Below are 123778 nucleotides of genomic sequence, written 5' to 3'. Positions count from 1 at the left end.
CACTTGGATTTATTTTTTGTTGCTTGTGTTATTATATTATGGTTTATCCTCTTTTTAAAAAATATTTGAAGGATGCAAGGCTGGCATTTACTGCCAATCTTCAGTTACCTGGGAAGAAACATAGGAAATAGGAGCAGGAATAGGCCACTCGGCCCCTCTGGCCTGCTTCACCATTCAACTAGATCATGGCTGACCTACCTCGACATCATTTTCCTGCGCTATCCCCATATCCCTTGATACCTTTAGAATCTAGAAGGTATTCATGTTGAAGTACAGAGTAGCAGTTTGATACAAATAAAAACAGAAAGTGCTGGGAAAACTCAGCAGGTCTGGCAGCATCTGTGGAGAGAGAAGCAGAGTTAACGTTTCAGGTCCGTGACCCTTCTTCAGATTTCCAGCATTCGCTGTATTTTGCTTTTATTATAGCAGTTTGATACAACTGAGTAGCTTGCTCGGCCAATTCAGAGTCGACCGTGTTGGTTTGAGACTGGAAACACGTAAAGGCCAGACCAGGTAAGGACGGCAGGTTTCCCACATGTCAGGCATGGAGGGTTGAGTGTCAACTGTGGCTCAGTTGGTAGCACATTTGCTTCTGCGTTAGAAAATTGTGGGTGCAAGTCCCACTCTAGGACTTAAGCATGAAAATCTAGGCTGACGCTCCAGTGCAGTACCGAGGGAGTGCCTTTCGAATTAGTCGTTAAACTAAGGCCCTGTCTGCCTTCTTGGGAGAATGTAAAATATGCCATGGCACTATTTCAAAGAAGAGCAGGGGAATTATCCTCAGTGTCCTGGTTGCTATTTATCCCTCAGTCAACATCACAAAATAACAGGTCATTTATCACCTTGCTGTTTGTGGGAGCTTGCAGTGTGCAAATTGGCTGCTGCTTTTCCTACTTTACAACAGAGACTACACTTCAAAAGTACTTCATTGGCTGTAAAGTGTTTTGTGACATCTGGAGATTGTGAAAGGCGCTATCTAAATATGTCTTTTTTTCTTCCCTAAAACACATTAATGAACCAATTGGAATTACACGACAGTCCGAGCTTCATGGCCACTTTTACTGATGCCTGCTTTTTTATTTCCAAATTTTTTAAAATCTGATTTGAACTGCAACAGTGCTATTTGAACTCAATATTTGCTGGATTATTAGTCTGGTAACAGAAACTAAATGCCGGTTCAGGTCTGCAAATGAAACCCGACTCGAGCCCAACAGAACCACATCCGACCCGAACCCAAACCCGACCCGAGTCCTTTCGTTTTTTCCTGCACCCGACCCAACCATCAGTTAACCTAGCTTCCGTTTTTCACTTTGTTGCTTATCTGCACAAGCTTAACAAAACTGTAACTAAACAACCTTTCAATTCCAAAAAGTACATGAACATTGGAGCCACGTACTGGAGGTGGTGATAGAGCGTGCCGACCCGGCCTGACCCGACCCGAGCCCGAATGCTGGACGCGGAAGTGCAACCCGACCCGGCCCGGCCCCGACACGTCGCGGGTCCCTTCGGGTTCGGGTCGGGTAGCCATGCTCTAACACAAACCAGTACCATACCCAGTTGCACGAGGGTAGCTGAAGGGATACTAACCTATGACTTAACTAAAATTATTGCGAGATGTAGTGAGACAACCTAGCCAGGAGAGGGCAATAGGACAACACTTTACCATGAGGGAGGGAACCTGGAATATTAACCCTGTTTTTCCTCACTGGTGGCTTTGCTGCTTGATCTGTGGCTTCCCAATCACGAGTTCATTTTATTTATCCCCAGTGATTATTTTCACACACGACGTGGTTCTGTCTCGGGCCTCAGTCAGCATAAGGTGCAGGGTGTTTGGTTCAGAACTTCCACATTGCGGTCGTAAGGACTGGATCGATTAAAATGAAGGAAAGGACTTGCATTTATATAATGCCAGTCACAACCTCAGGACATCCCAAAGCACCTCACAGCCATCACCCCTGTGCTTGCTGACCTACATTGGGTCCCGGTCCCCCCACCGCCTCAATTTTTAAAATTCTCTTAAATAAAAGCAAAATACTGCGGATGCTGGAAATCCCGAAGAAGGGTCACTGACCTGAAACGTTAACTCTGCTTCTCTTTCCACAGATGCTGCCAGACCTGCTGAGTGATTCCAGCAATTCTTGTTTTGTTTAAAATTCTCTTCCTTGTTTTCAAATCCCTCCATGGTCTCATCCTCTCCTTAACTCTGTAACTTGCTCCAGCCCTATAGCCGGAATTGTATGGACCTGGAAGCCAGTCTATGATTTTATGTGGCCCAGGCCCTTAATTGGCCTTGGGCGGGATTTCCGCCTCTCTGAGGCAGAAGGTCCCGCCTGCAAGAGCCGCCGGCCAATCAGCGGCAGCAGCAACCACTGCTGCAATTGCAGCCAGGGTGCAGAGCAAGAGGGGTGCTGTCTCCGGAATGTAGGTAAGTGGCAATCGGCCAGGCCCCGGCGAGGCAAGGGGAGTTGGTTGTGGGGTGGGGTGGGCCTTGGAGTGCCATTCGTGAGGCACATGGTGCCCGATCAGGAGGGTCCCCCCACAGCCCACAAGGAGACCGCCAGGTTTTACTGAGTGGCCTCCTGGGGGTCCTAGCAACCTGCCCGCCACTGGCAAAATACCAGGGTTGGCAGGAGGAGGCCCTTCAGTGGCAGATAATTGGCCACTTAAGGGCCTTAATTGGCCTGGGGCGAGCGGGCGGCCATGTCTCGCCACCGCCACCCCTCATAAAATTGCAACAGGGGCTGGAAGGCGACGGGAACAGCACCCCCACCTCCCAAATTTACAACCCTCCCCCCCCACACCCCCCACCCCATCGCACCTCCAGCCTGATCCTGCGGGGCGCATAAAAGTCTAGCCTACAGTCCTCCAAGATCTCTGCTCTGCTCCAGATCTGGCCCCTTCATCTCCAGCTTCCTTCAGCCCACCATTGACAGCCAAGCTTTCAGCTGTCTCGGCTCTGAACTCTGGAAATCCCTCCCTAAATTTCTCCCTGTCTGTGCCTCCACTTCTTCCTCAAAACCTATCTCTGGCCAAGCTTTTTATCATCCGTCCTAATCTTTAGCTCGGTGTCAATTTTTTGTCTGATTAAGCTCTTTTGTTGTGCCTTGGGATGCTTTACTATATTGAAGATGTTCTCTAAATGCAAGTTGTTGTTGCTAAGGTGCAGTCACTGTTATTTTGCAGGGAAATGCAGCCAGATCCCACAAACAGCGATCAGACAAATAGCCAGATAAATCTATTTTTAGTGATGTTTGGTTAAATGATAAATATTTACTTGGACAACAGGATAACTCTCCTGCTCTGAATAGTGCCATGGGATCTTTTAAATCTACCAGAGAGGACAGACAGGACTTCAGTTTAACATCTCACCCGAAAGACAGCACCTTCAACAGTGCAGCATTCCCACAGGATTATTTGCTCAAGTCACTGGAGTGGGGCTTGAACCCACAATCTTCTGATTCAGCGTGCTATCACTGAGACATCCCACTCCGTCTTGGGGCAGGATCAGCAGAGAAATGGGTGAATGGTGGATGGAGATAATGCAGGGTGGAGCTGAATCTGGGCAGAGCTAATGCTGGGAGGGAGGTAAAGTCAATGGAGATATAACGTTGGGAGGAGATGTGGTGCTTTGAGCAGCTCAGGCTGGATGGAGCCCACCATTGGGTGGAAATAACAGTGGGGAGATCATGTATGTCAATAGTCTACATTTCACTAACAGTTCCAAGGCTGGTGTCTGCTTGTTTGCTTCCACTGTCCCAGTGATGGGATGCTTAGTATACCTGCAGCTTAGTTTTAGACATCTCAAGCCCCACTTTCAGTACAGCTATATGCCATTGGCCTAGATTTCAGGGCCGTATGTATGTTATCAGCTTTTATTGGTTGACACGTGCTGAAGAAACTATCTATCTTTGAAGCTCTTGCTACCCAAAAGAGCAAAGTAAATCCCTCAAGGTGGAGAGACTGGAGAAGGCTGAGAGGGAACCTGAGAGAGAGATTCTGTTGAGGGTGAAGGAGGAGAAAGCCTGTTGGGGTTGGGGACCGCAGAGACCATTGAAGATAGAGATAACATTATTATTATTGTCCTTTAAGACGCTCTTTAAAACCTATCTCTTTAACCAAGCTTTTGGTCATCCACCCTCATAAATCCTTATGTGGATTTCTGGCTGATAATGCTCCTGTGAAGTGCCTTGGATGTCTTACTACATGACAGGCACTATATAAATGCAGGTTGTTGTGTTGTTCATGAGGATGGGGAGGAGAGCAGCTGTTGTGGGCTAACCATTACAAGTCACCTGGGTAAGTTGTTCATTGACTGTTTGCATATTATCCTGCGTTTGCATGAAACTAGTTCTCTCCAATTAGCTGAGCCACAGTGACTGGCATGAGCTGATGCAGACTCTTCACCATGAAATCTTTAGAAGTACAGGTCACAGATATGCTAGTGTCCCTTTCCCTAATATGGCGAGCTGCTTCCAACGATGCTGCTTCTGAAGTGTTGAGTTTGTCGCATGCATACTGCAGGATGGAATTGGCAATTTTGGAGAATTCTGCATGTCCAGACCACTAAATGGTCACACAGATATGGTTTGGGGGCTTGCATTTAGTATACCGAAGACACAGTTAGTGCAAAGTTGACACAGATCCTTTCCTCTGCTGCCCACATCCTATCCCACACCAAGTCCCAATCACATTCATTCCTCGTTGACTGACATTGGCTCTCGGTACCCCCTACACCTCAAGTTTCAAATTCACAGCCTTGCATTTAAATCCCTCAATGGTATCTGCATGTCAAGACTGTTCTGAGTAAAAGCTTTTATTCTGGAGAATGATTATGCTAAATCCTTTATAGAAAAGAGAATTTCTAAGATAACTCTTTAAGATAAAGAGGAGTGATTTTATAGGACCCTAATTGAACAAATTTCAGGATCTTGTGCCCTGACCTTGAAAACTCAACAGGAGGAACAGAACACTCCATTTACTTAAAGCCCCAGCATTGGTGTGATAGTGTGCATGTGTAGTTGCCTCTCAGTCTTTCCAATTTTTTTTGGAATCCATTACCACAGTATAAATGAATTGGATTCCACAGCACCAGCTGCCTCTGGCTATATTACTGCAAGAGGCTCAATGCTACAAAGACAGCAGTATGCGTAGGACATAGAGGATGCCTTGTGAGCACCTTAATGATAAATATTTCCACACAAGCTTTCTGGTGGCTCATTTGGGGAAGTGTGAGTGCGGCCTGGACTGTCCCAGATTCGTTCCCCAGACAACACTGAGTTAGCTGATCTGATTCAAGCTGGCAGTCGGGAATCTGCAGTTGGCCTCAGTGCACAGGGGTCTCTCTTGATCTCTGGGTGTTCAAGTCACTCCTGATTACTCTCCAGTGCACCCCCACTTTGCTGAAAAAGTGCGGACATCAGGTGATCTGGATCTTCCCTCTGGGGCAGGACTCGTACCTGCAGTTCCCAACCCAGCCACGACCTCACCCCATTCTCTCCAGGTCATCAGGGTCATCAGGGTCATTAATATTATATGATGAGAGTGGGCTCCCCCACACAGAGGGAACCTGACATTACCAGGCCAATTACTGGGATTCCCATTGTTCTCCCAGCAAGTACCACCAGGCCATTTCTGCCGGTGCCAGTCAACAGTGGGGAGGTAGGGAATCATCCAGTTTTCCTAGCCCTCTTCCCACCCAATCCCCCGATCACTTAAAATGGCAGTTCGGCCCATTTCCGGCTGAAGTTACGGTGAGGATAGGGACAACCTCCTGGCAAATTCTGGGCTCTAATGTCCATGGGACTGCAGCCATTAGAGAAGAGGAGGGGAGAAATTTGGTGAGAGGGAGAAGAGTACTCTCCATGAGTGGTACTGGCACAGTGGCACTGCATGTGGTGCATGGAATGCTTGAAATGGGGGTAATCCCTCACCAGCCCATACACTGCTCAGATTGTAATTTCAGTCATTTCACCATGTGCGGACACATATCACTGCAGATCTTCCCAATCATGCACCATCCTGACTTGAGATTATCTTGTTCCTTCATTGTTGTTGAGTCAATATCCTGAAACTGCCTACCTATCAGCACTTGGAGCACCTTCACCACATGGACTGCAGCTGTTCACGAAGATGTCCCACCACCATCTTTGCAAGGCAACTAGGGTTGGGCAATAAATACTAGCTTTGCCACTGACACCCACATCCCGAGAACAAATAAGAAAGTCACATTTATTAATATTAGATATAACTTCTATTGATTACAGCAAGGTGACAGCTGTTTTTTTTTAACATTGTCAATTTCAAAACACAGGATGGTGCTTTTAGCTATGCACTGTCGTGTTTTTTTTAAGCAGTGAGTCTACTCCTTCAAGCTTCCACTAGAATATTGGGGAATGAGCATCTCAGAACCCCCTTGTGTTTGTCCAGTGTGTCTGCCTTATTGAAGGAAGGGAAATATCTGATAGATTGTGGCATTGGCTTCATCATTTCCCTTTCTGAATGTGGACAATACATTCCTTGCAGAGTTAAAGAAAAAAGACTTGCGTATATATAGTGCTTTTCACATCCTCAATGTCCCAAAACGCTTTATGGTCAATGAAGTACTTTTGAAGTGTTATATAGGAAAATGTAGGAAACACATCAACCAATTTGCACACAGCAAACTCCCATAAAGAGCAATGTGATAACCAGATAATGTTCCAGTGAACATGAACCCAAGCTTGAGGAGCAGCACCTGATCTTCCGATTAGGCACTGAACAGCCTTGTGGACTGAACATTGAGTTCAATAACTTCAGAGCACAAATGGCCTTTTTTTTTAGGTATTTTATTTTTTAACCATGTGCCTGCTTTTCGTGTAGTCAGAGCTTTTCATTATTGTGCTATTAACAGTCTCTCTGGACTACTTTGTCTTTCACCCACAAGCATTAACACACGCTTTGCCTTTGTCCCAGGACAGCTTTGTTATTTAATCTCTCCTGCCCTCTGCCCTATCAAACACTTTCCCCTTTGTTCTCTCCCCCACCCCTCCCCTTCACTTGCTTAAAACCTAATTCTTTTCTAACCTTTGCCAGTTCTGATGAAAGGTCATAGACTTGCAACGTTAACTTTGCTTCTCTCTCCACAGATGCTTCCAGACCTGCTGAGTATTTCCAGGACTTTTTGCTTTTGTTTCAGATTTCCAGCATCTGCAGTATTTTACTTGTATTTTACCTTAACCCTACCCTCTGGCTTCATCTGTACAGTAAAGAAGCAGCTTAAACAAATTTTGAGTGAACCATCAATTGTACCAAATGAGACTTGCAGTCTCTGTTACCAGAGATTTACCAGTAACCCAGCAAGCTCAGTGTGGGATCATTCAGAGGGTGACCTTCAATAAGATATTAGTTTATAATTGAGTATTTGGCCCTCAATTGGAAAATACGTGGACAAGCTGAATTGAACAAAACAGGGAGCTTTTGGAACTATAAGAATCAAAGGCAGTAGAACAAATTAAGGGCTTAAATTGACATGTAGGAATGTAGAAAATACCATTATGAGGGCTCAGAGGTGAACAAGCAATGTTCGTTATCTGCAATATCAAAGTTCCTTGTTGCTCTACACAGAATGCTCATTCTCTTGGTCCATAACCTAGATTTTAGCATCAATATGTAGTCAAGGTTTTCAATAATAGTACATCTATTATAAGCATTTTCTTCTGTGTCGGAAAAACAGGCCAATCAGCATTTTTAATGTTTCCCATTCCACCTCGAGGGCTAATGTAGCCAGTTTAAATATTTACACAAAGCAGTAAAGGAGAATCATACTGTTCTCATATCAAAGTTACAAACATGAAATGTAACAGACCTGTTACTGATTGACTTAAGTAATATGAACTCAGTGTGCCTTCCCTGACTTAAATAAGGTGAATTGGTATGACTGGTCACTTCTTATCAAACAGCAGCATTTAATTAATGGTTCCGATAGATGCTGTGTGATAACAATTCCCACAGTGCAATGTCCTACTAATTATTAGCAGGGTTTTCCTAAGCGCAGTACAAAGCCTTTGTACACTCTCTGTAAAGTAACCATGAAGCTGTTGGATTGTCATAATAACCCAACTAATTCACCAATGCCCTTTAGAGAAGAAGGCTTGTAGTCCTTTTCTGTTTTGACCTATGTGTGACTTCAATCCCACATCAACCTGATGGACTCTTAACTGTCTTCTGAAGTGGCCTAGCAAGCCACTTAGCCGTGTCAAACTGATTGGTCGTTGCTGGATCCAAATCTTGGAATGCTATACCCAACCACACAGACTGCAGCCGTTCAAGAGGGCAGGCCACCATCACCTTCTCAGGCAAACTAGGGATGGGCAATAAATGCCAGCTTAGCCAGTAACACCCACAACCCAAGAATGAAAAAAAAGCCTCTGCAAAGCCTGTACTAGTAACAGCATTTAAAACACACTTCCATCAAATAGAATAAATGTCTTGTATTTATATAGTAGTTCTAACAAATATGCTGGGGCAGTTGGCAGACGTGGAACTGGGCTGCGGATAATGGTAGGAGATTAGTGCAGGTAACTGTAGGCATGAACAAAGAGGCAGGTCTAAGGGTCTCCAATTGCAGGGCCAGAAGGCTTATGGTAGAACAGAGAGAAGAGAGATGAACACTCACTCATTACACGTAATAGTATGAAAATCTAAAAATGCAACAGCTTGAATAACATATAAAGGCACTAACTTCTCTCATCGTTCAATCACTCCCACACCAAATGCAACAAAGTTCATTGTTATTGGGTCAATTGCACACGTCATTGGAGGCCATTCCCTTCATAAAGTCCACTGTGCAAGTTTTACCAGGACAGCTCCCAAGCTTCTGAGCCCAGCAACAATATATAAAAAAGTCCTGTGGCACAATTTGAAGAGGGGAGTAGTCCTGACCAACATTTATCCCTCAGCAAAACTGCTCATTTACCTCATTGCAGTTTGTGGGGCCTTGCTGTGTTCAAATTGGCTGCAGCCTTGTAGTCAGGATTCAGTGCTCTCACTGCTGCGGGCAGGTTTGATTTCCTGTCAAGGGACATGATTTTCAGGAGTGAAGTTAGGAAACACTTCTACATGATAGAAATTTGGAACTCTCTTCTGCAAAAGGAAATTGGTATAAGGGATTTGGGGCAAAGGCAGGTTTATGAAGTTAGGTCACAGATCAGCTAAGATCTCACTGAATGGCAGAACAAGCTCAAGTGGCTGAATGACCACCTCCTGTTCTTATGCTCCTTGCAATTTCCTGCATTACAATAGTGGTGACACTTCAAAAAATACTTAATTGGTTGTAAAATGCTTTTGAGTGTCCTGTAGTTGTGGAAGGTGCGATATAAATGCAAGTTCTTTTTTTCATATTGCATAATTACAGCATTGGATCTAGCTTTTGAATATTGTTTTCTAACCTCTGTGATGTGCACTGAAACTTAACATTTCAATAAAGTCTCTCCTAGTTGCTAACTGTTAAGGTTAATTTTGCTTTGGTTTCCTAATAGCTTATTACTCTCAAATGACTTGTTGGTAATTGTTATCAAATGTGCCTGTCTTAGACACGGAAGCCACAAGTGTGTCGGAAAGAGAAATATCACATTGGTTGAGTAGGAGCTGCTCATCCACGACTAGGTGATAAGCAAGAGAGAGCTTTGCCTTCTGTCCATAAACATTAGTGGAAGGACATGGAACTGGCAGCTGGATGTTTATTTATCTATGTCTGTCTATCTTTCTACCGCCACTACTATGACTGTCTCAGTGCAGACCAGTGACAGAACCAAGAATCTTTTGGTCAATTGAAATGTTCAAGACTGTGATCGATAGATTTTTATTGGGTAAGGGTATCAAGGGATATGGATCTAATGCAGATAAATGGACTTGAGGTAAAGGTCAGCCATGATCTAATTGAATGGCAGTACAGGCGTGAGGGGCTGAATGGCCATAACACACTCATAACTTTGTTGCTCCGATAGCATATGATGAGTTTCAAGTATAGTGTCCAGAACCCAATTGAGATTTTCCATGAAAGATACTGGTGAAAATTCACTTACGGAATACAACTAACATAAAAGTGTCTCACCAGTTAAATATAAATAGATTATGAGACACACAAGCTTCTTAATTTCATTACACAGCTATAGAAAATGAATTTAAGACTACGATTTAATCCAATGAGACACATAAACCATTCAACCCTATGAGGGCATGCAAACCCCTGGAGCAAATTACAGCACATGACTCAACTTGCAATTTTAATTCTATGCAATTTTATTTGCTTTACATTACCCATTACATGTCCTCGACATTCTCATCTGTATAAACACTAATGTGTGCTTGGTGCAGCCAGGAGAGGGCTCTATGCCAGGACTCCACATCAGTCCCACGCTGGTGTGTTTGCTGGACTCTCAATCCTCCTCTCCAAGACCCTGACTTTTACCCAGCGGGCATGTCTTCCCCAGAGATGTCCGTGTGCCTCTAGCTGTCAGAGCTTGGCTTCCACTTTAGACTGGCATTAGTGAGGTTTAAGATTGACAGTCTCTTAAAGCTAAGACAGTATTTAACAGAAGGAGGCACAAGAAAGCTTGTTGTTGTTATGTTGCTCTGGGATTTCCGAAGATCTTCCACTGAAATTACATCAGGAGATTGGGAGAACAGCGAGGAAATTTTAGCTCCTCTCTGCAAATGAAGGTCCACGGATGAAATCTGAAGATTGGATATGGTAGCATAGTGGCAATGTTACTGGACCAACAACACAGTAAGTCTGGACTAATGATCTGGAGATTTGGGTTCAAATCCCACTGAAGCAGCAGGGGAATTTAAACCAATTAATTAAATAAATCTGGAATTTAAAAAAAATAGCAGTAATGGTGACCATGTAACTATTGAATTGTTGTAAAAACCTATCTGGTTCACTAATCTGCCGTCCTTACCTGGTCTGGCCTACATGTGACTCCAGACCCACAACCATTTGGTTGACTCTTAATTGCCCTCTGAAATGACCTAGCAAGCCACTCAGTTGCATTCAAGAAAGTGGCTCACCACCACCTTATCAAGGGCAATCAGGGATGGGCAAAAATCCTGGCCTTGGCCAATGATGCCCACATCCTGTTAATGTGAAAGAAGTAAACAAGAAGCCAGAGAGCTGTTGGTATCTGTGGACATTATCTCAGCACAAGTTAACACCTTCAGGTGATGGTGGGGGAGGGAGGAGAAAAAAGAGTTGGTAAAATATAAGGTCAGAAACCAATCTCCGTCACTCCATTCAAAATGTAACATTCTCAAAGATTGTCCCTGGGAAAATTAACAATTGGTTTTGGAATACCCCTGAGGCAATGACATAGAAATGACTTTCCAAATGCAATTTGGTAGAGTTGAACGGCACTTAAAATATAATCATTTGTAACCTGAGTTTATGTCATCTAACCTATGTGTAATCTTTAATCTTGTAGCGAATGTTTAATTTTTGAAAGCCATACGGAGTAAAGCTTAAGGTACTCCAACAGACTCACAAGTGTTGACATTTATTACCTTCTTGGGTCGAATCTATAGTTAAGTGGGGCTAGACATGTGAATATCTTTTGAGTCGCTTGTTCTACATATAGAAGAAATTTTTAGTCAGAGATTGGCTGAATGGCATTGCATTGTAAATCAATGGAGTTATTATTTTGTACGTGGGATGTGGGCGTTGCTGGCTAGGCCAATATTTATTGCCCATGCCTAATTGCCCTTGAGAAGGTGGTGGTGAGCTGCCTTCTTGAACCGCTGCAGTCCTTGTGGTGTAGGTGCACCCACAGTGCTTTTAGGGAGTGAGTTCCAGGATTTTGATCCAGCGACAGTGAAGGAACGGCGATATAGTTCCAAGTCAAGATGGTGTTTGGTTTGGAGGGGAACTTGCAGGTGGTGGTGTTCCCATGCATCTGCTGCCCTTGTCCTTCTAGGTGGTAGAGGTTGTGGGTTTGGAAGGTGCTGTCGAAGGAGCCTTGGAGCGTTGCTGCACTGCATCTTGTAGATGGTACACACTGCTGGCACTGCATCGGTGATGAAGGGAGTGAATGTTAGTGGATGGGGTGCCAATTAAGCTGGCTGCTTTGTCCTGCATGATATCGCGCTTCTTGAGAGTTGTTGGAGCTGCACCCATCCAGGCAAGTGGAGAGTATTCCATCACACTCCTGACTTGTGTATTGTAGATGGTGGACAGGCTTTGGGGAGACAGGAGGTGACTGTTACTGGAGTCCCTTCACCACGTGGACACGAGTCATTGAATAATAAAATTGGAGTCAGTGTGGTGGGGTTAAATAGATTAGATTTTACCCTACACAGGGATGATAACTTCAGGGTCCAGTTTAATTTGGAAAAAAGGTGTGTGGCTAACGTAACACATATAATTTATAGAATGTTACGTTATATAGTGAGAGGGAATCCAACATCATTATGTTTCCACTACACAGGAATTCCAGTAGTTTGAAAGATACCATTTGTGACTTTGTTTTCTGGCCTCCAGACCTTTTACAGTTGTGCAGTGGGATGGTGGGATTCATTTTGGACTGCTGCAGCAAAAAATCGGTACAGGCATGATGGGCAGAATGCCACCCCCCCCCCACCCCCACCCCCACCCCCACCCCCACCCCCACCCCCACCCCTGTGCCGTAAGCATCTATGCTTCTATGGCTGGGGTCTGTCCCTAAGACCTGTGATCAAAATGCTCAGCTTGCTTGCATCCAGAGGAGAAGCAAATTGTTTTCCTGTTATTTATGCCTCTAAAGGCTCTTGTTGAGAAACTCTACTTCAGATGGGTCTCAGTGACAACAGTACCTTGTCATGTACCTTACTGAACTTACTGATTCAATGTGCTATTAATGGCAATGCTTTTTAAAAATTAATTCATGGGATGCAAGGCCAGCATTTATTGCCCATCCTGAACTGCCCTTGAGAAGGTTGTGGTGAGTCAACAACTTACTAGGTCATTTCAGAAGGCAGTTAAGAGTCAACCACATTACAATGGGTGGTGAATCAGATATAGCCCAGACTGGGTAAGGACACCAGGTTTCCTCCCACAAAGGGCATCAGTGAACCAGATGCATTTTTACAACAATTGGTTGTTTCATGATCATCATTACTGAGACTAGCTTTTTAATTGAATGGAAATTCCCCTAGCTACCTATGGTGGTATTTGAACTCATGTCTCCAGAGCATTAGCCCAGGCCTCTGGGTTACTAGTCTAGGAACATTACCACAACACTACCATCTTGACTACATATAACTGTGCCATAAACACTTTTCCCTAACTCTCAGGTAAAGATCTCTTTGCAATTTTTTTACCTCCTCCTTTCTGCTACGCTCACTATTCTTAGTACCATCGCCTCTCAAACCCTCGACCTCTACCACCTGGAAGGACAAGGGCAGCAGGCACGTGGGAACACCAACACTTCCATGTTCCCCTCCAAGTCACACACCATCCTGACTTGGAAATGTATCACCATTCCTTCGCCTCTGGGTCAAAACCCTGAAACCACTTAACAACACTGAGGGAGGCCCTTCACCACACGGACTGCAGCAGTTCAAGGGAGCAGCTCACCATCACCTTCTCAGGGCAACTAAGAATAGATAGCTTTGCCAGTGACACCCACATCCCCAGAAAGAATTTTTGAAAGGCTGTAGCTCAGTTAGTAGCACTCTTGCCTCTAACTCAGAGGTAATGGTTCAAGTCCCTCTTCTGTGTAGTACTGAGGGAGTGCTGCAATGTTGAGGATAGAGTATTTTGGATGGGATCTATCTGTTCAGTTTGTGTGTAAACAATTCCATGACACTTCTTTGAGAAGAGCAGACAAGTTGTTCTGTCCAATATTTGTCCCTCACCAATACAAGAATGAAGTAACAGGTTGTATTGCTGTTTGTGCGACCTTGTTGTGTGCAAATTGGCTGCTGTGTTTGCCTACAAAGCAACAGTGACTGCACTTCAAAGTAATTAATTGGCTATGCAGCCCTTTGGGACGACCTGAGGACATGAAAGGCGCTAAATAAATGCAAGCAGTGTGGACTGTTCATATGAGTAACTGAGAGAAGTCCTGAGTGCCCATGTGAATGGTTCCACAGCATTAGGTGACTGTTTTGCCCATAAGAATCCCATGCCCTTTTGGGAGACCCAGTTCACCCCTGCATTATCTGGAATACACTGCCCAAAAGCGTGGTCGAAGCAGACTCAAAAGTAACTTTCAAAAGGAAATTAGATAAATACCAGAGGAGAAGTCTGCAGCACTAAGGAAAAGAGCAGGGGGGAGAAGTGGGACTAACTAGATAGCTCTTTCAAAGAGCTGGCATGGGGCATATTGGGTTGAATGGCCTCCTTCTGTGCTAAAAGATTCAATGATCTATTTTCCTCCTGTTGATAGTGTTAGCTGAAGGTATTGCTGCCATGTTTGATTTGATTTTGATTTAGATTCAGAGATACAGCACTGAAACAGGCCCTTCGGCCCACCGAGTCTGTGCTGACCATTAACCACCCATTTATACTAATCCTACACTAATCCCATATTCCTACCACATCCCCACCTGTCCCTATATTTCCCTACCACCTACCTGTACTAGGGGCAATTGCTAATGGCCAATTTACCTATCAACCAGCAAGTCTTTGGCATGTGGGAGGTGAACCAGAGCACCCGGAGGAAATCCACACAGACACAGGGAGAACTTGCAAACTCCACACAGGCAGTACCCAGAATTGAACCCGGGTCGCTGGAGCTGTGAGGCTGCGGTGCTAACCACTGCGCCACTGTGCCGCAGTGAGCATGCTGTAGGCAAACTGTGAGCTGTCTACCAGTAGACTGTGACCTGTTGTTTACAAGAATGTATGCACTCACTTCACAAAACTGCCATGTGCAAACATTTACCATGGAAAGGTAGGATAAGATAGACGAGGGAATGTGCATGTTTATGCAATACCTACCATGATGTATTTGAATTGATTGCAGCATGGCATGTGACCCATGTTGAAACCAAGTCACTGCAACCTTTAGACAGTAACAATGTAAGCTGCAGTCCATCCAATCTCGTGAGGAGGGAAAATATTGAGCTTCGCAACCTAGAGTGTGACCGAGACCTCTCTTGGTGGGGGGAAAGAGGAAACTTCTTCACACAGGAAGTTGCGAGGCTGCAGAATTAATTTCCAGGGTTAATGGATAAGGGAGAAACTGTGTCAACATTCAAAATTAGAGTGGATGGGGGGGATGAAGGAAAAGGGGTTGAAGGGATATGGAAACTGTGTGGGTAAATGTGATTAGAACTATTTGCTTATGTGGAGGGTAAACACCAACATGGGCTGGTTGGGCAAATGACGTGTTTCTGTGTTGTAACTTCAATGTATTTGCTAACGCTATATTTACCTCACAAGACTGTTTGTCAAAGCCTGGCTTCACCAGCAGTGCTGTTAATATAAGTGAGGTACTGCCAAAACTGAAAGGAGCCCAGCACTACTTTGTGGATGGTTTCTTCACAGTGCTCTGAAGACTGCAGTGCGGGAGATCATGTAAACAGTATCCGATGAGGCCGATGATTAATGCGGACCTCAACAGTCAGCCATAGATCTCAACATTTCAATTGGCCCATTCCCACATTAAACAGCTCACAGGTCTCCCATTTGCCATTCCTTACCTGTATAAAGCCCAAGTCAGACTGAAGTGCAGTGATTGAAAATACAAGAACTCAAACTGAAGAGTTATAAAAATTGACTTTTCTTTTTTAAAAAAGTGGACAACGTGCTTCAAAATGGCTGCCGAAGGTCAAAAGACCTGGCCTTGTATATTTAAACTGTCTTACTGTCTGGCAAAGATGGAAGGATACATTCCGAAGTTAAGAGGTGTCAATTACACCCTGCTGAACCCATCAAGAGTCATTTTGAATTGAATGGGTTCTTCTGAAGCAAAGAAGGTGTGAAGTAGCCACATCCTGGGCCATTGTCGATCACCACAGGGAGGAAGATCTATGTCTCCCATCAGAGGCAAGATGTGAGAGACTTTTAGCTTAAAAAGTAGCTCTCTGGAGAGTGAGAAAAAGAATCAGGACAAACATCTGCAAAGCCTATCCAGCTGGGAGCTGGGAGAAATTATACACTTCAACTTGTGCAGCAGAGAACTGGAATTGATCCCCTGTCTTCAGTCTGAAATTTCAACCAACAGAGAAATCTATAAGCAATCCAGGCCTGCAACATTAAAGAATAAATTGACCTCCGAGTTGATTCAACAGGTTACTGTGAACCCCGTAAACCTACCTCACTTCAAACCCCTTACCTCTTTTCCTCTCTACCTATCTCTTCTTGTGTATGCATATGAGCTAGTGAATGTGTATATGGGTGCTGTTGCAATCATTTCGGGAGTGAATATTTGCTCAATAAATAGTTAATCTTCTGTTTTAAACCAAGAAGAAATCCTGTCGCTGTCTGTTTATTTGACAAATAAAACACAACGGGGTTAAAACCCTAGTAACAAAAGCACTTGCTGTGGTCAATTGGGAGTTGAACAGTGGGGACCACCCACACCCCTCACCACATGGTCGTAACACAATCCTCCCACCATATGGAGACTCAGATGGCAGGTGTTGGAAGGCACTATACCTGGAAGCATGGAGCATTCAAATATCCAAGACTTAGTACCTGCTGTGATTGCATTCCAGAGGAGCAGCTGGGTGCTGCTAAAGCTTCATCCTTCCAATGAGTATGGTGTGTGTTCTGGTGATCATGGTGGAAATTTTATGTGATGCTTGACCATGAGGAGTGCCTGATGCCCAATATCTACCTATCAAGAGCTCAACCCCACACTTGCTAGTTATCTTCTGCCAACCCATTTCTTTCAATGCTTTTACATCCAGTAGATGGCACCCTGGGCTGCTCCTGAAACAAAATCCCTTTTTTATGTGGACAGGGCAGCCTGCCTCATAATCCCCTATCTGCAGAACTGGTGAGATGCGATTGGGAGGGGGCCACTCCACTCCCATTGGATGCGAGTAGCCCTCTGGATATCAATCCAGGATTCAGTGGCCAAAGCTCTCATCTTTGTTCGCTGGAGGTGGGGGGGGGGGGGGGGGGGGGCGTCAGGATTGTGTCTCAAACGCATAACCTTCTGACTCAAAGCTGAGAATGCTACCACAGAGCCAAGGCTCACTCCATTGCCAGTGACTATTTAATGACTATCTCCCTTGCGACGGAGGTTAAGTGAAGTCTCTGGGCCAGAGATGGCCTGAAGATAATATGCCTGCCTAAAACCCGGCTAACTTTTAGTGCTGACTCCATAATTTATTACCTGCACCAGGTCAGCAGTACTCGAGGACAATGTCAATGATCTATTAAGAAGACTGGGTCATTGATGAGATCTAGAGGGATAGACTTGCCATGGGGACTGGGATTTTTGCTACACCGCTCCAGATAACCCTGCAAGCCAATGCCCTAATGAATATGGTGATCCTGGATGGAGAAGCAGCAACAACAACAACAACATGCATTTATACAGCATACTAAAACATTCCAAGGTTCTTCACAGGAGCGTAATCAGACCAAAATTGGCACCGAGCCAATCAAGCAGGAATTAAGGACAGGTGACCAAATACTTGATCAAAGACGTGGGTTTTAATTAGCATCTTAAAGGAGTGTTAGACCCTACAACTGTAATAATGGTGTTCGTTCGACCGCAATCATTGGGTAGTCAATACTGCTGAAAGTCGCTCACAGAGCATAAAGATGTAGGGATCTGTGATGTAATTAGGTTAGTTTAGAGCCTACATGGATACAATAGTGCAGATTGATGAGACACCGTTTATATCATCTCTGATCGTCATCCCAAGGGCCAAGTACAACAGATAGCATAGTCATTGATCATATCGTTCTGTCAGGTTCAGTCAATTCCTAATACCTAGCTGGTGTCTGATTGGAGGAAAGCACATTCACCATCACGAATGCTACTGCGACTGAGGAATTATAAGGATTCCCTGTCAGTCCCTCAATGATCATTGATTCTGAAGTGATCTGTTCTGGCATTGCCTTGGTTGTTAAACTTAATGCGTGATTCTTGTTGACTATCCCCTATAATTCACGTGGTCACCCCCATGCATCCAACGTAAATTGAGCAACAAAGGTGAATTTGGACAGATCAGCCATTATTGTATTGAAAGGTGTTGTAGGCTCAAAGGGCTGAATTGCCTACTCCTGCTCCTATTATGTTCTTATGACAGGGGGTTATGACCTTCAGTGTAGAGTGGACACATGTGGTACTGCACATCCTCCCTGAGGAGAGGCTGGTGCTGCTGTAGGTGTCTGTGGTCCAAAAATAGCCATGTAAAGACAGTCATTCCCCTCGTAAAGGTATAACTAGCTACAGACCTCCTTATAACTGGGGCCATGCTTGTTTCGACCAAGTAATCTGCAGTTTCCGCCACAACCCTGGCCTGTCTACAAGTGATCTGTCAGAATGACGCGGATCTGCCTGTTCTGATGCTGGCTCCCTCAACCTGAAAGGCTCTGGTCCACCTGATCACATAAGAGGTTATCACAGACCATGTTTGCTTTGCCTAGTATGTCAGGCAAAGTACCACTCACTTGCCAAACTAATTTAACTTGGCCCCTCAAATCCATTTCCATCCCTCTCAGTATCAAGCTGGTTGAATGGGCAGAGATTGGATCAGCTGCTCCTTGATACTTGGCACAAATCTTTCACGATAACAGTGCAGAGTCTCATCCACAATTTGCACTCACATCTCCCCCACAAGTCACCTTCTGATCACTGGTTCCTGCCTCAGGTTCTAAGACCTCCCTAATAGGATCAGAAAAGCTTTCATCTTGCCTAACCGATGGAGCACATCTCAGATAATACGCAATGCCCATTGCCTTTTCTAGGATGCGTTTAGTAGCTTAACCTGCCAGATCATTTGATATTCGGAGACCATCTAAGTTTTTCAAACATTCTATCAGTTCATTAATTCCTTTGGCTTGGGAAACAGGTCATAGATCGTTTAAAGAGCATTGCCATTTCAGATAGAATCTTAGCTGTGAAACATACGCCTTGTAATATGCAGCATTGGAGTCCAGAGAAAGGCTCTTATTAAGGATCTGGGCTAATTCATTCACAAAAGATCTGTCTTTCTCAGAAGATCAGTAACTCTTAAATAAGCACCTCCATGCCATGCTGTACAGCATCTGTACATTCACCCAGATCCTCAGTATTCCCTCAATCTGGCGACAGAGAGGCTCCATGCGGCCGCCCTGCCCCGCCCCTTGGCGACGGGAGCCAACTTTAAGTATTTAAATCGCCTCTTTGCACACATTAATATTCATCCCGCGGTGCGATTCAACCATCAGTTTACGATCTTCACTTTCACGTCACAGAAAAGCCAGCGCCACCAAGGCATCAGTCCTCGGAGCCTGTGAAAGTGGGTGGGTGGCTGTTGTGAAGGGGGTCTCAACTCTGCATTCATGAAACGGGGTACCCGTACTCTTGCTCTGTAAAGGGAGCCACTCTGCGTCCTTGAATGTCTTGGCGGGGGTGGGGGGGGGGGGGAAGACGAGGGGGTTGACCCTGCAGTCGGGCAACGATATCTGCGGGAGGGGGGAGCAATGGAAGTCGATGAGTCCTTTATGTGGGGCGGAGGGCACAAATGTCAGATGGTGTAAGCTCATGTTGCCAGTGGTCCAATCCAAGCTATTGAAATTATATGACGGTGCCCCGCTCTTATTTATAGCTAAGACAAGCAATGTCGTGCTATACCATACATGTAACGTTGGAATGCAACCGAAGCACCAATTCACATCACTCTCTGCCCAGATAGGTGCCATTGACCTTGTGAAGGAACCGTTGACCTCCAGCATAGAGATGGGGTTGGTCCACCCTGTCTTTCTGGATGCTCATGCCGTGATGAGGCACATCTGCCAGAGATGGAAGCAAGAGGCAGGCGCAGCCCTTGTAGAAGCTCCCAGACGTGAGTAGCAGCAGCCACAAAGGCGAATTCGAGCCCAGAGAAGACTGGGGTCTATAGGACCTGCATGACTTACCTGCAGATGTCGGAGTGCCAGAGTCAGAGATGACTGCGGACATCCAGATAGGCGGTGACAGATCTCTGTGCCCTGCTGAATGATGACCTGCAGCCAATGTGCTTTGGTTGACACCCTATGCCCTCAAAGTGACAATGGGTCTAAACCTCTACATCTCCGCACCATTCCAGGGATCCACTGATGACTTGTGTGGAGTTTCACAATCAGCAGTGCACTGCTGTATCAGGAAGGTCACCGATGCTTTGTTTAGATGGGCCGGTGACTATGTGTGCTTCAGGACGGACCCTAAGAATCAGGCCGAGAGGGTCATTTGATTTGGGGCCATTGCGGGATTCCCACAGGTGCAAGGGGTCATCGACTGCACATATGTGGCCCTCAAAGCTCCAACGAAGCAACCAGCCACATACCTCAATAGAAAGGGCTTCTACTCACTCAACGTGCAGCTAGTATGTGACCACAGGAAGCACTTCCTGCAAGTGTGTGCTTGCTTTCCAGGCAGCTGCCATGACTCCTTCATCCTGCGCCACTCCCAGGTGCCGCTGCTGTTACTGCACTAGCTCAGATCAGGGTGGATTCTTGGGGACGAGGGCTGCCCCTTGCTGACATGGCTTCTAATGCCAGTGAGGAACCCCAGCAGCGATGCAGAAGAGAGATGCATCGCCTGCCACGGCTCCACACGAGCTGCCATCGAGTAGGCCATCAGCATGCTGCAGATGTGCTTCTGCTGCCTGGAGACATCACACATACTGACATGGCAATGATGTTATTCCTTAAAATAAAAGCAAAATACTGCAGATGCTGGAAATCTGAAATAAAAACAAGAAATGCTGAAACTACTCAGCAGGTCTGGTTGCATCTGTGGAGAGAGCAGCAGAGTTAACGTTTCAAGTCAGTGACCCTTCATCAGAATGTTATTCCTTACATTGGCAGGACACATAATTGGTACATGGTGACATGCAATATTTGCACAGGAAAGGCTTCACTTGTTAGAAAAGCACATTTACGTACATTGAGTATGACATAGGCATCATATGTCAAACCCATATGTATCAAGGTGTCTTTTTGAAACATTTGCAGGCACTCCTTAGCAGCTTGACTGGAGGCTGGCTGCTGATCATGATGCCCTTTGGCTTTGGATGAAGTCGGCAGTCATCCTCCGGGCACCTGAGGCCTGGAGGGCCCCGGCTCTCCGAGGGCCTCCTGCACCAGTGCAGGGCTGTCCTCAGACGTCGTGGCTGCTGCCGCTGGACTCACCAGCACAGGGGCTGAGGAGCTGGTGTCCACATTGGAATCAACCTGAGGAGGGACTCCAGATGTGCAGCGTCGGCTCACCTCCTCCCTCTCAAGGCTCGTAGGAACCTCGCTGCTCTCCCGAGAAGGACTAGAAGCAGAAACACTCTCCAGGCCCCTGGTCCCTCTCTTGCCTTGCCATTGCTGCATTGAGCTCATGGCCAAGGCGAGGGTTTGTAGGTCTGCGCGCATCAGAGGAATGTGGCTCTCCACGAGGGTCACCAACCTCTCGCTGGTTGAGGCCAAGCGCTCAAATGCCTGGTACATGGCAGCTGTCATGGCCTGGATGAACTCACCTACTGTCTGCTCAAGGCTACACATGGCCTCTGGCATCGCTGCCAGATGTTACCTTAACTTTCCCTGGAACTCCAGCATGCCCTGTGCTGTCTACACCAGAGGATCATCATGGCGCCATTGCCGGCATCACAGAACCTGCCCCCCTCCACGTGATTGGAACAGGTACAGGAAATAATCAAAAACGCGAATGCAATGGAATGCTGACTTTTATATCTGGAGGACTAGAATACAAGGATGTAGAAGTCCAGCTTCACCTATACAAAGCCATGTTTAGACCATACCTGGAGTACTGTGAGCAGTTCTGGGCACCATACCTTAGGAAGGATATATTGACCTTTTTGAACAGGGGTAGCAGTGAGAGTGCAAGACAGGGGGCAGCTGGGAAGGTAAGTTTCAGTATAAAGTACTTACCTAGCGATTCGGCAGCTTCTTTTTGAACAGCGGTAGCAGTGAGTGTGCGAGCCAGGGGGCAGCTGGGAAGGTACGTTTCAGTATAAAGTACTTACCTAGCGATTCGGCAGCTTCGGCAGGGTGGGGGGAAAAAACTGGAAAAGTGACGTCACAGGAAAGCTGTGACCTGATTGGCTGGGAATCTATACCAAATTTGAAAATAAAACTGATAAAAATTGATTAAAACACTAATTAACTAATTAATAAGTAGAGCAACTAAACAGAGGGAGGAGATTACTGTATTTAGACAGCATTTAATATTTATTGTAGAAATCTAGCACTAGGGACCACATAGTGAAGTGTATCATAATTTAGTAAGGATTTAATAAGTATTTATTTATTTTATATCAATTAACTAATTAGTGATAGAAATGACAGTTAGAGGGGTGAAGTGCTTCACCTGTGAGATGTGGGAAGTCTGTGACGCTTCCAGCGTTCAGGGCGACTACATCTACAGGAAGTGTACCCAGTTGCAGCTCCTCACAGACCGCATGGATCGGTTGGAGCGGCAACTGGATGCACTTAGGAGCATGCAGGTGGCGGAAAGCATCATAGACAGGAGTTTTAGAGAAGTGGTTACACCCAAAGTGCAGGCAGATAGATGGGTGACTGCTAGAAGGGGCAGGCAGTCAGTGCAGGAATCCCCTGTGGCTATCCCCTCTCTAACAAGTATACCGTTTTGGATACTGTTGGGGGAATGGCCTATCAGGGGAAAACAGCAGCAGCCAGAGCAGTGGCACCACGGTTGGCACTGTTGTTCAGCAGGGAGGGACAAAACGCAGAAGAGCAATAGTTATAGGGGACTCTATAGTCAGGGGCACAGATAGGCGCTTCTGTGGACGTGAAAGCGACTCCAGGAAGGTATGTTGCCTCCCTGGTGCCAGGGTCAAGGATGTCTCTGAACGGACAGAGGGCATTCTGAAGGGGGAGGGTGAACAGCCAGAGGTTGTGGTACACATCGGTACCAATGACATAGGCAGGAAGAGTGATGAGGTCCTGCAGGGGGAGTTTAGGGATTTAGGTAGTAAGTTAAAAAACAGGACCTCTAGGGTTGTAATCTCTGGATTACTCCCTGTGCCACGTGCCAGTGAGGCTAGAAATAGGAAGATAGTGCAGCTAAACATGTGGCTGAGCAGCTGGTGTAGAAGGGAGGGTTTTAGATATCTGGACCATTGGGCTCTCTTCAGGGACAGATGGGACCTGTACAAGAAGGATGGGTTGCATCTAAACTGGAAGGGCACTAATATCCTGGCTGCAAGGTTTGCTAGCGTCACTCGGGAGGGTTTAAACTAGTGTGGCAGGGGGGTGGGAACCAGAGCAGTAGGACAGCTAGTGAAGTAAATGAGGAGGACATAGTAAATAAGGCCAGTAGGACTAAGAGGAAGAGCAGGCAGGGAGATGTTGCTGAGCACAGCGGGACTGGTGGTCTGAAGTGCATTTGTTTCAATGCGAGAAGTATAACAGATAAGGCAGATGAACTTAGAGCTTGGATTAGTACGTGGAAATATGATGTTGTTGCTATTACAGAGACTTGGTTGAGGGAAGGGCAGGAGTGGCAGCTAAATGTTCCAGGCTTTAGAAGCTTCAGGCAGAATAGAGGGGGATGTAAAAGGGGTGGGGGAGTTGCATTACTGGTTAAGGAGAATATCACAGCTGTACTGCGGGAGAACACCTCAGAGGGGTTATGCAGCGAGGCAAAATGGGTGGAGCTCAGGAATAGGAAGGGTGCAGTCACGATGTTGGGGGTTTACTCCAGGCCTCCCAACAGCCAGTGGGAGGTAGAGGAGCAGATATGTAGACAGATTTTGGAAAGATGTAAAGGTAACAGGGTTGTAGTGGTGGGTGATTTTAACTTCCCCAATATTGACTGGGACTCACTTAGTGCTAGGGGCTTGGATGGGGCAGAATTTGTGAGGAGCATCCAGGAGGGCTTCTTGAAACAGTATGTAGATAGTCCAACTAGGGATGGGGCCATTCTGGACCTGGTATTGGGGAATGAGCCCGGCCAGGTGGTCGAAGTTTCAGTGGGGGAGCATTTCGGGAGCAGTGACCATAATTCCATAAGTTTTAAGGTACTTGTGGATAAGGATAAGAGTAGTCCTCGGGTGAAGGTGCTAAATTGGGGGAAGGCTAATTATAACAATATTAGGCAGGAACTGAAGAATTTAGATTGGGCGCAGCTGTTTGAGGGTAAATCATCATCTGACATGTGGGAGTCTTTCAAACGTCAGCTGATTAGAATCCAGGACCAGCATGTTCCTGTGAGGAAGAAAGACAAGTTTGGCAAGTTTTGGGAAGCTTGGATAACACGGGATATTGTGAGCCTAGTCAAAAAGAAAAAGGAAGCATTTGTAAGGGCTGGAAGGCTAGGAACAGATGAAGCACTTGAGGAATATAAAGACAGTAGGAAGGAAATTAAGCAAGGAGTCAGGAGGGCTAAAAGGGGTCATGAAAAGTCATTGGCAAACAGGATTAAGGAAAATCCCAAGGCTTTTTATACATATATAAAGAGCAAGAGGGTAACCAGGGTAACGGTTGGCCCACTCAAGGACAGAGATGGGAATCTATGCGTGGAGCCAGAGGAAATGGGCAAAGTGCTAAATGAGTACTTTGCATCGTATTCACCAAGGAGAAGGACTTGGTGGATGATGAGCCTAGGGAAGGGAGTGTAGATAGTCTCAGTCATCTCATTATCAAAAAGGAGGAGGTGTTGGGTGTCTTGCAAAGCATTAAGGTAGATAAGTCCCCAGGGCCTGATGGGATCTACCCTAGAATACTGAGGGAGGCAAGGGAAGAAATTGCTGGGGCCTTGACAGAAATCTTTGCATCCTCATTGGCTACAGGTGAGGTCCCAGAGGACTGGAGAATAGCCAATGTTATTCCTTTGTTTAAGAAGGGTGGCAAGGATAATCCAGGAAATTATAGGCCGGTGAGCCTTACGTCAGTGGTAGGGAAACTATTCGAGAGGATTCTTCGGGACAGGATTTACTCCCATTTGGAAACAAACAAACTTATTAGCGAGAGACAGCATGGTTTTGTGAAGGGGAGGTCGTGTCTTACTAATTTGATTGAGTTTTTTGAGGAAGTGACAAAGATGATTGATGAGGGAAGGGCGGTGGATGTTGTCTATATGGACTTTAGTAAAGCCTTTGACAAGGTCCAGCATGGCAGACTGGTGCAAAAGGTGAAGTCACACGGGATCAGAGGTGAGCTGGCAAGATGGATACGGAACTGGCTCGGTCACAGAAGACAGAGGGTAACAGTGGATGGGTGTTTTTCTGAATGGAGGGATGTGACTAGTGGTGTTCCGCAGGGATCAGTGCTGGGACCTTTCTCTTTGTAGTATATATAAATGATTTGGAGGAAAATGTAGCTGGTCTGATTAGTTAGTTTGCGGACAACACAAAGGTTGGTGGAGTTGCAGATAATGATGAGGATTGTCAGAGGATACAGCAGGATATAGATCGGTTGGAGACTTGGGCGGAGAAATGGCAGATGGAGTTTAATCCGGACAAATGTGAGGTAATGCATTTTGGAAGGTCTAATGCAGGTGGGAGGTATACAGTAAATGGCAGAACCCTTAGGAGTATTGACAGGCAGAGAGATCTGGGCGTACAGGTCCACAGGTCACTGAAAGTGGCAACGCAGGTGGATAGGGTGGTCAAGAAGGCATTCGGCATGCTTGCCTTCATCGGTCGGGGCATAGAGTATAAAAATTGGCAAGTCATGTTGCAGCTGTACAGAACCTTAGTTAGGCCACACTTAGAATATTGCGTGCAATTCTGGTTGCCACACTACCAGAAGGACGTGGAGGCTTTGGAGAGGGTACAGAGGAGGTTTACCAGGATGTTGCCTGGTCTGGAGGGCATTAGCTATGAGGAGAGGTTGTAAAAACTCAGATTGTTTTCACTGGAACGACGGAGGTGGAGGGGCGACATGATAGAGGTTTACAAAGTTATGAGCGGCATGGACAGAGTGGATAGTCAGAAGCTTTTTCCCAGGGTGGAAGAGTCAGTTACTAGGGGACATAGGTTTAAGGTGTGAGGGGCAAAGTTTAGAGGGGATGTGCGAGGCAAGTTTTTTACACAGAGGGTGGTGAGTGCCTGGAACTTGCTGCCAGGGGAGGTGGTGGAAGCAGATACGATAGCTACGTTTAAAAGACATCTTGACAAATATATGAATAGGAAGGGAATAGAGGGATATGGGCCCCGAAAGTGCAGAAGGTGTTAGTTTCGGCAGGCATCAAGATCGGCGCAGGCTTGGAGGGCCGAATGGCCTGTTCCTGTGCTGTACTGTTCTTTGTTCTTTGTTCAATGCCTTGATTTTTGGAGGGAGTGCAGTGTAGATTTACCAGAATGATAACTGGACTCAAAAGATTAAATTAAGAGGAGAGATTGCTCAAACTAGGATTATATTCCCTGGAATTTAGGAGGTTAAGGGGTGATTTAATTGAAGTATTCAAGGTATTAAGGGGAACAGATAGGGTAGGTAGAAAGAAACTATTTCTGCTGGTTGGGTGGTCTAGTACTAAATGGCATAGTCTAAAAATTAGAGTCAGACCTTTGAGGAGTGAAATTAGGAAACACTTCTACAAGGGATGGCAAATCAATTATTTAGTTTGGAACTCTCTTCCACAAATGGCAATTGATGCTCGATAAACTGTTAGTTTTAAATCTGAGATTGATAGATTTTTGTTAACCAATGGTATTAAGTGATATAGGGCATAGGTGAGTATATGGAATTAGGTCACAGATCAGCCATATTCTGGTTGAATGACGGAACAAGCTTGAGGGGCTGAATGACCTACTCCTGGTCCTATGTTCCCACGCAATAAAACGTAGCCCATCCGTTTAACCTCGGTGGTGGGAAAGCTTTTAGAAATCATAATTTGGGACAAAATTAACAGTCACTTGGACAAACGTGGATTAATTAAGGAAAGCCAGCATGTATTTGTTAAGGGAAAATTGTGTTTAACTAACTTGCTTAAGTTTTTTGATGAGATAACAGGGTTGATGAGGGTAATGCAGTTGATGTGTACATGGACTTCAAAAGGCATTTGATAAAGTGCTACATTTTGCTTTCCAGCAAAATTGAAGCCCATGGAATAAAAGGGACAGTAGCAGCATGGATATGAAATTGGCGGTGTGACAGGAAACAGAGTAGTTCTGAACAGTTTTTTTTGGACTGGAGCAAAGTACATAGTGGGGTTCCCAGGGGTCGGTGTTAGGACCCCTGCTTTTCTTGATCTATATTAATGACCTAGACTTGGGTGTACACGGCACAATTTCAAAATTTGCAGATGAAACAAAACTTGGAAATATTGTGAACTATGAGGAGACTAGTGATAAACTTCAAGAGGACATAGACAGGCTGATGCAATGGGCTGACAAGTGGCAGCTGAAATTTAATACAGAAAAGTGTGAAGTGATTTATTTTGGTAGGAAGAATGAGGAGAGGCAGTATAAATTAAAGGGTACAATTCTAAAGGAGGCGCAGAGGCAGAGGGACCTGGGGGTATATGTACACAAATCATTGAAGTTTGCAGGGCAGGTTGAGAAAGCAGTAAATAAAGCATATGGGATCCTGGGCTTTATATATAGAGGCATAGAGTACAAGAAGAAGGAAGCTATGATAAACCTGTATAAAACAGGTTCTGCCTCAAATGGAGTATTGTGTCCAGTTCTGGGCACCACACTTTAGGAAGGAGATTAAGGCATTAAAGAGGGTGCAGAGAAGATTCCCGAGAATGGTTCCAGGGATGAGCAACTTCAACCCTCTGACTCTGAGGCGACAGTGCTACCAGCTGAGCCACGGCTGACACAGACACAGGTGGAGAGGGTTAGGTAGGGAATTCGAGAACTTAAGGCCTTGTCAACTGAAGGCATGGCCATCTATGGTGGAGTGATTAAAATCAGGGATGCTCGAGGCCATGAAGAAAAATAAACTTGGAGAAGCTGGGGCTGTTCTCCTTGGAGAAGAAGAGATATTGATAGAAGTGTTCAAAATCGTGAGGAGCCTGGACAGAGTAAATGGGGAGAAACGGTTCCCATTGGTGGAGGGATATAGAACCAGAGGACCCCAATTTAAGGTGATTGACAGAAGAAGCAACGGCAGCATGTGGAAAAAGTTTTCTACGCAGCGAGTGGTTAGGATCTGGAATGCACTGCCTGAGAGTGTGGTGGAGGCAGATTCAATCAAGGCCTTCAAACAAGAACGGGATAATTATCTGAAGAGGAGAAATTTACAGGGCTACGGGGAAAAGGAGGGGGTATGGGACTAGGTGAGTTGTTCATGCAGAGAGCCGGTATGGACATGATGGGCCGAATGGCCTCCCTCTGTGCTGTAACCATTCTATAAATCTATGATCTATGTAGCTATGTGCGGCTGCAGCTCACCAACCTTATTTACCACACTTCAGGTGTTTACATAAATGCATTGTAAACCTAATTTAAACCTTATTGCATTCCCTCTTACTGGATATTGCCAGCATTTTATGTTTTTATTTCAGATTTGCACCATCCCACAGTATTTTTCTTTTGTTTTGCTGTCTTTATTGTATTGTTGCTCAATCTGTGGAGTAAATGGAACAGATTCCTTGGAACAGGGAGTTGGCAGCTGTTCGCACAGCATTGTCACATCAGAATCAAGCCTGCAAATCTCCTGGCTTGTATGCTTCAGAGACAGCACTTGGGTCCAATTTTAACTCTATCCAAGTGAATGGGTTTTGAGTGAGTTAAAATCAGGCCCAGATCCAATGAAAATGTTGAAATTAATTTTTCTATTGCAGTTTCCCTCGTGATTTTCAGCTGCGACCCCCTCCTTCTGTAGGTGCTGTCTCATGATGGGGCACAGGCAGCAGAAAAGAACTGCTACTTCCTGAATGTCTATACATTGAAACTGTCAATGAGCTGGTCTACAGTGGAGCCATCATCTTTGAACAAAACCCTATCCCCACCCTTCATCCACAATTCCATCAGATATTACTTTATAGCAATCAGGAATGGGTGCTCTGGCTAACTTTCCCACCCCTTGCCCTGATGATATTGATGATGGCTCGTTCCATGCAGGGAAAGTTCAGCTCCGTGGGTGCAGGTACGCTCGCTGGTGGTTAAACAGTCCAGTTCTAGATCTGCGGGCTCTTGAGCATTTGGGGCACAGGAATTCTTGACCTAGGGGAGCCCGGACAGAAGCGGCTTCCTTCCGTTTTCGACATTTCTCTCTTACATCTTCATGTCTTAAGGACTCAAACCTGTGCGTAGCATTCCTGTTTTCCAAGCGCCAGTTGTGCCTGTCAGCAGCTTCCTGCTCCCACGTCCGGTGTTCGATGTCAGCCAAGGAGAATTGTTTCTTCAGCTGGTCCTTGAAACATTTTCGTGGAGCGCCTCGATTCCGCTTTCCGAGGCACAGTTCTCTATACGGTATTGCTTTTGGCATTTTGGAGTTCTCCATGCCTGACACATGCCCAGTGCAGTGCTGCTGTTGTAGAAGAATGCTTTCAGTGTTGGGTAAATTCACTCTTCTAAGGACATCAATATTTGTAATGTAGTCCTACCATTTGATATTAATAATGGAGCGCAAGCAGTGTTGATGGAAGCGTTCAAGTAGCTTAATTTGCTTATTGTACAGGACCCAAGATTCTGAGCAATACAAGAGATAACAACAGCTCTGTACACCTGGATTTTCATGGGAATGCGCAAGCAGTGATTTTTCCAGACTCATTTGGAGAGGCATGTTTCTGGTCGCCCATAACACTAAATGACCAATTATAGGAGAGATCATTCCTGCTCTTATTTGAAATAGTGGCACGGGAGCTTTGGTCCACCTGAGAGAGTTTAATGGCTCATCTGAAAGACGACACCTCTGACAGGGCAGCACTACCTCTGCACTGCAGTGGCAGCCTGAATTGCCAAATCAGCCTAATGTGGGAATTGAATGCAGAACCATCTGACACAGAGGCGAGAGCGCTATCACTCAACCAGGGCTGACAGAAGAAGCCAATATCGTGGTTTACAGGCTGGAGCCAAATAGCTGAACTGCAACGACAGAGCTTGAATGAACTGACCTATAAAGTTTCTGTTTACCTGAAAGTGGTCTCAAAGTCATTGCATCACAATGGCTGCAGTGACAGTGTCCTGAGCCTATGAGCTGCTATCCAAAGTGTTACTTCAACCATTATTTCCACCCTTGTCCCGTCATATATGAGACCCAGATACATTTTTCTGATTTAACAGGTGACTGAAGCCAGAAGGTTCAAGCATAAGCACTGGTTCCGTAGCTTGAGATGGATGTATGAAGAGCGTGAAGCTTCAAGTTTTGCTTACAGTTTCAGAGATTGATGGAGTGGGAACGGGAAGGCATCTAACATGGAGGACTCCACTTGAACAATTACATCAACTTTCAAGGATGCCAAGGATGCTGGTTTGCAAGTTTGATTTGGTTGATAAGCTGGGAACAGTTTTCATTCAGGAGACCTGTAAAGAAGGACCAAAACAGATCCACAGCTTATCGCTGTTCCTCTTTCCCAGGAAAGGTGCTATGCAAGGAAGAAGACCAAACTTGTCCTGGGCCAACATCAGATTCTTTGCTGCTTGTACAGTCACTGATGCAGCCTGAATAAGACATGATGGATGATGTTAGCCTTAACATTTCACCTTCATTTGGAAGAGGAAACAGAACTCATATTAGGAAAACTCATGCACAGAACCAAAAAACAGCAACTGTGGCTGTTGTGATGGAGAACTCAATGGAACTGTAAACAAAGCCGAAAGCTAGGTTAAAAGTATCTAAATTCACATGGGATAAACTTACCATGTGATGTAGTTCTAAGCCATACAAAACCAGAAAATCTCTGGCCAGCTTTGATTTCCTGGTCTCTGCTGAATTATCTAATAAAATTCCAAGGCAAGATTTGGAACACAGCAGTTGGTCTGCAGGACTCCAGGATTATGGAAAAGAAAGTTAGCCAAAGTTCTCACTACATCATTACTATTCAGCTAGAAAGTTCAAGCACCTGGAGAGGACAGTTTTTGATTGGAGGAAACAGCTAGACACTCACTGTTCAGGTTCACACATGTAGAATGAACACTTGGGCAAGATAATGGAGGCATCTGATTTGCTGTGAATTCCTATTCTAATATGAATGAGTGATCCAGGAGAGCAGAGTGACAACTGGGGGTAAATAAACATTTGGATGGTAAAATACATCTGTACCTGATGCAACCTAATAACTGAAAGTAACTTCTTGTCTGTGCCTTTAAATGTTGCAGGTAGGGAACATCTTTTCACTCAATCACAACCGTTGCTTCAAGACAATGGGCCCAAAATTCTACAAATCCAGCAAGAGTGCGATGGAGCAGAACTTCCATCCAACTAGATGCTACGATACAAATCCTATCACAGGTCCTGGGGAAGGGGGTCAACTGCATGCTTGGGATGGGCTGCATGTGTCTGTAAAGGTGAGTGAGTGGTGTCCACCATGAAAGAGGCCCAGAAAATCAGAGTAGTGTCATGCTGCTCTAAGGGCGAATAAAACACCAGGAAAGGGCCCTAAGATGGATGTTTTCTCCCTGACTCCCAATGAAACCGGTAGTGCTTCTATTCTAATCCCTTTGAGATTGCCCACCAAGGGCCTACCCAGAAGAACTTGGGAACAACACCTGACACACCCACCCTCCCTCCCTCCCATCTCGAAGTGAGGTGTGTGGAAATTATGCCACAACCCCTCCTCCGCTCTTGCTTGTTGTGTGTGTCCCTCTTCCTTTACCCCCATCCCCACCCCCACCATCATTAGTGCCCGTGCCTTTAGGCACCTAGGCCCTATGCTTTGGAATTCCCTTTCAAAATTCCTATCTCCCTCTCCACATTCCTCTCCTCCTTTAAGACCCTCCTGAAAACCCACCTCATTGACCACATTTTTAGTCATCCCTCCAAATATTTCCTTCTCTGGCTCAGCATCCATATTTATTTGATTAAATCACTGTGAAGCGTATTGTAAATATAAGTTGTTGTTAGGAATGTATTTGATGGTCAGTAATCCAACAAGGTGGAAGAATGGTTTAAATAAAAATTGAATTTCATTTCAAAGAGATTTTTCATTCTCAAACAAACTACTACTAGCCTTATTGGGAAATTATATAGAAGTCTCCCATCATAGAGAGACCAATCACTGTTGTGAAATTATATGGAAACATAGGAACAGGAGTAGACTATTCAGCCTCTCGAACTTGTTCCACCATTCAATGAGATCATGGCTGATCTATATCTTAACTTCATTTACCCGCTTGTTTCCATAACCATTAATACCCTCGCCTAACAAAAATCTATCAATTTCAGTTTTAAAATTTTCAATTGACCCCAGCCTTAACAGCATTTAGGTAGAAACAGCTCCAGATTTCCACTCCCTTTGTGTGAAGAAGCATCCAGTCATAGAGAGATTGATCAATTACAAAGGAACGGTATCATTCTTGGGAAATTTCATACAAGTATCTAATTAACCTATGATAAAAGAATAGTCTCACTATTGGGAAATTATAGTAAGGTATTGAGTCATATGGAGGGTAAGCAATTACAAAAGAAAAGTATCGCTCTAATAGCATTTAGATTCCCTATTCATGAAATAGCTGAAACATAAGTTTATTAGAACAAGCACACAAAAGTATCAATTGAGCTTTCACTGAGGCCAGACTTTTCTCATCCCCTTGGCGATAGGCTGGGAGGTGGGAAGGCTGGCAAAATGGTGTGGGAGACATCGGCGGGTGGGGAGGTGGGGTGGGGGTGGGGGTGGGGCACGCTGGACATCTTCCCGCCGCCATGCCATTTTGCCAGCAGCAGGCAAGTTTGCAGACGCGTTGCCCACCAGAAACCTTGTCACGCGTGCAAGAAGAGTGATGATATAAAACTTATGGACAAAATTCGAAGAGTTATAAGACCTGACTTTGTCTTTTAAAAAATGGACCTTTCTTTTAATAAGTGGACAATTTTGCTTAAAAATGGCCTCTGAAAGAAAAGGGGCTTGGCCTTTGTATATTCAAACTGTCTGACAGGGACAAAGGAAAATCTTTAACGAGAGGAGGTGTCAATTGCACCCATCCTACACCCATCCTAAAATATTCCAGAATTGAATGGGTTCTTCTGAAATAAAGAAGGTGTGAAGTAGTCACACCCTGGGCCATTGTGCGATCACCATGGGGGAGCAGCCAAAGTGACCCCTACCAGGAGCTTTACCTTAAAAAGCAGCCAAGAGAAATAGAGTCTAGAGAGGGACACTCAGAAAGCAGTATCCAGTAGCTTATCTCCAGCAAACCAGAAGGCACATGCCCTGCTGTAGAATCTTACATCTACACGATACAGCAGTGAACTAGAAGTGATCCACTGACTTCAACTGGACTTTCAACAAAGAGGGAAATCTACAATCACCTCAGGCCTGCAACCAACGAGAACTTGATTTCCAAGAGAATTCAACAGATTTATTTATTTTATTTTTATTTATTTAGAGATACAGCACTGAAACATGCCCTTCGGCCCACTGCATCTGTGTCGACCAAACAACCACCCATTTATATTAATCCTACATTAACCCCATATTCTCTACCACATCCCCACCATTCTCCTACCACCTACCTACACTAGGGGCAATTTACAATGGCCAATTTACCTATCAACCTGCAAGTCTTTGGCTGTGGGAGGAAACCAGAGCACCTGGCGGAAACCCACGCAGACACAGGGAGAACTTGCAAACTTCGCACAGGCAGTACCCAGAACAGAACCCGGGTCGCTGGAGCTGTGAGGCTGCGGTGCTAACCACTGCGCCACCTCCTAAATCTACCCCCTACCTATAATCACCTTCCTCTTTTTCATCTCTATCTGTCTCCGCTTGTGCATGTGTGTGTACAAGTGAATGTGTGAGTGGATGCAGTTGCGACAATTTCGGGATAAGGCGTATTGATCAAGGAATAATTGATTTTCTATTTTAAACCTACGAGATTGTTACTAGCTGTTTATTCGACAAATAAACACTAAGGGGTTAAACTCTAACAACAAAATACATTTGCTGCGATAAGGTGAGAGTTGAAAAGTGGGAACCACCCAAACCTCGCCATGTGGCTGTAACAGAGCCACTGAAGTAGCCAATTAATGGCCTCTTCCCGCTTCTGTGGGCATTTTGCCAGCGGCGGAGGGAGGCCCGCCACTGTGTGGGGAGAATGTCCGGTGAAACCTGACGGCCTCCTAGTGGGCTTTGGGGGGGTGGGGGGGGTGGGGGGGGTGGGGGGGGTGGGCCCTCTATTTTGGACATCCATGGTCGACAGAGGGTTGCCTTTTGGCAAAAGTCGCCCCCACGGCAATGGCACCTGCCTACCCTCAGAAAACACCATTCCCCCCCTACACCCCCACTCCCCCACTCCCCACTGAGCACTGGTGCCTGCCTTTTTTTTAATTCATTCATGTGATTTGGGCATCGCTGGTCAGGCCAGCTTTTATTGCCCATCCCTAATTGCCCTTGAGAAGGTGGTGGTGAGCTGCCTTCTTGAACTGCTGCAGTCCATGTGGGGCAGGTACACCCACAGTGCTGTTAGGAAGGGAGTTCCAGGATTTTGACCCAGCGACAGTGAAAGCCTAGGTCGATGCCAGGTGGTCCGTCCAGTTTCATTCCTTTTTATTGACTTCGTAGAGGTAAGATACAACTGAGTGGCTTGCTAGGCCATTTCAGAGGGCATGTAAGAGTCAACCACATTGCTGTGGGTCTGGAGTCACATGTAGGCCAGACCAGGTAAGGACAGCAGAGTTCCTTCCCTAAAGGATATTAGTGAACCAGATGGGTTTTTACAACAATCGACAATGGTTTCATGGCCATCATTAGACTAGCTTTTTAATTCCAGATTTATTAATTGAATTCAAATTCCACCTTCTGCTGTGGTGGGATTTGAACCCATGTCCCCAGAGCAATACCCTGGGTCTCTGGGTTACTAGTCCAGTGACGATACCACTATGCCACCACCTCCCCTTGTGGCCGGGCCCTCTGATTGAGCTGGCAGCTCTTGGAGGTAGGCGCTGTCCTTAATAGGGACACCCAGTTAATTGGCCACTGGAAATATGCCTCCCGGGTCCCGCTGCCAGCTGAAGTGGACTCGCCTCCCGCTTTTGGCCCCGGCAGTGGGTCTTCAGCCGCCGTCACAAAATGCAGGCCTAAATTTCACCATCACAAAAAGCAAAGCCTGTTGAACAAAGTACAATTGCTTCCAATTCCCAGATCCATGGGTGAAACACAGTCATGTCCTTTGTTTTGCCTTCCCTTTCCTATAAATCACCTGCTTCTTTCTCTTATCTCACACACCACAGTTTCATCCTGAATCAGAATGGCACATTGCTTTGTACACTCCTGAGCACTATTGGTACGATCAGTTGGAGTTTGAACAACCTTCTCCTTTATTAAAAACAAGAAATGCTGGATTCACTCAGCAGGTCTGGCAGCATCTGTGGAAAGAGAAGCAGAGTTAACGTTTCGGGTCAGTGACCCTTCATCGGAACTTTATTACTTTGGTCTGTTTTAGTTGCAACACTTTCCTTCACTGGCCTTGTGCCAATTTAGTCCTGCCCCGAACACTGGAGCCCACTTACAAAGACTCACCACCCTGCAAACATGCTTTCAAACACAGTTATTAGAGCCCACGTTTCCTATTGATATATAGGCTTTAAGCGCGATAATGGAAGGGGTTTAATCAGAGCTGTTTTTAAATTTTAACCAGAAGGTCATATAAACATATAAAACTGGCAAGCAGAAAAGACAAGATAGTCCATCAAGCCTCCCCCACATCACGGGTGGTTGGAGCATCATGACTAACCGCTTCCTACCCACACCCACTCCCCACCCCGACTCTGATCTGAGGCTCAACACGATCTGAGCCACTCACTCCGAGGGCAGCAGTGACAGTGGCACACACACACACTCTCTGTCTGCAGCTGGTGAGGGAAGGCACATACTGCATCTTGTATAAGTTCCTTAAATTCCACCCAAACTGGTCAGTCAATTTCTTGCAAAACTGTAGCTACACACAGTTTCACACAGTCTCTATTGCTGCCCTGGCCTACAACCCTTCTGTGTGGCAGCCAAAGTCATAGAGCCTTACCACATGGTTGGGCCCAACTCCATGTCTACTGCTTACAGCCAATGGGGCATGGAAACCCTGCCACTCACTGGCTCATCCAGCTTTCACTCCAAGCAGTACATATGTGCATTTCTCAGCTCTGGTATAACCCAACACCCCACCATGACAAAGGCTTGTGGCAGATCTGTCAAACAGAGCAACTGGAATATCACCCGCACCTAGAGCTAAATATTCACTAAGAGGCTTTTGAGTGAACTGATAAACACCAATTGGTCCTGCTCCAGGGCTCTGTAAACCAGCCTGCCATTGGAAAGTGAAAGCAAAATACTGCGGATGCCGGAAATCTGAAACAAAAACAAGAAATGCTGGATTCACTCAGCAGGTCTGGCAGCATCTGTGGAAAGAGAAGCAGAGTTAACGTTTCGGGTCAGCGACCCTTCTTCGGAACTGACAAATATTAGAAAAGTCACAGATTATAAACAAGTGAGGTGGGGGTTGGGCAAGAGATAACAAAGGAGAAGGTGCAGATTGGACCAGGCCACATAGCTGACCAAAAGGTCACGGAGCAAAGGCAAACAATATGTTAATGGTGTGTTGAAAGACAAAGCATTAGTACAGATTAGGTGTGAATATACTGAATATTGAACAGCAGCAAGTGCAAACCTGAAGAAAAACAACCTGAAAAAAACAGTGGGTAAGCAAACTGAACAAACTAAGATGAAATGAAATAAATGCAAAAAAAGATTGTAAAAAATGTAAAAAGGAAGAAAAAATAACTAAAAATGACTAAAAATGAAAGTAAAGTGGGGGGCTGTCATGCTCTGAAATTATTGAACTCAATGTTCAGTCCGGCAGGCTGTAGTGTGCCTAATCGGTAGATGAGATGCTGTTCCTCGAGCTTGCGTTGATGTTCACTGGAACACTGCAGCAATCCCAGGACAGAGATGTGAGCATGAGAGCAGGGGGGAGTGTTGAAATGGCAAGCAACCGGAAGCTCAGGGTCCTGCTTGCGGACTGAGCGGAGAAGTTCCGCAAAGCGGTCACCCAGTCTGCGCTTGGTCTCCCCAATGTAGAGGAGACCACACTGTGAGCAGCGAATACAGTATACTACATTGAAAGAAGTACAAGTAAATCGCTGCTTCACCTGAAAGGAGTGTTTGGGGCCTGGGATAGTGGGGAGAGAGGAGGTAAATGGGCAGGTATTACACCTCCTGCGATTGCAAGGGAAGGTGCCCTGGGACGGGGACGAGGTGGTGGGGGTAATGGAGGAGTAGACCAGGGTGTCGCGGAGGGAACGATCCCTTCGGAATGCTGACAGGGGAAGGGAGGGGAAGATGCGACTGGTAGTGGCATCACGCTGGAGGTGGCGAAAATGGCGGAGGATGATCCTTTGTATATGGAGGCTGGTGGGATGAAAAGTGAGGACAAGGGGAACCCTGTCACGGTTCTGGGAGGGAGGGGAAGGGGTGAGGGTAGAGGTGCGGGGAATGGGTCGGACACGGTTGAGGGCCCTGTCAACCACAGTGGGGGGAAATCCTCGGTTGAGGAAAAAGGAGGTCATATCAGAAGTACCGTCATGGAAGGTAGCATCATCAGAGCAGATGCATCGGAGACGGAGAAACTGGGAGAATGGAATGGAGTCCTTACAGGAGGTAGGGTGTGAAGAAGTGTAGTCGAGGTAGCTGTGGGAGTCAGTGGGCTTATAATGAATATTGGTAGACAACCTATCCCCAGAGATGGAGACAGAGAAGTCGAGGAAGGGAAGGGAAGTGTCAGAGATGGACCATGTAAAGGTGAGAGAAGGGTGGAAATTGGAAGCAAAGTTGATAAAGTTTTCTAGTTCGGGGCGGGAGCAGGAAACGGCACCGATACAGTCATCAATGTACCGGAAAAAGAGTTGGGGGAGGGGGCCTGAGTAGGACTGGAACAAAGAATGCTCGACATATCCCACAAAAAGACAGGCATAACTAGGACCCATGCGGGTACCCATAGCGACACCTTTTACTTGAAGGAAGTGCGTGGAGTTGAAGGAGAAGTTGTTCAATGTGAGAACAAGTTCAGCCAGGCGGAGGAGGGTGTTGGTGGATGGGGACTGGTTGGGCCTCTGTTCCAGGAAGAAGCGGAGAGCCCTCAAACCATCCTGGTGGGGGATGGAGGTGTAGAGCGATTGGACGTCCATAGTGAAGAGGAGGCGGTTGGGACCAGGAAACTGGAAATTGTCAAAATGACGTAGGGTGTCAGAAGAGTCACGGATGTAGGTGGGAAGAGACTGGACCAGCGGAGAAAAGATAGAGTCTAGATAGGAAGAAATAAGTTCAGTGGGGCAAGAGCAGGCTGACACAATGGGTCTGCCGGGACAGTCCCGTTTGTGGATTTTGGGAAGGAGGTAGAAGCGTGCTGTCCGGGGTTGCGGGACTATGAGGTTGGAAGCTGTAGAGGGAAGATCTCCAGAGGAGATGAGGTCAGTGACAGTCCTTCGGACGGTGGCTTGATGTTCGGTGGTGGGGTCATGGTCCAGAGGGAGGTAGGAAGAGGTGTCTGTGAGTTGGCGTTGAGCTTCTGCAAGGTAGAGGTCGGTACGCCATACAACAACAGCACCACCCTTGTCTGCAGGTTTGATGACCATGTCAGGGTTAGACCTGAGAGAACGGAGTGCCTCAAGTTCAGAGGGGGACAGGTTAGAGTGAGTGAGGGGGGCAGAGAAATTGAGACGACCAATGTCTCGCCGACAGTTTTCAATGACGAGATCAAGAGCGGGTAAGAGGCCAGGGGGAGGGGTCCAGGTAGAGGGAGAATGCTGGAGGCGGGTGAATGGATCTGCTGGTCGGGGGGAGGACTCCTGGTCGAAGAAGTGAGCCCGGAGGCGGAGGCGACGGAAGAAGAGCTCAACGTCATGCCGAGCGCGAAATTCATTGAGGTGGGGGCGTAAGGGGATAAAACTGAGACCTTTGCTGAGTACAGAACGCTCAGCATCAGAGAGGGGGAGGTCAGAGGGTATAGTGAATACACGGCAAGGGGTCAGATCAGAAGGGGTGGGGTCAGAGGGAAGTGAAGCGGAAGGAGGATCTGGAGGGGCATTAGTCCCCATCAGCTGCTGGAGCTTGCGTTCCTTAACACCTGAAAGGAAGAAAAAAAGTTTTTTGTTAATGCGTCGGATGAGACGTAAGATGAGATTAAACTGCGGAGTAGAACAGATTTGAGATAAGGTAAGACGGTGCTGCTGGAGAGAGAGGTCCCGTGTGTGCAAATGGCGGCGCATAGCACTGAGTGTGGATCTCAGGATGCGGCGAGAGTAGCAGTCCGAGGAACGTTGTATTTCTCGGAGATACCTGTGATCCTGGGTGGTTTCAAAGCGATCAAAGGTTGGAAAGTGATCTCTTTTTAGATATTCATTCAGCTATTTAGAGCAGTTTTCAGCCTTAAAGGGAAGTTTGGATATGGCTGAGGCAAATTTTTTTCAGCCACCTTAATCATTTATTTTACTGAAACCTGTGTGTTGGTGGGCACTATAGCTTCCATACCCTTCCAAATTTCTGCCCTTGTTCCGATGGTTGTGATTCATGCTGGGATATGGTTCTACTGTTGATGACTGCCCTTCAGTGCCATGGATAAGTTACTAGACTACACGTCTGAATCTAGCCTACGGTTTCCAGCTCTAGTTGAACATATTCCAGGGTGGTTTTGTCACATGACCTCCTATCATCAACCAGCTCACCCCCACTGCCCTATCATTGGTCACCTGAAATGTCCATCCTCGTAGTGCACCAATGAGAAAGCGAGCACCCTCTTCATTATCTGATTGGATGATTCTCGACTGTCAGTCAAAGAAGCCTTTTCTTCACCCACCTCCAATATTTTTCTCTTGAATTGCTCGCAGTAGTTTCCAGGAGATTAATCTGTAACTCTTTAATTCTTCGAGGCTCTGGGGCAATTCGGGAGGAGCCTAGACCTGCCTATCAGGTTCGTCAGTTCTGCGAATTACAGTCAAGTCTGTTTCTATTCCATCCTCACATTCGATCCAAGCAAATTTCCATCAGGAAGTTAAGGATCCTCAAATGATTTTTTATTTTCTGTTCTCTATTCCAGGAATATTATGTTAAATGTATTATTCCTCAACTGGAAAGAGCGCACTGAGCACAGATCAGAGGTTGAAAGTGGTACCTCCTTCAACAACATCTTGCATTTATACAGTAATAAAATATTTCAAAGCGCATCACAGAAGTGTTATTAAACAAAATTTGCCACATAAGGAGATATTAGGATAGGTGATCAAACGCTTGCTCAAAGAGGTAGGTTTTAAGGAGCTTTTTAGGAAAGAGGTAAGGAGGAAGAGAAGTTTAGCGGGGGAATTCCAGTATGTGGGACCAAGGCAGCTGAAGGCACGGTCACCAATGATGAAAAGAAGAAAATCAGGAATCTGTAAGAAGCCAGAATTAGAGAAGTGCAGAGATCTTAAAGTGTTATAGGGCTGGAGGAGGTTACAGATACAGGGAGGGGTGAGACTATGGAGGATTTGAAAACACTTCACCTTAGTGGGCTCAATATAACACACCATGATAAACCTCAATAGCAAGCTATCACGGGAGTCCCAGCTCACTGTAGCTTAAACTGTTCTCTTGTTTCTTGTAGAACAAAAAGCTGCTGTTTGTTTCAGCAGTTGCTTGTTTCACATTGCCTAAAGCAATCTTTCCTTTAAATTACTCATCTGTAAATGATTCAGTCATGGTGACCTCATCATTTTGGTGTAAGAAATGAGAGGAAATTTGGTGTTTAATTTAGATTACCATACAGTCATAGGGCTGGATTTTGTGCTCAGCCTGAAGGTGGATTTTATGGCGGGGAGGGCCAAAGAATTGGAACAGAATTGTCCGCCATTGAACCTTACGCCTTAATGGCGGGTCCCGATCTTCCCTGAGGCGGCAAAGTTCCGTGGCGGCACCTCCACTGCTCTGCAACGGGACCATACTTTAAATATGTTAATTACCTTTTTGCATGAATTAGAATTCAATTCGCTACGATCCTACCAGCTGTTCGCAACCTTCTGCATTACATGCGGCATTCATGTGCCTTCACTTTCCTGTCCTTGAAAAGGTGGCGCCACCGAGGCTGTCCTGACGAGTTTGTTTCAACATCAGATACTGCCTCAAAGGTTAATCCACAGATGTGGGGGGAAGGGGCGAACCACGCAATTGGGTACTGTGGGGTGGGGGGGCTGGGTAAGGGATATCTCTGCAAGTGGGTGCAATGGGCTTGGGGGGGGGAGGGATATCTCTGTGAGTGGGTACTGTTGGGGGGGGGGAAGGGATATCTCTGCAAGTGGGTGCAATGGGCTTGGGGGGGGGAAGGTATATCTCTATGAGTGGGTACTGTTGGGGGGGGAAGGGATATCTGTCAGTGGGTACTGTTGGGGGGGAAGGGATATCTCTGCAAGTGGGTGCAATAGGCTTGGGGGGGGGAAGGGATATCTCTGTGAGTGGGTACTGTTGTGGGGGGGTGGGGAAGGGATATCTCTGTCAGTGGGTACTGTTGGGGGGGGAAGGGATATCTCTGTCAGTGGGTACAGTGGGCTGGGGGGGGGAAGGGATATCTCTGTCAGTGGGTACTGGGGGGGGGAAGGGATATCTCTGCAAGTGGGTGCAATGGGCTTGGGGGGTGGGTGGGAAGGGATATCTCTGTCAGTGGGTACAGTGGGCTGGGGGGGGGAAGGGATATCTCTGTGAGTGGGTACTGTTGGTGGGGGGGGGGGAGGGATATCTCTGTCAGTGGGTGCAATGGGCTTGTGGGGGGGGTGGGAAGGGATATCTCTGTCAGTGGGTACAGTGGGCTGGGGGGGGGAAGGGATATCTCTGTGAGTGGGTACTGTTGGTGGGGGGGGGGAGGGATATCTCTGTCAGTGGGTGCAATGGGCTGGGGGGGGGAAGGGATATCTCTGTGAGTGGGTACTGTTGGTGGGGGGGGGTGGGAAGGGATATCTCTGTCAGTGGGTACAGTGGGCTGGGGGGGGGAAGGGATATCTCTGTGAGTGGGTACTGTTGGGGGGGGGGGAGGGATATCTCTGTCAGTGGGTGCAATGGGCTTGGGGGGTGGGGAAGGGATATCTCTGTGAGTGGGTACCGTTGGGGGGGGGGGGAAGGGATATCTCTGTGAGTGGGTACTGTTGGGGGGGAAGGGATATCTCTGTGAGTGGGTACTGTTGGTGGGGGGGGGGGAGGGATATCTCTGTCAGTGGGTGCAATGGGCTTGTGGGGGGGGTGGGAAGGGATATCTCTGTCAGTGGGTACAGTGGGCTGGGGGGGGGAAGGGATATCTCTGTGAGTGGGTACTGTTGGGGGGGGAAGGGATATCTCTGTCAGTGGGTACTGTTGGGGGGGAAGGGATATCTCTGTGAGTGGGTACTGTTGGGGGGGGAAGGGATATCTCTGTCAGTGGGTACTGGGGGGGGGAAGGGATATCTCTGCAAGTGGGTGCAATGGGCTTGGGGGGTGGGAAGGGATATCTCTGTGAGTGGGTACTGTTGGTGGGGGGGGGAGGGATATCTCTGTCAGTGGGTGCAATGGGCTTGTGGGGGGAGTGGGAAGGGATATCTCTGTCAGTGGGTGCAGTGGGCTGGGGGGGGGAAGGGATATCTCTGTGTGGGTACTGTTGGCGGTGGGGGGGGGGGGGTAAGGGATATCTCTGCAAGTGGGTGCAGTGGGCTGGGGGGGAAGGGATATCTCTTGTGAGTGGGTACTGTGGGGGGTGGAGGGTTGAACTCTGCAATCCATTATCAGGAAATGCCATAAATGGCATCACCAATGCTGCCCCCTCCACGTGATTGGTGGGGACAGCTGCCGTCATTAAGCTAAGTGGCTGTCCGCTGCGTAATCGCGGAGGTGGGACTGCCGCCATTTTGCACATTGGTGGGATAACAAAATCCAGCCCATAGAGTCAGTTAGGCCATTCGGCCCATCAAGTCCATGTGGGCGCTCCACAGAGCTCTGCAGTCAGTCCCACTCCCCAGTTTAATCCCTGTAGCCTATCAGGTCTCCTATCTTTCCGTCACTTCAAAGAGAGTGAAAAATAATAATTCCCGTTGGCAATGTTATCACACAAATGCTTTGAACGGTCAGATCATAGAAACATAGGACTAGGCGTAGGCCATTCAGCCCCTTGAGCCTGTCTGCCATTCAAATATATCAGTGCTGATCTGCATCATAATTCCATCTGCCAGCCTTGATTTTGTAACCCTTAATACTTTTGCCCAACAGAAATCTATCAATCTCAATTTTTAAATTTTCAATTGACCTAGCCTCAACAGTTTTTTTTTGAAGGGCAGAGTTTCATGTTTCCACTGCCCTTTGTGTGACAGAGCACTTCTTGACATCACACCTGAACAGCCTAGCTCTAATTTTAAGGTTATGACCCCTTAGTCTGGACTCCCCCATCAGAGGAAATCGTTTCTCTCTGTTTACCCCATCAACTGCTTTGATCATTATAAACAACTCTATTAGGTCACCTCTAAATCTTTTATACTCCTTGTTTATGCAATCTGTCTTCATAATTTAACTCGTTCAGCCCAGATTCATTTTGATGAATCTGCATTGCACCCTCTCCAAGCCTAATATATCCTTCCTGAGATGTACTGCCCAGAAATGAATGGAGTCCTCTGAATAGGGTCTAACCAGAGCTTTATATATATACTTTTTAATTTATTTTAGAGATACAGCACTGAAACAGGCCCTTCGGCCCACCGAGTCTGTGCCGACCAACAACCACCCATTTATACTAATCCTACATTAATCCCTATCACATCCCCACATTCTCCTACCACCTATATGCACTAGGGGCAATTTACAATGGCCAATTTACCTATCAACCTGCAAGTCTTTGGCTGTGGGAGGAAACCGGAGCACCCGGCGGAAACCCACGCGGTCACAGGGAGAACCTGCAAACTCCGCATAGGCAGTACCCAACACTGAACCCGGTCACTGGAGCTGTGAGGCTGCGGTGCTAACCACATACACATAACTTCCAAATGTTGGCATCCTTCCACTTATGAAAGATGATGGTCACACAACAAACAATCCATTTCGGTGGGGTGTCTTCTCTTGGTGTACCTTTGCAGATGGCTGTCAAGACCAATCCTTGAGAGGCAGGTTCTGCCACAGGTGCTGCACATGAAGCTGCCAAGTGACGCTGTGAGTTGTTGTTTTTGACGATGGTGCCTGTTGCCAAGCTGCTGGTTGTCGTGGTAGCCCACACCAGTCCACAGGATGTATTCCCATGTCCTTCTTTCGCCAGCTAGTGACTCCCAGGTGCATTAGTCAACATTTAGGGCCTTCATGTCACGCTTGTAAGCATCCTTGAAGTGGAGCTTTGGGCCCCCCACTGGTCGGCTGGCCCCAGCTACCTCACCATACAGAAAGTCCTTGGGTATGTGACCGTCTTCCATCCTGCGGACCTGTCTGACTCACCGAAGCCACCTCTGTTTGATTAGTGCCAACACACTTGGGAGCTCTGCCTTTGAGAGAACTGCTGCATTTGTGACACTGTAACATAATATAAATATCAAATTTCTCTGTGGATTTCAATAGAAGCCTTAACTTATTTATTGTAATGAAGATTCACCCCTGATGTACAGTGCAGAAAGACTTGTTCTATCAGTTAGCCCAAGCAGACACTTGAAATTCCTGGGTTCTGGGAGGGCAGAAAAACAGATCTCCACCCAGGAAGGCCAGGAATTTAGAGTGCAACCAGAGTACAGCGGGATTCTGCCCCATTTACAATGGCCCTATAAATCCCTTAACCAGCTCTGCCACACGTTCCCCTGCCTCCCTGTCCTGGGAAATACAGTCTTTAAGAGGTCTCAGTGAAACACACACCAGCTGAGGCGGCAGAAGTCTCAGAAGCACGTGAGAGAATGGTAATCAATCCTGAAGGGGGATCAGTTGTTGTCAAAATACCCGCACCCTTCAGAACAATAAAATGAATTCACTGGCAAGGCTTCTTGAGGTCAGGTAGAGGGGCCTCATGGTCTCCTGTCAGAGGGGCTGCGAGCCACTCTGACAGCAGCTAGCATGTTGGGGTGATAATAAAAACAAGAAATGCTGGAAATACTCAGCAGGTCTAGCAGGATCTGTGGAGCGAGAAACAGAGTTAACGTTTCAGGTCAGTGACCCTTCATCAGAACTGGCAAAGATTAGAAATGTAATAGGTTTTAAGCAAATAAAGAAGAGGTGGGGCAAGAGATAATAGATGTGTTGATAGGACAGGGTCACAGAGAATAACTGACCAGAAGGTCATGGAACAAAGACAAACGGTATGTTAATAGTGTGTTAAAAGACAAAGCTTTAGTGCAGAGAGGGTGTTAATGGACAGAAAATGAACAGCCCTGGCCCAAAGGACAAACATGAAAAAAACAGTGGGCAGGCATATGGTAAGAAAAATGAATGATGAAACAAATTTAGTCCGGCAGGCTATAGCGTGCCTAATCAGTAACTGAGATGTTGTTCCTTGAGCTTGCGTTGATGTTCACTGGAACACTGCAGTAATCCCAGGACAGATATGTGGGCATGAGAGCAGGGGTGTGTGTTGAAATGACATGCAACCAACCAGTGTGTCTCCCGCAGTTAGTTAAATGACCCCCTCCCTGCAATCAGAATGTCCAGCTTCAGTTACAAGTAGACAAGGGTTCCACTTTCCCTGCATTCACAAGGGCAGAGGGAGCCCCTAGTAATTTCAGGGCCTTGGTGTCTTCAATAACGAGAACTATGTGATGCAAAAATCTGTCTGTTATTTGTTTGTTTCTATTTGTTTTTCTAACCACATCCATTTAGCAGTTTGATCAAGATGAACTTGGTGGACAGAGTTGCAGCTTCTCTTTAGAAAGTTGCCATTCACAAATTCTGCATATTCTTTGTTCAAGGGCCTTCTCATTCATAGGTACTCAGCAGGGATAATAGTGTGATCATAGATTGCCAGCCACACGACTATAGCAGAAAGCAATTCTAAGTAGATTTTCTGACTCTTTCGATTTTAGTGAAATCTGAAATAAACTCATCCATAAAAATCACACAGAGTCTCATTGGGATTCTCAAGGAAGAAAGACTTACATTTATATAGCATCTTTCATGATCTCAGGACATCCCAAAGTGCTTTACAATAAAGTACTTTTAGAAGTGTACCCGCTGTTGGAATGTAGGAACCACAGCAGCCAATTTACACACAGCAAGCTCCCACAAACTGAAATGTGATAACCTATTCATGCATTTAATGGTATCTGTTGAGTTATAAACATTGGTCAGGACAGGGGGAAGAACTCACAGCTCTTCTTCAGCTAGTTCAATAGGATCTTTTACATTCAGATGAGAGGGCAGATGGCATCTCAGTTTAATGTTTCATCTGAAAGACAGCACCTCTAATAGTGCACGTCCTCGTTACTGCAATGGAGTGTCAGCCTAAATTATGTGCTCAAGTCTCTGAACTCACAAGCCTCAGGTGAGATTGATACCAACTGAGCCATGGCCAATGCGTATCACATACACCAAGAGTTCTCAGTTGTTAAATGCACTGTCCAGTATTGAACTGAGCCCTTCAAGCAAAGAAAACCCCCAGGTTAAGCTCCTCATCTGCGGTGAATTATCTGAATTTAGCTGTCGTAGCAGTAACTGGACCCAGCAGCCACGGGATTGGGGAGTGTTGAAACCAGCTCCTGCTCCTGACTGCTGTCCAGTAACCCCTGCTTGGTAAGTCGCTGTGAGCTGAGGCCACGATGGGACTTGGCTGTGATGCTTCCTATTGTCAGCATGTGCTGACACTCACTGGCCAGGCTCCCAGGTGTAAAGTGTTGGCATTTGGGTGTAGTAACCGTACAACAGCAGTACCTTTGGGAGATGAGGACAGAAACATTTGAAGGTTATTACTATCGTTCAGGAAGCTTATGAACATCCGGACAAAATGGGAACAGTTGTGAGGTTGCTGTTGTGTTTCCATCATAACTGATAACACTCGTTCTTTTCATCCAGGAAGGAAAGAAGGTGTTCTTATAAAGGTGTATACCAATGTTAAAGGAATGGAAAATGTAAATACAGAATATTACTTTGAAATTAGATTGCCTGGGTTGGGAAACAGGACAGATACAAAAGATAATTTTACAACTGCTCTCTGGAACTTCTTCAGAGTGTGTGGAATAGATCTGGAGATAGAACAGTATTACAATTTTTCCTTAGTAGTTGGCAGGAAAAAAGACAGAGGCGCAAGGGGAGAGCCAACTGTGCAACAGCCCCAACAAACAAATTTCTCTGCTGCATCTGTGGAAGAGCCTGTCACTCCAGAATTGGCCTTTATAGCCACTCCAGGCGCTGCTTCACAAACCACTGACCACCTCCAGGCGCGTATCCATTGTCTCTCGAGATAAGGAGGCCCAAAAGAAAGAAGAACAATAAGGACTATATTTCATTGACTGTAAAGCATTTTGGGACATCCTGAGGTCACAGAAGACGGTATATAAATGCAAGTAGTTTCGTTACTTTAATCGAGGAAAAACCTCTGGCATTATTTAAGGAACCATTGCATGCAGACATGGAGAGAGTGGATTTAGGTGCATCTGGGGCAGATGAACTAAATGGGCTGAACAGCCGTCGTCTTCTGTGACTATCTTGTGAGAACCTCAACATCGGTAGATTGACCCCATTTGGTCCCACTTTCATGCAGTGGAGGGAGGGGGAAAAAACTTTAAACCTAAATTTTATATTTCAGAAAAAAAAGAATGGGTTACAGCTCCCCACATCATAGCAATCGATCTGACCTCACAATCACTTCAAACATACCATTCCACGGATATGGTGGCTGCAGAAAGCTGGGAGTCAGATATTTTATTCTGAATCTAACATCTTCAAGTTCTGAGAAGAAGAAAAAGTTTTTTTGGGGTTAATTTTTAAGTTAATGTTTTTCTGGAAAAAAAAGGGCAGGGAGTTTGCGAAGCAGAACGGGAAAAAGGAATCAGGAGAAAAGTAAATGTTTTAACAGTGAGAATAGACAGTGCGTAACTTTAGGGCAGATTCATGCGCAGACTGGGGCGGAGGGTGGAGACAGACTGGGAGTTAGACTCAGTCCGAGCTGTGCTGCTCTCGACTCGGATACGACAGCAGCTTGTCCCAGCCTAGCAGATTTCAGGAGGGGCTGAGAGGACAGGACATTAATGATCCGGGCTGGGTCAAGTTCCTCACTTTCTTTCTACTTTTCTTCTCTACACTTCAGGAGTTTGCGCAACTGTCGCTTGAGAAGCTTCTGCAGCTCGGGGAACTATCCTGTTAAAAGGGCACGGATTTTACACCTTGGCAAGAGATTTGGTGGGGCCATTTTAAAGGGCCTTCTGCTTTATTGGGGGCTTCAGATTTATCGGGACGGTTTAAAGAAGGCTGACATTTAGTAGTGAAAGGGGTTTTGAGTTATTTGGAATCTTTAAATGGGTTGAGATTTGAAAGAGGATCAGATTTAAGGGGTTCAGATGTAATGGAGACAGTTTTTTTAATGGGGGTGGGGCGGTATTGTACAGGTGTGTTATGAAGCAGTGGTGAATGAAATGTGAAGTGGGAGAGGGTAGTCTGTTAGCCGGGAGCTGTGTGTTGGCAGTCGGCTCCTGTGTAAAAGCTTTCATTTTTAAGCCACAGGGTAACGAAGGTCTCGAGTTTAAACGCTTGTTTGTTTTAGTTGGGTGACCATGGGTCGGGGAAATGGTTTATGTCATATGAAATGAAGCTGATAAATATACAGGGCGAGTGAGTCTAATGGCTTCGACAGAGCGTTTACTGCCAATGACTGTAGTTTGGCAGTGTATTTATATTTCCATGTTGGAGTTTATTTTTAGTGATTTATCCTGTAATTCCTTCCCGATTCCTAGTTGCCGGTGTGTGTATGTGTTACTAATCCTGTTTTTGTCTGGTTTCTAAGGCTGGCTCCATATTTCCTGAATGACAGCGACGGGATAAGTTAGTCACTCGCAGGCAACTTGATGCTCGCTTTAAAGTGTACAAGGACAAAACACAAGCTGGGTAAGGAGTCGCTGTTTCTATGCCAACAGTTGGTGTGTCCGTGCTAATCCTTGCTTCCCATTGTTTACCATCTTTTGATTAGCATCTGGGTTTGTTCCTCACTCCAACGTGGGGAGTAATTCTAGGAGCAGGTGCCTACCTATTACCGAATTGTGCATTCTGCAGCTCATTGATTAGATAAGGTATGTGGAGAGTCTGGAGCCAGGAACATGACCAGGGGTCAAGCAGACCTTATCATTTGAAGAACGTGTATAGGCAAATACAGATTAAAAATTAAGGTTTCAATTGTATACAAAATGAGGATAATCACATACGAATCTTATTAATCAGAATCAGAGGCATTCCTGGGTTTACTTGCCTCTGGGTCAGAAAGCTGTGGGTTCCAGCTCTGCTCCAGAGACGTGAACGCATAATCTGGGCTTGCACACTCTAGTGCAGTGCTGAAGGACTGTCTGAGGGGCTGCCTTTTGGACGAGATATTAAACCAAGGCTCAGCCAGCTCTCCCTCTCACACCCATGTACACAGTTTGAGTGAATGAAGTGTTGATGAGCACTCCCCTGAGTGTCCTGGCAATTTTTTGTCCCTCAACCGACATCACTGAGGTTCTGATGAAAGGTCACAGACCTGAAACATTAACCTTTTCTCTCTCCACAGATGCTGCCTGCCCTGATGAGTGTTTCCAGTATTTTCTGGTTTTATATCACGTGACTATTTGTGGGACCTTGCTGTGTGTAAATTGGCTGCGGGATTTGCCTCCATCATGCCAGTAACTACACCAAAAGTATTTCATTTGCTGTGAATCGTTTTGGGATATCAAGGTCACGAAAGGCACTATATGGATACAATTTCTTCTGCCTTAAGGTTACAGTTCCCAATGCACTGTAAAACTGAGAGGGTTAGGTTATGGGGAGGCAGGGAGTAGCTCGCCTGCGATGGAGGTTTGGTGGAAAATTGGGAGTAAGATTGTAAATTACTTCATTGCTGAAGATAGGCGCCTGAGCAAATATTTTTTAAAAATTGGGTATTAAGCATTGATCATTTTTGTACGACTAATGTAGGCATAAAGTCAGGAGATGGATGAATGACCTATAACAGTTGTATTGAAGAGTTCCTTTAAAAAGTGCCTGCACTCTGCAAGATATCTGACATAAAATTGTGGCCTAAATTCCACAGGACTGGAACAACAGAAAATCAGGTCTGTCTTGGTTGTTGCTTTAATTGTGGGCTGCTCTGAGATTCTGTTTCTAGTCGTTGTACCTTCCCCTCCCCCATGGTTAGAGAATGTATAATTGGCAAGCTGCCTCACTCGCTTGTACAGGTGGGATTAAGTGCTGATGTACCAACCTTTAGGGCCTTCTATGGCTGTGGGGTGAGGTGGAGTCCAGAAAATTTGCTTTCTCTAATTGGACCTTTGCTGAATGCAACATAAATGGCTGGATTTGTTCCAAATTAGCTAGTAAACTGGGATAGTTCATGAAATATTATAGGCTGATCCCGGACAGTCATACATTTTGTCTATTATTTCTTTCTCCCTCTAGTTTAATAGACGTTGTTCAAATGTCCCATGACCTGTTTCTCTGTGACTGGATGCCCAGTTAAGATGAGTGTGACAATGCAAATACTGTTAATGGATCCTTTCCTCAACTCTGCAGCTTGGTTTGCAGGATTTGTTTGTACCATAGTTGTGACATACAAATAAATGGAAGCATTGTTGAAAGTACAGTATATTTTGGAAGTCATGCAAATAGAGGATAGGATATAGTATCTGGTCATAACCTCAGGATGTCTCAAAGTGCTTCACAACCAATGAGTTACTTGGTACTTTAGTTGTGGGCAAAGGCAGCAGTTAATAAGCACATAGTCAAGTTCCACAAACAGTGGGTGAGGAAAAGAATCAATGATGCTGCACCATTGGCAGCTGTGTCTTCAGCTGCCTGGGTTCTAAGCATCGGAATTCCCTCAAACTTCTCCGCCTCTCTACCTTTCTGTCGTCCTGCGAGTTGCTCATTAAAACCTACTTCTGTGACCAAATCTTTGGTCACCTGACCTAATATCACCTTATGTGGCTCGGTATCAAATTTTCTTGGATAACACTCCTGTGAAGTACATTGTGATGTTATACGCCATTAAAGGCACTGTATGATGCAAGTTATTAATCTATTTTGCATGGAGTTGGCTGAGGGAGGATTATCGGTTGGAACTGTTGCATGTTGTTGTAGTAGTTGTAGTGGAACTAGGGTGTTGTAGATAAAGTCTGAGTCTATATCAGGTAAACTAATAATTCTTTATTATATATACATTACTATTTACACTCTACTTAAGCCTCCTTAGCTCGCATCCTTTGTGCTGCTACTCTTCCAAAGCCCATTATCATGCGATTCTTGCATCATTTTCTCTACAGGGGGAGGGGTTTCTCTCACTGTTTCCAACATTAACCCTTACATCTCGTTATACTACATCTCCCCCCAAGTCTTTATCCAACATTTTTTAAAAGATATATACATTCTTGACTTAACCTACTACCCTTTCTCTCTTCCCCCCCACCCACCCCTCCCCCAAGTCTCTGACCTCACAGATTTAGTCTGTTTGGAGGTTTCATAACTCTCCCTGATCTCATTTTAGTCTGAGTGGGAAGATCAGTAGTCTTCCTTGTAAATCTGGATCACTGGCTTGGTTGATTTCTACTAAGGATTGTAATATTCTGTTTGCTTTGGGTTTGCTAATCTTCATCTGGGTTTTCCAAATGAATGATTAGCCTTTGCTTCAGGGGAATAGGAATAATGTTTTCCCTATTTCGACGTATGTTTCCTTCAGTGTGTGTGCCACATATGATCTCTGGTAGTTTTCATCTCTGTGGATTACAGTATCTTCCCTTTCAAGGCCATGTATCCATACTCTCTAGCCTTCATTTAGTTTCGGTAAGTCTCTGGCATGAAATCTTTTGTTGTAATTTTGAGTTTGTTGCCATCTGTAAGAGTTTTCCTGGTCTCTTACTCTCCCGTAGTCCCAGACATTCAATTCTGGAAGCAATTTCTTAGGCAACACAGGAAGTTGTGTTCTTATCTTCCTGCCCATCAGTAACTCTGCAGGTGATAGAACACACATCAGTGGTGTAGATCGATAAATTAGAAGTGCAGTTGGAAGATCTTCATTCTTCTTCAAAAATGACTTTATGGCTCTTGCAGCTCTTTCCACTTCATCATTCGACTGTGGATACCGTGGTGAATTTGAGATGTTGAAATCCCATTCTTGGCGCAAACTGTGTGAAATATTCGTTTGCAAACTGCAGTCCATTTTCTTGTAATACTTCATCAGGGATACCATGTGTCGCAATGATGTCTTGTAGGACTCTTATAACTGCTTCTGTTGTTGTTGAATACAACCTTCTCACTGCTATCCACCTTGAGAAATAATCAATGATGATTATGTAGGACTTTCCATTGAATACGAATAAATCCATACCTGGAAGTTGCCAAGGTCTGGTCAAAAATTGAGTAAAGAGTTTCATGCTGTTCTGGTCTTTGTATTACATAGGTCTGACAGTTCTGGATCAGATTTTCGATGTCTTTGGATGTTCCTGGCCACTACAGTGATGATTGTGCCTTGCTCTGTATTTGGTTATTCCCATATGTCCTTGATGTAGACATTCTAAGATCTCCGATTTCAGTGAACTAGGAATGACTAGTCTGTCATTATAAACTAGCAAATCATCAATAGTTGTGAATTATTTTTTATATTCATTGAAGGTTTTCATGGTCTTCCTGTAAGGATGTTCTTGTGGCCACCCTTGTGTGCAGTACTGTCATATGCGAATGCATTCTTCATTGCTTTGGGCTTGACCGATTTCTTGCAATTTCTGTATGCTTGCTGGCCAATTTTGTGTGGCACACTCTGAATATGACTCAATTTCCTGCACAAAATTCACATATTGATGTGTTGTATGGTCGACCGTCACTTTTGATATCTCATCAATTTAAACAAAATCTTTGGATTCTTGGCATTTTTGTGATCTCCTTTTCATCCAACAAAGATACCAAAGGTTTATGGTCTGTCTCAATGGCGATTGTCAATTCAACAGTGTAATCTGAAAATTTCTCACCTGTCCATGTGACAGCAAGTACTACTTTTTCAATTATCGCAAACCTTGTGTCGGACAAAGCTCTAGATGCATAAAATATTGGTCTGCGAGAACCATCAGGTTGCTCCTGGAAAAGGACGCCCCTAACCCAGTTGAGGAGACGTCTGCAGCTATTGTCGTTGGTAGTGTAGGGTTATAATGTGCCAAGATGTCTGGTGATGTAAACATATCTTTAATCTTCCAGAATGCTTGTTCTTCGTGTGAGCTCCAACACCATGCTAGTTATCTAAGCGGTTCTGTTACCTGTGCTCGATGAGGTAAAAACTTTGCTAATTGATTCACCGTTCCCAGGAATCTTTGGAGTTGCTGATCGGAAATAGGTGTAGGGAATTCTATAATGGCCCGTGTCTTCAGTGGATCTGCCATTATACTTTATTACTTACTGTGTCCCAAGCAATGAATTGAAGTCTTAGAAAATTCGCACTTCTCCTTCAGTGTTATCCCTGCTTTTTGAAGTCTTCGTAGAACTCTTTGGTCATCTTTCCTATACTGGCTGCCCGTTTTTATTTTTATTCATTCATGGGATGTGGGCGTCACTGGCTATGCCAGCATTTATTGCCTATCCCTAATTGCCTTTTGAGAAGGTGGTGGTGAGCTGCCTTCTTGAACCGCTGCAGTCCATTTGGGGTAGGTACACCCACAGTGCTGTGAGGAAGGGAGTTCCACGATTTTGACCCAGCGACAGTGAAGGAAAGGCAGTATAGTTCCAAGTCAGGATGGTGTGTGACTTGGAGGGGAACTTGCAGGTGGTAATGTTCCCATGTATTTGCTGCCCTTGTCCTTCTAGTTGGTAGAGGTCGTGGGTTTGGAAGGTGCTGTCTAAGGAGCCTTGGTGTATTGCTGCAGTGCATCTTGTAGATGGTACACACTGCTGGTACTGTGCGTCGGTGGTGGAGAGAGTGAATGCTTGTAGATGGTGTGCCAATCAAGCAGGCTGCTTTGTCCTGGTGGATGGTGTCGAGCTTCTTGAGTATTGTTGGAGCTGCACCCATCCAGGCAAGTGGAGAGTATTCCATCACACTCCTGACTTGTGCCTTGTAGATGGTGGACAGGCTTTGGGGAGTCAGGAGGTGAGTTACTCGCCTCAGGATTCCTAGCCTCTGGCTTGCTCTTGTAGCCACGGTATTTATATGGCTACTCCAGTTCAGTTTCTTGTCAATGGTAGCCTCTAGGATGTTGATAGTGGGGGATTCAGCGATGGTAATGCCGTTGAATGTCAAGGGGAGATGGTTAGATTCTCTCTTGTTGGAGATGGTCATTGTCTGGCACTTGTGTGGCGCGAATGTTACTTGCCACTTTATCAGCCCAAGCCTGGATATTGTCCAGGTCTTGCTGCATGTATCATGATGTCATCCATGTGACAAATAGCTCCTTTTGAGCCCTTCTAAGATGTTGGACATAGATGTTTGGAAAATCTCTGGTGTAGAAGTTATTCCAAATGGTAGCCAATTGAAACAAAACCTCCCAAAAGGTGTTCTAAATGTGGCTAGTAATCTTGAAGTCTCATCTAAGGGTATTGTTGGTGTCAAGTTTGATAAACATGGTGCTATGAGACAATTTTGCTAAGCTGTCATACACTATGGACATTGAATGAATCCTGCGAGTCACTGCTTTGTTAAGCTGCGTTAAATCCACACAAATATGTAGAGTTCCATTTTGTTTTGGGACAGGAACCATGGCCGAGCACCACACCTTTGGTTGTGTAACCAGAAAAATTACTCCCTGTCGGGTCATCTCTTCCAACTGGTCTTGAACTTGATTCCGGAGAGGTATCTTTCTGGGTGCAAAGATAAACACTGACGTGCCGTTGTCCTTAAGTGTGATTCAATACTCTGTCTTGAGTCTTTCAAAACCTGTGAAAAGTTTTGGATAGTCTGCTTGGAAGTGACTGTTTACCTGTGGCTGTTTGACTTCAAGAATCTTCTTGATCAGATCCAGGTCTAAGCATGCTTTTCTACTTAGAAGGGAAAATTCTTGATTTTGCAAGATGTATAAGGTCTCAATAATTTGTCTCCCTCTATATTGGAGAGTTGCTTGAAGCTTATCCTTCACTTTCAGTTGGGTCTCACCTTGACCATGCAACTGTGTATCTGCCGGTAATACCTCATCAACCATTACTCTTGGTCTGACAGAACTGTGACATTAGCACCTGTGTCCAGTTTAAAATTTGTTAGGTATCCATTGACGTAGATATCTGCTGTCCAAAACCCCTGATTTGGGTCATTAATTTCTCCTAGGAAATCTCTTGGTTACTTTTTGCTGAGATGCTGATACACTGCTGTGTGAATGAAGGTGTTCTGCTTAACAACTTTGCGCAAAGATGTCTTGCTCTGGCACATTTTCCCTTTAATATCCAGTCTTTTTACAATTGAAGCACTCTGCTTTACTGGCAGGACACTGCTCCCATCTGTGGGTCTTCCTGGCTCCATAGGACTGGCATGGTTTCCCGGTGTCATGCACCTTCTCACCTATGTGTGCCTTTTTTACGGATTGCCTTTCTGTCTTTGGCTTCACTAACTGTACAGACATTGGATTTGTTCTAATCCAAGGCTGCTCTTCAGCCTGCAGAATAGCTCTGTTTTGTCTTCGTACTTCCACCTGTTGTACGATCTGAATTGCCTCCTCGAGTGTAAGGTCATCTTTGGACTGCAAGAGATCTGACAGAGATTCATCAGGTATGCCGACAACTATTCACTATCAGTTCTGCCTTTAATTCTGTATATTCGCATCACTCTGCTTATCTGTACATTTATAAAGGAATCTACAGATTCACCTATTTTCTAGACACTCTTGTCGAATTTTGCTGTCTCCAGAAATTTGTTACTGCGTAGATTAAAATATTTGTCAAAGGTTTGAAGTACATGTTCTAATTTATCAGAAGCATGTTTATCCCTTGACTCACAGTCACATCATCCACATTTGAACCCATAGAATATAAAAGGGTATTTACTTATTCTGTTTCTGATTTAGTATGGAGTTGGGAAGCAATCCTAAATCATCAGAATCTTTTTTCCATAAAGCCCAATTTTGTACCTGATTGGGTCTTTCCTGATCATGGAAGCCTTCAGGCATTCTGAATTTTGAATCCATTCTGCTTTTTTTTAGCTTAGTTAGGCTTTGTAGGGTGTTGTAAATTGTACTGGCTTCATTGGAGTTGTTTGTGCTCTTTCTGGGGTTTTCCTGCGCTTTCCGAGCGTTCCCACGCTTTCTCTGGCTGAGTAATGGTTGCCGTCTCCGCCCGACTCCCAAATCATCTTTCCACCCGATCGACCCTTCTCCCCATTTTTTTTTTTCAACCCAGTGCGCCATTAGCCGAGATCGTCACCCAGTGTTGAGACTCGGAACCTGATTGCTGGACCTGGATGCTTCTGTGGTGCAGTCTGAATGCCTGCACGGCTGACTCACTGTCTGTGTCTTCTTTGGCTGCGGCGAAGCTCTGGAGCTCACAGTAGTACCCTGACAAGATTTGCTGTTCTCTTGGCGCTACTGCGTAAGGTATGGTGATCTTCAAAAATTTCTGGTCATTTTAACTGGTGCCACCATGTTGTGTGTCGTTGCAAAGCTAGGGTATTGCAGACTGATTCTATATAGGTCAACTAACAACTCTTTATTATATATACATTACTATTTAAAACCCTGCCTTCTTAGCTGGCACCCTTCGTGCTGCTACTCTCTCCTTCCAAAACCCATTATCATGTGACTACTGCATCATCATCTCTACAAGGGGAGGGGTTGCTCTCACTGTTTCTGACATGAACCTTTAAATGTCCTAGTACTCGGGGAGAAAGGGGGAATTCTCCCACTTCTCTTCGAATAGTGTGTTGGGATCTTTTATATTCACTTTAATAGGAGATGGGACCTCAGTTTATCATTGCATCTACAAGATAGCACCTCTGAAAATGTAGTACGCCCTCACTCTTGCCCTGTTGTGTCAGCCTAGTGCCTTGTTCAAGAATTTAGCATTGGTGTTCCCGTTTGCAACAACTGTCACTGAGGTCTGTAATTCCACAAGTATTAAATACTAAAAATATCCCTGACAGATTTATGTAGGTGTAGGAGCAGTTGGAACAAGCTGCCGTGGATTATTACAAATAATAATGACGCAGAAATGTTCTGAACCAGTAGAACTCCAAATTGGGTATCTGTATACCACAATGATGCTGTGATACCTTCTTCCCTTCATAAATATTAGCATATGGCATGTATGTCATATCTTGTGGAATTGTATCCACAATGACTGGGATCTGAATGTGTGATGGTGTACAGTGGCTTTGTAGTTGAATAAGGAAATGATAACATTTTATGAAGCCAACTAGTTTAGTAGCAACTATATTTTTCAGGTATTTCCTTGTCTTAATTTCCCCTCACTTTTTTTTTCTCTCCCTTTCTCACTGGAATTAGACAGGAGACTCATTGAAATGAAGTGTTGGCTAGGACACAGAAATTCCCTGGTCACACTTTAAGTTGTCGAACATGGCTCAGTCGAAGCACACTCGCCTTGAAGTCTGAAAGTCGTGGGATCAAACCCTAGTCCGGAGACTAGTCTAGATTGACACTTGGTGCAGCACTCCCTCAGCACTGCACCAGTCAGAGATTCTGTCTTTCAGATAAGACATTAAGCCACTTGGCGCCTCAGGGATGTTAAAGATCATATTGCGCTAATAGAGCAGGGGTATTCTCCCGGTGTCCTGCCCAACAATTATCTCTGATTCACCAACTAAAAACAAGTTATCTGGTCAAGTTATCTCATTGCAGTTTGTGTGACTTTGCTGTGTGCAAATTGGCTGCTGCATTTGCTGCATAACAGTGGTGATTACACTTCAAAAGTGTTTAATTGCCTGTGTAACACTTGGGTCCTGAAAGGTGTTGCATAAATGCAAGTTGTTCCTTTCCTTGGGTAATTAGGAAATAAGTTCTGTTGCTTTTGAGTGGTGCCCTATTTAATGAACTTTTGAATTTGTAAGTAACTTGATTGAGGTGCATTTGATTTGCTGGTTGGGTTTTTTGTAAGCAACAACTTGGTATTTCAGTAGTGACTTTAACAGAATGAAACATCCAAAGGCACTTCACGAGCATTATCAAACAAAATTTGACAGAGTTACATAAGATATTACATCGAGCAGACCATTGGTTCCCCTGCTCTGTCATTTTTTTCCTGCTCCACACGAGCCTCCTCCCACCTATTTCATGTAATCCTATCATTCCCTATCTATTTCTCTCTCTCTCTCTCATTCTAACTCAACCCCTCGCTCTGCCCCTCCTTCCCCCTTGCTCTGCCTCCTCGCCACTCTATTGTTGCTCAAAAGTCAGGGTACGCCAGTTAAATAGCAGGCATCAATCAGTGCAAAACATTTTAGATCCAACCAAAGCTTTCACCGAGTGTTGCTTGGCATTTTTCATTATTCTCTGTGCTTTTCCTGAAAGTTTCAACTATTGAATGTGATGTGATCTGACTTGTTTAAAGGGCTGAGATGTAGCTGATGGAAATGGAAGGAGGCTGTTTTGCTTTGAACTAAGATACTGTAAATCCGTCATTGGGAGTAGAGCAAAAAAGCAAACAGCATAATGGAAATAGGAGGCTATGTTGCTGCACAAATGCTATTATTTGCACCTTAAGTCAGTTTTGTGAAACAGCAGGTAATTGTTTGAAGGCCTCCCAGATATAATATTTTCAATCATTCAGCATCAGTAAAGCACATAATTTGGTACTGGAGATGCGAAGAAACATTAAAGCCTGACCCTCCCTCTTGTCCTTCCTCGCAGTGGTTCCCAGCAAAAGCAGTTGAAAGTTGCATTGATTAAAATGGAGGTTAATGAAGATCAGATAAGCAAAATACAGCTAGTGCTGGAAATATGAAAAGTGGGGTTAATGTTTTAGGTTGGCTGGTGATAAAAGAAACTTGTTGACCCCTTTTAAAGTTGGACAAAATTCCCCTGAAGTAGAAAAATTACCCTGGCATACCTAGTTTTTCTCCTTCCACCTTTTTCTCTCCTTTTCTGAAGATATCCTTGTGTATACCTTACCCATTTCCCACTAGCTCAACACCACTGACAATAATATTGACAAGAAAGACACTATCCAGACAAGAGTGGTATTGAGCTAGTGAACTATGACTGGCATCACACCACAGCCCAGTCCAGTTCTTCCCCAACACACCCATTGATCTCTACAGACATAAAGATATTTAAATCAATATCAACCAAGGCAGCCAATTTTTCCCCCCATGCTGTTTCTACAGCAGGGACTGGACAAATGGACCTACGGCTTTCTTGGTTTGTGCAGTTTCTGCATTTAATTGGAAGTGACAGTTGTAGTGTGGCTAGCTGCGTGAGTTTGTGCCAGTGTGTGCTCTGTGGATTTGAGTTAGTATGCAGGTTAAATTAGATTGATTCCTGGGATGAGAGGGCTGTCCTACGAGAAGAGATTGAGTAAAATGGGCCTATATTCTCTGGAGTTTAGCAGAATGAGAGGTGATCTCCTCAGTGAAACACACAAAATTCTTAGAGGGCTTGACCAGGTAGACACAGAGGTTGCTTCCCCTGGCTGGAGAGTCTAGAACATGGGGTCATAATCTCATGATAAAGAGTCAGCCATTTAGCACTGAGATGAGAAATTTTTTCATTGAGGGTTGTGAATCTTTGGAATTCTTTACCCCAGAGAACTGTGGATGCTTAGTCGATGCGATTGATAGATTTCTGGGCATTAAGACAATTCAGGTATATGGTGATGGGAGCAGCAGTAGACTTTATGACCCTTTTTATGTTCTTATCCTGGCTTACTGATGGGAGAGATTACCAATGTTCAGGTTCCATCTTGATATAGGAACATAGCAACATTAGAATGGGAGTGAGATTTCAGCTGCTCAAGCCTGTTTCACCATTCAATTTGGTCATGGTGGCTCTGTACCTCAACTCCATTTTACCTATCTATGCTCCATATCCCTTGATTTCCTTACCCAATGAAAATCTATCAATCTTGATCTTGGGAATTTCAATTAACCCAGAATCCACTGGCTTTTGGAGGAGCAAGTTCTATTTTTCCACTACCCTTTGTGTGAAAACGTCCTTCCTGATTTAACTCCTAAATGCCTCAGGTCTCCCTTTTAATTTTTTGCCTCCTTGTGTTGAATTCCCTTATCAAATCCTTTAAATGTTTTAAATACTGATTTTGGATCATTCCTCGACCTTCTAAACTTGAGAAATACAAACCAAGTTAATGCAACCTGTCATCATAGTTTAAGCATTTAATCCAAGACAGTTACCACTTCTATTGTGAGACCTTGGTAAGCTGAGCAAGGTCCACAGCAGAAAAACACCAATGTTAAAATTGAATGCAAGTTTCTAGCCATAGGGTGGGGCAGGGCACAAAACCAAGTTCAAACCCTGTTATTGGGATCTGCGGGAGTCTACAATTCAGCTGCTGTACAAAATACAATTAATTCAATTAATCTCTTCCGGATTGTGGGTTGATCTTGTCTTGAAGACAGATATGATTTATAGGTTTCTTTTGGCAGTTCCAATTGATATGCTGAGTGGAGTTGATTGTGTGGTTAGCCCATTTACTACAAATAGTTCCTTCAGTGAGTGAGAAAACTGTTTCTTCCTTCCTCTTTGAACCCCCCCCCCCCCCTCTCAAAAAGGCCTAGTCGGGTGCAGTCTATTTGTAACCTTTGTTCTTTAATGTATTGTGCCTTTTTAAGGTTTTTCATAATTATTGCTACTTGCAATTTCCAGAGCAGTTAAATCTGGCAAATCCTTGGCAAGCTTTTGTCAGAAATCAACCATGTCCTGGTGTCTCTGCCTGGCATATCTTCCACTTGGGTCCCTATTGACACACGAGGCAACCTATTTCTTTCTCCGCTTTTTACATCCAGATTATGCTTTGAGTTGTTTCTGTAACACTGTCCATTTTATGTGGACAGGTCGGTACCCCTGATTCACAATCCCCTACCAGGAAAACGGTCTAGGTGCACTGATGGGAGAGGGGGACATGTGGGGGGGTTGAGGGTTGTTGCTCCGCTCCCATCGGATGCCCGATCCTGTTGGATATCAACTCAGTATTTGGAGATGAGAACTCTCGTCTCTGCCCATTAGGGCTATGATGGGGATACACCCTCCCATTACACGAGTACCTTTCTGGATATCAACTCAGTACTTAGACATCAGAGCTCTGTACTTCTGTGCAATGGGTCTACAATGGGGAGGGGGGTAATCACTTCACACCCATTGGATGCGAGTACCCTGCTGGATGTCAACCCAGTGTTCTAAGCCCAGAAAGTTCAGTTCCACCTAGAATCGTAGAATAGTACGGCACAGAAGGAGGCCATTTGGCCCAACGAGTCTTTTGAAGAACAATCCAATTCCCCTGCTCTTTCCCCCGATGCCTGCATTTTTTTTTTCCTTCAAGGATTTATCTAATTCCCTTTTGAAAGCTGCTATCAAATTTGTATCCACCACCCCATCAGACAATACATTCCAAATCCTAACCACTCATGGCATAAAACGAAAGCTTCCCCCATGTTGCCTCTGGTTCTTTTGCCAATCACCTTAAATCTGTGCCCTCTTTGTCTACCCTTCAGCCATTGGAAAGAGTTTCTCTTTATTTCCTCTATCTAAATCCTTCATGATTTTAAACACCTCTGCCAAAACTCCTCTTGAAGTATTTCATCTGTGTGGACTTTGTACGTGCAGAAATTATTACTTGCTGTCATATTGTCTTGCCCTAAATACACAAATGTGCTTGAAAGTGACAGACTGTTATATGGGCTGCCAGTGAAGCTTTGCCTCTGTTAGGTTAGTACAGCAGCACACGATATCAAGAAATGGCTGAAGGCACTGGATACGGCAAAGGCCAAGTGCCCTGACAACATTCTGGCAATAGTACTGAAGACTTGTGCTCCAGCACTAGCCGTGCCCCTAGCCAAGCTGTTCCAGTACAGCTACAACACTGGCATCTACCTGGCAATGTGGAAAGTTGCCCAGGTATGTCCTGTGCACAAAAAGCAGGACAAATCCAACCCGGCAATTACTGCCCTATCCATCTACTCTCAATCATCAGCAAAGTGATGGAAGGGGTCGTCGACAGTTCTATCAAGCGGCACTTGCTCAGTAATAACTGACTGTCAGTTTGGGTTCCACTCATGACTGCCTTGGTCCAAACATGGACAAAAGAGCTGAACGCCAGAGGTGAGATGAGAGTGACTGCCCTAGACATCAAGGCAGCATTTGACCGATTTTTGGCATCAAGGAGCCCTTGCAAAACTAGAGTCAATGAGAATCGGGGGGGAAAACTCTCCACTGGTTGGAGTCGTTACTATCACACAGGAAGATGGGTGTGGTTGTTGGAGGTCAATCATCTCAGTTCCAGAATATAACTGCAAGAGTTCCTCAGGATAGTGTCCTTGGCCCAACCATCTTCAGCTGCTTCATCAATGACCTTAACTCCAACACAGTCAGAAGTAGGGATGTTCGCTGATGATTGCACAGTGTTCACCATTTGCAATTCCTCAGATACTGATGAAGCAAGACCTGGACCCCATCCACCAGCTTCAACATTCACTCCCTTCACCACTGACGCACAGTGGCAGCAGTGTATACCATCAACAAGATGCACTGCAGCGACTCACCAAGGCCCCTTCGACAGCACCTTCCAAACCCGCGACCTCTACCACCCAGAAGGACAAAGGCAGCAGATGCATGGGACCATCACCATCTGCAAGTGCCCCTCCAAGCTACACACCATCCTGATTTGGAACAGTATCGCCGTTCCTTCACTGTCGCTGGGTCAAAATCTTGCAACTCCCTTCCTAACAGCACTGTGGGTGTACTGACACCCCAAGGACTGCAGCGCTTCAAGAAGGCATCTCCACCACCACCTCGAGGGCAATTAGAGATGGGCAATAAATGCTGGCCTTGCCAGTGACGCCCACATCCCATGAACGAATAAAAAAAAAAAGCCTTGATATACTTCCTTTCTTCCTGTGCTTTTTCTTCACAGCCCTTCTGTCTTTATCTCATATTAGTAACCTAGAGAGCTTAGCTGCTGCTGGGTTATTTCAGTGTCGGTTTTATCTGTGTGGTGCCACAAAGCCACATACAGTTGGGATGAGGACTTTCGGGGCTTTTGTTTCCAGTCTCTTTCACCATTTGTACAGATTTCAGTTGGTAACTGCTCTGTGGTAGAAATAGTAATAAAACCTGTTCAGTCTTGCTGTCCGCCTTCAGATAGCAGATAAATATGCATTTGTTTCTAGTTCTCACACTTTCTAATGTGCTGAACTTTTATTGCATTAACTGTCAACTATTTCTCTTCGCCTAGCAGTGAGGTTTTGCTGATTTTTTTTTTTAACTCTGCGTATCTTAAAGGCCAATTGTAATGGTCCACATGCAGCAAGACCTGGACAACATCCAGGCTTGGGCTGTTAAGTGGCAAGTAACATTCGTGCCACACAAGTGCCAGGCACTGACCATCTCTCCATAACGTTCAATGGCATTACCATTGCTGAATCCCCCACTATCAACATCCTGGGGGTCACCATTGACCAGAAACTGAACTGGACCAGTCACAAATACTGTAGCTAGAACAGCAGGTCAAAGGCTGGGAATTCTGCAGTGAGTAACTCAGCTCCTGTCTCCCCAAAGACTATCCACCATCTACAAGACACAAGTCAGGCGTGTGATTGAATATTCTCCACTTGCCTGGATAAGTGCAACTCCAACAAGACTCAAGAAGCTTGACATGGATCCAGGAAAAAGCACCCTGCTTGACCGGCACCCCATCCACCACCGATGCTCAGTGGCAGCAGTGTGTACCATCTACAAGATGCACTGCAGCACCTCGCCACGCCATCGCCTTCAGCACCTTTCAAACCCGCAACCTTTACCGCTTAGAGGGACAAGGGCAGCAGATCAATGCGCCCTAACCCGAAATTGTCGCAACTGCATCCACTCATGCATTCGCTCGCGCACGTGTGCAAACGCAAAAGAAAAGGCAGATAGAAAGGAAAACGGGTAAGCGGTTGTAAGTGGGGGTAGGTTTCAAGGATCACAGTAAAACCGTTGAACTCTCTCGGAAGTCAAGTTCTTACTGGAGTCATAGTGATACAGCACCGAAACAGGCTTCAGCCCACCGAGTCCGTGCTGACCATCAACCACCCATGTATACTAATCCTACGTTAATCCCATTTTCCCTCCCAGATCCCCACCATCCCTCAATTCTCCTACCACCTACCTACACTAGGGGCAATTTCTTTTACAATGGCCAATTTACCTATCAACCCACAAGTCTTTGGCATGTGGGAGGAAACCGGAGCATCCGGAGGAAACCCATGCCGTCACAGTGAGAACTTGCAAACACCGCACAGGCAGTACCCAGAACTGAACGCGGGTCGCTGGAGCTTTGAGGCTGCGGTGCTAACCACTGCGCCACTGTGCCGCCCATTGGTTGCAGGTTTCTCTCTGTTGAAAGTTCAGTTGAAGACGGTGGATCACTTCTAATGCACTGCTGTATAATGTAGATGTAAAATTCCACAGCAGGGCACGTCCCTTCTGGCTTGCTGGATTCCTCCAAGCCCCTTAGCTAGAAAAGCTGTTTGGTGATGCTCCTTTTTTCTATCCTTCCTTTCTTTCTCTCCTCTCTCTTGCTCGCTCTTTCTCTTCCCCGCCTCCCCCTCACTCACTCGCTCTTTCTCTCCCCTCCCCCCCCCCCCCCGCTCGCTCACTCTCTCTCTTTTCTCCCCCCCCCCCTCGCTCGCTCGTTCCCTCCCAAGCATGTGACCCTTTGTCCTGTTCTCATGATTTAATTTAAAGTTGTTACTTCATTATAATTTCTGTCATCAACAAGTTAAACATTTGTAAACTTATTGTGAATGCAGAAAGTAACTGTCTAATCATGTATAGCAGTCATTTTCCAACCCTTGATTAAGAACTGTAATGTCTGGTACATGTTGGAACTTGCTAGCTTACTTGTGAAGAACCTTGCATTTGTCATGATGATTGAACCTGAGTTGACAGCTAGAGCTAGTTTCTAGGGTGTTCCAAGTGTGATTGTGTATTTTTTTTACTATTGTAGTACAGTTCAACAATGTTAAGTTTCCTCAAATGTATCCATCAGGTCAGGGTGGGTTTAATTTTATTTTTTGGTTACAAGTTTCTCTCGCCCCCTCCTCACTTTGTCCCTGCTCATTGCTCCTGTTCCTTTAACCCCTACCCCACAACATTGGACCATACTTCAAACACAATAAGTTAATAGTTTTTCAAAGAATGTCATGAGGAATGTAGAAAGTCCATTCCCTCTGAGGAAAAAGCAAGACTGAAAGGGGAGGCCAAAAGTAACTTGGAGATTAATCAGATTTATTTTAGTAGAAACCAGAAACACAAATTTGTGAGCAATAGTATGTTACAATGTTTCAGGGTATATTCAGATAAATTTGAAATTCTTGTAAGAAAAAGCTTGCAATTATATAGTGCCTTTCATGACCTTAGGAAGTAACAGTCAATGAAGTACTTTGGAAGGGTAATTACCATTGTAGGAAAACATAGCAACTAATTTATACACAGCAAGTTCTCTTGAGCAGAAATGAGATGAATGACCAAATAATCTGCTTTTGGTGGGTTTGGTTGAGGGAAAACTCAAGACCAGGAGAAGTCTCCTGCTCTTTGAATAGTGCTATGGAATCTTTTGCATCTACATAAGAGGATAGATGGGGCCTGTAAGGAAAGCAACAATCAAGTCGGTAAGAATCTGGTTAGTAGTTCTAGAAACACCATAAATAATGGACTGTGCCTGAAAAACAAACAATAGAGAATATTAATCCTAATGCACAAACTCAAGGATTATAAAGCAATTGGCCTAGCACCCAGAGTCGGGAAAATAATTGTCAGTATCTTATGGGTTACATCAATGTTTACCTAAGGAATGCACAGAGCATAAGGACCAGTCTGCATGGGTTTTGATGCAGTAAGTTGTGATTCTCAGATCAACTGCAAGTTTTTTTTTTATTTTAAAAACTGAATAGGTGTTGCACTGGTTTACACATGGTGCTTTGTAAGTAAAATGTATTACTGCATTGGAGGAGTAACACACTGATAACACTTTGCCTATTGCTCTGGCATTACATCCTTGCACCCCAATTTGTTTTGCAGTACTGGTGGTGAACCTTGAGAGATTTAGGTGTTATAACAGCTGGATCTTTGTCTTGCTCAATAGCCTTACATTAACAATCCCACATGCTGTACACGTGCTTGGCTTTAGCCCAACCCACATGCATGACACTGCATTTTTCTATATTAAATAACGTCTGCCAGACACGGAACCTTTCCCTCACTGCATCCAGATCTGCTGTAATCTTTGCTTCTTATCTAAGGTCTTAACACCCGCACAAATCTTTACCGTCCACAAACTTTTAGACAATTCCCCTGATGATGGAGAGCTCCAATCCCTAGTAGACTCCTAGTAAGTGGTCCCTGTACAGAGCCACTACCATTAGTGGCAACCTTCTGCCAACAAGAAGGCCACTAATTCCTCCAACTCAAAATCTGCCCTCCAGTCACACAAGACTCAATCTTATTAAGTAACCTATTGTGCAGCATCTTGCCAAAGTATTTTTGAAAATTGAGATACCTATTGTCAACCAGGCTACTTGCACCCATCAACCTCGTCACTTCTTCAAGAAGTTCAAGCAAGTTGATGAGATATGACCATCTTTAACGAAAGCTGCATCGAGTGCCTTTTTAATAACCTCTTCTCTGTCCAGTGGTCATGCAGACTTTCTGTGAGCCCTTACATTAGCTTTCCTCTAATTGAAGTTAAACTAATGGGCCTCTAACTTTTTGGCTGTGACACGTTGCCCTTTTTCGAATATTGGCATCACATGATCATCTTTAAACAACAGGTAGTGGAAATCTGGAACACTCTTTTCCCCCAAAAAAGCTATAGATGCTGGGTCAATTGAAAATTTCGAAACTTCTGTTGATAGATTTTTGTTAGGCAAGGTGATTAAGGGTTAGGAACATAGGAGCAGGAGTCGGCCATTCAGCCCATGGTTCCAAGGCGGGAAGATGAAGTTGAGATGCAGATCAGTCCTGATCTAATTGAATGACAGAAAAGCCTCAAAGAGCTGGATGACTTACTCCTGTGTATGTTCCAATGACTTCCCTCCAGTCCATGGAAACTGTTCTAGACCCTAGCGAGCTGCTAAATATATGAGCAAGGGGCTCTTGGAGTACAGCTCCCATTTCTTTTGAGTATCCTTGGATGAATGCTGTTAGGACAAGCAGTCTGATCTGTTTTGTGACGCATTATTTTATACAGAACAGCATTTCTATCCTCTTACAACTTCAGAGTCAACTGTACATACATTATTGGTAGCTCAACATCATCTGTGGTGAAAACTGACTCAGTAGACAATTGGAACCCCAGTCATTTCTTGAGTCAACCTGAATCTGCCCTCAAAAATCCTTCAAAGGCCCAATGCATTCTGTAATGGCTCTTTTGGTTCCTAACAGCTGAAAAACACTTCCTTGTCATTACCACAACTATCCACCATCTTCTTTTCCAGTGTCCTCTAAGCTGGTCTGATAGCAGCTTTAGTTCCCATTAGGTGAGCACTCTGGCTATCCCTGTTCACTTGAGCACTATTTTCTTTTAAGCCTATAAAACGTATTTTTGCTCGACTCTGATTAGTCCCTGGACATGAATTGTTGGTCAATTTGGCTTTGTTTTACTGCCTAACTGTCTTTTATTTGTAGATTATAATGTGGCTTTCATTAGCATTATTTGGGTGATTTTGAAGTTATTGCATTTTGCTTCTGTCTTGAGTGTGTCCCTGCCCAGGTAATCCAGTTGACCTGGTACAAGTCCTCTGCCTTCTCTGCAACTTTAGTTCTCTTGAAGTCTGGTACTAGCATTAAATGTTCAGTAACTTGGGTTTGATTGGTGTTGAATATAAGTTTGCCTAGGCAATCTCCCTCCATAGAGGTCTGGTACTGCATCAAGGTTATGACTAAAAACTAAATCTGGTACCCAACTGCCCTTCACTCCCTCATTAACATCTGTAAGGAAACAATCATTTGTTGGAATCTGGAACACACTGCCTGAAGAGGTGGTAGAGGCAGGAACCCTCGCAACATTTAAGAAGTATTTAGATGAGCACTTGAAACGCCATAACATACAAGGCTACTGGCCAAGTGCTGGAAAATAGGATTAGAATAGATAGGTGCTTGATGGCCGGCACGGACACGATGAGCCGAAAGGCCTGTTTCTGAGCTGTATAACTCTGACTCTATAATCTATAAATCTATCAACTATCCTGTTCTCAATATTAAATGGATCATTGCATGAAGGAAGGATGAATAAAGGGATAGAGGTACAGAGGTGCAAACATGTGATCAGGACTGTTGCTCATTTGGAGGGTAAATACCAACATGGACTGAGTGGGATAAACTGCTTGTTTCCATCTTTTTTTTTTGCCATTCTATGTAATATGTTTGTATAATGCATCCCACCAGAAACCTGTGAGTAAAGCAGCCAAGGGGCAATGCATCAGTTGGAGTTGGCTTTCAGCTTCCACCCTAGACTGTAAAGAATTACCAAGGATTCTGAACTCCTTTCCAGTAGTGCTGCACATCAATGATCAAACACCCCTGAAATGTTTGTGGGGTGGGGTAGTTAACAAAATCTGGACGGTTACTGTAATAGCCATGAAATGTTATGGGGGAGATTACACTAGAGTCATGTTATCTGCTTGGTGCAGGAGTGCAAGTGCCACTTTGGGCACATCTTTGACACACACCAGCTCCATGTCAGCAGAAATTCATCTGTCTGCCTTGGGGGGAGGAGGAGTTGTCTTATCGGGTTGCCAGCAGTAATTGTTCTGACCCGATGCCAAGGCTTCCATAAAACCTTAGAATGATACAACACAGAAGAAGGCCATTGTGCCCGTGCCAGCTCTTTGAAAGATTTATCCAAATAGTCCCAACACCCCCCCCCCACTTTTCTTTCCCCATAGCCCTGCAATTTATTTTCCTATTAAAGTATATATCCAATTCCCTTTTGAAAGTTATTATTGAATCTGCTTCCACTGCCCTTTCATGCAGTGCATTTCAAACATTACCACTTGGGTGTTAGTCTGTGTATATATGTGTATATATATATAAAATGTATAATATCTAATTTAAAAAATCCTCACCTCGCCTGTTGCTAGTTCCCTTAAATCTGTGTCCTTTGGTTAGTGACCCATCTGTCAGTGGAAGCAGTTGCACCTTATTTAATCTATCAAAATCCTTAATGATTTGGAACACTTCTATTAAATCTCTCCTTTAACCTGGTCTGTTCCAAAGAGAGCAACCCCAGACTTCCATGCCTCACTGGTTGTCTTTCTTCACTGTTAACCCTGTTTTACCTGCTATAAGTGAGCTCTGTTGATCTTTATAGGCCATTCATGTTGTTTTCCAGTAGCTGGCCTGTACTGACCTCCTCTAGGTATCTAGCAAGGTCCTGAGACTCGAAATGGAGTCCTGAATGCGGCCTTCAGTTAGCGGTGCTTATACTTCTTCCCAAGCCTTTTTATGACCCACTTCTTGATGCAGCTGCAGGGTCAATGATTGAAAAATTTTCATGTCCTTTAGACACCTCCAGAGAACAGAATGTATTAGTATCCACAGGTGACACCTTCCTGAACAGCCTGATGTTATCCAGTTAAAAAAATAAGTGCCCCTTTTTCTTTTCACCTGTTTGGCATTGAAGAACTTTATTCGGCTTGACACACTTGACCTGAGAAGTACCTACTGTAAAAATGTAACTTGAATGGTTGGAACATTCAGTCCAATGGCATTCTCCCTTGGGGTGAATTACTCATCAGCCATGCTCTCGGTACGCATTTGTTATGAGTGATTGCAACTTTGATAACCTATAAGATTTGTGTCAAGTCAGCGATCACTTGATGGACTATTTTCACAGATTATAATGGGTACTGAAGCCACATGCAAAAAAAAAGTCTCTAGGTAAATATAACCATTGCAGCTACAGTGCCAGGAAAAGCTACAAGAAAACGACCATATACTGTTGTGTCGTACAACTTTGTAGAGTCTTTGACCTGTTCCAACCCCTCCCCCTTTTTTATTTGTGTGTGGTTTAACTTAATTTCCATCTCAAATTGTTCATCCTTGAAATGCCCAGCTGAAATTCCATTCCAGTCCTGTACTAGGGCTTCCAAACAGCAGCATGCACTCCAGCTTTATAACGTCGTTTCCTCACCTGCTTCCCTGTACAACTAGGGCTCAAAGCTGCTCAAATCTCTTCTTTTAATTAAAAAGCCATTCTAGGAATTCATTGGAAAAGGAAAGAAAGATGGGATTAAGAGACACCAAAAGAACAAGTTAAAGATTTAAATTTTTCATTTTTGGTAAATGTCCGACAATTTAAAATCAGAAGGAATGAGACTCAACACTTGAAAAAGTTAATTTTTGGTGTCAGAGGTTGTTTAGCATTAGGACTCATCACACCATTAAAAAATTTACTTATGCTTGAATCGACAACACCTATAACTTAGCTCTGGTGAGTTTAGGGGGCAAGTTTAAGAGGGCATTTATCACTTAAGTACAGTGACATCATGCAGTTCTATGTATCTGAAAGCCAAGTCTTTTGCCAAATTATGTCAACTTCTGGAAGGGCAGAGCAACTTGGATAGCAATGTCTGGATTTTTGCATTTAACTGTGCATGTGCTCTCCAATTTACACTTTAATAACAGTGAACTCTGGCCCAGATTTGGCAGTTCAAAGAATGGTGAGGCTATTATGATTGAAACCATGGGAGCATTGTTTGACATTTGTTTGAGTGTTCCCTCCTAGTATTCTTAGTTGGTTTCTCATCAAATATTTTATCTACATTCTTGTTTTAGCCTTTAATTAAACTGACCATAATATGTCTGACACTGAACAACAGTAACTTCACAGTACATCAAAACCTCTCTGTTTTGGCATAATTTACAATGAAAGTTTTTAAACTTTTAGGAATAATAATTAGTTGCATCTGCCTATTGGTTGTAAAACTTGACTAATATTTGCCTGAGTATAGAAGATTGAGGGATGATCTAATTGAGCTGTTTAAAATGTTAAAAAGGATTGTGTAGATAGAGAGAAACTACATCCTTTGGGGAAAATCAAGATCTGGGGGACTTGAAGCTTAAAATTAAAGCCAGACCATTTAGGAAGCACTTTTTCCACACAGAGGCTAGTAGAAATCTGGAATTCCCTTTCCTCCCCACCCTCAAAACTTAATGGATCCTTAATCAGTTGGAGCTTTCAAGACTGAGATTGATTGATTTTTATTTTGGTAAAGGTACCAAGAGCAATGGTGTGTAAGTGGAGTTGAGGTACAGATCAGTCATGCTGAAATTGAATGGCAGCAGGCTCGAAGGGACTGAATCCCTTCTCTTCCTATGATTCTAAAAAGTTTTTTTTTTTATTCATGGGATGTGCACATTACTGGCCAGGACAGCAATTTATTGCTGATCTCTAATTGCCCTTGAGAAGGTGATGGTGAGCCGCCGCCTTGAAGTGCTGCAGTCCATCTGGTGTAGACACACCCACAGTGCGGTTAGGAAGGGAGTTCCAGGATTTTGACCCAGTGACAGTGAAGGAACGACGATATAGTTCCAAGTCGGAATGGTGTGTGACTTGGGGAACTTGCAGGTGGTGGTGTTCCCAGCATTTGCTGCCCTTTTCCTTCTCGGTGGTAGAGCTTGTGGGTTTGGAAGGTGCTGGCAAGGGATCCTTGGTGAGTTGCTCTAGTACATCTTGTTTATGCTGCCACTGTGCATCAGTGGTGGAGGGATTGAATGTTTAAGGTGGTGGATAGGATGATCAAGCGGCTGCTTTGTTCTGGATGATGGCAAGCCTTTGGAGTGTTGTTGGAGCTGCACCCATCCAGGCAAGTGGAGAGTATTTCATTACACTCCTGACTTGTGCCTTGTAGATGGTGGACAGGATTTGGGGAGTCAGAAGGTGAGTTTCTAGCTGCAGAATTCCCAGCCTCTGACCAGCTCTTGGAGCCGTAGTCTTTATATGGCTACTCCCGTTCAATTTCTGGTCAATGGTAACCCCCAGGATGTTGATAGTGGGGGATTCAGCGATGGTAACGCCATTGAACATCAAGGAGAGATGGTTAGATTCTCTGTTGTTGGTGATGGTCATTTCCTGGCATTTGTGTGGCACGAATGTTACTTACCACTTATCAACCCAAGCCAGAATGTTGTCCCGATCTTGCTACATGTGGACATGGACTGCTTCAGTATCTGAGAAGTCTGAAATGGTGCTGAACACTGTGCAATCATCAGTGAACATCCCTACTTCTGACCTTTATGATGGAGTGAATGCCATTGATGAAGCAGCTGAAGATGGTTGGGCCTAGAACACTACGCTAAGGAACCTCTGCAGTGATGACCTGGGGCTGAAATGACTGGCCTCCAACAACCACAACAACCCTTTTTATAACCTTCCTTCCTTTTTATGCTAGCTATGCCTCCAATCCATGGAGAGTTTTCCCCCACTGATTCCCATTGATTTCATTTTACTTGGGCTCCCTGATGCCACACAGTCAAATGCTGCCTTGAGGTCAAGGGCAGTCACTCTCCCCTCACTTCAAGCCAATCCCACTGACAACACTGGGTGTTCTAGAATACTACTGTGCAAGTAAAAATGCTGAATGATTAGCTTATGTGCCGATGGATAGGAAATAGTGTAGAGTTTCAACATGATTTATGTTATTGCATCACTTGGCTTCAGCGTGATTCTGGCATTAACAAGACGCTCTGGGAAGGACGAATACCTTTTCACGGTGCTTCTTTAAGAAATCTTCATTCACCTTTCACCTGACTGCACTTTTGCTGGACGCAACTGTGTGCTTTCACTTCAGCTCTTGTCAATGAAATTGTCCGGTCATGGGTGTGTCAGAAATACCAGCCAGGAGCTGTACAAGCTTGTCTGATCCTGAACTCAACTGTTTACTACACCCCTTTGCTTTCGTCACATCTCTTTGATAACATCGCAAGTGGAAACCTGGATTGCTTTAGTTCCTCACTCAGGGCCATTATTGCTTTAATGTTCACCAATGAGACAGACTTGAAAAGGTAAGGATAAAGGTGTGTTTTTATTCTTTCCATTGAGGTTATGCATACTGGCAGTCAATATGTTGGCGCTCAAATGATTTGGCTTGGTATATTGCCAGCTTCAGGTTAGCAAAAGAATAATTCAAGCGTTTAGCCCATCCTTCCTCTCTCTGTCACTGCTCTTTGCTTCTACTTAGCAATGTCACAATAGTACCATGATTAACACCTTGCTTGAAGCAGTCCAATTTTAAAGAGAGAGAAAAAGAACTTGAAATTACTTAGTGTCTTTCACATCATCGGGAAATTCGAAAGCACTTCACAGCCAATGAAGTACTTGTGAATTGTAGTCACTGTTGCAACGTGGGAAATCCACCAGGCAATTTGTGCACAGTGGGATGCCATGTACAACAATGAGATAAATGACCGGTTAGTCTGTTTAAGCACTGTTGTTGGAGGGATAAATATTGGCCAAGGCATTGGGGGAACACCTTGTCTTTGAAGTCGTGTCATGGGATCTGTTATGTCCACATAATTCCATTAACTGCTATTGGTGAGTACCTGACAGATTTCTGTTTGTTTTTATTTACATATATAATGGAAGCTTAGTTCAGTGTTAATGCTGTCTTTTGCTGAAAGTCATAGGTTCAAGGCAGCTCTAGTGAAGTACTGAGGGGGAAGTGCTGCACTGTAGGAGGTGCCTTCTTGTGGATGAGATGTCAAACAGAGGCCCTGTCTACCCATCAGGTAGATGTAAAAAAAAATCCCATGGCATAGTCGAAGAAGAGCAATGATGATGTTCTGGCCAACATTTATTCCTCAAACATTCCTCAAGATCATTAAAAGCAGATTAACTGATTTTTTTTTTTTAAGTGCTGTTTGTGGGACCTTGCTATGTGAACCTGGCTGCCACATTTGCTTACGTAACAGCAACTACATTTTACAAACAATTAATTGACTGTTAAATGCTTTGAGATGTTCTGCAGGCATGAAAGGTGCTGTATAAATGAAAATCTTTCAGCTGTGGCTCAATTGGTACCACTCTCACCTCTGAATCACAAGGTTCTGGGTTCAAGTCCCACTCCAGGACTTCCGAGCACAAAATTCAAGGCTGACACAACAGTGCAGTACTAAGGGTGTGCTGCACTGTCGGAGGTGCCGTCTTTTGGATGAAACATTAAACCAAGACCCCGTCTGCCTACTCTGGTGGATGTAAAAGATCCCAAGGCACTATTTCGAAGAAAAGCAGGGGAGTTAGCCCGGTGTGCTGGCCAATATTTATCCTTCAATCAACATCACAAACAAAAAACAGATTATCAAGCCATTATCACACTGCTGTTTGGGAGTTTGCTGTGTACAACATTGGCTGCTGCGTTTCCTGCATTCATTTGCTGTATATCTTGATGAAGTCAGTAGATTGCATTGCTCTATCTGTTTAAAGGTTCATGATGTTTTGTTTGACTAGCTGTTGGGACTGTTCTCACGTTATTGGTTTGTGTTTCAGTAGAAGTGAAGCATTCTATAATGACGTGTTTTCCTATGACTACTGCATGGTAATTGATTTTATGTAGGCTGAGTTTGCTGACAACACAACCACTAGGTGGCGCAGTATTTGCACATGCGCAAATGCAGGTTCTTCAACTGGAACGTCGTGTCTGCGATGTTCAGGCAGCTGCCAGGATTAAAGATGGCGCTGCTCAATTTATCACAGGAAATGCTTATGGCTAGATTGTTCTAGTAAACTAACCTTACATTAAGGTGGAATTACATTGGATGGAAGCCCAGTAATATGCTACTATGTAGTTATAGGATATTAACTGTAATCCTCAGATCCATTTAATATTCCAGTAATCCTATTAAATACAAAAGGAATTTTATGATTGAATTTCCATTGGAAGATCGTGAATTGGCACCCCGATCAATGGAAAAGAAAATCGGGCAGAGGATAAAATGTGCTGCCAATTCGTTGTGATTTGTTTATGTGACTGACCAGGGCTGATTGCACCCGAACACAGCTACTAGCTCCAGCTCCACTGGCTGCTCTCCCCCATTGGCAACTCACTCCAGACCTCGCCGTTCCCCCCCCCCCCCCTCATTCCCCTCCCCGATTGTTCCCCGCACCACCCCCACTGCCCCCTTCCAGCCACTAACTCTGGGCTGCACTGCTTCCCTCCTCTCGGCCACTTGCTCCCACGTTCATCAGTCACCAGGTGCTGCCCGAAGAAGCAAGGCGGGCCACAAGGGTGACGGGGCAACATAGGAGTGAGTGACCGAGAGGAAGGAAGTGGTACCGCCTAGAGCTAGCAGCTGGAGGGGTGGAGGGGTTGATGTGGGGGGGGGCCCTGGAGAGCCGGGTGGCATAAAGCGACCAACAATCGGCCAGGGGAGTGGGGGGGGAGCAGTGAGGTCTGGAGCGAGTTGCCGAAGGGGAGGAAGCGTCGAGGCTTGGAGCAAGTTGCCGAAGGGGGAGAGCTCTAGCCTGTGTCTCCTATTTAGCCAGTTCCTGTAGCTGAGTGGGGGGCTGGATACCCGATGACTCTTTATCATGCATGCGCGAAGTTAGACCTGACACGGATACGTGATCATGTTGGTGCTGCGTGATGACGTCATCCCGCACATGCGCCACTATGTCCTGGCAAGATGTAGTTGCGCATGTACGCAGCTTGGCGCACTCTGACGTCAGCAGGCTGGTGCGCTGTCGGGAATCACTGTTTTATGTATACCATCATAATCCCTCCTTTTTGAAAATGGAGATCAATTCTTTTCAGAATGGTGAATATTATGTGACTTCCTTGATTGGATATTATGGCTGTGTAAAGAAACTGTTCAAGGAATTGTGTTGGATAATGGGAGTAGGGATCCCAAAGATCCTCTTAGTTTGTAGCAAAAATCACTGTTAGAAACTGTTGACTGACAATAATAGGCTCTATTATAAGATATCAGTTTTTTTTTGGCTTTCCAATATCTTTCTCTTCTCTCCTCCCCCGCCCCCACCTTCTAAATATTCATGTCTTCTGTTATCTTGCCAGAGTGCCCAATATTGATATCAGCCTGGACAGTCAATGCTGGTCGGTATTTAATTAAACAGGTATCGGAGGGCTTCAGAGCCAAGCTGATCCGATCCTCACCCAACATCTTACACACACATTTCCAGCAGGGATCACTACATAGTGATCAGGGACAGGAACGCCATTCGAAGGTCAGACCTTCATATTGCCTAATGTTGCGCCCATTAAAAGTTTTTGGGTCAGGACTAGATATCCTCTCCTGTTCGGCCTCATCAGTCATTCCTGTAAATGGGTCCCGTGTTCCCTACAAGCCGGAGTGTACCCCTGGTTTATTTTACAAGTTCATGCATGAACAGAATAGAGTTTTCAGAACTATTCGGTTGATTTCCTATCATTCCTGTACCATCAAAAATATCCAACTTTCCCTTTTTAAGTCATTTTGTCTTTGAAGTGATTGACACTAACCTTAGAAAACAAAACCTACATGTCTCACTCTATTTCACACTCAAATTGACTGCCATTTCCCAAGAGAGAGAGAGATGCTTAACCTCAGACCCATCCTTCAGCTATGTTCAAATGATTGGCTCAATCAAAACTACCACCTTGGTGTGGGAACCATGGCAACTACTTTGTATGTTTAGCTCAGCCCTCTGCTGGGTGCTTCTAATATTAAAGGTGTGAGCATCTCCAGTAGGGGTTGGATGACTTTCTTATCGCAGAGATCAGGTGTGCAAGAATATCCAATTCTGAGGTGGCTGATTCATCTGAGAGTTGTCCAAACAATATCGTACATAACTTGTCTCTCTGATAGTTGCCCTTGAGTATTGAATCTAAAATCATAGTAACATCAGAATATAAATAAAACTTTAACAACCCTTCCAATCAAATAGTTTAAAAAAAACTCTTGCTGAGCATTTACTAAATACACACAGTACTTAAACTCTTTTCTGCATCAGGCGCCCATACAAATATTTATGCACTCTACATGACCACCTGAAAATATTATCACACCCTTGACACAATCTCAAGGTTCTCTCTCCACCTGCCACCCTGCGCCTGCCATTTTTAAAGGACAGTTTGGGTAACTGACAAAATGTGCAGGAATTTCTTTTAAATGGGGGTACAGCAACAGAAATAACATGCTAACTTAACAAGCAGAAAAACACTGAAATCTGTTTCTGTCACTTGTTCGCTAGAATCAGGAGATACCAGTTTGAATGTACTTCCACTGTTAATGGGCTAAATTGCTACTTTTAATATAGAACCTGGGGCAGAAAATTTGTAGTTTAGTGTCATTGTAAAAAAAAAAACACATGTTTGTGATGTCACTGCACCTGGTTATTAATTGTATATTAATTGAGTGTTTAATTGTATTCAGATGGTGAGCATAAACTGAGGATTCACTTGTGCTCCTGTATATAGGAACAGACTGAAACTATGGTTGTTGAGTTTTTAAAAACTAGACTCCAGTCCTACCTTCACTGTCTGGCTAACTAAAGTACAACAATGGTAACCAGAGTAATTCCTCCTCCTTAGTTAGGTCACAGGACTTTTAACTGATGTAACTTGTCAGCCAAGCTGTGACTAGCAATTGCACAAAATAGGACTACTTGAAGATGGAATAGCTGTTGATGAATTTTCCTCTCACCCACAATATTCTGGGCTCAGTTATGGACAATAAAGTTGATTTAGAAGAAAAGTGTTTGCTTGTTTGTGTTTTTCTTTTGGAAAGAAAAGTTAGGCAGTGTTTTGAACAACAAAACAGCATTTCCTGCCACCCCAACCTTGACTAACTTTTGAACCTGCATCGAACATTGCAGGTGGGGGAGTATGTCTCCTAGAAAGTTACAGGGCTGGCCTGTGTTCATGAGGTTGAAGGATGAGCAAATCAAAGTATTTAAAATGATAAAGGGATTTGGTAAGGTAGATGCAGAGAAACTATTTCCTCAGGTGGGGAGAATCCAGACAAAAAGTAATAAAATTAGAGCTCGGCCATCTAGGAGTGAAAATATGACTTTAACACAAGAGTAGTGGAGATCTAACTCTCACTTCTCAAAAGATTGTGGATGTTGGGGGTGTAACAGGGGGAGGAGGGGTTAATTGGAATTTTTAAGACTGAGGTTGAAAGATTTGTGTCAGATGAGGATATTGAGGGATGTGGAGCAAAGGTACAGATCGGTCATGATCTAGTTGAATGGTGTAACAGGCTCAAGGGGCTGATTGTCTAACAAAACAGGCATGACCATAGGAACCAATCATGAGATGGCATCCAGTGAGATAGAAAATGAATATGTATCAGGATGAGATGGAAAGGAGAATATAATTTCCTTTTAAAAGTTTATGGAAAGCATTTTCACAATGTTTTAACTCTTTCTATTAAGAGGTCAACACTTCATGCTACCGAATGGTAGAACCCATGTTTGCACCTACGAACATCACCATCGGCTCCTGAGAATCTGGACACAATGTAATAACGGTCACCTCTACCTGAATAAGTGCAATTAGAGGAAATGGGTGTTTTGGTCCTGGGAGCACAGCCAGTTTTGTTGGGAGGTGGTGGGGGGAGGGGAGAGAGGGCTGTTTTGGACAAAGGGTTCAATAAATGGACTTTAAAAATCACATACTTGGGGTGCATTGTGGAATACTACAATGGTTACAGCACAGAAGGAGGCCATTCAGCCCATCAAGTCTGTGCCAGCACTCTAAGAGCAACTCGGCTGGTGCCACTCCCCTGCCTTTCCCCATAGCCCTGCAAACTTTTTTTGCTTCAAATAATTATCCATTTCCCTTTTGAAAGCTATGTTTGAATCTGCCTCCACCAAACTCTCAGGCAATGCATTTCAAGTCCTAACCACTCACATTTTTAAAAGTTTTTCCTCATGTCCTCATTTCCTTTTGGTTCTTTCGCCAATCGCCTTAAATCAATGTCTTCTGGTTCTCGACCCTTCCACCAGTGAAAAGTTTCTCCCTATCTATTCTGTCCAAATCCCTCACGATTTTGAACACTTGTATCAAATCTCTTCACAACTTTGCTTCTCCAAGGAGATCACCCCCAGCTTCACCAATCTATCCATGTAACTGAAGTTCCTCATTCCTGGAACAATTCTACTAAATCTTTCCTGCATCCTCCCCAATGCCTTCACGTCCTTCCTAAAGTTTGGTGCCCAGAATTGGGCACAATACCCCAGTTGAGGCCAAGCCATTGTTTTATAAAGGTTCACTATAACTTCCTTGCTTTTGTACTCTATGCCTCTATTTATAAAGCCCAGGATCCTGTATACCTTATTAACTGCTTTCTCAACCTGTCCTGCCGCCTTCAACAATTTGTGCACATATGCCGTCAGCTTTCTCTACTACTGCATCCCATTTACAATTGGGTCCTTTTTATATTGCTTTTCCTACCAAAATGTAACTGCCACGTGTCTGCCTATTCCACCAGCCTGTCTATATCCTCTTGAAGTCCATCACTAGCCTCCTTCCAATTCACCATATTTCTAAGTTTTGTACCATCTGCAAATTTTGAAATTGTGAAAGGTCATTAATATAGATCAAGAAAAGCAGTGGCTCTAATACTGACAGCTGGGAACCCCACGGTATAACTTCAAGCAGTCTGAAAAAAACAACCATTCACCACTACTTTGTTTCCTGTCACTCAGCCACCTTTGAATCCATACTGCCACTGTCCCTTTTATTCCATGAGCTTTCACTTTTGCAGACAAGCCTGTTATGTGACTCTTTATCAAATGCCTTTTGGAAATCCACATACACCACATCAACCACATTACCCTCATCAATCATCTGTTACCTCATCAAAAAACTCAACATTAGTTAAACACTATTTTCCTTTAACAAATCCATGCTGGTTTTCCTTAATTAATCCACATTTGTCCAAGTGATTTGTTAATTTTGTCACGGATTATTGTTTCTAAAAGATTTCCCACCACAGAGGTTAAACTGACTGGCCTGTGGTTGCTGGGTTTATCCTTTCATCCTTTTTGGAACCAGGGTGTAACATTTGCAATTCTCCAGTCCTCTGGCACCACACCTGGTATCTAAGGATTGGAAGATTATGGCCAGTGCCTCTGCACTCCTTTCCTCAGTATCCTCAGATGCATCTGATCAAGTCCTGGTGAATTAGCAACTTTAAGTGCCCTCCTTTCTAATACCATCTTTTTATCAATTTTTAGCCCATCCAATGTCTCAACTACCCCCTCTTTCACTATGACTTTGGCAGCAGCATCTTATTCCTTGGTAAAGACAGATGCAAAGTAATCATTTAGTAGTTTCTGGCGGGCAACCATAAAGGTGGGGCTAAAGCATGGCGAGTTGAAGAGACTTAGCAGTTAGCAGGAAAAAAGACAGAAGCGCAAGGAGAGAGCCAACTGTGTAACAGCCCTGACAACAAATTTTATCTGCAGCACCTGTGGAAGAGTCTGTCACTCTAGAATTGGCCTTTATAGCCACTCCAGGCGCTGCTCCACAAACCACTGACCACCTCCAGGCGCTTACCCATTGTCTGTCGAAACAAGGAGGCCAAAGAAGAAGTAAGTACCTCAGCCATGCCCTCTGCCTCCATGTCTAAATCCTCTTTTTGGTCCCTAATCATCCATAGTACATTTGCCCCCGTTAAACATTTATATGCCTATAGAAGATTTTTGGATTCCCTTTTATGTTGGCTGCCAGTCTCTTCTCATACTCCTCTTTGCTGCTCTTATTTCTTTTTACTTCCCCTCTGAACTTTTTATATTCAACCTGGTTCTCATTTGTATTAACAATGTGACATCTGTCATACACACCCTTTTTCATCTTAGTCTCTTTCTCTTTCATCATCCAGGGAGCTCTGGGTTTGTTCATCCTACCTTTTCCCTCTATCACAGAATAATACAGTGCAGAAGAGGCCCTTCGGCCCATCGAGTCTGCACCGATGCATTAAAGACACCTGACCTGTCCACCTAATCCCATTTGCCAGCACCTGGCCCATAGCCCCTTGAATGTTATGACGTACCAAGTGCTCATCCAGGTACTTTTTAAAGGATGTGAGGCAACCCACCTCTACCACCCTCCCAGGCAGGGCATTCCAGACTGTCACCACCCTCTGGGTAAAGAAGTTCTTCCTCAAATCCCCCTTAAACCTCCCGTCCCTCACCTTAAACTTATGACCCCTCGTAACTGACCCTTCAACTAAGGGGAACAGCTGCTCCCTATCCACCCTGTCCATGCCCCTCATAATCTTGTACACCTCGATCAGGTCACCCCTCAGTCTTCTCTGCTCCAGCGAAAACAACCCAAGCCTATCCAACATCTCTTCATAGCTTAACTGTTCCATCACAGGCAACATCCTGGTGAATCGTCTCTGCACCCCCTCCAATGCAATCACATCCTTCCTATAATGTGTCGACCAGAATTGCACACAGTACTCCAGCTGCGGCCTTACCAAAATTCTGTACAACTCCAACATGACCTCCCTGCTTCTCTATGGGAAGATATCTCCACAGTACTCGAAAAATCTCCACTTTAAAGGCAACCCATTGTTCCATTACAGTTTTACCTGTCAATCTTTGATTCTAATTTACTGGGGCCAGATCCTTTCTCACCCCATTGAAATTGGGTCTCCCCCAATTAATTATTTTTACTCTGGATTGCTCCTTGTTCGTTTCCATAGCTAACCTGAACCTTATGATACTATGATCACTATCCCCTAAATGTTCCCCTACTGATACTTGATCCACTTGACCCATCTCATTCCCCAGAATCCGATCCAGCAGTGTCTCCTTCCTCACTGGACTGGAAACATACTGACGTAGAAAATTCTCCTGAACACACTTTAGAAACTCTTTGCCTCCTCTGCCCTTTTAGACTATTAATTTCCCAGTTTATATTAGGATAATTAAAGTCCATCATTATCACTACTGTTTAGTATTTACACCTCTCCGTAATTTCTTTGCAAATTTATTCCTCTATATCTTTCCCCTAGTTGGCCTATAGAATACACCCTGTAGGTGTGATGGTACATCTATTGTTTCTTAGCTCTAACCAAATAGATTCTTTTCTTGACCCCTCAAGGACATTCTCTCTCTCCAGCACTGTAATATTACCCTTATCCAATAATTCCACCCTGCCTCCTTTCTTTCCGTACCTATCTTTCCTGAAGACCTTGCATCTAGGAATATTTAGTACCCAGTCCTGCCCTTTTTTTGAGCCGGATCTCCATTGTCATCACAACATCATACTGCCACATGGCTGCCTGTGTCTGCAGCTCACCAACCTTATTTACCACACTCTGCGTGTGTTCACATACATACACAGTAAACCTGATTTAGACCTTATTGCATTCCCTCTTACTCTGACCCCACTTAATACCTTATTATTTCTTACCTGGTGCCATCTGTCTCTCCCAATTCTTTGTGCACCTTGGTTTTCTTCTCTGTTACCTCCTGGTTCCCATCCTCCTGCCAAGTTCTTTTAAACCCTCTTCAATAGCACTAGCAAACTACCCTGCAAGGACATTGGTCTCGTCTCTGTTCAGGTGCAACCCTCCTGGCCTGTACAGGACCCATCTCTCCTACAACTGGTCCCTATGTCCAAGGAATCTGAAGCCCTTCCTCCCGCGCCATAACTTTAGCCATGCATTCATGGTAGTCACTGGCCTAACTCATTTACACCTATATTTCCACGTTCTTCCATGCTGTTTGACCTGCTGTGTCCAGATTAAGCTGTTACCTGGGCACGAATCAGAAGGAAACATAGGGTCATATATATTTTTTCCCATTGCCTTTTGTGGCATGAAGTTGTTCAATGGGTATTTGACAAGGCTCATACTTTGCCTAGCTCACTATCATATCTCTCCACTCTTTCTTTTTTTTTGTTCCTACTCTACCCCCATTATATCTGCTTGAACTGGTCTCCAGCACAGCTTCAGTCCCATGTGAATGACATTTGGTCAGCTCATCAAACATTGGAATCTCACACCAAGAAGATCAATAACAACAACAACTTGTATTCATATAGCACTTTTAACATAATAAAACATCCCAAGGCACTTTATATGAGCCAGAATCAGAGAGCGCAGATATCTGAGGGTTGTGAGGCTGGAGGGGGTTACAGAGATAGGGAGGGTCGAGGCCATGGAGGGATTTGTAAACAAGTTTGAAGATCCACAGACCATAGTTATTTGTTGCTGCCTTGAGTGTTGCCAGTGACCAAGATTTCTAACTAACCTCTCTTCCTCGCCTCTACATGGGGCTCAGAATGTCACAAATCGCTGTCTCTCCACTCTAGCTGTTTTGTGTCTGACACTTTCCAGCTTTTATTAAATTAGGTTTTGTATTTTAGATTCCTGTTTCATGGGATGATTTAATGCTTTGTGGAATAGTAATGTAAACGGACCTACCTTGTACAAGTATGATTTAAGCGTGCACTCCAGCCAAGTTGCTAAGGCAATTTAACAACACATTGTGTGGAACAGTCGACATCACAGTGCAGTACTGAACGTGTTCTTCTGATTCAGCAGTGAGATAACGGTGTGGCTGTACAATCAAGAGAAGCTAATGATTTTTATTAATTTCTTTTAAAGTGTCCCTGTAACTCGTTTCAGCCATTATAACACTATCGGGATAGCTTCCATACGCATGCATTAAAAGTATAATTTTTAAAGAGAAAAGTTTGTAGTGTTGGCAGTGTGAACTCTGCTGGGGGAGGGGGGAGATCATATTCCTAGTGCAACCACTTAATGATCGCTTCTTGGGCAGAAGTTGTTCCTCCAATTTGTAACCCCTTGGGAGTGGTTTTGGGCAATGGGGGAGAAGAAGAATTGCCCAAACTTCACTCCTGATCACAAGCTAGTGACAGCCTGTACACATCTGAATGCCTGGTGAGGAATGGATTGATTTGAACTTTGATGCTCCTAAACTTCCCCCCGCCCCCCTCACACACACAGCAACCCACACCGCCCTCCCACATACACAGACCTCCCCCACCCCTTGCAGACTTAAATATTTTGCTTACACTCATCATCTAGCATGACTCACATGGAGAATGGTTAAGTTGATGAATTGCTGTGGTCTGCATGAGTCACTGCATTTATGGGAAGAGACACTAGTTGCTAAGGAGAAAATACAAATTTGAGGGTAATGTATTAGTTTGGAAAAATGTATTTTCTTGTAGTCTCTGGTTCTATTTTTTAAAAATCATTTATGGGAGGTGGGTGTCGCTAGCACAGCCAGCATTTGTTGCCCATCTCTAATTTCCCTCAAAGGTGGCGGTGAACCGCCGCCTTGAACCACTAGGGTCTGCATGGTGTAGATATGCCCACAGTGCTGTTAGGGAGGGAGTTCCAGCATTTAGACCCAGCGACAGTGATACATTTCCGAGTCAAGATGGTGTGTGACTTGGAGGAGAACTTGTGTTGTGGTCATGGTGGGCCCATGCACCTGTTGCCCTTGTCCTTCCATGTTGTAATGGTTGCGGGTTTGGAAGGGGCTGTCGAAGATTGCTTTGTGGCTGTTCGCAGTATAAGTGCCGTAGAAAGACATTGTAGGCTGTAATAACTACTCCCTTACAACTTAGAAACTCTAATTCTGGTGAACAAATGTGAAATAGGGAGGAGAAAATCAGCCAGGGAGATTCTGCTCCTGATCACTATCTAGTAATCCACAAAGGAAACGCTCTTGTAGAGATGTCCGGTGAAGATGGGGAGGCTTTCCAAGGTCGCTGCTTATCTATGGTCATGACTGAATGAGTTTCTTAGGCTGCTGGCACGTGCAGAACGAATGAGAAAACCAAGTCCATCTGTTGTCACCTTTCACCTAGAAATGGTGACACATCTTTGAAATCTAAGTAAACCAGACATTTTTCTGGAGTATTCTGGAGATCACTTTTAATGGCAACTTTAGGATATATATGTGGTGTGCTATTTTGTCTACTTTTTAAAAGATTGCACGACAAAATTGAGTTACCATCATCACCTATTTAACCTGTAAGAAAGGCAGGGATTTGTGGAATTGTGGCTTGACTTTAGGGTTGCAGTGACCTTTAGCAAACTTGGCAATCTTGCTTTGGCAGCTGGAATTAATAAAATTGAAATACATTGGAATTTAAATAAATTTAAGTTTGTTCATCATGCTAGAGGGTGTGGCTGTTGAATAACTTAGCAAGCTAACTATTAAGGAGCTGGAACAGACAGTGCCAGCAGGAGAGTGGGAGGTCCAACTGTTATAAGAACCTGGGTATATTTTGCAGATATTGGCATCCAGTCAATTTTACATTGAAAAACAACTTTGAAACTTAGATTTTCTGACCATTTTTAAAAAGCACGTTTATTGCAGAGCTACTGATAGCCTGACTTCAATGCTAGAATATTAAAATCAAACCCTAAAGTAGTTGAGTTGCAAAGTTCATTCTCTTCCAGAATTATGCGTATTTTGGCATTGCTTGTGAACATCTATTGAGTGAAGGACCTAGGGCATTGTACCCTTGGCCGGAACACTTTTTAAATCCTTTCAACTGACATTTGTACTTGAAGTTGTAAGCAATGAATTTTGCCATCTTTGGGAGTGTTTGTGGAATAATCAACCTGTGTGATCTGCACTAAGGGAACTGTCTGAATAATGAATTGGCACTGAGATTTGTTCCAAGAGTTGTATGTAAATACCTCATTAGCCCTTGAGTCATCATACATAAACCAATAATTTAAAAAAAGCAGTGCTTGGCAACCAGCAAAAACTAAACAAACACTAGTTTAATACCACTTAACTCTTTTCTGACCAGAAAAATATCAGGGACTGAGCAGAGTGCAATTTGTATTTCTAACATGCTTTGTTTCATTGCTTCTGATCAAGGATATTGCATTTTGTCAACATATGAGAACCAGAGCAGGAATCTGATTTCTGGATTCAACTTACTTCCATCAAAAATCATTCAAAACTACACTAATAGCCTAAAACTGAAATTATTTTTCATGAAGGTTTCAGTACATCCTTGACCTAATTAGCCCATTGCAGTTAATAGGGGTTAGTAATTCTACAATTCTCGTTATATTACTCATTCATGATATATATTTAGACATATGACCTGTTCAATCAAATGGTAATTCAACAGCTACATCCCAACAATTCTGCTTGATGTGCACTGGAATTGGCTTCAAGTTGTCTGTAGTTATTTTTATTCTGGTTCTCTGGTGTGAATCTAATACTTCTTCCAATCCATATTACTGAGTTAACAGTTTATAGTAATTGGTATAATGTTAATCCATCCAAAATTTTGGACTACTCTCTGAACCTGAAGACATTGTAGAAGTCAATATTTCTATTGGAAGACTCCTATAGACAGAGGGAAGAAAGAACTTGCCTTTATGTAGTACCTTTCACAGTCTCAGGATGTCCAAAGCTAAAGTAGTACTTTTGGAGTGTAAGTCGTGTTGTAATGTAGGGAAGCACAGCAGCCAATTTATGCACAGCATGGTTCCACAAACAAAAATGCCTCTGATTCAGAAGGTTGTGGATTCAAGCCTCACTGGGATTTAAGCACATAATCTGGGCTAACACTCCAGTGCAATACTAAACAAGTGTCAAGTTGTTGGAGTTGCTGTCTTTCTGATGAGACACTCAGCTGTGACCCTCTCTCAGGTGGAACTAAAAAGTTCCTTGACACTATTCAACTAAGAACAGGGGAATTCACCAGGTATGTTATCTAAAACTGATCAACCAACACTGCCAAAAAACAGATGAACTGGTTCTTCCTTTCGACTGCTAGGCATTGTAAAGGAAAAAATTAAAATGGCCAAACCAAGAAATGATCTGAAAATACAAGAAGAAAAAAAGAACTTGCATTCAAATCGTACTTTTCACAACCTTGGGATATCTTAATGTCGGTGAATTACTTTTGAAGTGTTGTCATGGCAGCCATTTTGCACATCACAAGATTTCATAAATAGGAATGACAAATAATCATCAGTTATTCTGTTTTTGGTGTTAGTTGAGAGAGAAATGTTGACCAAGACATAACTGTGTGCAGTTTTGGTCACCTTATCTGAGGAAGGATGTTCTTGCTATGGAGGGAGTGCAGCGAAGGTTTACCAGACTGATTCCTGGGATGGCAGGACTGAAGTATGAAGAGAGATTGGATCGATTAGGCTTGTATTTGATAGAGTCTAGAAGAATGAGAGAGGAGCTCATAAAAACCTAGAAAATTCTAACAGAACTGGACAGACTAGATGCAGGAAGGATGTTCCCAAAGGCAGGGAAGTCCAGGATCAGGGGTCACAGTCTAAGGATAAGGGGTAAGCCATTTAGGACTGAGATGAGGAAGGATTTCTCCACCCAGGGAGTGGTGAACCTGTGGAATTCTCTACCACAGAAAGCAGTTGAGACCAAATCATTAAATATATTCAAGAAAGAGTTAGATATAGTTCTTGGGGCTAAAGGGATCAAGGGATACGGGGAGAAAGCGGAAACAGGGTACTGAATTTTGATGATCAGCCATGATCGTATCGAATGGTGGTGCAGGCTCGAAGGGCCGAGTGGCCTATTCCTGCTCCTATTTTTCTATGTTTCTATGAAAACTCCTTTGCTCTTTATATTCACCTGAAAGGTCAGATGGGATCCCAGTTTAACAGAGATGGCACCTTCAACACTGCAGCATTCCAATTGTACTGTACAGAAGTGTTTGCTTAATTATGTGCTCAAGTCCTGGTGGGGGGTTTGAACCAACAGCCTTCTGACTCAGGTGAGAGTGCTACGTATTGAGCCAAGCTGACAGCAGACTTGAGCATAATGCAGCTAAGCTTCTTTGACCCTCCTAGTAATCAATAGCTGACCTACTTTGCATATTATAAGAAATCACATTTCCATTTAGATTGAAGGGGAAAGTTTTGGTACACAAATTGCAAACATATCTGGCATAATTATATGCTGAGATTCTGCCGATTACTTGACAGTTGCTAATATTTTGTGGTGAACTTTCTGGCTAGCTATTTTTAAGACCAGAGTTTAAAAACAAATCCACAGAACTTCCCATGAGTGTTAAGTTGGTCACTGCATTGCTGAGTGTGGAACTGAGCCAAATGCATCAGGAAAATTGAATTCCTGCACAGTGCTGAGCTAGTTCATCCCTGGGCCAATGAAAGCGGCCTGGCTGTGGGTTTGGAAAGGGAAACATTGGCCAGGATTCCTGCTCATGATCACTATTTGGCAGCTGCTATGGAAGTGTTGGGGGAAGACAGGATTGCCTTCAGTTGTGATGCCCCCTTCCCAATGCACTGCTCACCATCCGTGAAACCACAGTCCAGCATCAGACAGTGTCCAGCGCCTGGGGAGAAAACTTGGGGTGAGGGTAAAGTTATTTTTGCCTATGCGTTTGTGAGAAATTTTCTAGTCTAATCCTGCCCTGCTGAAAACACAAATGCTTATTTCTGGGTTTCTTTTCACAGATGAGATTTTAATGGGAATGGAATGAGGCAAGCATTGCACCATTTTGAATACCTCCACTGCAATCTTTACTCCAGAACCCGTCCTGTGTGTGAACAGTTGCCTAATTTTGAGGGAACACTGATTCCTGCACTCCATGAGAATCATCTCCGATCAATGTACTCATTGACTCTAAATAATCGTGCATGTACTATAGTGTCATGCTGATTTCCATTTAAAAAGAAAAGGACAAGAACTTGCAACAATTGAGAGAATTTTGCATGGTTTCTGTTTTTACTTGATTGCCAAAAACTTGGACATTGATGGAAGTAATTGAGACATTACAGTTTGAAGAACAGTCAAGCAATCAGCAGAGCATGCCTTCCAGTGGAAATACCAGGTCGACATTACTCCCTGTCGGCAATGAGGGCATCAAATCTAGTAGTTTACCAAATGGCATCAAGAAAGGTCAAAAGTATCCAAAGGAGTACATCCAAATCTCCTTACCAGATTCGACCTGTAAATTTCCATTGGAGTGGTGGAAGACTGGTGTCGCCTTTGTTTATGCACTATTCAACTTGATTATGACTAGTATTATGATCACTGTTGTACATGAAAGAGTCCCTCCCAAAGAGAAGAATCCTCCACTACCTGACACGTTTTTTGACTATGTTGACCGTGTTGAGTGGGCTTTCAAGATTTCTGAAGTCAATGGTTTGATCCTTGTTAGCCTCTGGACAATCCAGTGGTTGCTCCTTCGATACCGGTGAGTGACTCATTGGCATGTAATTCATTGTTTGATTGGCACAGTCTTCATAAGACATGAATTGCGAGCAGTTGGAAGCTTTCAACAGTCTGAGTCCTAATAAGTATAGGAAACAAATGTATTGTTCTACAGAGTTCTTCATGATATTGAGCCATACAGCGCCATTTCATGGCAATGTCTAGAAAGATATTTTTCATTGTAGTGTGCTTATTTGGAAATGAATGGGAATCGAGGGTGATGGGGACAGTGGTATTTAACTTTCTTTATCTATGACAGAAGTTGCTATGTGGGTGCCAGATGTGTAAAGTCTATGAGATAATGGTGCCCTTCAGATATGCAGATCTGGTCTGACAAATGTAACATCTCATTTCAGAAAAGGTCTTTGGAAACCTCAGTTTGGAAACCTATGCCACACCTGTAGCATATAAGGTTTATAGCTAAATTATAGCTATTCCCTTAACTACCTTATTTCTCAATTATGGATCTTTAACTTCTCAGTCAGTCCTCATAATTCGTATTCTTTATATGTGAGATGCATTTTATTACTCTTTTCGCCACACTTATATCAGGTCAACTTTGATGAGGCTGGGTTTATAATACTTCTACTCATTCGAACCCCAATGTGTTCATTCTTTTCATTACAATGACTAAAATGAGACGTTACATTTGTCGGACCAGACCTGCAAATCTGTTTGCTTTTTCAACTAGTTTCTCACATTGTGCAGTAGAACAGGCCACATTGTGCCAGGTTTGTTATCTAGATGGTTGATATTGCCATCGAGGCCTCCGTTTAGGTATTGTCAAAGAGCTGCAGACATTAACTCAGCCCAACTCCAACAAGCCAAATACTTGCGGCTACAGAAAAACCTCAGCGCATTATCTGACAAGCAATTTTCCAAATCAACCAATATATAGACACACTGAGGCAAGCTAGTCAAACTCAGAATATCCCAACCAAGCTGAAAATTCCAGTCAGGCACCTTAGAATAAGGACCAATATCTTCCAGTGTTGAAGGCATCTAGAAATTGGCTTGTGTTAACCTTTGAATTGGCAAAGGCTGAATAATCAACATTGAGAATTTATGTTTATGCAAATGAAAAGTTGATTAAAATGAAAAATCAAAAACAAACAAGACATGCAGGAGGCACTTGTGTACTTGCACATTTACGGCAAGATTTCAGGCATCAGCTCCAATTAGGACATTTATCAATTTGATTCTAACTCAAAACTAACACGGTGCATTCCCCAATTCATCCTTATAGATTACCGTCTATGAACTATTACATCACAGTGCATTCTAGTGTAGCCTGCAAATGAAATTTTACATGTAGGATAAACATTTATGATTTTGACCTCGAACTATTCCTGTTACTGCATATATTAATAAAACAATTGATTTTATTGCTGTTTGAGGGACTTTGGTCTGCGTAAAATTGGCTGCTGTATTTTCCTACATTCCAACGATGACTACAGTCCTTGTCTATAAAGTGCTTTCTGACAGCCTGAGAATATGAAAGGCATTGTTCTTGCAAGTTCTTATTTTCTGCAAACTAAGTACCGCTTACCTATGCGTAGTTGACGCTTTCAAAAGTTAGAATATGATATGCCAATATTTGCAAGTAGTCCGAGGAGCTATTAAAATTTTTAGAAGCTCTGGTCCAGTAAAGAGAAAGTTGAATACCACTGTGAAGTGAAGAACTTGGATTTATATAGCGCCATTCATGACCTCAGGACAAATGAAAGCGCTTTACAGCCAAAGACCTCCTTTGTTGTAAAGTAGGAAATGTGGCACAGCAAGCTCCCACAAACAGCAATATTTTAGTGATGCTGGTTGAGGGATAAAGGTTGACCAGAAAATTGGAAGAATTCTCCTGCTCCTCTTTGAATATTGCCATGGCCTCAGTTCAACGTCTCATTTAAAATGATCAGGTAAAAGCTCAAATTCCTACTTGAAAGTAGGACCAGATGGCATAGTGAAAAATAACTTCAGGAGAGAAAACAAAATCTTTTTACTTGTTTGGAATACGGCAAAAGGCAAGAAAAGTAAAATCTCTGGTTATTCAAAATATATATATTGAAGCCAACTTATTTTTTTTAAATTTATTTTTATTTATTTTATTTAGAGATACAGCACTGAAACAGGCCCTTCGGCCCACCGAGTCTGTGCCGACCATCAACCACCCATTTATACTAATCCTATATTAATCGCATATTCCCTACCACATCCCCACCTTCCTTCAATTCCCCTACCACCTACCTATACTAGGGGCAATTTATAATGGCCAATTTACCTATCCACTTCAATGGGGTAAGAATGGATCTGGGCCAAATAAATTGGAATCAAAGGTTGGAAGGAAAAAAACAGTAGCTGAACAATGGGCTACCTTCAAAGGATAGTTCTGACACAGTCGAGATATATTCCCTTGAAGGGGAAAGGTAGGGCAAATAAATTCAGGCTCTCTGGATGACAAAAGAGATAGCGATGAAGATGAAGAAAACAAAGTGTGCTTATGACAGATGTCAGGTAGATAGATAATACAATGGAGAACCAGGCTGAATATAAAAGGTTCAGAGGGGAAGTGAAAAGGCAAATAAGAGAAGAAACGAGAGAGTATGAAAAGAGACTGGCAGCTAACATAAAAGGGAATCCCAAAATCTTTTGTTGGCATATAAATAGTGGAAATTGTAGAGGCACTGGCCATAATTTTCCAGTTTTCCTTCGACTCTGATGGTTCTAGAGGACTGGAGAATTGCCAATGTTACACCCTTGTTCAAAAAGGATGTAAAGATAAGCTCAGCAATACAGGTTAGTCAGTTTAACTGCAGTGGTGGGGAAACCTCTAGAAACAATAATTTGAGACCAAATTAATAGTCATATGGACAAATGCTGGTTAATTAAGGAAAGTCAGCACAGATTTGTTAAGGGAAAATCATGTTTATCTAACTTGCTGGGAGTTTTTTGAAGAGGTAACAGAGGGCAGATGAGGGCAATGCTGTTGATGTGCAGTACTTGAAGTTCCAAAAGGCATTTGATACAGTGCCACACAACAAACTTATGAGCAAAATTATAGCTCATGGAATAAAAAGGACAGTGGCAGCATGGATATGAAATTGGCCAAGTGACAGGAAACAGAGTAATGGTTCACGGATGTTCTTTGGGCTGAGAGGAAGCTTTGTAATGGAGTGCCTCAGGGATCAGTATTGGGATCCTTGCTGTTCCTGATGTATATTAATGACCTAGACTTTGGTGTACAGGGCACAATTTCAAAATTTGTAGATGATACAAAACTTGGAAAAATTGTGAACTGTGAGGAGGATAGTGCAGGACTTCAAAAAGTGAAAGGAAATGCAAAGTCATTCATTTTGGTTGGAAGTACATGGAGAGACAATATAACATAAAGGGTAAAAAGCAAAATACTGCGGATGCTGGAAATCTGAAATAAAAACACGAAATGCTGGAACCACTCAGCAGGTCTGGCAGCATCTGTGAAAAGAGAAGCAGAGTTAACGTTTCGGGTCAGTTCGGGTTCCGAAGAAGGGTCACTGACCCGAAATGTTAACTCTGCTTCTCTTTCCACAGATGCTGCCAGACCTGCTGAGTGGTTCCAGCATTTCTTGTTTTTATAACATAAAGGGTATAACTCTAAAGGGGGTGCAAGAGCAGAGGGGCCTGGGTGTATATGTGCATATGTCACTTGAAGGTGGCAGGACGGGTTGAGAGAGTGGTTATTAAAGCACAGTATCCTGGGTTTTATTATTAGGGTTACAGAGTACAAGAGGAAGGAGGTTATGTTAAACTTGTATAAGACACCAGTTTGCCCTCAGCTGGAGTATTGTGTTTAGTTCTGGGCACCGCACTTTAGAAAACATGTGAAGGCATTGGAAAGAGTACAGAAAAAATTCACAAGAATGGTTCCAGGGATGAGAAACTGCATGTATGAAGATAGAATGGATTCATTGGGACTGTTTTCCTTGGAGAAGAGAAGGCTGAGAGGAGATTTGATAGAGATATTCAAAATCATGAGGAGTCTGGACAGAGTGCATATGGAAAAACTGTTCCCACTTGTGAAAGGATGGAAAACGAGAGGGCACAGATTTAAAGTGATTAGCAAAAGAAGCAAAAGCGACATGTCTAAAAACTTCTTCACGCAGCGAGTGGTTAAAGTCTGGAATGCACTGTCTGAGAGTCTGGTGGAAATCGGTTCAATCGAGACATTCAAAAGGGAATTGGACTGTTATCTCAAAATGTAGAATGTACGGGGTTATGGGGAGAAGGCAGGGAATGGCAATAGGTGAATTGTTCATTTGGAAAGCCGATGCAGACACGATGGGCCAAATGGGCTCCTTCTGTGCTATAACAAATCTCTGATTCTGTGATATTTAGGTGCCAGAATGGAAGATGCATTAGAGTGGGAGTTTTGGGCCAAAGCTGTGATTTTTCTTCTGTTGTAATCAGTGTGAGGCATTCTTTTGGATTCCATCCAGCAGAGCAGTTAAGAACCTAACAGACTCGACACATCTGGGGATAACATCTACATCGAAAGAGAAAATCAGGCACAATCTGGCATCTTTACTCCTACCAGATATCCAATATTTTGTGGGGTTTTTTAAGCATTTTTGTTCTTTATGTTCTTCTTGAACTTTCTCTTTTCAACCCTCTTCTTCTGAAGCTACAGTTTGGATCCACCCTCAGTACATGTCCCAGGTGACTGCTTTTGAGCCTAGTCTGAGTGTCAGCATTTATGTAGGTTCGGAGTAACCTAGCTAACTATTTGATCAGGAGGGCGAAGAGCCGGAGAAACTAGGGCATCCTTATCAAATGCCCTTGTGATATGCGGAACTAAAGTACGATACCATAGCTTCCAACTGGTAAAGGCTGATGGCTCAAAAAAAAAAGCCTGGAGCATCTGATGTGAAATTATACGGAAAGAGCATTGCTCACGCTTTCTCAAAACTTAAGCCAGTAATTATACCCAACAGTCCCTTACTTGGATAGCAGAAAATTGTGCAAAAGGGTTGTGGATTTTCCCTTCTTTCTCACTTGGAAATTGTTGGCTTCCTTACAGCTGCAGTTCAAAACAAGCATTCAACCGTCTATTTATGTTCTTCTCTCTTCCCAATTCATATTGACGCTGTATTCTCCACCACCACCACCACCAAATCCCCCCTGCGGCAGATTCAGAGGTGGAGAGAGCATAAAATTGGGTGGGGGAGTGGTGGGGGGGTTTCCACCTCCGCCAAAATTTAGTCCGGGTTGGAAAGTGCTGTGAATCGCCTTCCTGCCCCACTGCCAATTGAGGCCCCTAACTACGCAATTAACCCCCAATTAAGTGCATCTTCCCGCTGCAGCCACAATTAGTTGTGCGCCGTGCGACCCCGTCATCGCATGGGAAGCAAGGCAGGAAAACTGTGCAGGCTGCTGCACGGCTCGTGGGGGTGGTGGGGTTATGGGGGGTGTCCCTCGTTAAAAGGCACAGTGCCTGAACGAAAGACCCAGCATCGGGAAGTAGAGGGGGAGCCGGCTGAGGGTCCTCCCCGCCCTTTGCTGCTGACCACCCTTCCCTGCGACCCCCACCTCTTGAGACCCCTCCTACCTGAGGTCTAGTTCCAGCGACGCTCCTCAGCCTCCGGTAAGTACATCTGCAGCAGCAGCCACTGCCCCGTGGTGGTGCTGCAGCTGCCAGCCTCTGATTGGCCAGCAGCTCTGCAAGGCTGGATTTTGGCAATGGGGTCCTTCATCTTTTGGAAGGCCCACACTGTCCACTTAAGTGCCTGATTGGCAGGCCTGCTAAATTTAGTGCCAGAGAAGGCAACGTGGGGATCTCTGTCAGTTTTTCTGGACTTTGAGACCCCCGCTGCCAGGATAAAACTCCTTCCGTTGTTTGACCGGGAGCCAATGTAGGTCAACAAGCACAGGGTGATAGGGGAACGGGGACCTGGGCGCGAGTTAAGACAAGGGCATCAGAGTTTGGATGACCTCAATTTTATAGAGAGTAGAATGTGGAGACCAGCCAGGGGTGCATTGGAATAGTCAAGTCTCGCGGTAACAAAGGCATGAATTAGGGTTTCAGCAGCAGATGAGCTGACACAGGGACGAAGTCAGGTGATGTTACGGACGTGGAAATAGGCAATCTTAGTGATGGCACAATATGAGATCGGAACCTCATCTCGGAGTCAAATGTGACACCAAGATTGTAAACAGATTGGCTTAATCTCAGACTGTTACCAGGGAGAATGTCTGAAGTCTAATCTCACCCATGGCTAATGTTTGTATCAGAATCCATCCAACCCCCAAAGATTTCTTTCCAGAGTAAGCCAGTACCACAGTCATTGTAGGATTGCCAGTCCTGTTGGATTGTCCTATAGGGTCCAGGAATTGAACATGAATTTCCCTAGCACACTGGGGAGCAACACCAGGAGAAAAAACATTGTCTTTTTCTCTGAGCACTTTTATTTTTTTATCAGTTATAAAAATATCAGAGATGGAAAAAGACTGATGGATCATCAAGAATCATCCAGTCAGTTAATGAAAAGTCTGCTTTCCAATGGGCATGCAAAAACAATGCGCCAGGAAGATGGACATATCTGGAGAGCAATGGTGGGAATGTGGGGGCGGGACATTGGAGGCAGTAGGTCACATGATGAAACCTCCTGGAAAACATCCAACCAGAGTTGGCAACCCTGCTGACGGGACACAAGATGCCCACTGCAGGGAAGACTGAGATTCCATCCTGAGCCATGCCTGGTTGGTCAGAGTGAAAGGGAGGTCATGAGATTATTTGCAGTCACTTGTTTGCTACATCAATTAGAGTCGATTGCAACTTAGACATCCATAGCTAGAATAAATAAATGGAGAAAAAGGTCAGATAACATTTACTCTAGCTTTTCCACCCCATTTTCTACCACCCCCCCCCCCCCCCCCCCCAACTTAAATACCTTTAGTCATTTATAACTATCCTTTCCCAAATAAAACTAGTTCCTGGTTCTTCAACAGCTGACCATACAACCTACGCTAAAGACTTTCTCCCATCAGCCTTGGCTCAGTTCTCTCACTCTCTCCTCTGAGTCAGAAAGTTGTGGGTTCAAGCCACACTCCAGAGACTTGAGCACATAATCTAGACTGATACTCCCAGTGCAGCACTAAGGGAGTGCTGGACTGTTGGAGGTCCCATTTCTAGGATTAGATAATAAACTAAAGTCCTGCCTGCCCTCTCAGATGAATGTAAAAGATCCCACAGCACTTTTAGTGGAAGAGCAGCAGACTTCTCCTGGTGTCCTGGCCAATATTTACTGTCAGTCACATCACACAAAAAAAATCATCACATTGTTTTTGGGAGCTTGTTGTGTGCAAATTGCCTCATTGGTGACTTCATTTCAAAGGCACTTCATTGGCTATATAGCACTTTGGGACATCCTGAGGTCATGAAAGCTACTATACAAATACAGGTTTTAAAATAACATTTCATGTACTGTGTGTTGTGGATGCTATTCATACCAAAGGCTCTAAATTTGGTCACTGCTCTGAGTGGGAGCTGTACACTTGACATCAGTGGCTTGGGTGTCATGGGTTAGGGTTAGTTTGGGGGGAATTCCAACAGAGCTACCACTGGAATATCTGTGGCAATTTCCCCCAGAGTTGAATCGTCATTCAGCACCTTTTACCTCAACTCGCATGTGGATAATGGCCGCTTAAGGAATTGTACCGAAACATAGGTCAGTGCTGCAAGGATGTGGGCACGAGGAAGAATGTATATTGATAATTCATTTTGCCTCTTTAGCTGTAAATACTTTGTTTATACTTTTTCTTTCGACTGCAGGTCGATTGTGGGACGCAGGTTTTTCTTCATAATGGGAACTCTGTACCTGTACAGATGTGTCACCATGTACGTCACCACCTTACCTGTCCCTGGCATGCACTTTCAATGTGCACCTAAGGTAAGACACTCACATTAAAATGAATTGCTCCACAACCTCCAATTGCCTAGTAAGGTTTCAGTATTGCAGTGGATCAGTAGTGAGGTGCAAAATCAACTGAAAAACAGATCCAGGAACAATCCCTGGTTTGTTCCCTCACTGAGATCAGCTGAACTGGGGATGGGGAGGAGAGCTCCAATTGGCTTCAATGTATTGACTCAGTGAGAGGAACATCAGAGGTCCCACCCCTATCGCTATCGAGTGACCTCCCTGGGATGTGACCTCTGTTGTTTGCTGTATACTAATTCAAAGGTAATTGCAGCAATGATCGCAGTGTTTTTCTTCTGGGAACTGATGCTGCCTTTTAGACGTTGAAAAGGGTGGGAGGATTCCAACAATATCTGTGAGGGGAGAGAAGGTCCTTGCCAGTTTGTCAATATTTGCAAAGGGTTTTGTGTAGGAAGAAATTTGAAAATCATTTCTCGAGACTTCTGATAAAACTAATTGAAAGTTTAACAATTGATTAATTGAAGGGAAAAGTGAGGAAAGTTATTTTACTGCTTGTTCTTCTACAATCCTTAGCAGCTGCATCTGGCACTACCAATTAATTAATCTTTTTACCAAATATTAAAAATCAAACCGGTCCCCAAGTTTATCCAGTGAATAGCTGAAACCAGGAAGGTCCTACTTCCTGGAAAGAATTCTGAGGGACAGGATTAATCCCCACTTGGAGAGGCAGGGATTAATCAAGGATACTCCGCATGGCTTTTCAGGGGGAGATCATGTCTAACAAACTTGATTGAATTTTTTGAGGAGGTGACTAGATGTGTAGATGAGGGTAAAGCAGTTGATGTAGTCTATATGGACTTCAGTAAGGCTTTTGATAAGGTCCCGCATGGGAGATTGATTAAGAAGGTAAGAGCCCATGGGATCCAGGGTAATTTGGCAAATTGGATCCAAAATTGGCTTTGTGGCAGGAGGCAGAGGGTGATGGTCGAGGGTTGTTTTTGCAATTGGAAGCCTGTGACCAGTGGTGTACCGCAGGGATCGGTGCTGGGACCCTTGCTATTTGTAGTGTACGTTAATGATTTAGATGTGAATATAGGAGGTATGATCAGTAAGTTCGCAGATGACACCTAAATTGGTGGTGTTGTAAATAGTGAGGAAGAAAGCCTTAGATTACAGGACGATATAGATGGGCAGAACAGTGGCAAATGGAATTTAATCCTGAGAACTGTGAGGTGATGCATTTTGAGAGGACTAACAAGGTAAGGGAATATACAATGGGTGGTAGGACCCTAGGAAGTATCGAGGGTCAGAGGGACCTTGGTGTACTTGTCCATAGATCACTGAAGGCAGCAGCACAGGTAGATAAGGTGGTTAGGAAGGCATATGGGATACTTGCCTTTATTAGCCGAGGCATAGAATATAAGAGCAGGGAGGTAATGCTGGAGCTGTATAAAATGCTAGTTAGGCCACAGTTGGAGTACTGTGTACAGTTCTGGGCACCACACCATAGGAAGGATGTGATTGCACTGGAGAGGGTGCAGAGGAGATTCACCAGGATGTTGCTTGGGCTGGAGCATTTCAGCTATGAAGAGAGACTGGATAGGCTAGGGTTGTTTTCCTTCGAGCAGGGAAGGCTGAGGGGGACATGATTGTGATATACAAAATTATGAGGGGCATAGAAAGGGTAGATAGGAAGAGACATTTTCCCTTAGCGGAGGTGTCAATAACCAGGGGGCACAGATTTAAGATAAGGAGCAGGAGGTTTAGAGGGGATTTGAAGAAAAATGTTTTCACCCAGAGGGTGGTTGGAATCTGGAACACACTGCCTGAAGAGATGGTAAAGGCAGGAACCCTCAACATTTAAGAAGTATCTAGATGAGCACTTGAACTGCCATAGCATACAAGGCTACGGACCATGTGCTGGAAAATGGGATTAGAATAGATGGTGCTTGATGGCTGGCACAGACACGATGGGCCTGTTTCTGTGTTCTATGAATCTTGGCCTGAGCTGCATTAGCCAAAGTGGTGATCGAGTACAATTTGGTCTTTGAATCTCTGAATTATGCAGGAGAAAATCCTGATCACAATACAAGTACCCTTTCTGGAAGTACACATGTATGCGCCATAGGTAAGGATAGGCTCAGGTTCGGATGTGAAGCCCCTCGTAGTCAACCATCATTCTCACTAAAGAATGATCACGTTTGTGGTGTACCTTACCACAGGAAGGCATTGGCAACTTTGGGTGGAGGAGGGAAAAGTACTCCAGATGAAACCTGTGCTCAGAAAGTTCCCTCAGCAACAGCTAGGACTTCAGTTTGACTTTGTTTCAATCCCTGAGTGGCTTGTAATGAGGAGCTTTTTATATTGTCTGCAACATAAATGAGATGCGTAGAGTTCAATTGATTGAAGATCTCAAACAGCTAACAAGTATGTACAATACAGAGCTAACTATTTACAGCACTTGCCTCTGTGTTGCAGTTAGTGAGACTGGCGTGTTCTGGTACTTGGCTCATTATCATACTAAGATCTGAAAGGCACTTAAAGGCAATTGCACAACATCCCCCTTCTTTCCAAAGTTAAGTCTCGTGTTAAGAAACATATAAAATTAGATTACAAAATTATTTACACACTGATAGAGATTGTGAAATTTACAGATATAGAGGCTCAAAAGTCTATAAATTGTTTTGGTGGTTTGACAACACTAACTTAGGGAGATTGTGTCTCACCTGTTGCGATTCTTTCTGAAGTTTCTCCCTTGCTGCATTCAGTTTCTGTTGCTCTGCCTTCAGCCTGCTAACGTACTCTGCTTTTTTCAAAATGATCACTTCTGGGGCCTTATTCTTGGAAAGTTCCGGTACCTCATCTTGTAGAGCTAATAGACAATGCTTCAATTCATTCCTCCTCTGCCTCTTCAGGACATTGTATGTGCTTCACCTCTCCTCATCCTCCATGTCTGAAGGCTTGGGGCTCCAGGTTGGGGGAAGAGTATTTAGTCTCGTGGAGGTACCTGTCCATTCTGGCTCGTTGTGGTGATGGTGGTTCTTGAGAGCAGAAGTGAAGGTGCAGCATAGTTGTGCTGTTGCTGGGTTTCCAGACTGCACCCTGGTCAGAGTCTGCGAGCAGGTTCCAGTCCTTGGAGATTTCCCCTTGGCAATGCTCTCGTGGATGGTTATGATGTTGGGGTACTTACACGCTGGTAGTCCTGCCGCTGCTGGTCCGCTCATGTCATCTAGGTAGAATGTTTGTGGTTTCCAAGCTGATGCCGTATCTGCATTGCATTGTTAATGTGCCACTGCAAGGAATGGGTGACCTGCTGTATGCAGATAGTTTGGCAATTGTCTCTTGTATCATTGATCTCCAACACCTCCGGTACATATCTTTGAGGATTCGAACTAATAGGATATTTACATTGGCGCGGGTGTCAATTTTGAGCTTTGTGAGCTTGCCAGCTTTCTTTGGACACATGATGTTAATAGTGGCAAAAGCTTCTAATTGTCAGCATGATGTGTCAGGTTCACAATATGAAATGCTTGCTCATCTTGTGTCTGAGAACTACTTGTCTGCTTCACTGGTGTCACACAACATGGCTCACAGTTGTGTCTGGAGTGGACTGTAAACATCCAACTTGTTCAAAAAACCCAACCACAGCAAGGCTGTAGCTTTAACATTGCACCTAAGAAATTCTATCCTGGGCCTCACCAGTGCCTTAGTGAAGGGAATGCTCTGTGGTGTACTTGTATCGATGTTCGGATTCCCATTAATGCAGTGTCAAGTTGTAAAGAAATAACATCTAAGTTTATTATGGCCCACAAAAACTTTTTATTCACCGTCAACTTATACTTGAATCCTCTATTGTGCAGACTATAACTTTGTCAGTCTGGCTTATTGAAACATTGAGACAGCACCTATAAATTCTCATGCTTGAATTGAAACACTGACACTTCCCAATGCGACGAGAACATAAATGCTCATTCCCAAAAGTGAGCAGCTGTGTCAAGAAAGAGAGAGAGGTGAGGAAAGGAAGAATGAAAAAGTGGGGTCTAGAACTGCACAACCTAACCCTGGAGTTATAGTCTGGTTACTTGATTTATTTATTTTTATTTAGAGATACAGCACTGAAACAGGCCCTTCGGTGCACCGAGTCTGTGCCGACCATCAACCACCCATTTATACACTAATCCCATATTCCTACCATATCCCCACCTGTCCCTATATTCCCCTACCACCTACCTATACTAGGGGCAAGTTATAATGGCCAATTTACCTGTCAACCTGCAAGTCTTTTGGGAGGAAACCGGAGCACCCGGAGGAAACCCACGCAGACACGGAGAACTTGCAAACTCCGCACAGGCAGTACCCAGAATTGAACCCGGGTCGCTGGAGCTGTGAGGCTGCGGTGCTAACCACTGCGCCACTGTGCTGCCCATTGTCTCACATCAGCCTCACAATCCAGTTGTGTTCTTTATAGTGATGGATGCTGAATTGCATGGTGGTTCATGTCAGTTGTCTGTTTGGCATGAGATGGGACTCACTTCAGAAGTAAGGTTAGGCCATGAAATATTGAGGGAGAATGATTCAAGGGTGAGGGCAGATGTTGAGGCTATGGGTGGGAGGAGGGGAAGATGGAATGGGTAATGTTATAGGTAAGTTTGTTATTTTTTCATTGGTTTATGTTGTGGTGGCTGTATTTAACACTTTTTTTGCTGGAATATGATTGGGCTTGTGATTGGGGACCAAGATATTTTATTTTTTATTTATTTAGAGATACAGCACTAAAACAGGCCCTTCGGCCCACCAAGTCTGTGCCGACCATCAACCACCCATTTATACTAATCCTACACTAATTCCATATTCCTACCACATCCCCACCTACCTATACTAGGGGCAATTTATAATGGCCAATTTACCTATCAACCTGCAAGTCTTTGGCATGTGGGAGGAAACCGGAGCACCTGGAGGAAACCCATGCAGACACAGGGAGAACTTGCAAACTCCACACAGGCAGTACCCAGAACTGAACCCAGGTCGCTGGAGCTGTGAGGCTGCGGTGCTAACCACTGCGCCACTGTAATATTGATTATTATGATTCATGAATAATTAACATATAACTAGTAAGTAAAGTTGACACTTAAACACTTAATTGGCGAGTAAAATTATGAAAAATTGTCTTCATGGCTTTGATATGAACTCCAAGTATGTTGGGCATATTTGTAACATAAATTTGATAGTTAATATGAAGTCACGCGTATAATACATATCCTACTTAAAATGTGTCTGTAGCAAAAAGTTTTGCTGTTTTCTGATTGGCTTCTTAAACTACCAATAAGACCTGGCCAATTATTTCATTGCCTCACCAGATATCTCAAATGTCACAGGCGATCCCTAAAACAACAGATTAGAGGGGTAATCTCTAAGGGTGCAGCTCTGCTCACACAAATTGTAGGCTAGAGAAGTGGAGCTACAGTGTTGTAGCCCATCCCCAACCTGTGTTCCCAACAAGTGTGACTCCCTAGTGGGAGCACAGGGCCATGGAAACACCTCTTGGGTGTCTTCCTAAGGTGTAACAAATGTGTTTAGTACTAATATTTCATAAAGTTCATTATCATAGCCTTACATGCATTAAAGTATTTATTCAGCCATTATAACGCATTTATTTAAAGTCTGAGTTAATTTGTTTCAAAAATAAACAATGCAAGCAATTCTAGAATTCATGAATAAAAGCAAAATACTGCAGATGCTGGAAATCTGAAATAAAAACAGAAAGTACTGGAAATACTCAGCAGGTCTGGCAGCATCTGAGGAGAGAGAAGCAAACCGTTTCAGGTCTGTGACCTTTCATCAGAACTTTCTGCGGGGAATGTCTAGGATTTATTTGGTTTGAGCAGCATGGGTCGTACATGGTCAGTGTGGTAGTTCTCATCATTGTTTTGTTCTCTTTCAGCTGTATGGGGACTCCCAGGCTAAACTGCAAAGAATATTAAAGCTGATATCTGGCGGAGGGCTTTCGATTACTGGCTCACACATCATGTGCGGAGACTTTCTGTACAGCGGTCATACTGTCATGCTGACGATCACTTACTTGTTTATCAAAGAATGTAAGTGGTTACTATGTGTTAATGAGGAAGTAGTAATGACCTTAGCTGGACTAATGCAAGGGAACAGGTGTGATGGATCTCTGGCACGCTATGCCAATCCTGACCTTGCTACAGATGTGTTTTAGTTATTGCTATATTATCTCAAATTTCTATTTTATTTAATAATTCTAGATGCCCAATTTTTTTTATTATGCTCTGTAGATTAATAGGCATACATTTTCAGTTTGGATTTTCTTTGTTACCTGCCCAGTCTCTCTCTCTTATTGTGTTCTTCTAATACTCTTGTTTCACCTTCATATGATTCATTTACACCTTTAACTGTCTATTCTCTAGCTTTCTCCCTGCCCTAGCTTTATTACTTTAGGCTGCGTTTGCTGACAACGCAACCACTAGGTGGTTCAGTACTGGCAAATGCAACCTGATTGACTGAAACATCACTGTCTGCAATGTCTCAGACAACTGCCAGTAATAAAGTTGGCGCTGCTCAACCCAAACTCCTTCGATGGCTGTGATCACCACCTCCATCCCATCCCCATCAGTATCCTGCTCTCGCCCGCCATGGCCATTTCTCTTTGCCATCCCCTTCTGCAACTATCTGCTCACTGCTTGTTCCCCACTTCACTGCTTCCCCCCCGCTCCCCCCCCCCCACCCCCCCTTCGGCCGCTCACTGCTCACATCACTTCAGCTACTTGCTCCCCGCTGCGCAGCCCAGAGAAGCGAGGTAGGAAGCGAGCGGTAAGTGTGTGGCTGAGGGGGTAAGTGGTGAGGTGGGGGGGGGGGGGGGGGAAGCAACGAGGGATGGACCGAGTGGCCAGAGCAGCGAGCAGGAGGGAGCGGGGTGCTGTTTGGGGGAATGGAGGCAGTGATCGCCGCCATTGAGGCGTGAGGCAACGCTCTGACGTCATTATGTCTGATGTTATTGCGTCAAAGTGCTTATGTGCACCTTCATGTTGGCAAATGTTCGGAAGCACTGATGACGTCCGCGATCGCTCTGCGCATTCTCTGTTTTCAGGAGACACTCCGATTATTTTAAAGTGTCCTTGATGGCTCTAGTTAATCTCCCTACAAGGATATTGGTTGCAGCTGTATTCAGGTAAACGACGTTCTGTTGGCACAACTGATCCTGGTCCAGAGCTAGTCGCAATTCTCCAAGAATCTGAACCCTTCCATCCTATTCCAAATATAGCTTGGAATGCTTTCCCAGAATTTGTCCATGTTTGGATGGATAGAACAGTACACAGCTGCACTGTTGGGTTGTGGGGGGTTCCTTACAGTTCAAGTGACCAAGCATACCACTATACTTTACTGAAGACCCAAAGACAACACTGACCCGGATATGGTAGTGAATGATTTGATTGGATCACAATCAACCAATGCATTGACCACATCCTGGCAGTCTAGCGTCATCCCGTTTTCTTTATTTTGCAGACTTTCTGACAGCCAATTACATACAGATGGTTTGATGCTCTGAGTGTTTTTCTTTAATTCATAGCTGGATACATCAAAGAGTTTTTGCAGTCAGTTACATAAGCATGAAGGAGTTCACTCAATCCTTTGGTGCAATGCCAAGATTTTCGATATGATTTGCCTCAAGTTGTATTTCCAGAGCCTATTATGTTATCCAAATGATAAATACACACCTAGTCATAAAGAGACAATTGAGTTGTGATTAAATTTGATGAGCAAGAACTGGATCCATTCTTTGTGTGTTTAAGAAAAGGAATGTCGCATTAATATATTTTTATCCCATGACTAAAGTCATTTGGCTTTGCTCCTGGGTTAGATTTGACACATGGAGGAATTGAAACTATTTATTATTACTCTGATTCTGCACAATTAAAACAAAATTACTTGCAATTGGAGCAGCTGTGAACTTCAACCCTTGTTTTATGTGACTTCATTTTATATGTTAGGTTCTGAGCCTAATTCCGCCCCCCCCCCTCCCCACCCCACAGTTTCTCCTCATCCCACCCTGCCATGCAAAGGCTGACAAATGGTGGTAAGGTTGCACAGTTACTAGCATCACGCTCGAATACCTTGCCCAATTGGCAAATTCTTCTTTCTTCTTTCTTTTGGGCCTCCTTATCTCGAGAGACAATGGATACGCGCCTGGAGGTGGTCAGTGGTTTGTGAAGCAGCGCCTGGAGTGCTCGAATACCTTGCCCAATTGGCAAATATTCACGTGTATAGATGGTGAGCATTGCAGACTATTCAACCACTGACTGTGTCAGTGCTAAGCCTGATCCTGTACTTAACTGGCATCCATTCATTTGCACCACCCAGCAGGCAGAACAGAACACCTGACTAGATTCGCTCCTTGCTAGCCCAAGGGTGCTGAAGTGTACGGTAGAATCCCCATCTCCTGTTGCAGCTGAGATTACCTAACACAGTATGGACAGTGAGCCAAACCTGAGATCTTTTGGGGTGTGTGAGACATTTGTGATGCAAAGGACAGACTCTTAGACCTGCAAAGGTGTGGGGGAATATTCAAGCCTATTTGTTCAATCTAAAAATTGTGGATACTGTATTTATTTGATTTTCTTAAACCTTTTTGTATTAATGTAATACTAGTTGATCTCCCATGGCATTGCACACCGGGAGGAAGCCCAAATACAGTTTTTAGGTAAAGGGTGGCGTGAGGGCAAGAAAACAGGCATAATCCAGTATAAATATGGATACAGAAAATAAGATAATGGGAAAATATTGACATAATGTGTGGAATTTTATGCCACCCCAGCGAGCCGGACGGTGGCATAAAATTGAGCGGGAGGCTCTGAGAGGCCTTCCCGACTCGCTGCCACCTCTGGCCAATTTTAAGTAGGTTGGGAGGGGTGAAAAACAGGCTGCCCGCTCCAGGCCAATCAAGGCCTTTAAGTGGCCACTTAACAACCATTTAAGGGCCTTTGCCTGCCTCCACAGGGATTTTACTCGTGGCAAGCGGGCGTGCTGGAGACGTGAAAGGCCGCCCGGTGAAACTTGGCCTGTCAGCGCACGGTGGGGGGCCCTGACGATCAGGCACAGGGTGCCCAATTGAGGACAGTGCCCGCCTCCCCAACCACCCCTGGGACCCAAGACACTCCCCTTCCCTCCAAACGACCGCCCTTGCCTCACCAGGGCCCGACCGATTTCCCCCGGCGAGGCAACCCCAACTTACCTTCACTCCTGGCTCCATGTCCTTGGCTGGGCTGCAGTACCAGCAGTGGCCATCACTCCCGGTGGCGCTGCTGAGACTACGAGTTGCCAGCCCGATGATTGGCCGGCAGCTCAATGAGGCGGGACTTCCTCCCTCAAGCAGGTGGAAGTCCCGCCTCAGAACAATTAAAGCCTGGGGACCCGTAAAATGCGGGACGGATCCCCGGGCAAGGCAGAAGCGGGTTCGCCACTGACATTTACGTCGGTGGCCAGCTCCCGTCTGCCTGACGTAAAATCCAGCCCTGTGGGTTTAATTTTAACTTAACTCTCCAGGCAGTAAACTTACAGGATGGAGTGGAGCAATGGTTTTTTCATTCTGCCCGATATACTCTTTGTCAATTTCACTGTAGAGCAAAATCGGGCGGGGGTAAAACTAACTTTGCACCCGATCCCATCAGTTTCCAGACAGGCAGGTTAGGTTATAATTATCTCCTATGTGTCCAGATGTCAAATGGTGCAGATGGGAAGTGTGTGCAGGCTTACATTTTTTAATACTGATATATCAATGCTTTGTTAAAAAGAAATCCTTCTATTTGCCATTTGTAAGGATGCCATAGGGTAGATTTTGATCTTCATTGCTTAGGCAGTAAGTGAATTGTGTGTCCTTTACAGAACCTGACCAAATACAATGGAATAAAAATTGGATGGGTTAAATAAAAGGTGTATAATCCACCCAGTCAGATTGCCACCCAGATAGTAAAGATGTAACTGTAGGGATCAAGGGATATGAGGAAAAAGCGGGAACAGGGTACTGAATTAGACGATCAACCTTGATCTCTTTTGAATGGCAGAGCAGGCCCGAAGGGCCAAATGGCCTACTCCTGCTCCTATTTTCTATGTTTCTATGTAGCCCATTGAGTCTTTGTATACATAAGTGCAGTAATGCAGCATTTAACACCTAGTGGCTTTGTTTTCCAGACTCACCACGTCGGTTCTGGTGGTATCCTTGGATCTGCTGGATCCTCAGCGCAGGTGGAATTGTGTGTATCCTAATAGCCCATGAGCATTACAGTGTGGATGTTTTGGTGGCCTACTACATTACAACAAGGCTTTTCTGGTGGTACCATACAATGGCCAATATTCCGGTGAGTATTTGATGGTTAATGGAGATGGAAACACATTTTGAAGGTTATACTCAGGGACAGCCAGCTACTTCACCACCTTTGAGTAGAACAAGAAACAGATATGAAAGCTCTTGCCCCCTGCACCACCCCCCCCCCCCCCCCAATCCCCCTTCCTAATTCAACTATCATCCGTTTTTCATGTATGAGCCCACACAATCTCATTAGAAATGGGAACAGGAGTAGGCCATTCATTCCTTGGAGCCTGCTCCACCATTCAATAAGATTATGGCTGATCTTCAACCTCAACTCTACCTTCCCACTTTATCCCCATATCCCTTGGTTCCCTTAGTGTCCAAAAAATCTATTGATCTCAGTCTTGCATATACTCAACGACTAAGCAGCCACAGCTCTGGGTAGAAAATTCCAAAGATTTTACATTTTAATTTTAAATTTAAAATTCTTTATCCTTGTTTTCAAATCCTTCCATGGCCCTGCCACTCTATCTCTGATCTCCTCCTGCTTTACGACCCCCGCTCCCCTGAGTTCTCTCCACTCCACCAGTTCTGGCCTCTTGAGCATTCCCAATTTTAATCACTCCAACATTGATGGCCGTGCCTTCAGCTGCCAAGGCCTATAGCTCAGGAATTGTCTCTCTAAATCTCTGTCTGTCACTCTACCTCTCTTTCCTCCTTTAAGACACTCCTTAAACCTACCTCTTTGATCAAGCTGTTGATTATCTGGCCTAACATCTCTCCCTGTGACTCAGTTTAAAATTCTGTTTGACATTGCTTGTGAAACGCCTTAGGATGTTTTATTACATTAAAGGCACTGTAATAAGTACGAGTTGATTGGTGAATATGTAGCAGTAGTGGTAATTTTTCCTCATCTCATTCTGAAACGGCTGATTCCTCATTCTGAGACTGACCCCTAGTTCTAGACTCTCCAGCATCTAACCCTTAAGAATTTTATGTGTTTCAATGAGGTCACCTTACATTTCGTAGAGATTAGAAGAATGAAAGCAGGTATTTGTTCGTGAGTGATCAAAGATGTGTGATTAACAATTTGCTAAGATAAGGACATGGTGGACTGGATTTCGTTCTCTCCAACGCGTCAGGTTTCCTGGTGGGGGGCAGAGGGTAGGGGGTGGCCTGAAGATGGCTCCGGATGAGGCCCGCCATGGACCTCAATGCCATGAGGGCCCGGCCTGATCCTCCTGGTGGCGGCAAGGTTCCGAGGTGTTCCCTCCCTCCCACCCACCCACCCACCCACCCACCACTGGGCAATGGGACCATGATTTAAATATTCAAATAAATAAAAATCATAAATTTAAACATACTGAGATCTTGAGGGCCCATTGCGATCTGCGGCGCATCGGTCAGCGCTTGCGCACGCCTTCAGATCCCCATCTGGGGACACGAGGCACCACATGTGTCATGCACTGTATCAGTGCAGCAGTGGGGGGGCGGGGGTGGATGGGGTCAAATACACATAATGGATGTAGGGGATGGTGGGAAGGGTTGAACCTTAAACTTTGTGCAGTTTTGCAAGGTGGGGTCAGAGGTAAGTCTTTTGGGGGGTAAAGGGCAAATAGTTATTATAATTGTTATTTGCCGGGTAGGAAAGGTTCATAAGAAATGTATTTAATTTTGGGGGGCTATTTCTTTAAAAATTTAAATATGCCGGCAGCATTTTAAAAATGGCGCCAGCGCCTGTGCACAGGCAGCTGACACCATTGCCGGGGATGGACAGCCCCAACTATTTAAATGAGCCATCATGCTTAAGACCGGGCGGCTCTTTGAGCTCGCCGTCGAGATTGGCGGCGGGCTCTTTAAAATCCTGCCCTGTGTCTTTTAGATTTAGCTGTACAATTTAATTATATTACATAGAGTCATGGAGAGATACAGCACTGAAACAGGCCCTTTGGCCCACCGAGTCTGTGCCGACCATCAACCACCCATTTATACTAACCCTGCAATAATCCCATATTCCCTACCACATCCCCACCTTCCCTCAATTCTCCTACCACTTACTTATACTAGGGGCAATTTACAATGGCCAATTTACCTATCAACCTGCAAGTCTTTGGCTGTGGGAGGAAACTGAAGCACCCGGCGGAAACTCAGGCGGTCACAGGGAGAACTTGCAAACTCCGTGCAGGCCGTACGTTGAACTGAACCTGGGTCGCTGGAGCTGTGAGGCTACGGTGCTAACCACTGTGCCGCCCATCATAACCTAAGTCCTTTTTATTTTAGGTAGAATTTTTTCTCTAGTAGGTTTCAAATCTCTGAACTATTGTATTTTTCACGTGGATGAGCAAGTAGATTATATAATACCTTTATAAATTCTTGTTTTTCTCAACAGACCTTGAAAACCCCCTCACAGACCAATCAATTTTCCCAGACCTGGTGGTTCCAGGTTTTCCTCTTCTTTGAGAAAAATGTGCATACTTCAGTTCCCTGCTCCTATGTGTGGCCATTCTCTTGGCTTCCAAGCTGCTTGAAGTCATCGTGTTGGAGATACCCATGGGTTCAAAAGTTATGAAGAGATTTCACAAGCCCAAGTGGTGCTCCATCTTTTCCCACACAGCAGCCCAACAAAAGAAAAAAAATTATCTTTGTGATGTACATTCACTTCCATCTAATAAATGAATCAAGCACTTTTCCAGACAACTTGAAAGTAAACGTAAGCAATCTCGGACAGTGGGGAACCTTTGCTTTGCAGGCCCAGTTGGTTATTTTTAATAACTTCAGCCTAAAGTTCAAATTTCTGCCTTATGGCTATAATGCAATTACTTGAGTCATTCCTAAAGAATTGGTTAAACCTTCAGTGAGGATCGCAGATTAAGTCTCACCTGTGATCTAGACAACAAGGATATGCACTCAGATTCTCTGCAAGGTAGCAGTCCTACCATGGTTGAACATTCCACATGAAGGAAGAGTTGGAAGGCACAGATAGAAGAACTAACGATCCTGCTGAGTGTCTTCTAACAAATCTATGCAACAGATTATTTTGCACATTGTTTCTGGTTACAACTAAAACTTGGAATTTTTTAAACCAGCATTCCTAAGTCCTGTCTCTACGGAAACTGGGATTCTGGGATGAGAACGTCTAGCACATGCCAAAAGAAACTGATCAAAAGGAGTACAAGGGTTCTCATTTTGGGTGCACCATTCTGCATTAGTTTCATTCTGAAAATCATTATCTAGATCTGAGCTCTTTGTAACAGGGGGAAAAAGGTCCTGAAGCCCTCCTACCCACTCCTGCTTCTCCAGCCCCTGAAGCATTCCCACTCCTGATTGCTATCCAGTGACTCCTGGAACAATTTTACATGGGTGAATATCAAGTGAAACCAGTACCAGGCTGGATTGTGATGCCTTTTGCAGTCAGGCTGGGCACATAAATGGAAAGTTGCCGCTAGGATGAGCTGCTGGAGGACTGCCCATTGAGTGTTACCTCATCAAGGACCCACAGCTTTCAGGAGGAAAGAAAATGAAAGGGGAAAGGGAGGAAGGATTACTAGAACACTGTGGGATAGGTTAGTTTTGGCTCATTCAAATCTGTTTTTTTGCAATGATTTAAAGCTGTACTTTCTTACAGATCAATGTTCCAATGATGGCAAGTTCAGCACTACTCAACTCAATTAAATCCTGATGCCAGCTGCATTGAGTTTAGTTTTGGATTTTAATATCTAATATCTATAAAGACTGCAGTGATATTAGCAGACTTTAGATGTTTATATCTTAAATATTTTTGTTTTCCTGTTACCAGTAATGAAAGTTTTATTTCCTAAAATTTAAATTGCTACAATTTGTTTTTACTCAAAATGCTGCCCAGAGTGCAAATGTATTTATGTACCATTATTCATGTCACTTTCAGTAACAGAATACGACCCATTCTAAAGATTAGCATTGCACATGCATTGAATCAACATAGTGCCTTTTTTGAAGCAGCTCACTATCAAAATGTTAAGGTCGTTCCTTAAAGGAACAATTCATGTATCCCAAGTTTTACTTGTGCTAAAATTCTATCATGATTACATAGCAGAATTTTGTACGGTATAAAACAAAAGGTTTCCTGTTGCCTCCAGAGACCGGAGCAACATCACTTCTTTTGCAAGAGGAGATAGTGAATGGGGTTGGTTCCTGATACTGGAGAGGGAGCAGCTGTGGTTGTTTTACAGGAATGCATGTGGGTCTCTGCCCAATCTCTATGACTGTGTACAACCTGCCTGCCTGTTTGCACAAAGAAAGAGATAAAAGTAAAACTCTCTACCTGAAACTGGAAATAGGTTAGCATGAGTGAGCTCATTCTGTGTCCATCCTTGTCTCTCCCTTTCCCTCTGAAACTGCACCCACACCATTACCAGGTTTTGATAATCTGGCCCGGGAGTTGTTGGAGGTAATAATGACCTTTTCTCTCTTCCCTATTGCATTTCTTCTGGTGACCTCCTGCAGGAGAATCTCTCACTTTGGCACTCCTCAGAACTTGGCATTTATGGAGGTATGTGCCACTTAATTGCCCCAGAGTTGCCCAGTGTTGGAAAAGGGAGATATCTGTACACTTTGTCTGGTATGTCTCCGTCAACCTTTATTTAGTTGAACTTCTGGCCAGCAGTAGCCTGGGAACTAGCATTTTGTATAGAACTTCCCTTTATGTGTCATTCGGCTGTTGTGACATCAAGAAAGGGGAGAGTCAACTTACTGTTTCTATTCATGATAATTCTTAATTCTGTGATGTAAAATGGCTGCTCCCAGGTTACCTTTAACTCCTGCTCTGGTTTAAACTATAGAACATTATAACAAAGAGAGACACAACAGTGCAGACATCTCCCTTTAGAACATATGAGATTATGGAGCAATTGGGTAGAATATATTTCCCATTTCAAGGAATGTAGATAGTTTTGGATGCCTTTAAAACATGACTTGGAACCTTCTGAAGATTGCACCTTGCCATGACTTTGCCTAAATACTGTTCAGAAAGTATTTTCAAATCTAAATTCAAATTGGTGAAAGTTGAAGAAAATCTCAAGTGTTTACTAGGGGATACAATCATTTGTTGTAGTATTCAAAAATTCTGAATCCATATTTTAAACAATTTCTTTTAATAATGTAATGCTTTGTATTTTATCCCTAATCTCTGTATATGCACTTATGATGTATTTCTATGGGGCACAGTTTGTTATGCAAAATATTGTAATGATTGTATACAATTAAAGTGAAATATTTGATTTTTAAAAAAAATCATTTTATCTCATGTCAATGCATTTTTAGTTGTGGTCTAATTATTTAATTATGCATCCCAAATTAGTTTTAATTTTTGTCACTTCAGTTCTCTCTCCTCCTCTCTCAAAAGCTTTGACTCATGTTGGAGTAGGGTTGCTGGTCACGGTGCGGTTCTTTGCCAGTTTAGACAGCAAGAGTTGACAGGCTATTTTCTTAGGGGTGCATCGCAGTGTAGTCCCAGCCCAGCGCTAACATACACACGCTTTCTAACGTCACTGAGAAATGAAACACTTGGACTCACTAGTCTAGGGGGTTCTGACACCATGGTTATGAGTAATTCCATGCAAGTTGTGGATCAAACCTTGCTCTATATGGTTTAATGTTGGAGTTATTAAAAACATTGGATGTGATATTCATCAACATTGGCAGGCTATTTTTTGATTACCTGGGTGATTCACAATTGGAAACCCACCATGATCTGTGTGTCTCCAATCAATCCCACAGGTAAAGTTTCTCTTTTGACTGGATGTGAATTGCCTTCCTATAGGTGTAAATATTTAAATCCAAAGACATTTAAGGACCAGCTGGAAACAACCAAGACTTACAGACCCCCAAGTGTATGAAAAGGCACTACTTGAATTTTATTAGTTAAAACTGTACAACTTACCAACACAAAACACCAATGAGCTTCCTTCCTACAAGACCATACAACCTGTTAAGGCATTGGTTTGTTAGATCTCACACAGCTGACTAGGAGAAAACAGAATCCCCAGTAAGCAGAGTTCCTCTCCAGGTTCTATTAATAAGAGACGCTGCTTGGCCAATCAGTAGTGGCTGAAGTACTGTGAAGCTGACTGGCTCAGGTAATAAGTTTGTATTGAAAGTTTGACCCAGTTCTGAATTTCCATTGTCCAATGCATTATCTTGGAGTGAAAGCAACCATGCTTACTACCTCTTCTATCCACAGAAGGATGGTCACTGGTTGGTCAATACTTTGTGGCATAGGCTGCGATAGGAAAAGGAGTAGGCCATTCAGCCCCTTGAGCTTGTTCTGCTATTCAATTAGAGGGTCGATCTACATCTTTACTCCATCTACCCACCTTGGATCCGTAACCTTTAATACCCTTACCGAACAAAATCTAGGATTCAGTTTTGAAATTTTCCAGTTTTTATCTCTCTTCAGGAACTGAATGTTCCCCAAGTGCAACCAAGAAGAGAGAACTACTTATAATATGACCCCTTTCCAATCCTCAATGTTCCAAAGCATTTCACAATTAATTAATTATTTTTCTAGCTATGCTATTTTGTAGGCAAATACAGCAGTCAATTTGCACACTGAAAGGTCCTGCACACAGTAATGAGATCAATGGCCAGTTAGTCTGTTCTTGGTTGAGGGGTAAATGTTGACCAGAAGAACTTCATTACTCTTCAAATATTATTCACACATGGGGCAAGGCAGGCCCTAATTTTAACATCTGATCTGAAAGATAGGGGGTAATTTTAACATGGGTGGGTGGGTGAGTTAAATGGGCAGATTCCAAGCACATCGGGAAGTTGGTTCCAACAGAGGCGGGACAAGGGGTGAGCAGGTTTAACAGTGGCTGTCTGGGCTTCCAGGACCTCGGCAGACCCAGTAGCTGCAGCAAAGTGAGGACAGTCTTGGGAAGAAGGTGTGCCTTCAGAGCATTTCTTGTGGGCCAGGAGATGCAACAATACTTCCTCCCACCCTGTCAATCAGACTGACGTCCGGGTGGGGGAACTGTCAGGGCCAAAAGATGCATGCTGTGGAGTTAAAATTCCACAGCATTCTGGGTTTGCTGCTCCCAGAGCATCAGCAATTAAAACTTCCATCCCCCACCCCAAACAGTAGCACTCAGTACTGTAATATGTGCAATACTGCAGTATGTGCTTAAGTCCTGGCATGGGGCTTGAAACCAAAACCTTTTGATGTCGAGGCAAGAATCTATCAACTGAGTCAAGACTGACATTCAAATCTGTCTTCTGAGTGTCCTGAAGAGAAGAAAGCATTGAGTAAGAAAGTACAAATACAGCACACATTATTACATCTGTTGTATTTAATTTGGGACGCTGCATGCTAAATGACAAAGGTACCTTGGTGGTACAAAGGTAAATATCTGGCCTTTATTAATCAAATACATTTGATAAGTATTTGAATAATGCTTCCTAGATATTAGCATTGAAAAAAACTGAAGCAATTTAGTTTTTTGGCATCCTATTTGTGAGCTGTAAGATAAAACTATACATGACCAAATGAGTGGCCGAAGAAACTTAATTCAGAAAACCGCAAGGTGCAAAGGGAGGAAAAGTGAGCATCACAAGTTTGCTCTGGATAGATGGGAAAAGAGCCATCACTTAATATTGCCAACTCATAGTAATGGAGCAAGGAACAAAGCAAAGAGAGGGCTAAATTATCACATCAGTTATGTATAAGTTGGTAAATGTCATGCTAATACAGTACTGTGCCCTCCAGCACTGATTGCTTTTTAAAAAAATTTCATGGGATGTGAGTGATGCTGGCAAGGACAGCAATTGCCCTTGAGAAATTGGTGGTGAGTTCCCTTCTTGAACCGCTGCAATCCATCTGGTGTTAGTACACCCAGTGTCTTCAATGACTTCAATTTTGCTCAGCGTCCTTGATGCCACACTCAGTCAAATGCTTGGTGTCGAGGGCAGTCACTCTCACCTCATATCTTGAATTCAGCAGTATGTTTCTAGTCCAAAGAAAAAGGCACTCCTAGGCCTGGTTCTTGGGAATGAGGTGGGACAAGTGGATCAAGTATCAGTAGGAGATCATTTAGGGGACAGCGATCATTGTATCATAACGTTTAGACTGAGTATGGAAAAGGACAAAGAACAATCCTGAGTAAGAATAATTAACTGGGAGAAAGCCAACTTCAATGGGGTAAGAACGGAGCAGGGCAGAATAAATTGGTGTCAAAGGTTGGCAGGAAAACCAGTAGCTGAACAATCAAACAAAATCGTTTGAACACAAAGTATATTCCCTTGAAGGGGAAAGGTAGGGTAAACAAATCCAGAGTTCCCTGGATGACAAAAGAGGTAGAGATTAAGATAAAGAACAAAAAGTGTGCTTTTGACAGATGCCACATAGAAAATACTATTGAGAACCAGGTTAATATAGAAGGTCTAGAGGGGAAGTGAAAAGAAAAATAAGATAAGCAAAGAGAGAGCATGATAAGAGACTGGCAGCACACATTAAAGGGAATCCCAAAGTTTTATATAGACATATAAATAGTAAAAGGGTGGTAAAAGGAGGAGTGGGGCCGATTAGGGATCATAAAGGGGATTTACGCATGGAGGCAGAGGGCATAGCTGAGGTATTAAATGAATACTTTGCATCTGTCTTTACCAAGGAAGATGCAACCCAGGCATTCATGAAAAAGGAGGTAATTCAGGCATGAGAAGGGTTTAAGATTAATAAGGAGTATGTATTCAATAGGCTGTCTGTACATGAAGTGGATAAGGCACCAGGACCAGATGAGATGCATCCAAGGATACTGAGGGAAGTGAGGGTGAAAATTGCAGGGGCACTGGCCATAATTTTCAGTCTTCCTTACACTCAGGGGTGGTGCCAGAAGACTGGAGAATTGCAATCAATACATCCTTGTTCAAAAAAAGGGTGTAAGGATAAGCCCAGCAACTACAGGCCAGTCAATTTAACTTCGGTGGTGGAGAAACTTCTGGAAAGAATAATATGGGACAAAATTAATAGTCACATGGAAAATGCAGGTTAATTAAAGAAAGCCAGCATGGATTTCTTAAAGGAAAATCAAGTTTAACTAACTTGCTGGATTTTTTTGAAGAGGTAACAGAGAGGGCTGATGAGGGCAATGCAGTTGATGTGATGTACATGAACTTTCAAAAGGCTTTTGACACAGTGCCATACAACAGACTTGTTAGCAAAGTTACAGTACACAGAATAAAAGGGATGGTAGCAACATGGATATGGAATTGGCTGAGGGACAGGAAACAAAGAGCAGTGGTTAATGGATGTTTTTCGGACTGGAGGAAGGTTTGTAGTGGAGTTCCCAGGGGTTAGTGTTGGGACCCTTGCTTTTCCTGATATATATTAATGACCTAGACCTTGGTGCACAAGGCACAATTTCAAAGTTTGCGGATGATACGAAACTTGGAAGCATTGTGAACTGTGAGGAGGATAGAGCAGAACTGCAAAAGGACATAGACAAGTTGGTGGAATGGGCAGATAGGTGGCAGTTCAAAGCAGAGAAATGTGAAGTGATTCATTTTGGTAGGAAGAACATGGAGAGACAATAAAGGGCACAATCCTAAAGGGGTGCAGAAGCAGAGGGACCTGGGTGTATATATGTACAAGTCATTGAAGGTGGCAGGACAGGTTGAGAGAGCAGTTAATAAAGCATACAGTATCCTCTATTATTAATAGAGGCATAGGGTACAAGAGCAAGGATGTTATGTTGAATTTATGTAAGACACTAGTTTTGCCTCAGCTGGAGTATTGCGTCCAGTTCTGGGCGCCGCACTTGAGGAAAGATGTGACAGCAATGGAGAGAGTACTGAAAAGATTCACGAGAATGGTTCCAGGGATGAGGAATTTCAGTTGTGACGATAGATTGGAAAAGTTGGGACTGCTTTCCTGGAGAAGAGAAGGCTGAGAGGTGATTTGATAGAGGTATTCAAAATCATGAGGAGTCTGGACAGAGTAGATAGAGAGAAACTGTTCCCACTCGTGAAAGAATCAAGAATGAGAGGGCACAGATTTAAAGTATTTGGTAAGAGAAGCAAAAGCAACATGAGGAAAAACTTTTTCATGCAGCGAGTGGTTAAGGTCTGGAATGCACTGCCTGAGAGTGTGGTGGAGGCAGATTCAATTGAAGCATTCAAAAGGGAATTAGACAGTTATATAAAAAGGAAGAATGTGCAGGGTTATGGGGAGAGGCGGGGGAATGGCACTAGATGAATTACTCTTTCGAAGAGCTGGTGCAGACACGATGGTCCGAATAACATCCTTCTGCACTGTAACAAATTCAATTCTATGACATTCCTCATAAGGTAACTAAAAAACTTTCTTATTCAACCTATGAGATTTTATCCAGTTAACAGGAGAATTGTAAACAAACATGAAGCTTAACACATCTTAAGGACTAACTGTATAAAACTTGGTTACTAACTCCCGGATTGTACTGCAACCTGGTGAAGAGACTGGCAAAGCCAGGTAAAAAATATGATACATGATGCAGAAATACAGTCTGATAGATATTGAGTCTTACATAGAAGTATATAGCGAGTCAAGGGAAAGTGAGCAAACTTTCAAAGCTCAAAATTTGTGAAAAAAAACTTTATTTGACATAGAACTGCAAGTGTTTAAAGAATAAAAACAGTAAATACTGGAAATACACAGCAGGTCAGGCTAAAGATATGGCATTTCAGGAGCATACCCCACATCTGATAGTGTTCAGGTCCTGGTTCAGCCTCAGTAACTACTTGCTGATAACCTACCAGCAGCCCAAGGTAAATTCCTGACTAAACAAATAAAGGGATATGGACCTGGTTGCCCAAGACTGGCAGAGCTAAATTGGCTCAGCTGTCTAACCCGCACAGACTAAGAATGCCCCAGGCTTCAATCCCCATTCTCTGCTGAGCTATGGGATCTTAGTCAGAGCATTGATAAGGGCGCTGTAGTTCGTTTTAGTATGCCTAGGTTGGAATTCCCTGGCTATGTTGGAAATCTGTTTCTGTGCATGTTGCTTGATGACAGGTTTAGGCGGCACAGTGGTGCAGTGGTTAGCACCGCAGCCTCACAGCTCCAGCGACCTGGGTTCAATTCTGGGTACTGCCTGTGCGGAGTTTGCAAGTTCTCCCTGTGTCTGCGTGGGTTTTCTCCGGGTGCTCTGGTTTCCTCCCACATGCCAAAAGACTTGCAGGTTGGTAGGTCAATTGGCCATTATAAATTGCCCCTAGTATTGGTAGGTGGTAGGGGAATATAGGGACATGTGAGGATGTGATAGGAATATGGGATTAGTGTAGGATTAGTATAAATGGGTGGTTGATGGTCGGCACAGACTCGGTGGGCCGAAGGGCCTGTTTCAGTGCTGTATCTCTAAACTAAACTAAACTAAATTAGTTAGGATACCTCCCATGGTCAAACAGCCTATTGACACTCATATGGATAATGACCATTTGGGTGTAGTACTGCAGGGCATGTGCAAGTGAAGGGGAGGAACATCGCATACGGAAGGAAAATAAAGAAAACTAAGTGTGTGGAGCATATCTAGACCCAAACAAGTGGGCAAACCAGACAAGATTCCTAACCTGTTCTTGTTCCTACCTTTTCATGTATTTGTGCTCTAATATTCCCATGTTTTATTCAGGATATATTTGAATGATTTAGTCAAACTTTGAAGCATAAATGGGAAAAACTGATGACAATGGGGGAGTTTCAAAAAATTAAACTGAATATTTTGCCTCCTCTCCCACAGGAAATGGTCTGGAACTCTTCCTGAGCTATTTTCCATGAGTCACTAGGACAATGATGGGTTTAATCCCATGCTGCCTTTTTACATTTAACTAAGGCTGTAAGTATAAAGTTAGGCAAGTCTTTCTCCATTTTCAGCTTGCTTCTTCAGTTGTTGCTGCTGAGTAATGCTGTAATCGATCATCACTAAAGTCAAACACAAAAACAAACAGTAAATGCAAGTTTCAATAGAAGGTCATCAAACAGAAGTGCAAACTGAAGATAGATATACTGTAAAAGGAAAAATATTAGCACAAAGAATATTTTCCACATTCAAAGGCTGCAAAGTACTTCTGTGCAAAGTTAATCTTGCTTAGAGAAAAAAAACTGTTAACTGTGATAAATTTAAACTTGTGGTAACTTTAAATGATTGAATATAGCAAAATTTGTTAGCAAAATGTTGCTGATTCACAGCTGTGCTCCTTTTCACTTTACAATGTCTTCCTTTTCTTTTTTGCTACCAACAGCTGTTTCAGTAACTAGAAAGGCCACTGCAAATTACTGAATTTCTCAAATGAATGGAAATCTCCAGAAGCCTCCTCCATGGACAGGAATTTCATTGTCTGCTGAAAGGACCCATTTGTCCAGCTTCGAAAAAAGGCACCAGCACTTGGGTAAAGTCCCAGCTGCTAGCTCACCATGACTGTTTCGTCTGTCATGAATAGCTAATAACTCGTTTGTCCCTAATTTCTGTCCTCATTTCTGAAGACATCGATTTATGTTGGGGTACAATTCCACAGCCACTCCTAAAATGTCTTGCCCCTAAAAGCATATTTTCCTTTCACCTGTTAAGTTGGTTCAGTGAGAAGATAGTAGAATATCACTCGGTAGAAATTGGACTTTGTTGCAACCATTTTATAAGCATAAAAAGGGCACAATGAAACCCAATTTCAGACACAAACATCCGTTGCCCAAAGGATACTTGTAAAATGTCAAACCTGAAATTGGGTCAGGCTGTTTTCAGGTGTCCGGGGCAGCTCCGTAAAACAGAGGTTAGGCCCCTTACCTATGCCAATGAAGGGGTATATGTTTGTTTTAGGGCATCTCTGGGATATTGTGCTGCCACCTGTGGAGCAAGGCTCGGGCCTGCTCTGCTCAGGTTTTTAGATTAGATTAGATTAGATTAGAGATACAGTCTCTGCCGAACATCAACCACCCATTTATACTAATCCTACACTAATCCCATATTCCTACCAAACATCCCCACCTGTCCCTATATTTCCCTACCACCTACCTATACTAGTGACAATTTATAATGGCCAATTTACCTATCAACCTGCAAGTCTTTTGGCTTGTGGGAGGAAACCGGAGCACCTGGAGAAAACCCACGCAGACACAGGGAGAACTTGCAAACTCCACACAGGCAGTACCCGGAATCAAACCCGGGTCCCTAGTTGTGGATGTGGCCTAGCCTGAGGCTGACGAGAAAAAGGTAAGTTTATAATTTTTTTTAAATTGATGTGGAGCCAGGAGGAGTAGAAGTGCTGTTCCCAGCTCCATGGCACTCCGGTCGGTTGCAATTGGTCCCGTCCCACTGACCCCCTCATAGGACGTACCTGATGGCCGCTGCCACCCAAAATGCCTGTGGAGGCTGACAGGTGGCGGCAGCTCAGAGCGATTATTCAGATACGACCTGAGGTCCAATTTCTCGCAATCCTCAGGTCTCCATCTTCAGGCACAGGGATGGTTTTCAATTATTTGGATGCAATCATTTACTATCTGAAAACTGGCCTAAATGAATTTCCAGACCATCATGTCTGCCCCAGAGGGACCAAAGTATTGCTGGATATGTCAGAATGGGAGAAAGTGAACGTAAAAAGTGAGGGGTAGTGAAAGTCCCCATTACAACTCTTAACATCACATTGGCCCGGATTTTGCAATTGGTGAAGCAAGACTGCTGCCCACAAAAATTTAGTGATCTCTCTGGCGTGGATTTTCCTTTACTGACGGCAGTTTAAATCTGGCGCCAAGTTAAGGGGATGTCTTGGCATGCAGCAGTATTGATGTCAGCAAGCAGGTAAGGAGCCAATCACATTTAAGTATTCACACACAACAAGCCGGGAGGTTAAAAGCACCTAATGCCCTTCACTTAAATTATAAATTTTCAGATAGTAAAATAAATTATGATTGGATTAATTATGATAATGATTATGATAGAAGCTGAAAACATTTTTAAAAAGAGAATAAATATGTGAATTTTGTTATCATTATGGAAAAATTTGATATGCCACAAATATACAATCAGCTTCACAGGGTGTCATTGAGGGTTTCTAGCAGTAATTATGAAGTTAATATGCCATTAAAACCCTAGCCACACCTCTTTCAACAAGGTGTGACTTTTTTCAAAGGGTTTTACAGCGAGACTAACAGCATCTGAGTAGAAGTTCTCGTGAAATTTATGGATTTCTATTGATTGCAGTCTGAGGTGGGAGGAATGCCCCAAACTCCCCAACTGCCTCCCCCACCCCAGAGAAGTGTAGAATCAGTGACAGCAACCTCTGGATTTCCATGTTATTCTGCGCATATGCGGACTCCAGAACTTGCTGTCAGTTTCAGAAAATTTCAGCAAACGCTGATAACTTTGCAGTCATTACCACTGCAAAATTCAGACCATAGTAATAATTGGCTTCAATAAATCCAAAGATAACACAATATAATACATTGTATGTATAAATTGAGGAAATGCTGTTCATGTAGAACAAAGCATTATGGACAGAGGCTCAAATGGTCAATGGACGCAATCAATCATCCCTTATTTTAGAAAAGCTGAAATTTGGGAATTGTTATTCAATCCCAAACATTGTATCAGTAATGGACAGCACGGACACTGCACAATGACTGGACTGATCATAAACTATAACTGTTGACCTTTTGTTTAAACTGGTAATTTCAAATGGAAGACAATAGGAAGAAATTTATTCTGCTCCTTGGAGGCAGGCACAGAAGTTGGGGGGGGCATGTAAAATGGCAGGGGGTGCCATTCCCAACATTGCCCAGGCTCTCTATCATTTTGTCTGGGATAGGGAAGACTGAAGATGGCCTTCCTGTCCCAGGCAAATTGAGGCCCTTAAATAGCCACTTAAGGGCCTCTTCTGGCCTCCACCTCAATTCTTTGGAAGGTGGAGGAGGTGATGCCAGGTAAAGCATGGCAGCCTCCTAGCAGAGTTGGGAGGGTTCCTCCATTGGGAGCAATCCAGGACCCCCAGAGGGCATCCCCAGCAGTGACTGCTGACCCCTTGGGAAGAAACCCTCCCCCCACCCTCACCAACATTGCCGGGAGCTGACTGAATGGCCCTGGCTACCTCGGCCCCACTTACCTGTCCCGGGGTCTTCTTTCTCGGTACTGCACAGCTGCAGGCCTTCTGATTGTCCAGCAGCTCTGGAGGCGGGAGCTCATCCTTTAAAGGGATGGCATCTCCGTTGGTGGACAGTCAATTGCCTGCCACCGTGAAATGGCTTTGGGGGTCTGTCGAAGGGCCAAGGTGCGGTCTCCCCTGCCTTCTGGCCCACTGCCGGGAACTCCATCATGAGAATAAAATGCAGTCCAACATATAAAATGTTGTCACTAACAGAATCCACATCTGTTCAACAGCCGTGCCCATACATTCATGATTTATGTGCTTTAAAGTGGGAACAATCCAACCCAAAACAGATCAGATTACCACTAAATTGTTTCTATTATTTTCAATCATCACAAACATCTGCCCCCACCCTCCACCCAACCCTCACCCCTCTCCACCACCACACAACCCCCCCACCCCCTCCCCATCCCATCTTGTTTTGATCTGGGCAGATCAAGTATCAACTGGCAAAATTGTCACCAATCTAAATATAGGGCCTAGTAGTTTTCATTATATTTTTGCTAATGGCCAATATTCTGATGTCAGAACTAAATTGACCTCTTGAGCATCCCTGATTTTAATTACTTCACCATTGCTGGTTGTGCCTTCAGATGCTGAAGCCCTCAGCACTGGAGTTCCTTCCCTAAACCTCTCTGCTTCTCTTTCACTGTTTTTGGGTCACCTTTCTGTTGCTGCATTGTGTCCTACAAGACTATTTGCGCTTATAGCTCGCAAGCCTTGTTCACCACGCTTATACACATGCATTCTAATCCTGTCTTTGAGAT

General features: G+C 44.1%; 1 protein-coding gene across 5 annotated transcripts; it reads left to right on the top strand.

Moving 5' to 3' along the window:
* Positions 1–48012: 48012 nt before the first annotated feature.
* On the top strand, positions 48013–113164 carry sgms2a (sphingomyelin synthase 2a). Of its 5 annotated transcripts, XM_068045501.1 has the most exons (8): positions 48208–48506; positions 49108–49208; positions 56649–56842; positions 88883–89625; positions 97444–97561; positions 103491–103644; positions 107756–107922; positions 110263–113164. In XM_068045501.1, the coding sequence occupies exons 4-8, from the start codon at positions 89183–89185 to the stop codon at positions 110440–110442; spliced, it is 1062 nt and encodes a 353-aa protein (XP_067901602.1). In that variant the 5' UTR covers positions 48208–48506; positions 49108–49208; positions 56649–56842; positions 88883–89182; the 3' UTR covers positions 110443–113164. The 5 variants fall into 5 exon arrangements, with proteins under 5 accessions (XP_067901621.1, XP_067901602.1, XP_067901593.1 ...); XM_068045520.1 differs by lacking the exons at positions 48208–48506; positions 56649–56842 and adding an exon at positions 48013–48083; XM_068045492.1 differs by lacking the exon at positions 56649–56842.
* Positions 113165–123778: the final 10614 nt, after the last annotated feature.

Source organism: Heterodontus francisci, chromosome 1, assembly GCF_036365525.1.
Source record: "Heterodontus francisci isolate sHetFra1 chromosome 1, sHetFra1.hap1, whole genome shotgun sequence".
Taxonomy (NCBI): Eukaryota; Metazoa; Chordata; class Chondrichthyes; order Heterodontiformes; family Heterodontidae; genus Heterodontus; species Heterodontus francisci.
The sequence above is the reverse complement of the archived record's forward strand: the minus strand, read 5'-3'. Positions and strand labels throughout refer to the sequence as shown.

What these genes read in the sequence shown, in the direction of transcription:
- sgms2a (XM_068045520.1), top strand. Translation starts at nt 89,183, where the DNA reads ATGGAAGTAATTGAGACATTACAGTTTGAAGAACAGTCAAGCAATCAG. An exon ending in ACTTTCAATGTGCACCTAAG is followed by an intron (nt 97,562 to 103,490) that starts GTAAGACACTCA and finishes GTTCTCTTTCAG; the next exon opens with CTGTATGGGGACTCCCAGGC. An exon ending in TTACTTGTTTATCAAAGAAT is followed by an intron (nt 103,645 to 107,755) that starts GTAAGTGGTTAC and finishes TTTGTTTTCCAG; the next exon opens with ACTCACCACGTCGGTTCTGG.